The sequence below is a fragment of the Mya arenaria genome, chromosome 1 (assembly GCF_026914265.1).
Source record: "Mya arenaria isolate MELC-2E11 chromosome 1, ASM2691426v1".
Taxonomy (NCBI): Eukaryota; Metazoa; Mollusca; class Bivalvia; order Myida; family Myidae; genus Mya; species Mya arenaria.
In genome coordinates this window covers 14,884,881-15,029,059 of record NC_069122.1, presented here as the reverse complement: position 1 = coordinate 15,029,059, position 144,179 = coordinate 14,884,881, and the positions used below count along the sequence as shown (strand labels likewise).

Below are 144,179 nucleotides of genomic sequence, written 5' to 3'. Positions count from 1 at the left end.
TCACCTTATCAAACTCCGGTAATAAAACGAAGGCGGTGCTCCTTAAGCGGCATAGACTGCTCTTTGTTTCATTTAAAATGGTGTAGTAAACGAAGAGTTATCTTTGATTTTAGTCTTCATTTTAAGCAAAATGTTGCCTCTTGGCGTAGCATATATGATGCAATGTATCACGTGGTAACAATACAAACATTGTTGTACTGACTGAAAGCCTCCCTAAAACTCTCATAAATCATTTACCCCTTGTCCACATACCCGGATAACGTATTTCACGAAACAAAGTCAACACTTACACATGACCATGAGTAGTTTTTCGCACCCTTTTTAATGGTTGACTTGCATGGTGTTTCGTAATATATGTCAGTGGTCGAAATTAGCACAAGTCCGCAAGCCATGCACTGGTAAAATGTCTTCCGGGCTTGCTCAAATTCTGAATTTTATATAGCAGGGCTTGTTCAAAAAATTGATTCCAAGCAATAGTATATTAAGAATTCGGGCTTGTTCATCCAAAAGTCTAATTTCGATGACTGATATGTTCCCATTAGAAACTTTCTTTTTTTTTTAAAAAAGCTTAACGTTCATATTTACCACAATACAATGAAGAAGAATTGCAGTTTTTATATGAATTTATTTGAAAGAACGGAAAAACTTTGACGTCATGGCATCATTCATGACGTTTTTGATAACGTTACTTCCTATGGCAGTCTTTTCAAGGTGGTGCCGTCCACAGAAAGATGTACCTATCATCATTCGGAACTCCTCGGCCATTTTTTCAAAAACAACCTCGGATGTATGCCGGTACATCTGTTGAAGTAGTCCGTATTTTTTTTTAATAAAAGCATTAATTAAATGTAGTGTTTAAGAGCTGTATTCATTGCTCTCAGTTTAAATTGATTGCCAGTGAAGTGTATTATTGCAAACATAATTACGATTCCCAAGAGTTAAGTCATAAAGTTTAACTACTAAATAAGATTACTACGCGATCTATTTGCAGCGGACTTAAACGTACCACTTTTTAAATATGTAAACCGTCCATATACATCCGAGGTTGTTTTTGAAAAAATGGCCGAGGAGTTCCGAATGACCTATCATAATACGATTTTGACCTTGTTGAGTTTTCTGCATTTTTGTTTTGAATTTTTTTATCGTGAATTTTGGGCGGCAAGTGATCTAAATCGGGTCAATTCGGCCCTGTTACCATTTCGGCTTGGTCCTTTTCGGCCCAGTTACCATTGCGGCCTGGTCCATTTCGGCTTACTTTAGTAATGTTATTATTATGGTTATTATCATTATTATTATTATTATTATTTAATATTATTATTATTATTGTTATTATTATCTAAAATGACCAATAATAATGGATATCTGTTTATCTTTATGTCGCCATCGATCCTACATGACGTCGATCCATTCCTGTATAGAACCTCTTGGAGAGACTGAGAAATAATCAAGGAAAATACAATATATCTAAAGATTCATTACTATGTTTTATTAATATGAAATGTGTTTCGGCGCTAACTTTAAACACTTTAACGGCTCTAAATTACTCATAAATTTTGCGTGAACTACACAATGACAACATCGACATTCAAAACACCAATAGTACGCCGAATTGTACCAGGCCGCTTCCTTTCAGAAGTACCATAAAGGACAGGGCCGAAAAGGTAATATTGTTATATAAACCGAAGTTGACGAGACCTCAGTATTTTTTAGGGGGGGGGGGGGGGGGGGGGGGGGGGGGGTTAGATGTTTTAGATTTGTCCTTGCTTTGTTGATTGTGAATGATTCTGACTTTTGATTAGTTAGTGTTTGAGGTTTTAACTCAATTTTTGCGAAACTCCATGGAAACCAGTTATATAAGACTGCTGACAAAAACTGAGATCGCAGATTTTTATATTTAAGTTCAAAAAAAATGATGTTTTATGCATTTTTTTTTAAAACCGTTAGTAGCGCTTTTAGCCATAAAACATTAATTTTCGAATTGAAATATGAAAGTCTGCGATCTGATCTTTTGTTAGCAGTCTTTTATCAGTGGATTGCAGATATTTACGCAAAAATTTGCACATTCCAAGACAAAAAATAAAAAAAGTTGTAAAAATGGTATATCTGTGAGAGTGCATCTTTAATAATGACCGATTTCTTTACTCAGTTCACAGACCAATCTATGATTAATAAATCATATGCAGTTGCTAGACATATTTCTTTACCCTCTTGTCTGTCAAAACGACCTCGTAAGTATTAATCAATGATTACAATGTATTTGAAATCGAATTTCTTTACATTTGCCTCAATCTGCAGGAGTGTTCAAACAAGCATTGATATTTATAGGTTAATTGTGGTGATGTATTGTGATTTAAAATAAAACTGTTATGCACCAGTCAATTGTAACCACGCCCTCCCCAGGTCCGGAGAATAGCGGGGACTTTGACTTTCGGTCCAGCCAACCCCGGGCTAAATCCCCACCCTGCGGGGACTAACTGCTGGTAAACCCCCCGCCAAATGCCCCCGCACCCCAGGGACCCTAAGTAAGGCTGATTCCCCGCTATATTTTGTGCGAGGACAAAACCACCGCATTCACCCGGCACTGCGGGGCCACCTGGAAGGTAAAAACACGACCCATTCCACGTCTGTCCCCGGTATACCCCCGGACCTGGGGGGGGGGGGGGGGCGTGGTTGCAATTGACTGGTGCATTATTCAAACCCGCGCACAACTGTTTTCATACATGGTCGATGGATGACATATTTTGTGTAAAACTCAACAAATGTATTTATTTGACCAAATACGGTGTCCCATCATGTAAACTGTAGTTATACATAGAGCGAAATTATTAAACAATGTTAAAGAATCAAGACTGTTAACTGACCCTTGAACGATCAGTGTAATACACATCTATATGAGAACATGACATTGTATATAGTTTCATACACTTACACTCAATCTCCTTATCATACGATGTAGCTTGATATACACAAGTATATATAATTTCCTTTCCACACAGAATTAAAGCCATTAGTTACATCTTGCATGGGAAGAACTGCTGTCAATTGACCATTAAAAATGATACTGTAAAAATATTATTTTTTTTCTGAACCCAGAAAGATATAAAAAAAAATACTATGAACATTGTTATAACTGGCTTTAGCCCTTGAAAGTTATGTTGGTGATACTATCAAAGGGCTCCAACTAGGCCTAAATAGCAGGAGGGGAGAACCATGTTGCCCTTTTCCAGCACCCTGCCTGTAGTTGCAACACAAACACACTATGAATTGAACATTGACCCTTGCAAATGCCCTGAACCTTGCAAGTGCCCCATAAAGGCCCTTTCTGACCTTAAGCACCCTGCACTTTTTAAATCCTGGCTGGAGCACTTCTGTCTATCAGAACACAATATGGTGTGAGTAGCCTTTGACCATTAATCTTTTAAGTATCTATCATGTGTTTCTGGTCCAGATAGAAAAATCCAACCAGAGGGCTCGTGCATAAGCCAAAAACGAGGCTTTCTAGAGTACCATCCACACACAGTGCCCAAGGGTAGGATTTTTCAGTCCTCACCGGAACAAATATGATTGATATTTTTCTTGCATACCTAAAATTATCAGCTTGCGGAAAAATTGACGTAGATAACATTTCACCAAAACTTATGTGTGACGTTCTTACTGACATCAAAAAGAGTATAGTACTATATCTTCACTATTGATGTCAAATAGTTCTTCTTAAAATCATGTTTCTAAAAAATATTGATTTTCAATTTTAATTAAGTATTGCATACTTGTATATTTGATTGCACTTCATTGAAATGTCATAATGCATTTTTTTTATAAACCACACAGTTAATGAAGTAAGAAGAGGTGCATTGTTGCATCTGACTCATCTTACATGGTGAGGTGTAAGTCTGTTTTTTCCAGCACTGGTCACATGACCGAAAACATGCGTCAGGCAATTTGCAAGAAATAAGGATATGCCATTCAAATGGGCAAAGGAATTCTTTATACATACAATTATGCCATGTTTCAAATGAAATTTATTTACAACAATTTTTACAGTCATTTGACACGATCTCTACCTAGTGCTTCAATTATCTCTGTCATAATGAATTGTTTCTAACAATGCGTCAACCCATTTAAGTGCTTCAAAGGTTTCACACAGCACACTTAATGTTGGTCCTGTATAGTTACAGGTTTTTGCTACATTTTGAGCTGAATATGGTAAAACTACTCAAGGCCAGATCTACATTTTGTGCTGATAATGCTGAAACTACACGACCAGATCTATTTTGGTCCATGAAAACACTAAGTATTAGGTTGAAAAACATGTTGGACACATGTAATACAGGGTTCCCAACTGCTGTTCATATGGCAGGGGATCCAAACTGTTGTTCACATGTTAGGGGATCTCAACTGTTGTCCACTTGGCCGGGGGGGGGGGGGTCCTCAACTGTTGTTCACATGGCCGGGGGGGGGGGGGGGGGGTGATCTCAACTGTTGTTCACATGGCCGGGGGGGTGGGGGGGTGATCTCAACTGTTGTTCACATGGCCGGGGGGGATCTCAACTGTTGTTCACATGGTAGGGTATCTCAACTGTTGTTCACATGGTAGGGGATCTCAACTGTTGTTCACATGGTAGGGGATCTCAACTGTGGTTCACATGGTAGGGTATCTCAACTGTTGTTCACATGGTAGGGGATCTCAACTGTGGTTCACATGGTAGGGAAATCCAACTGTTCTTTACTTGGCAGGAGATCTCAACTGTTGTTCACATGGCAGGGGAATCCAAATGCTGTTTGAATGGCAGGGAATCCAACTGTTGTATACATGGTAGTGGATCCAAGTTGTTGTTCACATGCCAGGAAATCTAGACCAAGGTGCAGCATTTCTATCACAGGGCTTGGATCTACCTGAAATATTAATAACATCAATTAATTAACAGAAAATAAAACAAATAAAATAAGTGTTGCTCTAAGGGCGGTTTTAAGATAAAGAGTTATAGAAGGGTGCTGCACTCTTGTTGTTTTGGAAGCCCCTTTTTGCCCTTATGGAGACGAGCATCACCTAAGGGCACCCTTCTGCCTCTATAGAATTAAATGGTTAATATAATCAAAAAGTTACTTTCCTTCATTAAGCTTAAGATATTATTATAAATTCATACAATTTTGTTTCTGAAACCCAGTATTATTTCAATACAGTAATTATTCGTGGTGCAATTTATTCCCTTCTAAAGAATATTTCCTTGTTCAAAACAGTGTTCATTTTTATCCAAAAGTTTATTGTTCAAGAAAATCTTTTTCCTTTTGATTCATTCACGTAATCTGTATTTATTGAATTGGGAAAATATTGAATATTTTCCCAATTCGATAAATACAGATTACTTGAATGAATCAAAAGGAAAAAGATTTTCTTGAACATTAAACAAATTCTTGATAAGGCTAACTCTATTACAGTTCACGTATGCATAAAAGAGTAAAAAACAAGTGTATTGGCTATCATAATTAGCTATTTTGACAAGCTTTTGTATGTTTCCGGTTTCCCATTAAAGTAGGTTTTTCCCCTATTTGGAAGGCACAGGTGGTGATAATATCCCCCCCCCCCCAGAAAAAAAATAAACTAAAAATAATTGCAATAAAGCACAATTCCTGACATTTTCTGTGAAATTCATAATCTTCAAAACCTGACACAGGTGTACCCTTTTCTCTATTAACACCCTGTCCCTTTTCTGCAGCACCCTGCCCTTTTATTAAAACCTGGCCGAAACCCTATCTCTTGTATTGAGTTGCTTCCTTATTGCGTTCAGGCATTAGGGAATCACATGTTTAATATTCAAGCATTGTGAACCCAGCCAGGATTCTAAAAATGCAGGGTGCTTGGTCAAATAGGGCACATGTTCAATTCTTATTGTGTATGTGTTGTAACTACTTTCAATACAAATAGTTTGTAATGAAAACGGATTACCTCAGCTGTTATCTTTACTTTAGTGTCAAAACTGTATATTTATTATTTTTACACTCATTTCTGAAAAATGACTCTGTCAAACAAATAGGCATAGCAGGGTGTAGTAGAAAGGCAGCAGGTACAGTAGCTGGAAAAGGGCAGCAGGGTGACCCATCCTGCTATTTAGGCCTAGCTGGAGCACTTCCTGATTCAACATAATTAATCAATGCTTCTGCATGTTGACATTGTTAAATTTCATAATAAACATACTCTATTACATTTAAAATGATCTCTGCTACTTTAAGTAAAGCCTGAAACGCACTTGGTGCAATCAAACCGACTAAAAAGTTTTTTGTGTTTTAAGTTTCTCACTTAAGTTGGACATACATGTATTTGATCCCGACTTTTAAGACATACTTTGTTCGAAACATAAATCACAAAGCTCGAACCAACCTGCTCTTTGAAATGCTGATTCCACATCGGACAAACATCTGTGAAAGACTTCATGTACGTCTATCGATCAGCTACATAACTACATGTTTTCCCAATCTGTAAAAGCAAGAATATTAAAAGTGCATTATATAAAAAATATGGCAGATGGTTTGTTGTTGTTTGTTTTTTTTTGTTTTTGGGGGGGGAGGGTCGTTAGGTATGGGTTGTGTGATTTTTTTTAATTTCATTGCTTAAAATGCATTTTATTAAAAGAAACATTGATATTTATGTTTACTGTACACAAGTGCATGTACATTTTTTATTTATGAGTGTTTGGTACATATTGGCTTGCAAGGCTACATACACGTAGTTGACTTTCAAACGAGGTTATGTCAATATTTTAACTGTACCTATAAGTCTCAAGGCTCTTGCAATTCTGTCTCTCGGATGTGGTATTGAAGACGGCTGGTTTTAAATCATATCCGTATTTACTGTTGTCCGAAATATATGCTAGGCCAGTTGATCAAATCACATCTCTATTTCTCATCAGCCTCAGGACATTTGTATGGGTCTGGGAGAGTTGTTAGATCTTTGTCAAGCTGCAGTTTGGATATATACTTATATCTCGCTTCAATATCAAGTCCTTTACCATAAATTGACACATCTGTCAAGATTTCCCGTATGTTATCAGCCATGACATTTGTTACGGTTCATCTAACAACATCGCTGTAATTGCGCATGCGCTCGAATGACGTCATCCTAGGGATTCCCAAATTGTCCTGGTTAAACATACTTTTACATGTAAGTTAAACTTTTTACCTTCAATATGTGTTGCTGTTTTTTATTTGTTAAATATTACTAGTGTTGTTTTATTATAGTAAACTAAACATACTTTTAATTTGTTAGCTGTTTGCATACAAACTATCCTACCTTTTATCGTCTTTACCTGAATTGTGTTGCCTTTTTTCGTTAAATATTCATAGACGTTGATTTATTATATACATATAAATACAGTAAAGAAATAAACATGCTATCATTAAAGTATGCACGTTGTTTGCATCTGCTAAAGATAAACATAGTTGAGTGTAGCCATATGATATTGTGTACTTGTTATGAAAATATGTTAACCATCGTAAATGATTTGCATATTACTAGTATACTGTATAACCCTTTAAAATTCCTTAACGCAAATTTAAGTACAGGTATATTAGATGCGTGGCAAAGATAGGCTCAGATAGCTGTACAACTTAATCATACATGTAGATCTTAAATGGTATACAAAACGTTCGTGTAATATAAATTTCAGAACAAGGAAGGAAACAAGGATATTAACAATCCGGATTTTGAGAGCAGTGTTATCTTCAATAGTGGACGATTTTAAAGTCGCAAAATTACACAAATACACATGATACTGTTTATTGAGGATATCCGCAACTTATTTGCTGAGAGGATAATGTAAACATTTTAACAACTGCTTCGTAAGCAGAAGCGTTTATTAAGCAATTTCATGTTTTGACAGAAAAATGTGCCGAGTATATATGATATAACGTGAGGACTACATTACGTTAGGTGTCATTTTATACTAAGGAAAACTTTATTTGTAAGGAGTGTCTGTATGAAAGACTATTATTAACCAGTTATTGACAAATATCCGTACAAGATTAAAATCTGTGGGAGATATTTGATTTATTATGGTTTAATGTGTATTGCATTAAAGGAAAGATAACTAAGAATGTTTAAGAGACTCTCAAAACGGAAATCCAAAGAAGAAGAACTCAAGACTAAACTTCAAGAAGAATCAGAAGGTCACGACCAATCGGACTGGACGATCGGTGATTGTTTTGCAAATTATAACGAAAAATATGGAAACGTGGACGACAAGGGTAGTAACTCTGTCGCTAACCAGAAAGGGAGAAAGGACAGCGATTACGAAGTTCCCTTAAACAGTGGGGAGGTCATCTTGTATTTATTTGGTGGCTTTAATCCCGTGCACACACAGCATATACAGTCGATGGTTGAATCCAAGAAATGGCTCGAGGAGAACACCAATTTCAAGGTCATAGCATCGTATCTCACATTATCTAGTGATATTATGATTAAGAATAAGTGTTCAAAAGACACCGACCCTTTGATCATGAAATTTGAACATCGGCGAAAGCTGTGCGAAATCGCTTGCCAAGACATCGATTGGTTAAAAGTTCATCCCAAAGTGTCACAGTCCCAGGGAGAGGTACGCGAGGTATTAAAGGCAGACCTGAAAAAGCCAAGAGCTAGGTGTGCAGTAGTGTTTGGGACGGACAGGTTCATAAAACCAAATTCTAAAGGAGAAATCGCGCTTACGCGTTCCAGGGACGTGGACACTTGGTTCGCTGTGTGCGTGGGACGTGAAGGAATGCCTGATTCGGTGGTACACTGGCTGCACCATCATTCAAGTGACAATAGTCCTATAAATGGGTATTACCTTGTGCCAACGACATTGCCAAACATAAGCTCCACCGAGATCCGGAAGAAGCTGAAATTCCTGAAGGAGTCTAAACATGAGGCAGATAAAGCTAGAATCCTGCGAGAAATGACGACCAGTAATTGGATTACCGATATGGAAGCTGATTACATATATCAGCATTTCACTGACTTATTTTGATGTATAGATGTACACATTCAGTGCTTCTATTAAAGATGCACTCTTACTCACAGATAAGACTTACCACATTTAATAATATTGTTTAAATATTCAAAAAGGATGAATAAATGTCGAAAACAATGGTTCTTATGAAGGATACCGAGTTTAATTTGAAAGAAATGAGCATACAACACGTATTTCTACCTGATGAGACGATAGTATTTCTCAGTAAATCTTTTAGCATTCACCAATCATTTTAATATTTTGCGCTTTCTGCTATTAAATACGCAGCTACAATCTTGTTATCAGTAATTAATATTTTCCATAAATGCACTATTTAGTTAGAAGTTTAAGGTTTATCAGTCAAAATTTATGTTTGTTATACATGTGTATGTATTGATTTTGAATAAGAGTGTCACTTTAATTATTTTAAAAGTTGAAATCTGAACTATCACTTTTGGAAGTTTTTCTTTCAAATATGGAAGTTCAATTATTTCAAACAATATTTTTTTTCGATCATTGTACAACAATTATAACAAAATATGAAAATTGTATTTAGACAATTATTTTAATTCAAAACTTTATATAAATGTGGCCATTTATGTCACATTGACAACAGCACTTGATATCTTTTGACTTCCATCCTTCCAACGTAGGAAATTTTTATCCAAAGGAATGGAAGTTTCTGTACTTCCAAGAACACCAATTAGGAAGTTCTAGCCTTGTTTTAGTAAATAATATACTTCTAAACTTCCTTCAATGGAAGCCTAAGACATTGACAGAATGTGAAAAAATTGCCAACGACTGTGTTGTAACCTTGATCTAAGTCATCATTTATAATTCCAACCACAAATCAATCATTAATTATGCAATTTAAGTCTGTGGGGTGTAATGATGAATTCGATCATGGTTAAAACACAATTATTAGCAATCAATAACAGTTCGCTGATTAATTAAAATTGGAATTATTATTACCGGCTGTGCCTTGCAGATTGGGAAAAAAGTCGACTTTGGGAAAAATACAAAACAAGGCCAAAATATTATGCATATATTATGCTGTGAAAGAGTAAGTCTTGTCAACATTTTGTTTATTTTTCAATTAATTTATTGCATTTTTATTAATTAATGTAGTCTGCATTTATCAAATTGCGGAAAAAAAATTGGTGGGGGGGGATTGGACATTTTTTGCAAGGGGAAACAGCCTTATGAAGGCTGTAAATTGCGCTATAAAATCACTGGTAATCAATAACAGTTCGCTGATTAAATAAATAACAGGCGATTTTTTGGGGAATACAATGTTATGCTGTTTTTTGATTATGAATGGTTGAGTAAGAAAAGTCACGTTAAGCGTTGATGTTGATTTTTCTTAATACACCCACTTATTTTACATATTTTACAAATGTACATCTAAAGTAGATGATCAAATGTTTGATTTTATTCTAAACTTAATGATAACAATTAAAAAGCTTTGCTGATGTAAACATATGACTCACAAGTGCTCTTATATTCACATTTTGGAGCGGGTCCAAAAAGAGAGAGACGCCTTATGATTTTGATGATTGTTGTGATTAATTAATTATACGACGAAAACTTATGTAAGCAATTTACATCATCAGTTAAGTTTATCCATTAAATAGTCCGTGCATTTCTAATTGTATTCCTTTTAGAATGTTCCCCAAGCATTATTGCCTATTTGAGATGTATTGATTAGCAGTAATGATCAATATAATCATGTGAACTTTATTAAATAAATTTTGTTTTCAGATAAAAACTATTCTAAACTTAAAGCTGCACTCTCACAGATTGAACGTTTTGACAACTTTTTTATTTTTTGTATTTGAACGAGCAATTTTATGCAAAAATCCATAAAAACCAGTTATAAAATGCTGCTGACAAAAAATTAGATCGCAGATTTTTATATTTAAGTTCAAAAATTGATGTTTTATGCATTTTTCTTAAACCGTTAGTAATGATTTAAGCCATAAAACATTATTTTTTGAACGGAAATATGACAATCTACGATCTGATTTTTTGTCAGCAATCTTATATCATTGGTTTACAGATATTCACGCAAAAATTTGTTCTTTCCGAGACCAAAAATAAAGTTGTAAAATTGGTAAATATGTGAAAGTGCAGCTTTAACATATCATGTGAACAATATGAAAAAATGTGTTTGAGATAAAAACAAACAAAAACAATCTAATATTAAACTTTAAGTACGCTTATCCTTCCTTGCATGTGTGGTTGTTTTCTGTTCTGTGTAGTATAACTGAGATTGAGTGTTTTGGTAGACATCTGTTCTACATAATGTATTGTTAACATGACGTTTTGGTATTGAAATACACTATTTTTTCACTATTTGAACTCATGTAGATGGTTATAAAATACACTGACACATGATCGAGTTTCCTTGTTTTGTTTTCCATTTTTGAAATTAACCCAGTGGTATCAGTTTTCTTGCTTCGTATATATATCAAAGAAGTTGGTATTGTGTTTCACCTACACATTTCGGTGACTCTTTCCTTTAAACCGGAGTATTTCCTTAAACCGTAGCTTTTTAAGAACAAAAGACATGTATAGTCTTGCCTTATATGTTTTTTTAAAGCTGCACTCTTACAGATTGAACATTTTAACAACTTATTTTATTTTATTGTCGTGGAAAGAGCAAATCTTTGCGTAAATATCTGCAAACTAATGATATAAGATTGCTGACAAAAAATCAGATCGTTGATTTTCATGTTTCCGTTCGAAAATTAATTTTTGAACATATATATAACACTCTGTGATCTGATTTTTTGTCAGCTGTTTTATATAACTGGTTTCCATGGATTTTTGCAAAAAATGGCACTTTTCCAAGACATAAAATAAAAAAAAAGTTGTCAAACGTTCAATCTGTGAGAGTGCAGCTTTAAAATATTTCAATTTTTAACCCCCCCCCCCCCTCCCCAACTAAAATCAACAAATAGGCATATGAAAAACATATTTCATGAGCAAAGGCCTGATTTAGTGTTCAGGCGCATGCCTTGTTCAATGAGATCGTCGGACAGATTCACATTTAATCATTCTGTGTAGAACTCTGACAACCAAAAATCCACTATTAAGCATATTTCAAAATCTCTTTATTTTCATTTAATAAGTATCGGAAACAACTGCCAATTTACCATATAGTCATTGATTGTTTTTGTTAAGTGAGTTATTGAGAAGCTCGCGCATGCGCATTGGCTAATATAAAGGCAATTGTGAGGCATTTTGCACTAAACACTTAAAAAGTTAGAATTTAAACACTTACCATTACTAAGATGTGGTGAAGGTGAAAATGTTTGGTTAACTATACAGTGCCCTCCCCCCTCCCCTCCTCATTATTCTTCCACGACCCACCGACTGGTGGTTTTAGGGCTTTTAAGGTCTGTCTGTGTCGATTGGCTGCAATATGGCTTGGTCCCACCGCATACACCTTCCAGTATTTAATAGGAATTTAGATGTCGAATATGGAGAGGGACTTACCCTACACTGAAATTAATGAGGTATACAGCTTACGAAAGTAATTTATCGCCGATGAAGTGACATCTGTAGCGGTATATACAGCATGGCAACGAAGAAATTGATATCCTTCCTTAAAGCATATCATATTACCAGAAACTTTGAATTTCTTTTCGATTTGCTTTTTAAAACGATTTTTGTCCGGGTAGATCTGTCATTTAAACGTCGTTGTTACATACATTGTATTATGCAGATTTACGAAAAGCCATTACTTAATGAATTCGACCTTATTTCAATGGGCTTTAAGAACTCGAAATCCAATGAGTAGTATGTGATCAGAGCATTCCTTTATGAATTGATTACCCAATTTCCAATTTTTAATATGCGGACAAAATGTTTACCTTCAAATACATTTGATGAAAGATTCCATCACTTGAACTCAAGTATTTATTTAGAATAACACAATGAGTGGCGAGTTCAGAACGTTGTTAAAGTTAACAACATTGTTAACAGCGTCGTTGTTAACTTTTAAACGTGAAACATGTTATGGTTTGTTCATGTACAGTGTGTGTATACCATGTGATAAATTACGTCATATATGCTACGTCGGAAGGCAAAAGTTTGCTTAAAATGAAGACTTAAATCAAAGATAACTTTTCAGTTACAACACCCTTTTAAATGAAACAAAGGGCAGTCTATGTTCCTTAAAGGGCCCCGCATTTGTTTTGTTTTTTCGAAATTTGATGAGGTCATTAGTTTCATCAAACACTTCCACAAACCTGTTTCCAAAATAATGTTTTGACAGTGCTCCGTCAGACGGCCGTATTATGAAAGGTTTGTCGAAGTGTTTTAAGAAACTAAACTCGCAATCAAATTCTGGTAAAATACCGAAGGTGGGGCTCCGTAAGCGGCGTAGACTGGGCCATGTTTCATTCAAGATGGTGAAGAAATAGTGAAGTTATCTTTGTTTACAGTCTTTTTTCAAAATATTGCCTTCCGACGTAGCATTTATGATGCAATTTATCACGTGGTATACACACACTGTGTATTCAAATAAAACAAGTACAGCTGAAGCAGCATCTTAAATCATGTTAGAAATACAGCAGATCACACGTGTATCCATGAAACTTCAGGAGCAGGAACGATTTTGAAGTTTACAACGATAAGGTTAACCACGTTGTTAACTTTAAAAAAGTTCTGAACTATCTTCTCAAAGTATCGTAGCATTTTGGCACTTGTTTTCTTTTGTAAACAGTTTGTAAGCATAGTTTATTTTTGAAATAAAATGAATATTGAATGGTCAAAGTATATCGCTGACCGCTACATCTACTGGTACTTTTGTCGTGACTTTGTCCGGAAATATTTTTGGCATTTTTACCACGGACCTATACATATATATGTCTACGCAGGCGAGTGGTCTAAATAGCTGGCTTATAGGTCCGTAGTGTTATATATATATATATATATATATATATATATATATATATATATATATATATATATATATATATATATATATATATATACACACATATACGAGCTGGGGGGGCTACAGTTGTATAGGTACGCACCAATTGGAACACCTCGGTCATTATCAAACAGAATTGACCAGAAGATTGTCGAAGATGGCCTGGTTGTTCAATCGGTTACGTCCCTTACCGGGATGGTCTCTGTAGTTTTAATTGCGTTCTTGTACTGAAGTTGAACTCTCCCAGATTGACCGTTTTGACAACTTTTTTTCTTCTACTTTTGTCTTGGAATGAGCCAATTTGCGCGGTTATTATACGATGAGATATTACTCGTTATATAAGACTGCTGAATATGTTTGTTCTATAAAATAAACGGGTTGTCATGAACTGGCAATTCTAAAATAATCAAGGTTAGCTGATTCTGAGATAACAATTAAAAGAAAACTCAAAATTGATAATGTGTGAGAGTGCAGCTTTAAGAAAACGGTCGGTGTGATTCGACACGAATAGGCGAGTCAAGGAACCGACCAACACTGTGTTACTGGTAATATTACTGAGATCTTCCTATTCCTGTCAATGAGACGTCTAATATACCTTCCAGATCTACCGGGGGGCGCTGCTACTAGGGGTGGTATTAAACTGCCTTGGGCTCGCCTTTCTTCTGCCGTCTATTGCCGTGTTCATGACTTACAGGTAAGTTCCTTATGGAAAAGAAAAAAGTGTACTATTTTCTGTGGTTTTTTTTAATATATATTGTTTCAATAGCAATATATAATTAAATCCCGATTTGCTATCGACATAAACAATTATATTTAGGTAAGAATGTACGCAAGGTAAATTAAATGACGCTCTCATCGCCACCGCTGTATCGATACAATAGGGTTTTTACGGTCGGCATGAAAGTAACGACGGTTTTTGCCCCAAAAATTCAAGGCTTTCTGGTGTAATAAAATTCAGTGGAAACTCTTAATCAGTAGGTAAAAAAATGCGATATGATTTCTGCTATTTTTTCAGAAGTCTACGTCGACAGTTCCGCGTTCGAGTGCACGTGCAGCTGTTTGTTTCCCTGGTAATGGTGGGCGTAGCCAGCCTCTTGTGGGACGGAGTTATCCGCCTCGACCGGATGTCACATGACCACAAACACTCTCGGCTCTTTACAGAACCGGTATTTATAAACACATCTTTGTATTCGTTTTTCTTTTATGTAAGTAAATTCGGAACTTCTCGGCCATTTTCCATCGAAAACAACCTCGGATGTATATGGACGGTTTACAAAGTCAGAACTCTACACTTGAACTACGCTGCATGCATGTCGCGTAGTAATTTCAATTTAGAACTTTAAGTTAAACGTAATCGCTTAACTCTTTGGAATCTTAATTGTTTGGAATAATATACTTCACTAACAATCAATTTCAAATTCGATATACAAATACACGTTAAGCACTACATTTAAACAATAATAGTATTCAAATTTTTACGAACTACTTCTACTGATGTACCTGCATACATCCGAGGTTGTTTTCGATAAAAAAATGACCGAGGAGTTCCGATTATTATGTAAGTAAACGCTGTCAATCAGCCATTTAATTTTACACGATTCGATGTTAAGTAGTACGGAATGCCGTTAGGGCCATCGCCTATGAATGTGTTGACCTGAAACGTGATACACGATAGTACGATGGTGAAAACGCGAAATAACGAAAGTACGATGGTGAAAATGCGACAGTACGATGATGAAAACGCGACAGTACGATATTACGACGATGAAAGCGCGATAAACTATAGCGTTTTCATCATCGTACTGTCGCGTTTTCACCATCGTAGTTTCGTGATTTAGCGTTTTCATCATCGTAGTATCGTACTGTCGTGTTTTCATCATCGTACTATCGCGTTTTCATCATCATACTGTCGTTTTTCATCATCGTACTATCGCGTTTTAATGGACGTTTTCATCATCGTACTATCTAGTATTGCGTTTCAGATCACCACACACACATTCATAGGCGATGGCCCTAACGGCATTCCGTAAAGTAGCGCCTCAGCCGACTCCGTCCCAGTAAATAAATAAAATAATAAATGAAAATAATAAAAAAAACTTTCAATACTTTACATTATTTTAATGATAAAATTTAGGGTTTTAGTAAAGGCGTTGTGGAAGTGTGCTGCACCTTGTCCTTTTTGAAGCACCCCCCCCCCCCTTCCCGGCCTCATGAAGACCATCAATCCGGACTTCATAGAATTTAATGCTTCAGATAATCAATCGATCATTGCTCTTGTTTTACATAAAACTTAAAATATTATTATAAATTCTTGACATATTTGGCAGTTGAAACTTATTATTACTTCAATTTAATATGCACAGTTTCTACTATTTTTGTGAAAATCATGTTCAAATTCTTCACTGCCAGACACAATGTGCCCCTTTTCTCTCTTAGCACATTGTTACTTTTTCTGCAGCATCACCTGGCTAAAACTCCAATACTTGAAACCCAAATATGTATTTAACAAATGCCCTCCATCCTCTTGGAACACTCATTTTATATAGGATCTTCAATCTCAGCTGGGACGACAGAATAGATATTTCATCTTCTATGTTTGTTTGTACAAAGACATGAAAGTGACAATCATATCACTTTCAATAAGCTATTGTTAATGGTTATATAAAAGTGCACCGGTGAGTGACAGTCATTTACAATAAATCTTCTTAATACCGAAATAATCTGTCAAATAACATATGTTGTTTATATGGAATGATGTAGAACAGTCACGTTGCGCAATTTCATTAAAAAAACTGCCTGTAACATTTTAAAATGCTGAATTGAACTTTCTACACATGATTTGAATGAGAGCTAAATAAATAACCATTCACTTACGTCACTTGAATTGCCACATGTCAAGTTACGTTGACATATGAATACATCACAGAGACCAAAACATTGTCAATGAAGCAAGAGCCAACTTAAATATAAACAAATTAGAATAACATTAATTAATTACACCTTTTTTCTCATTTATTTTCAACATAAATCATATTTACATAATATATTAAAACAAATAATGTTTAAACATCTCTATGTTGAATAGAAAAACAATTCTCTATCACACACACACGCACGCACGCGCACGCGCACGCGCACACACGCACACGCACACGCACACACACACACACACACTTGATTAATTAATTACACCTAATTATATAAAGCAACATCGCCACAGTGTTTTACCATCCACAGGCCTTCTGTTGGTGCCTGCACGCTCTATATCTCACCGTTCTCTTTACTATAGTGTACTAAAACGTCCAAAAGTCACAAATGTGTGGTGCGCCTATATTTATCGGTCTCCATATACATATATATCAACATAAACCGTTGGCATATGTCCGTAATAAAATTAAATGTCATTTTCAAGTATTCGTCTTGTTGTAACAGTAAAACCGCGATAACTCGATGATACCCGAGCTCGACCTAAACATCGAGTAATCCGATGTTTCGAGCTAACCCGAGTTTCCATAAAAGTCCGTTATAAAATGCTTTATTTGTATATTTATATGGAGGATTATTCGAAATCGCCCTATATTTTTCCAGGTTCTTTGTAAGAGTCTGAATTTTCTTCTTCTCTTCACTCGGTCTTCAGCCTTCTTCTGGATGTCTTGTGAGGGATTATTTCTGCATCGCCTCATGGTGAACGCTTTTTCTCCTCCAACACGGTTTTGGGGGTACCTCCTATACGGATGGGGTAAGTCATAGGTTTTATACGAAATCTAATAACCACAAAACAACTTGACAGTGAAGTTCCATATGCATACTACAAGATGATGATGATGATGATGATGATGATGATGATGATGATGATGATGGTGGTGGTGGTGGTGATGCTGCTGCTACTGCTGTAGCTGCTGCTGCTGCTGCTGCTGCTGCTGCTGCTGCTGCTGATGATGATGATGATGATGATGATAATGGATGAAGGAGGAGGAGGAGGAGGATAATGATAGGATGATGATGATGATTATAATATCTGTAAAAACGATATAATTTGTACACGCTTGGTAAACAAGTTCTATTTTAGGTAGCCCCATGGTGTTGTTCAGTCTTTACGCTGCCTTGAGGTGGAAACTGGCGGATGACAAGTAAATAAAGCATCGTAGCACGAAGTCGCAATCGGAAAACATCGGCCATCTCCGCCATACGACAAACCTTGAATGAATGCCGGTGAAATTAATACGCGTATAGTTAGGCCCCAAAAAAACAAACCTGTGTTTCCGGTGACCCGACCGACCCTATTTTTTCCTCGGCGACCCTAATCTTTCTTTTAGACATAAAAGAAAAAAAAAATATCGTATTTTTTTTATATATATTTTTTAAATATATCGTCAATATTTTGGTTCTTTGTCTTTCTATGTACCGGAGAATAAACTTTCATTCCTTATTATGTATTACCGAGACGCTATGTCAACAGGAATACAAAATGGCGGAGGGCGGCGAACCCTGTCCGATATCTTCAAATTGGCAAACGTATGTTTACGGTCGAAACACGTGGTTCATAAAAGACATATTTTGCAGTCTTTAAAATGAAAATATTTAGGATTATAGCTCGCGGTGTTATTTATTCATGTCCAAAATAAAACTTTCTTTTTACGATTAGGCATTGCGTATATCATGCAGGCTTCTTACGATTAAGCTTTGCTCCATCTAATGCAGGCTACTTGCCAGGTTCCAATACACATTTCACTAATCGTTACATTAATTTATCCGCAATTATCAATGGTTATTTAGTTTGCCTTATTAAAAATAAGTCCCATCAACTGAAATCCAATTAAAAACCTTCGAAAGTTAACGACACATTTGTTGGAATGTGTCGGCTGCAGATCAAACGGTACTATTTGTGACGTCAGTGCACGAGCGGTGATACTATGAAAGGCGCGTGGCTATGGTTTGTATTTAATATGACCAGTCGGATACCGTACGATCCCATTTGATTGCCAAGATTTCGCCTAGGCTGGTAAGAAAATACCATACGATCGAAAAAATAATAATCAATAATCGTCGTCTGGGAATCTTATAACAATGACCGAAATGTTTGAATTCACTATAAATATGAATGAAGCTTTGATTGTACGAAAATAAGATAAGTAAAATAAATCCATATCCGCGTTTACTTGTTCTATTTTTAACCTACCTCCACTTTAAGGCCTAGTTTAAGGAGCTCACAGTTGATAAGAATATCGGCGATTTTCCTCATGCAAATTAACAAATTAGTTGATAATTGACTGTTTAAGTAGAACATTATCACAGATCTGTAGAAATTGAAGTGCTGGATTTGTTTTCTAAAAACCGATCGCGACTTATAAACGAGTATTGTATACAAAAAACACCAGATTTCATGGGCAAAATTGGCGGCAAAATACGGTAGTCGAATGTGTTTTTCTGTGACTTTTTGTAAATTATGAAACGTTTAGATATAACATAATTGTTATGATTCAACAGAAAATTGCATGATATGGAAACTGTAAAAAAAAATCCCGACCGACCGACCCTTTTTTTTTCGCCATGTCACCGGAAACAGAGGTATTTTTTTTTTACCTTATATGTATCAATGTAAACCTTCGAGGTTGTTTTTAGAGGAAAATGGCCGATGTTTTCCGAATGACGTAGTCGGTGTTGGAATATATTCGTAACTGTGCTAATTTCTTTACATACAGTGCCCTGGCACCGGATATTCAAACTCAATTTTTAAAACAAAAATTACATTAAAAAAATCGTATAATTCCAAACTAAGTCAAGATTCCAAAAATGTGAAAATTATTGATAACCATTTTACTTCATAAATATGCACTTTAAACTGTCTACAAATCCTCTCGAGAATGTATAGACTGTAGCAAGTGCATATATATATATGAAAAAAAAATGAATCGTTATTTTTATTTTGGAATCGTTAGAATTTTTATTTACAAAAAAACACAACTAATTTGAGTTTGAAAATCCGACACCAGTGATTTAGTGCAATGATATGTTAACTGTTCACTGCTTTACCATTTTACACAAAGTAAACATTGCTTGAACTTGTACTTGCTTAACATTTTCAGTCCACATCGCTTCATTGTATGAACCATTTTAACACCCAAATGATCCAAAATATTGTATCTGCGATAAATGTTCGAACGTGTGTTCTAACGTGTGTTCTAACGTGTGTTCTAACGTGTGTTCGAACGTGTGTTCTAACGTGTGTTCTAACGTGTGTTCGAACGTGTGTTCTAACGTGTGTTCGAACGTGTGTTCGAACGTGTGTTCGAACGTGTGTTCGAACGTGTGTTCGAACGTGTGTTCGAACTTGTGTTCGAACGTGTGTTCGAACGTGTGTTCGAACGTGTGTTCGAACGTGTGTTCGAACGTGTGTTCTAACGTGTGTTCTAACGTGTGTTCTAACGTGTGTTCGAACGTGTGTTCTAACGTGTGTTCGAACGTGTGTTCGAACGTGTGTTCTAACGTGTGTTCGAACGTGTGTTCTAACGTGTGTTCGAACGTGTGTTCTAACGTGTGTTCTAACGTGTGTTCGAACGTGTGTTCTAACGTGTGTTCTAACGTGTGTTCTAACGTGTATTCTAACTATACGGACTCATTTAAAATTGAACATGAACGTCATAGACCCTCTATAGATATATCGTAATATTAACCATTATTATCTGATGTGGCTTTATGAACCAAACCAAAAAATAAAACGTTCCTGAAGTAGTTGCTTCGTGCCGGCCCTTACTTGTAAGCTATTTTAGACGAATTTGATTTTCGTTTTAAACACTAAATTATATATAAAAAATTGTTGGACCATGAATCATGATAGCATCATGAAAACCATGAAAATATACCATTTGCACAATTTGAATGTTTCTGATGAATGCACTTATCAATTTTCAGCCTATGTTGGTTAACTACAACGTCAGGGGCGGGGCAAATACTTGTCTGGGTGCTTGTATTCACTCCAAGCATTGCTTGTATCCTGGTAAGTATTCAAAGTTCTTAGGGAAACTTTCACAATGATGTTATGTTGTGCTAAAATGTTGCTTCAGTAAAATGAAGTTCATCGGACGGAGGTGGGGTTGGGAACAAATACTTAGCTTGGTCATTGTATACATTCAAAAAACCGCGTCTGACCATATCATCGATTTAATGTTGTGTTCAATTTCTATTTTGATTTTATATTCATTTTTAAACGAACATAATAGAAAAATGCAAATATTAGATACTCATACGAACAGAATCTTTGTAAATCTTAGCGTTTTTCCTTTCCTGTTTTAGGTCAACGTCGGGTTTCTGTGCAACCTTATACGGATAGTAGTGCGTCAGAAACGTGTGCACGGCGTGGAACAGAACAACTTCCGGTAGCCATTTTCATTTGTTAAAAACAATTTGTATTACGTTTAAAGTTCTGTACAGTGATTTTAACAGTTTCATTTTTGGGATGTTGAAGTTATTATATCTTCTTCTTCTTTTTTAAATTGACTTTATGTAAAAGAAAAATGGCTGTGGCAATGTTTTTCATTATTATGGACTACAAGGAGTATAGTTTTTTATGTGTGGCCGACATAATGCCTTACCTTGTGAATGTTGATGATGTGCAAAGTGGATTTGATAACATTTACTATTCAATTCACGAATTAAGTTTGCTGAACCTGGATATTTTGAAGTATCCAGATTACGGCACCATTTGTTATTATATTTATTTTGTTTCATGATTTGTTTACAGAAAAGCAATCAGGGCGACGGCAATTCTGGTTCCTCTTTTTGGAATACATCAGTTTTGTCTTATATATAGACCTGCGTCAGATGACGTCAGCGGATATGACGTTTATGAGATTATCAGCGCATGCGTGCTGAATTCACAGGTAATATTATAATGCATGTAAATATCTTGTAAGATGAATAAAATGCCTAAATGTGTTGTTATATGTATCTTCGTTTTCGTATATATTCCAAAGGCCAAACAAATAAGGACAGTTTCATACAAGTACAAAATGTTAACCCAGTTCAATGCATACATGTACTTTTTCACTTGCTTTCTTGTGCTGTTAACCGTCTAGAACTGTTACTTAAAAAAAAGCTCAGCATATAATGAACATTTCTTTTTCAGGGGCTTATCATTAGCTTAGTGTTCTGTGTCTTCAACTCAGAGGTAGGAACAATTAAGGATGATAATAATAATAAGAATAATAATAATAATAATAATAATAATGATAAATAGAAAACTAAAAATAATAATAATAACATTTATTAGTTAAAAATAACTATAATAATGATTATAATAATAATTACAACAATAATAATAATAATAATAATAATAATAATAATAATAATAATAATAATAAAGCTTTTTTGATAATGAAGAAAAAATTGGCTTTCACTACCGCCCACGTCTTCAGTACTTTGATTTCTACGAACGTTATTTAATGTAGATCTTTTTTGGAAGATGAATGCAACTATGTTAACTACAGGGACATGCCTAGTAGCCAGAAATTAACATGATTTTTGCACCTCATATATTCGGTTTCCTTTTCTAAAAAATAGGGTATTTTCCGTTCTAAATGCATCAATGATAAAAAATTGATACGAACACTGCATGTTGTATGGTTTTCCTTTGGTACCTTTAAACATATGTCCCCCTCATGTTTAAGGTCCAGTCACACTTAATGGAGAGCTTCAAAAGATGGAATCGGAAGCACTCAGAACAGGTCCCCTCCGACAATCGTCGGGTGTCAACAGATACATCCCGACGGACATCGGTATCTAGTATTCCGAGGACGGTTTCGTTAACATCCATGGGGTGTATTGGCGAAATTGCGAAATTCCAGACCTTGAACGACAAAGGAACTGATGTAGCTGAGCCAGCAATTCTAGTTGGCGAAACTAAGGCAATTGGGAAATTCCAGACCTTTAAGGATAAAGGAGCTGATGTAGCTGAGCCGGCGAATCTAGATGGCGAAACTAATGCAACTCAGAAATACCAGACCTTTAAGAATACAGGAACTCATGTAGCTGAGCCGGCATATCTAGTTGGCAAAACTAAGGCAATTCAGAAATACCAGACCTTTAAGGATAAAGGAACTGATGTAGCTGAGCCGGCGAATCTAGTTGGCGAAACTAATGCAACTCAGAAATACCAGACCATTAAGTATAAAGGAACTGATGAAGCTGAGCCAGCGAATCTAGTTGGCGAAACTAAGGCAACTCAGAAATACCAGACCTTTAAGGATAAAGGAACTGATGTAGCTGAGCCGGCGAATCTAGTTGGCGAAACTAATGCAACTCAGAAATACATGACCATTAAGTATAAAGGAACTGATGAAGCTGAGCCAGCGAATCTAGTTTGCGAAACTAATGCAATTGGGAAATTCCAGACCCTTAAGGATAAAGGAACTGATGTAGCTGAGCCAGCAAATCTAGTTGGCGAAACTAATGCTATTGGGAAATTCCAGGCCTTTAAGGATAAAGGAACTGATGTAGCTGAGCCAGCAAATCTAGTTGGCGAAACTAATACAATTGGGAAATACCAGACCTTTAAGGATAAAGGCACTGATGAAGCTGTGCCAGCAAATCTAGTTGGCGAAAATAATGCAATAGGGAAATACCAGACCTTAAAGGACCAAGGAACTGATGTAAATGAACCACCAAATCTAGTTGGCGAAACTAAGGCAATTGGGAATTACCAGACCTTTAAGAATAAAGACACTGATGAAGCTGAGCCAGCAAATCTAGCTGGCGAAACTAAGTCGAATGGGAAATACCAGACCTTTAACGACAAAGGAACTGATGTAGCCGAACCAGCAAATCTAGTTGGCGATACTAAGGCAACTCAGAAATACCAGACCTTTAAGAAAAAAGGAACTGATGTAGCTGAGCCAGCAAATCTAGTTGACGAAACTAATGCAATTGGGAAATTCCAGACCTTTAAGGATAAAGGAACTGATGTAGCTGAGCCAGCAAATCTAGTTGGCGAAACTAATACAATTGGGAATTACCAGACCTTTAAGGATAAAGGCACTGATGAAGTTGTGCCAGCAAATCCAGTTGGCGAAAATAATGCAATAGGGAAATACCAGACCTTAAAGGGCAAAGGAACTGATGTAAATGAACCAGCAAATCTAGTTGGCGAAACTAATGCAAATGGGAAATACCAGACCTTTAAGAATAAAAGCACTGATGAAGCTGAGCCAGCAAATCTAGCTGGCGAAACTAAGTCGAATGAGAAATGCCAGACCTTTAACGACAAAGGAACTGATGTAGCCGAACCAGTAATTCTAGTTGGCGATACTAAGGCAGTCGGAAAATACCAGACCTTTAAGGATAAAGGAACTGATGTAGCTGAGCCAGCAAATCTAGTTGGCGAAACTAATGCAATTGGGAAATTCCAGACCTTTAAGGATAAAGGAACTGATGTAGCTGAGCCAGCAAATCTAGTTGGCGAAACTAATGCAATTGGGAAATTCCAGACCTTTAAGGATAAAGAAACTGATGTAGCTGAGCCGGCAAATCTAGTTGGCGAAACTAATACAATTGGGAAATACCAGACCTTTAAGGATAAAGGCACCGATGAAGCTGTGCCAGCAAATCTAGTTGGCGAAAATAATGCAATAGGGAAATACCAGACCTTAAAGGACCAAGAAACTGATGTAAATGAACCAGCAAATCTAGTTGGCGAAACTAAGGCAATTGGGAAATACCAGACCTTTAAGAATAAAGGCACTGATAAAGCTGAGCCAGCAAATCTAGCTGGCGAAACTAAGTCGAATGGGAAATACCAGACCTTTAACGACAAAGGAACTGATGTAGCGGAACCAGCAAATCTAGTTGGCGATACTAAGGCAATCGGAAAATACCAGACCTTTAAGGATAAAGGAACTGATGTAGCTGAGCCAGCAAATCTAGTTGGCGAAACTAAGGCAATTGGGAAATTCCGGACCTTTAAGAATAAAGACACTGATGAAGCTGAGCCAGCAAATCTAGCTGGCGAAACTAAGTCGAATGGGAAGGACCAAGGAACTGATGTAAATGAACCACCAAATCTAGTTGGCGAAACTAAGGCAATTGGGAATTACCAGACCTTTAAGAATAAAGACACTGATGAAGCTGAGCCAGCAAATCTAGCTGGCGAAACTAAGTCGAATGGGAAATACCAGACTTTTAACGACAAAGGAACTGATGTAGCTGAGCAAGCAAAGACAGTTGGCGAAACTACGGTAATTGGGAAGAATAAGACCTTTAACGACAAAGACACTGGGCCGGTGAAAATAGATGAAACTTAAGATAAGAACACTTGTCATAGGACGACTATTGAATCGGTTAAGCAAACAGTATCTGAAAATAATGACAGAGAAAGTGGAATCTCCACAAACGATTTCTCTGAGATAATAGCCGACAATGCTTACTAGTGTAGCTGATCCAGTTAGGCTTGTGGTTGCTAACGATATAAAAACTTGTAACGGGACGATTACAAGGCCTGCTAAGGCAATGGTAGCTGACGAGACAACTAAGGAACTTGTAGCTTCTACCGAAGATTCAAATGAAACATATGGTGACAATGCTGCATTTGCAACTGAGCTAGTTGAGCCAATGAAAGTGAAACATATGAAATCTAAGTATTCCGTTACTGGCATGAAAGTCGACGAGACAGCTGAAAGACATGGAACTTTTCGCGTGGTTAATCAACTCTAGCGGCAAGTAAACTTAAAACGTGCGGTTTTAAATATCGGATCAAACCGGTGGAGGAGGAAACGTGTAACTGACGGCAATGAAATATATGGGCTTCGGTCGCAATGCATATGGGAGTTAGCCATATGATAACATAAGATTGCGAAGATTGCAATGCTCTTGAAAACATTTTAAATCGCATCATAGTCGCACATGAATGAAGCGGACATCCTTTACCTGCTTAAAGCACCAGTTTCAACAAGGCAACTGGGACTTGTATTGAACTATATAGTCACTACAGATTCAAGGAATACGTTTGTTTTTAAAGCAGTGTATGGTTGTAGATGTCGGTGAACATAATGCTTAAGTAGATGTGACTATATGTCTTTTACTTTTTTATTTGTAAAGATCTGTTCATGCTATATGCTAAGAAATGCATAAATGTTATTTTAATGTATAATGCATTAGTATAGAAAATAAATAAAAATAAAGTATTTTTTTATTTGTCAATATTTGTCATGGTTGACTACCGCAACCTGCACTGAGCACAATTAACACTAACAATTGCTCAAGCTACCTTACTGTTTCGTTTTGTAATCCTGTTGCATCGAAGCGCATACAAAGGCGGGTGCAGGATTTAACATGAGAGGGGGCATAACTAAGGGAGCGTAACATGTTGACTTGCACCCCTCCCTCCGAAGCGAAATATATTTGGTTTTAAGTGTTTTGACTAGGGGGGACCTCCCCCGTGAAAATATAACAGTTTCTTGTCCGAAAAGTTGCATTGTGGGCGTATTCATTACTGCTTTCTCCTATATTGAAATGAAAAGTAGACTTGGACGATTTTAGTGGGGTGGGGGATGCCCCGCCCCTGGATCCTCGACTGCCTTACACTACAGGCAGTGAATCAAATCGCAAACTTCGCAACTATGTTTAGTTAGACATGACTCAGGAAGAATAATTCGTGTTTTTGAAACTGTGTTACAACTATAAAGATTGTTACAGTGGCGGTTCTAGTAGCGGGCACAAGTTGGGGGGGGGGGTGCAAATGAATCCTAAAAACACCTTATTTTTAACCTTAAATTGATGTCTTTACAATAAAGACGCAGATTTGAATATATACATGCCTTTTCATAAGGATGCCCACTTTATAAGATGTATAAAAGTATTCGTGAATGAAGGGTTGAAATGCATCAACGATTTTAAACGTGTCATTTCAATACCTCAGTGAAAAAAATGAGAGGGTTTGCACCCCTCTCCCTCCCCGCTATAAATTAGTGAACCCGCCACTGGCATAATACGTAAGACAGTTTAAATGAACAGACAAAATGAAAAAAAAAAAAAAAAGTGTTGAATCCTAGTTAGTATCATGTTTTCGCACATTTCTTAATAATACCATCTCTTCCTCAATACAAGTAGTTTCCTCATGCACATAATAATTGAAAATTTATGGCGGACAAAGAATTTCAATTTCAATAATAGTCGCTCGGGCATGGATTCATTAAGCAAGTGGAGTTGAGTTGGTCTTCTATCTATGTAAATTTTAAACAAACAAAAAATGTTTCAGCACTAAAATATGAAAACTTGATATTAAAGCTGCACTGTCACAGATTGAACGTTTTGACATTTTTTATTGTTTTTATCTTGGAACGAGCCAATTTCTGCAAAAATCCATGGAAACCAGTTATATAAGACTGCTGACAAAAACTAGATCGCATATTTTTATATTTAAGTTCAAAAATTTATGTTCTATGCATTTTTTTTCTTAAACCGTTATTAACCGTTTAAGCCATAAAACATTAACATGCGAACGGAAATATGAAAATCTGCGATCTGATCTTTTGTCAGCAACCTTTTATCATTACCGGGTTTGCAGATATGGTGACAAAAAAATAAAAAAAAGTTGTAAAACTGGTATATCTGTGAGAGTGCAGCTTTCAGACAATGCTATAATTTTTAGATAAATACGACTAAATTTGATGGAAATTAGAGGTTATTTAAATTAAAATACATATTTCTTGGCATCCCATATATCGGATATTCTGACCCTTTCCCAATGTCAAAATTCATTAAAACCGTGCCGAATTCCCAATTTTGGCAAGTAACTTCTTGAATTTTCATTTCCAATTCAATGACTTAATCGAAAAATTTCCGTCTAACAGCTGATAAATGTCAACCCTGATCAATAGACGGGGGAGAAGAAGGGGTTCACGCCCACAGGGGCTTATATACCTGTTGAAATAGTTTTCCCCAAGTCGTTTATATTCGATTCGAGGTACTTCCAACTGTAGTTTATGCAATTGTCCGATCATAAACCATTGTATTCAAGCGTTCAATAGTCTGAAGTTGGGAGCTCTCGATCCTGATTTCAGTATCAATCCTGAACTTTAGAATCTCTGTCTTATTGGGGGTGGGGGTGGTCGTATCGGGTATGCCTACCCCAATAAAAATACATTTATTTTTAATATATGAGACAATAGTCTAATGCGCCCAAAATTTCTTGGGGTGGTACCCCCCCCCCCCTCCCCCCACTAACATTTTTAAACCAAATAAATTTATGTTACGATGGTGGGGCGCAAGTCAAAAGGTTACGCCCCTAAGATAAACCCCCTCTAACGTAAAATCCTGGATCCACCCCAGGGAAGTACTTGTTTCCAAATATCCCAGGGCTAGTATCTTGGAAAGAAAGACTCGATTTAATCTTGTACATTAAACCAAATCCAATGAATACAATTAAAGAACAACGTTTATGAAAATAATTTATTTGATAAAATACTAACAGTCTTTTTTAATAATACTGACGATCATAAGAAAATACAAAACGTGCACAGTGTAGAGAAATATATTATATTAAGTTATCAATAGAATAATGTAATAAAAACACACATAAAATATAGAAATAACAATAACTTGCACATTAGGAACAAAGTGGCTAATAACAAAAGAACAGTTGTACAACAAGACTTTTAAAAAAAAATATTTGAATTTTTTAATATGACAGTTATTTTGATGATCTAATACGTAAAACGGTATTTCGTTCATTTTAAACAACATAATTTTTTATAAAATAAAAATGCTAAAGCATTATACGTTTATCCGCAATGTACCTCAAAACTATTTGATTTCAAATTCCAATACTGATAATGTAAATGCTTAAATAAGTTGCATTCAAAAACGTACATTATAATGATATATTTACATTCTTCCAATATAAACATACGCTATAAATACCACTAATAGTAATACATCATGCACCGATCTATGAGTTGCCACACCGGAAGGAGGGAGGCGGGGTGGGGGCGGCAAGCATATTGGCCGGGACATGGTACAGATAGCGATACCCGAAAGGCGGGACTTTGACAGCCCCATTGAGACCGCCACCCCATCCTGGAAAATACCCTTGGCCGGAATGAGTTTTTTTTTCAAGGGAATATTTATGCCGAGGGATTATGGCAACTTTCACCAGGGTCAGGATGAAGAAACCAAAAAGAGCACTTTGTCTACGTCCCCTGGGTGGATTGGTGTGCTCGCCACTCCCATCGCCCTGCCCTCCGACACCCGGTGGAGCAAAACATTGATTGGTGCATACTAGTTTTCAAAATGCACGAAATATAGGTAAAAAAACAACAACAGTATTCCCTTTTTTCTCTGCTACTTGTATTTTGGCATAGAAGGGTTGTTCACCATGTATTTAAACTTCATCCAGTCTTCTTCGTTATAGAATTGAAGAGACTCTCGCGGGAGCCCCGGGCTGTCGGTGTCGTGAAACCATTTATTTCCGGTTGGCAGGAAATGGCCCGCGCCGTTCCAAGGGCGGTTAATGGCGTCAACCTGGTTGAAAAAAGAAAATCATTTAAAAAAAAATCAAAGCTGCACTGTCACAGATTTACCGTTTCGACACCTTTTTTATATTTTTGTCTTGGAACGAGCCAATTTATGCGAAAATGCATGCAAACCAGTGGTGTATGACTGCTGACAAAGGATCAGATTGCAGATTATCATACATAAGTTAAAGCAAATGATGTTTTATGATAAATGCATGTTTTATGCATTTATCTTAAACCGTTAGTAACGCTTTTAACAATAAAACATTAATTTTAGAACTGAAATATGAAAAATTGCGAATTGATCTTTTGTCAGAAGTTTTATATCATTGGGTTGCAGATATTTACGCAATAATTTGCTCATTCCAAGACAAAAAAATAAAAAAAGTTGTCACAACGGTTAATCTGTGAGAGTGAAGCTTTAAGATATATCGTCAGATTTGCAGGGACTATTGCGGCAACACCGGGCTATCCGTGTCATGAAACCATCTATTTACGGTATCAACAGGAAATAGATCGTGCAGCTCCTGTGATGATTAATGATGTCATAATAAAAATAACAAACATCAGCCACTCGTTCAGAACACGATCCGGATCTTAATACAGAAAAAGAGTGCTTTTGTTCAAGCATGAATAATTTATTATTAAAACTTGAATGAAAGAGGTTTCTCTTTCCGCATAAAACTCGACCTAATTTGACGCTGTATTTAAAAAAAAATGAGTAAATTGTTTGTAGCCGAATATAGACATGGCAGGTGTCCTAATGGCTTTACGGTTGCGTATTTCTACTCCATTTTGACAGCCCGACACACCGAAAAAAACATTTGTCCAAGAGAGCAATATCAAAGAAACAATAAAAATATGATATGGATTGGACCATTTTAAACTTCAGAGTTAAGTCCCGATGTTACGCCCGCTCTTATGCCAAATCAAAAGATAAAAAAACACCTTAAAACTGCTTAATGGGTACAGGAATTATAATGAACGCCTCAAGAACATATGGAAAACAGAAAATTAAACAATTATTACACATCGGCTTATGCACCAGTCATTTGTAACCACGCTCCCCCCCCCCCCCCCCCCCCCCAAGTCCGGGTAATAGCGGGGACGTTGATTTTCGGTCCAGCAAATTCTCCGCCCTGCGTGGACGATCTGCTGGTAAAAAAACCCTCCAAATGTCCCCGCATCCAAGGGACCCTAGATAAGGCAAATTCCCCGCTATATTTGGCGTGAAGCCAAAACCACCGCAGTCACCCGGCACTGCGGGGCAACCTTGAAGGTAAAAACACGGCCCATTTCCCCGGCGGGAGGGGCGTGGTTACAAATGACTGGTGCATGACATATTCGGTGAAAACCTACCTTCCATGGCAGCAGTGTGGGGACGGGAACTCCTGTATAGGACGTGGGCACGCCGGACATGCTTATTCCTGGTAAGAGAGGGACACATTCATAAGAAAAAGACGCGGATTACTGAGTTGGCGTCTACATAATTTCCATTCAAGTATAAACGTGCATATTTAATGTAACCAGAGAGACACAATTCGGCAAATGCTTTTTGTTGGTCAAGGGTATAACTGGATAATTAATAAAGGCGCACAATACAGTTTAATGACAGTTTTTTTTAAATATTTGTATTATTATTATTATTATTTAATGCATTTTCCTTTTAGACCTAATAACAGGTCATTTAGACATAATCACACGTCGGTTAGATATACTAGCATTAGATGTCACAACATAAGACAGTTGTGGCGTTCATATTAAGAATATGCACCAGAACTGGCTTCTTAGGACCCATAAACATATAAAAAATAGCTTGTTTTGCCCCCTTTTCACGGTGCTTACTCACGACCAGGGCTCACTTTTTTCTTAAGCAATTTAAGTTAATTACAAAAAAAGAAATTTCAATAACTACGCTTTCAGTAGCAATATAATTCAGCAAATTTCATCATCTGATTCAATACTTTACAATTACAATGAAACGAAGACTTGCATTTTTGCAACTAAAGTCTGAACACAAACTAAAGGCTGTTCGTAAACATGACGCCTGGAATAACATTATATTTATATGTTTTGAAATATCTCACAATTAAGATGAGTATGTCTCTGAGCATCTCTGAATATTGTTGGTGTTCTATTCGTCCCCACTCTTAACGTATATGGCGTCCATCCTAGCCTCCATGGGGTGGGTCTATAATCTATAGTCGGGTGGGGTTGTATACATATGACGAAGTAAATATCTTACCTGATGGTGGGTGTGGTTTATCGTTCTTGATTTTCCAGGACACCCAATCGTCTTCACGCTCAAAGTAGATGGCGTCCCTCCGCGCTTCTCGGGGTAGTGAGCGGTAGTTGTGCTGGGATATCCACCTATAATGTACATGCACACGGACATGTGAATGGTGTATCTACTAACGCAATAAACGGGAGAAGAACAAAGCCCCTCGCCCCCTCAAACATTCTTGGCATAAGCTGACAAAATCCTGCTATATCTACGAACCCGTTCGCTGAAATACTTTATTAGAAGGGATTTCGGACAAAAAAGGCTTACATTTTCTTTACTAATTTTCAATGGGCACAAATAATAATCCAAACGAAGTACGCCCCCACCCACCCCATCCCGACGATTCATTTCTCGCTGTCCGCCCCTCCTCTCACACCATGCAAAATATGCCTTTCCCCTAGTCCAAACGAAGCCCCCCCCCCAGTCCAAATGATGAATCTCCTCGGTTCACTTACCTCAGGTCCAAACGATGATGACTCCCCCACCCCAAGTCCAAATGATGACTCTCCCCGGTTCACTTACCTCAGGTCCAAACGATGATGACTCTCCCCCCCCCCCTCAAGTCCAAATGATGACTCTCCCCGGTTCACTTACCGCAGGTCCAAACGATGATGCCTCCCCCCCCCCTCAAGTCCAAATGATGACTCTCCCCGGTTCACTTACCTCAGGTCCAAACGATGATGCCCCCCCCCCCCCCCCCCTCAAGTCCAAATCATGACTCTCCTCGGTTCACTTACCTCAGGTCCAAACGATGATGACTCCCCCCCTCAAGTCCAAATGATGACTCTCCCCGGTTCAATTACCTCAGGTCCAAACGACGATGCCTCCCCCCCCCCCTCAAGTCCAAATGATGACTCTCCCCGGTTCACTTAACTCAGGACCAAACGATGATGCCTCCGCACCCCCTCAAGTCCAAATGATGACTCTCCCCGGTTCACTAACCTCAGGTCCAAACGATAATGCCTCCCCCCGGTAAGAAACTGCTTTTCTCCCGGTCAGAGCGGAGCCTTTTCAGCCGTACCGGACAGATGTTGATCCTGGGGAGCAACATTTCTGGTACCCAGAAAGCAATAGGTATAACAGAGGTGTTGAAAACGGAGCTTAGTATTATTTTACCATCTCACCTGTTTTCACTAGGAACATAGTACGCGGCTCCAGTCCAGACAATGCTCTTTCCGGTACCGGCCGGGTAGTTGTTTAGGGGAACCATATTTCTGGGGCCACGCTCCGCCAGAATGGAGCCGTGGCTCGTGCTATACTCCAAGCCTTTATTCATGCTGTTTCCGTTAGATTCTTGAAATTCAGAGAAAAAAAATATCATAAAGGCGGAAGCCATAAACGAGGGTTCGTATTACACCAGAGATTAAACTTAAGCGATCATTTAAATCTTAGTGTTTAATACATTGACTTATACCCCCCCAAAAAACAGACTCAAGAGACTTAATTTTATAGTCACAATAAGTAATATTATGAACTGCTTTATTTTACCAAAGGTTTGTCGCTATAGGAATCCTTCATAAAACTATTATATGATTATGACGTAACTTTCATGACGTCATAATTCCATGTGACGTTGTTATTGTACGTGCTGTTGCTAATGACGACAACGGCAACGGTTGACGTTTTAATTATCAAATTCACAAAACACTCGGCCGTGTTATAGGTAAGTGATTTTAATACTTCGTGTCATACTACATATATACATATACAAAGTCAAACTTTTAAGCCAACATAACTGTTTTATAAACTAATTAGCAGAATGCATTGCTGTGCCAAACCATCGGAGGTTTTCCGATTTTGGGGTATTTTTGAGACTGCGGGTATTGCCCGACAAACGGAGCTTTGACAGGCCCATGAAATACACTTGGCAAGATTATTTTTTCAGAAAGATTTTCGACGCCTGGAACTTGGAAATTATTTACAATTTAACATGCTTAACGGTTGGGATTTAGACAAAAATATTAGCATTTTACCTAAATCTAGCCCTGTGTGTTTCCCACCCTCCCCTTCCCGGTTGGATAAACCATTAACTGGTACATAACCAAATCTAAAATCTTACTGAAAGATATTGTCGTCTAGATTTTAATTTTTGAGCTATAAAAAATGATTTTTTAATGACTCTGTACCTTCGCATTGCTAACATTAATACGCTCAATCAATAAATAATGTGCAAGTTCAGTAGCATGCAAGTAGGTAGCAATTTATTATCGAACTACAATACCTTAATATGAAAATCAATTCAATATAATTATACTCAGATCTTTCCTTAAATGGCTTTATTGATATTCTTGTATTAGCTGACTTTTTTATTAATCAATGTTTTTTATCGGTTATATTTGAAATTAAGTAAAACTACTAACTTAAAGTATGATGAATACATAACTAGTAATTCAGACAATAAAATACAAGAAAGTTAAATAAACACAATTTACATACCTCATAGGATAAACTGCCCTAGGAAATAGAAGCCCACACACCGTCGCAAGGGGGAACGGAAGTAAACAACAGGTGAACCGGTGAACAGGTAAACATTGGACATTTAATTAAAGGTGAATCAGATAATAAATAAATCACTGCCAATTATTCATTATTCGATTATATTGTGCTTGGTATATATCGAAATGTGTCGGTTATGCGATGAATATGTGTTCGATTTATTTTCTCGAGGGCACGAACGAATTTATAAAATGCAGTCGCCAACTACTAGTATTGTTGGCTCATGAGTTTAGTCCTTATCTTTGTCTAAACAAATGCATTGCCAATCTTTGAATATTAAAGTAGAATACAAGCATATAGCCATGGTTAACTGAGTCCATATGAATAGCCGACATAGGGCCTTCCGACGATGTTTCATAAACAGGCTCTTGACTGCTTTTAAAGGGAACATTTGCATGTCCAAATATTAAACAAAAGTTACCTCAATGCACATTATCGTGATAAGTCATGGTGTGAAAGATGTTTTCATAATATGCATGTATTACAGAAATGGCCGCCCCACTGCCCAAGCCCCACTACTCGACCCCCTCCAACAACTACCTCTCCGGAGATGGGATGTCTCACGTGTTTGAGGGACCAGGGTACTACGTTCCCTCGGAGAGGGGGTGGACCAAGTACCATGACTACAGGTAGAAACTACGTCTTTTAAATTATTTCCACTTATAATGCAATGCGTTCAGTCGAGAGCGCGATAACCTAACGTAAGCAAACTGTTTTGTTTTGTATCCCTGTTTCACCTCAGCGCATACAATGCAAGCAGAGAACCAAACAGCAAACGTGTTTACTAGACGCTTGGCTGTTTCGTTATCCAAACTTGGTTAGATTGAACTTAACAATTCAATTGAAATCCATAGACATCACTAGATTTTAACTCATTTTCATACTTATTCAAAACAACTACATATATGCCTTCAACATGTTCACGTTGCATATGAAGTCCACTGCAGGGATATTTTAGTAAATCTAAAAATCAAACTTACTGTAATTCAAAATTAGATTTTAAAAGTATTTTTTGGCGGGAATAATTTTGCAGATCGTTGCCCAGGGAGACGAGGCGTGACGCAATAGATATGCAGTCACATGACCAATGGGTGGCGTTTATGCGGCAACGGGACACCCCCTCAGGTGAGAATGTTTTTTGAACACCTAAAAACCTTACTACAGTCCCTAGTTTGGGCATGATTGAAGTTCACTTATAGCGAAGGGACAAGTGGCGTCCAGACAGTTGCCATGGTAACCAAAGCAACATCCAAGATGGCCACCATTTTCTATGCCCATGACTCTCTCATGCCTTGGCATCAATAATGAGTTTTCCCCGCAATGCATTTGAAAACACTAATATCATAATAAGTTTACTCTTTGATAATGATTTGCCACACTTTACTTCATAATAAATCATTTTTTCCCATATAAAGTGCATTTTAAAAACCATGAAATAGTCCCTTTAAACATGATATTGGTCAAATTTAAGGCAACTAAGCTTTTCCCTTTTGTTTCCATTGTTTTAATTGTCAAACATGTTAAGCTCAAGATATCACTCTTCTCCAGGCTATTACCACAAGAACATCGGTTTAAAGCAGTCTGGGATTCCGGCTCTGAGGTTGGGGGGATACACCAGAAACCTGCCCTCAATGCCGCCCAAGGATATATTCCAGGTTTTTTATTATGTTTTAGCTTGAATTTTAACCATAATTTGTTGGGTTGATGCCAGAAAGGTACCATCACCATTTATATCAAAATGTTGATTGGTACATGTACCTTCTTGCATTAAAGCTGCACATCACAGATTGACAGTTTTGACTGCTCTTTAATTTTTGTATCAGAATCAGCTAATTTTTGGCACCAAATCCTTCAATGCAGTCATATAATATAACTCACAAAAGAAAAGATCTAACTGTCAAAAGACTCATTATTCTTAAAGCATTAGTACGCTTAAAGCCATAAAAGATCAATTCTTGAGCATAAATATGATAAATTGCAAACTGGGATTTTGTCAGCATTCTTATATCACCGGTTTCCAGACACCTTTTGCAAACATTGGCTCGTTCCAAAACAAAAAATAACAAAAAGTTGTCAAATCAACTCTTGAGCAGGGAAGAAAAATGCAGAGAACAGTGAGGATGCGTTATAAGGTCACATTTTTAAAGTCATGTATTTTTTCAGGATCCTTGGCCCAAGTGTGATGCATGGGTTCCGATACAGCGAGAGGGGCGTGGTGAATATTATGGCTATTACCATGAGGCAATAGAGAGGGAACAAGAACGAAGGAAAAAGGAATTTCCCACAAGCTGGAGGGTTGAACCCCGTGATGTGCCTCAAATCTAGTTAACTGAACATTTTACATTAATGTATAACATTTCAAAATAACTCCATTGCTTGAAAATTGGTAGCATTTCAGAAACGAGGTTTCATGACAACGAACTTTACAATAATTCAAATTTTAAACATTTACTTGGACAATAATACTAGCATATTGCTGTCAAATATTAGTAAAAGGTATACACTACAGTGTAAATTCTGGAATGTGAACTGAAACTTCTTATTTTGGGGTAAAATTAAATGTGCTATTTATTTTTTACAATGTATATTTTTTCTTTCTTATAAATGTATTTTGATTCATAAACAGTATTATTCTTTTAACAAATTTCTTTTGGGAATGTGTGACATTCTGTTTTGTTTATTTTCTGTCTCGTTAAATACATGTTGAACATGGTATATAGCATTCTTTACTGCCAATTGGCTGATGATTTTAATACATTCTAGCTTTCTATCCTATATCTTTAACACTTGTTTTTATATAGTTTTATATTTTACTGTTGCAGTATTATTTCACAAATAAAGTTTTGAATAAAGCACTCAAATTCTAGTTTTTTTGTGTTACATACTGTTTTAAAGCCATTTAAAAAAAAAAAAAACTATTAAAATCACATTCATGTATATTGTATTTCGCAAGTATACATTGAATTTATCACACTAATCATTGTATGATCCACATATATTTCAATACAAATATTTATCAGGTGTCAATAGGATTGAATGCTTAAGCCTGATTCACTGACACACTCTCTTTTTCACAACTGGAATCTGCACAAGACATTTGACCAAAGTCACTAGTGAGATTCACACAGCAATATCGACTTTCTACAGTAGCATCACTTTTGTCCACAAAATCAACTTACCCTACTGAAGCTTGTATTGTTTTAAAAGGACTACATGCAACATCGTTCAATGCCCCTAAGATGCCCACAAGGCTCTATCAGCCCATTCAAAACCATTATCACAGATTATAAGTATCTTTTACATGCAACACTGTTTGCAGGGCAGATTAAAATATCTGAGCCAAGGGCATGTGTGGAAGCCATTAACAAGGCATAGTTGTTGACTGAAGTCACCAAACTGATGTGCAGTAATTTGAAGAATATGTCAAATAGTTCTTGAGAAAGATCGCCGTTTTAAGTTTGTTTTTTTTTTAAATTGTACATATTAATGTACTGCAGCCCTGAGAATGGCATAAATATATTAATATATATATCATGTATTGTCTGCTTCACATCGAATTTGTGACTCCATCACTGTTTTCCCCTTAGATGGTTCACAGTTATCATCTCCTCTGTCCGAACGAGTTTCTGAGACTTGTTTGGTTTTATTTCTTTCTTTACTAACATTGGATTCCTTAAAGTACATGTCCCTGAATGTTGACTCTTGGAAATGATCTACATGAAGCTCGGCATCAGACATCCCTTCCTGAAAAAAAGATGTATTTTGGCTTTGTACAATTATCATGATAAATATAATATGCATGTTTAATTGTAGAAAACGAGATAAGTTAATTCTATATTAGTCTTTATCGAAATAACAAGGCCAAAATGGTCGAAATTTCGGGATACCATATCAAACTACCACCTTAGCTTTAAAACAACAGGGTATTCATAAAACATCTTATTCCTTACTTAAGCTGTTTTCTTAAGTTCAGTTTCTCACGTTATCATATGATATAAATACTTCATAATATCTGAAATATTTTATTATCATTCATTTGATTCAAAGTACATACTTTCATATTAAAAACACCTTTAATTTTCTTTCAATTTGACAGTGAAAAAAATAGGAAATTGACTTAAGAAATGACTTAAGATGTTTTATGGATACTGGCCCAGAACTATATAACTTTGACTACCAACTACATGTACATTGCATTTCTCTTGTAGAATCTAGGCTAAGCTTTATTATAAATAGTTTTACAGTAAAACATATATCATTCTTTGAAAGGTACTAAATATACATATTTAGAAACTTGTCAAGATTACCAAATTATAAAAACTAACAAATTAAGTTTTCTCCAACCACTCAAGTATTGATATATTGGGGCCATGTTATCAAAGATTATAATGTATGATAAATTTTTCATATCCTTCAATTTGGTTGTAATCAGATATGTTTTGAAACAAAACATTCGACTGGAAATATTACTCTAGGCTTCCTTAAATTTACAAGTTCAATCTTTAATTCTATTTCTGACACTCGCTTATGATTCGATTGAAAATCATGATCTTGGATATTTTGTTGTACAGTCATTGATACGATGATCCTTAAGTACCTGAAAGTCTTTAACTTTCTCCATGGTAATGAGTCTTCTCCCGACCTTGGTGTTCAGTTTTTGTTCACAGTTATGGACTAGTCTGAGACATGGATGGGTGGGTATGTTTGCTTCATCATACCTGTAAACATATATGACCATGGAAAATTTCAATTTATATCATAATATCAAAACGTAACTATGAAAAACTGTGATCTGATCTTTTGAGAGTAAAAGCAGTCTTGTAACACTGGTTCCCAGATATTTACTCAAAAATTGTTCACAAAAAGTGAAAAAGTTGTCAAAACGGTCAATCTGTGGGAGTGCAGCTGAAAGGTAAGCCAAATTTAGGATGCAAAGATGAGTTAATGCATTTTAGATATGAACATCATGATGATTTCTATGTTTAGTTTATATTGATTAACCATTATATTATTTTGGCATGGCAATTTTAAATAGCACCCATGAGGAAGTTTCATGAACTATTATGATATATTAATGGGAGTTAATTTACAAAAAAAATAATATGATCATATAGCAATTTTATTAATTTGTTTTTTGAATAACAAAATGCCTTTATCAGAAAAAGTTCTTGGTGACAACTTTAAAAATATTCAAACTAAACATTTTGTAACTTTAAAATGGAACTTAACCAAAAGCATAGTATTAGTGATCACTAGCTTACCTTAAATTATATTATCAATTAATTTACTGGAACCATACTTACGTGGCTAGATTAACAGGGAACCAATACACGAGTCTTCCGTTGAGCGTGAGGTAGCGGGCTGCAAAGTTGAGCAAGTCCATGAATATATCGGACAGATGGTACTCTGTTCTCTGGGCTATGTGCTTCTCCGACTTTCTAAAAGAAATAAAATCACACTGGCAATGGTATGACTCCTATTATTGTTTCTAAAATTCATGGTTCTATTACCTATTTACTATGAGCCTAGTGTTTAAGCTCAAGAGTAAGAAGATTATTACTTGATTATCATTACATACAAATTAAATAAATCTTGCAATTGAAGTCTTAAACTTCTCAATGAAGCAAATTTCTAACATCTCTGCCAAATTTAAAATATTTAAGGTCTTCATAGCCATATACAATGTTCCCTTTTTATCCTTCAAACCCTGCCCTTTATAAACCCTGTCTATAACCCAAAATATTTGAAGGCGTGCTATTCAATACACATTCTGACCAAATTTGATAAAGACTGGAAAAATGCCTATTAATTTTTTGATCAAACAAAATACTAGATTGCAACATGCCCGTATGCCACATGTGAAACTAAAATACGTACCATTCAATGATCAGGCATATAAAAATAGCAAACTTGCCAAAAAACATCAGCTAATAAGGTACCTACAGGTCGTCTGTGAGGTTCATATCAGGCACAGACTCGATCCTCTTGGCACCCTCCCTGATACCATAGGGGGCTGAAATTGTATAGCACTAAATAGAAAGGACAGGAAAATCATAACCAGAAACAGGAAACAAAACTTAAAGGCCGGCTTTCTTGTCTTAATAACATTGGGTACAAAATACCTCAGTATACCATGTGTAAACAACGTGATAAATTACGCCATAAATGCTTCGTCGGCAGGCAACATTTTGATTCGAATAAAGACATTACTTAAATTCGGTACAACATACCATGTACTTAACATCACCAGTAATTTATTTTGGATTTTTTTTACCATCTGTGCTTTCAAAATAGGGAATAATTTGTGACTTACGGAAAATACAAAATCATGCCAAAACAGTTGCTATACTAGAAATATACATGTTTTACTGAGAGCCATTATAATAATATATATATACACTAGTATAATAGAGCTGTTACTGTCAGAAACAAATCGATCATGTTTCTTTTTAAAAGATATGTTGCTTTTTTATTAACTCACAGAAACTGTGGTTGCCATAATTGGGAAACATGATTTAGGGCGAAATTTGACCAAGAAAAATCATGTACTGTTAATGCCATTTCAGAAAAAGTGATAAAATGCCACATTAAAGAGCCATTCAATAGCTACAAAATGATAACTGTTTGAAGACATATTCAACTTTTGAGTTGTTGTACAATTAATTCAGGGATGTATCTGGAGAAACATACACATGCATAATATTGCTGCAATAGAATTATTGCAAAAACATCAAAACTGACCTAGCAACAGCCCTGTCAATAACATTGCGGTTAAGATGAACCAACTCAGAAAAGAATACTAACGATCAGTGATGATGGAGTGAAACAAGGGTTGTTCCCTCCACATGTTGACACGTGATGAATCTGCCACCAGGATGTCTATGTAATGGCTCTCGAGACCGTATTGTCGTAGATTGGCTCTAACACTCTCGTCATCTGATCTTTGTTTCACGTTGGCTCGAGATGGCCTTGCTGCAAACAAATATATTCAACAGTGATAAAGAATGGATGCATTTACAGGTAACAAGATCAATTCTAATTAGCTTCTCTTGAGACCACATGGTTCCAGATTGACTCTAACATTTACGTCTTCTGACCTTTGTTTTATATTGGCTCAAGATAGCCGAGCTGCAAAATTAAACATGTATATAATAACTGAAGGCACTTTCATTTATAGATACATGTAAATTTAAACCTTGCTTTGTCAAAGTCATTAGGACATTTGGAAATACTTCGATATAATATACATTCGATATAAGCGATAAACAAAACGTTTATAACTACACCTAACACATTCGAAAATAGTTCAACATAAGCATAACATGGAGATAACAGAGTTGACATAGGGAGTTTCGCCTGTACAAGATAAAAACTAATTAGTGACTATAGAGACAGCATTTTCTCTGATTGATTCTCCCAAACTCATCTTCAGACTCCTGTTTCACCCTGGTTCTTGATGGCTGGGCTTAAATGATAAACATATTATCTAATTCTGATGTACCATAGGCAAATATTTCTATAAATAAATCCAAGATGAACATGTGACTCTACCTTCCCTAGAGATTGGCAAAAAACATTGCTTGCCATCAGTGTTCTGAATTTGCTTTTTAAGGTCTGGCTGCAAAAAATAATACCTTTGATGGTAAAAACCTTTGTTTCAATTCCTAATTCCCTAAAATCTTAAATGATACCAGATAAATACAAAATACTTGTTTAATTTCGTTAATATGTGCTGTTCATTACATAAAAAGAAAACTGATGTGAAACAAACTTAACATCTTTGACTTAATATTATTTGACCTTAGGAGTTCAAAACGCTGAAGTCTTTGGATGCAAATTGTTGCCGAGGGAGGTTAAAATATCTCTTCACTTTCATATCTACCTACATTTAGCATGTAGCAGGAGATAGTCAATGTCCGCACCCATCACAAATGCGCCCTGGGCTGCTGCGGAAACAAGCAGACTACCCGAGCCCACAAACGGGTCAAATATAAGGGTTCCGGACTGGACTTGACCCAAATTGCTCATAACCATTGACAGACCTGCATCCATACTGGTGTTGGCTGAAAGGGATTGTATCAAAATTACTTTAAATGTTGGCTAAAAGGGTTTGTATCAAAATTACAGTAGATGTTGGCTGAAAAGAATTGTATCAAAATTACTATAGATGTTGGCTGAAAGGAGTTTTATCAAAATTACTGTAAATGGATGTTTTAATTTTGAAAGGACATACATTTTATTTAAACCATAAGACTTTTACTTGAATGTATGAGTTTTCTGTGAAATATCATGTTATTTTTACACCTGCTATTTTCACTGCAGTGAAAATGTCAATTTTGATTTGGGTTCTAGTATTGCCTAACAATAGTAGCAATGTTCCATCAATGAAAATTCCATTTTTCCTATTTGAAGCATATAAGAAACAGAATATTTGTTTAATTTAGGTGTAATTTTATTTAAACTATATATTCACTTGTGGCAGTTAAAATATTGCATCTGTGATTATGGAGTGAAATAAATTGTGATCTAAAAAATTAACAAATATCATCCATGTAAAAACAAAATAATTTTACCACAATTTGCAGCCAATCAAAATCAAACGTAAAAGCATATAAATGAACATTTTTGTTAGCAAATTTTCTAAAAAGAGGAAAAAATAATATTATGAAACCTTAATAAAACTTGGTAGGTAACATAATTTTACATACCTATAAAATGCCTTTTCTGAAGATGAAACTCGTTGATTTTCTCCCTCTGTCCATCAGCAATCTAAAAATAAATGTGGTTCTTTGAAATATGATTAAATTTATATTTAACCTTATAAGATGTAATTTTTTCAAAGGCTGTTACATTAAACATTTAAAGATGAAAGTTTGACAAATTAAGTTATTTGGTTCATATTCTGGCCTTTAAAACACATAACAACTCATATTGGATGAATGAATTAAATAAACTGCTTTATATGGCATTTCAAAATGTGTTTAAATTAAGTTTGTTTTTAATTATGAAACCAAAGAAAATGACTTGAAATAGAAGAATATTTATATAAAAATAATTGAATTTGACAGTCAAATAAGACTTAGATCAAGTCTGAGCCCAGAATATGTTGTCATCTACAGTTTCTTTTGGACATTCACAGCCACAATCTTAAAAAGTATACTTCCTAAAGTTCTACCAAGTATGGAACCATAAACTTCTATGTGTTACTCATTCTATTCGGAACTGTACACTGACCCGTTTCGCAAAGAAGACCTGCTGCGGTGCTAGTTATACAAAGCAGAGAACCTTAGGCTTCTGTTATGTGGTATGAACGTGTGGCATATTTGGAGTCTACTGTTAAACTTTACACTCACCCATTTAGCAAAGTAGACCTGCTGCGGTGCCTCAGTAGGTTGACCAAGAAGGGAGCCATAGTCTTCTATAATGTGATACTCATGTTGAGGATTCTTCAGGTCCACAGGACCTTCGAAGGCCAGTGTCTCATGGGGGAGATCCTGGGATTAAGATATGTTTTGTTTTTTTAAATATTTGCAAATACTGATCTTTTCATAGCTTAATATTAATCAAATTATCAGGGCTTTTTCTGCCCAATTTGGGAAAAAGACCCTAGACATTTTGGGAAATTTTGCGGCCTGAATATGCCGAAATTGGGAAATTTTACAGTTAAAAGAAAAAGCTGTCTAGTCTCCTGCCCTGCGAAATAGGAAATTATTTTATATTAGTTTATTTACCTTTAAAAGACCCAAAATGGCTGAAATATCAATCCTTGGGTCTAAATATCTATTGCAATAAATCGATAATGACAGATTGTATTTGATACAGATATCTGAATGTTATAAAAATCAATGATTTCCGAGTTCCATTACCAAAAAAACTTTACATCACATAAGTTATTAGGATGTTTTGTAATGAAATGTAAAAAGACTTTCAAAAAATATATATTTTTTTTTTTGAATGGGATTTTTTTCTGAAGATTGGGAAAAATATCATATATTTTGCTTTGGGAATGGGTCCGATACTCGGACCCGTGGGTAGTGGCGGGTACTATAGAAAAAGCCCTGATTATGATACCAAAATTACTTTACAACCATTAATTTACTATAAAGTTGTATATGAATGATAAACAAAAGCGCCATGGACAGTGTCTTGTGGGGTGATCCTGGGACATGGTATACAAATATTTAAAAAAAATATCTAAATATTTGGCAATTTTTGTCATGTCTTGTTTGAAATTGACCAAATAATGATAGCAAAATGACATCATAACCACTACAATTTATACACATAATATAAACTATAAAGTAACATAACAAGAGCATCAAAAAGAAAATATTAAAAACCACCTGTTGCTTTTTGTCAGAAAAAGAGACACAACTCAGCATTGATTGAATCCAGAGTTATGGACCTTGCTGTACATGTGTTTATATGCTGACAAAGACATCAAAGATGTTATGATAGTATGTCAGTTATTTCTTCTTTGAAAAAACAGATGACCTTTAGCTACATCATGTAAAACAGATGCATTCATACATGTCCAGGCAGTATGACATTCCAATTATCATTTATATGGTATAACTGTATTTTTGTGACATTTTTTTTTAATATAAAGTAAATCTGAAAATGTCATGAAATACACATGATCCTGCATTTACCATTCTCATACACCAGAGTGATGATGCTAAGTGTACAACAAAGATTTAGCATTGTCGATTCAACTTCTGATGAATAAGAATGGCCTTTACATGGAAATGAAAATGCTAGCAGTGAATGCATTGATGGACCTTTTCCTGCAAGTTTAACAACTGAAAACTTCAGGAGAAAAGACTCTAAAATGAAACTTAAACTATATGTACAAATATACATATTTAAAAGATAACATAACAAATTTGATATACCTCTATAATCTGTAGTTTCCTCTCCTTATTCAGTTTTTTATTGAAGCTCGTAACTTGATACTTGAAAGACTCTTTGCATTTTATATGTGCTTCCTTCAAAATAAAAAAATAAAATAATTATACATGTCATATCAAGCACAATTCATTATGGTATGTAAAAGTCCACACATGCTTGTACATTAGTTATATGAATATTCATTAAAGCAATATATCTTCCTTATACAAAAGTGTGATGTATGTATGATATAAATATTTGTGGACAATGTTACAGAAAATCTTTATTTTTATTAAAAATGCACTCATACTCCCAAATAAGATGTACGACAATTAATAAAATTGTTTTAATATACCAAAAGGATTAACAATTATCAAAAATAATTGTTTTTATGAAGGATATCGTGTTTAGTTTTAAAGAAAAAGGCAGAAAACATGGTATTTCTACCTTATGAGAAGATATTTGATCGTGGTAAATCTTTAAGGACTCACCAGTCATTTAATATTTGTGCATTTTCAGCTATTATATACATGGTTACAATCTTGTTATTAGTCATTAATATTTTCCATAAATGTATAAGTTAGTAAGTACATGTAATTAAAGGTTAATCACTCAAAATTTGTGTTTGTTATACATGTGCATGTATTGATTTTAAATACGAGTGTCAATTTTACGAGGATTCAAAGAAATACCACATGGTAATATCCACTATCTGTATTGTTTTAATGTATCTCCATGAAATAACTATTAAATGCTTAAACTTAGATATACCAGTTACTGCGTATTTGACATAATTGAGGATCTACATATATAATTTATAATGCTACATACCAGGAATGTTTTTGGCAAATGCTGCAGTTTGCTGTTCAGGTCATCATGTGCATTAGTACACGCCCAAAGTTCATACACAGACCTGAAACAACACAACAATACAACTACTGCATATCGAGGGGTGAAAGCGAAAAGGTTCTATCTGCTTCTTTATTTAATGTCACTTAGAACCTTTTCGCATTCACCCCTCGATATGTAAAACAGACAAAGTAAATATTCTACATTTCATAATGAAATATTTCCTTTTTTATGATTAATATTTATAATTATGATTAAAAATACATACAAATTTTGAAGTTTTGGCGTTTGAAATCTATTACAATTTTAATTGAACAGAATCCTTAACATTTATGTCAAATTAATTATGTTCAAGTTGTTAATCACCCAAGACAATGTGCCCTTTTCTCCCTTTGCACCCTGTCCATTTTTAACAGAAATCTGTCCATTTTAAAACCTGGCTAAAACTCTAATACTTGTACATATACCAAACATTTAAACAGAACCTTTTCCTTTAAAAAAACTCATACAGGAACAAGCATACTCTATTTATCAAATGGACAAGCTTTTAGTGTTCAAGGACACCAACTATTATAGTAATTAGACTTTTGAATAAACAAGCCAAAATTCCCACAATAGTGCTTTGTGTCCAAATATTTAACAACCCTGCTTTGTCTTATTTGGTAACCACAGTACTTAATAACATCTTACTTCATCAAAACTGTGGGACAAGTAATTACCTGATGAGAACTGCTCTGCTGGCAATTTTTCTTGCACATTCCAGTGATGGAAGCTCGATTTGTATAAAAGATTCCTGAAAATCAGAGCAACATTTATTGTATTGGCTTATAATATAAACCTGTAGTAAGTAACAAGTCTTACAGGGAGATAATCAATTAACATTCGAAACAGTTGGCTCAAAATCCTAGAGACCGGTCAAAATACTATGAGCCTCACAAAATTGAGCCAAGCCGGAATGCTTACCGATAAATAGAGTAAATAATTTGTCCTTTACATCAAGTTCGAGCCAACGAGGAAATTGAGCCAGGTAATATGGAGCCTATGGTTTTAGACTGTTTATGAAAGTTATGAATATAAATAATAGATACCGGTACTGTATACATATATATAGTAGGGTTCTAGCTAGAGAGTTATAGAAGGCTGCTACACCCTGTTCTTGAAATGTATGGTAGCACATCTCTGCCCTCATTGAGGCCAGCATTTGCACCCATTTGCCTTCATAGAATTAAATGCTTAAGAAGATCAAATATTTATTTTGTTTTTACCATGTGATTATAAATACAAACAAAGCTTACATATTTCGCGTTTAAAACCTGATATTACTTTTAACATAATTCATAACATTTTCTGCTCAATTCATGATATTCAAACTGTTCAAAGCCTGATACAATATGCCTGGCTAAAATCCGTTTGATACGTGAAAGTCTTTGAAAAGATGTTTATAGCAAATTCATCTAGTTATTTCAGTAACTTGCCACTGATTAAAGCTTTAAGGAATCTTATGTATCGTTTGGACAGTCACTCATTTGGAAGTCTGTAAAGTGCAGAAATGGTCCAATCATTTGCAAAGTGAGCAACTAGTCCAAATAATTGTATGTTTACGGACTTTTTTACGTTTTTTGATATGGCAAATCCTTCACATACAAATTGTTTAGTATCAAAAGTGGGTAGTTATTCTGATCGGGATTCCGGGTTAAAGCATTTAACATCCAAAAATATCATAAAAACAAGAAATATTACCAGATTATGTTATCTTATATCAGTTCCATACATAAAAATGTCATATCCTAGGAATAATTATGAGTTTGACGTGTTTTTTTCATTTCTTCCTGTCAAAACATAGCAATATATACATGAAGGGCACCTGCAAGGCCTCAGGGCACAATTTTTAAACAATCGGAACATTTTGGCCATGGCCGAGTTGTTACGATTGTATTTACGAGGTCTATCTCGAAGCTTGTCGGAGGTGGCGGAGTTATTACGATTGGGTCGAGTTGTTCTGCTTGGCATAATTGCTGTCTGTGTCAGTCAACTTTCGTTTAATTGGAAAGGTAAATAATGTGTTTTAATGCATTAAATGCTTGTTTTGTGCAAAATAACTTTTCACTTACATGGTAAAATATGAATATAAACCTTTATGATCAATTTAAACCATAAAATACTTCACTTAATACAATTTCAATATTTTTCAAAACACCCCCGTTTTTTGCACAAACCTGTTTAGACGTTAAGGATTGGAAGAATCCCGTACACGTCTATAATTTTAGACTAAGTGAGCAACCTGCTTGCAACTAGTGTAGTGATGCCAGTCTGCTTACAATGTGCAATCGGATTTAATAAAACTTTAGAAGCCACACTAGAAAATCATTATGTTATACCTTAAGGCACTCCTTTGGCACAGTGGCTTCTATGTGAAAGAGACCCAGAATTGATTGCAGTTCCTATAAATGAAGGTGAATTATTGGGTAAAATCTTTCATATTGAATACATACAAGTGTATCATACTTGTCTGTAGAGTTAATAATATGTTCCACAATAAGCACAAACTTTTAAATAGTTTTAACATGTTGAAAAAACTCGTACAATGGAATCTTCTAAGCATAGTATATATACGTATAAAGTGCTGTCAAACGTACAATTGTAAATAATTTTACTGATTATTTAAACCTGATGAAATCATAATACTGTACAATTAGAAATTAATTTCATTTTCATCAGCATGTAATCTAACATTGATGATATTTTAACATTATTTCTATCTTTTTTTTATAAATAGACTAGTTTCAGCTTATAACATACCGCACATTCAAATAATATTACAATTGTCCGAATTTTTAACCTTGTCCGAAATTGTGTAATCAATATAGAAATCATTCGATTTTAAAGTATTTACAAATGAACCACGCATAATATTTACAAAGGAATAAAACAAAATATAATTTTCTATGAAATACCAACTGGAATTCGGAAATCTGTGTGTTCGTGAGCGAAATGTACTAAAATCGTTCGTGTGCATGATTTTCCAATGGAGGCTGCCATCTTGAATTGCGGTTACACTACACTAAAATATTTACGGCTATAAAATACTATCAAATACTGCAGTCAGGTTGAGGTTGGCATTTTTAATCCCAAGTTTAAGTTACACCACGGTAAGAGCTTTTTTTTATCAAAATATGTCTTGGTTTTATTTTGAAAATAGTAAGCTGAAAATGGAAGCTCTTAAACACATTTGGCATTGAATATTACATTTGTAACTTCGACCCTAACAAACAAACACCAGATAGCCGAGCTTTCTGGCGTAATGAAACAAACACCAACAGATCCCTTCAGGGAAAAGCATGCTCGACCCTGAAGGGGTCCACTGGTCTTTACATACACTAACTTCTCTATTCTTACAGATCCCGTGCTTTGCTAATTTGCATATATATTACCAAGTAACATACGTACTACAACGTACTTCCGTTTTATACGGAATATTATGAACACACATCCGCCTACAGCGGACCGTTACACATTGTATAACCAGTATGAGCATCCAGATTTCTTTTACACATATGATGACATTTTCATCTAACTAATATATTAAAAAAAACAGGATGGAAGGATGGACTGAGTGGGAGCGGATTGATTTGTTTTTGATATTGAGCAGGGATGTTTGTATATGTAAGAGTTTGTATGTCCATCAAAAATCTAGGGATGTTATGCACCAGTCAATTGTAACCACGGCCCCCCCAGGACCGGGATATACCGTGGATAGCTGGGGAAATGGGCCGTGATTTAACCTTTCAAGTGGCCCCGCAGTGCAAAGGGTGATGCCATGGTTTTGTCTTCGCGCCCAAAATAGTGGGGAATGGTCCTTACCTAGGGTCCCTCCGGTATTTGGCGGGGATTTTACCAGCAGTTCGTCTCTGCAGGGCGGGGATTTTACAAAGGCCTGGCTGGACCGAAAGTCAAAGTCCCCACTATTCCCCAGACCTGGGGGGCCGTGGTTACAATTGACTGGTGCATTAAACCCAGCCAAATCCATTTCCCAGGGTGGTGTCAAATTTACCTCATCTGGCATTTTTTTCTGTTGGGAATCATTGTTAATTGGAATTGGCCATACCAATAAAGCTGTTTGTATTTTTAAAAACAGTAACTGTTAGACATCTATGTTACTGACCATATTTTGTTGAATTGTGCTTAAAAATTCCAGAATGAAATAACATGGATTTATTTACACCAGCCTTATAACATAATCTGGGGTATTTTTTTTAAATTCAAACTGAATGTGCAATTCCTAAGTGCCATGCACAACCATTGACTAACAGACCTTTGCATTAAAAAGCCCAAACTCATACACTTATGCTCCTCCAATTACAGCAACTGCATGCAATAACTCACATTTCGTAATACATGTATCTTCTTACAGGGGCGTACTTATGCCAGTACAACCGGGCATACATATTAAGTTCCCCAGAAAAGGAAAGTGCTTAACTTTCAAAATCAGGAATTAGGAAGACTGAGGGGGTGTTAGCACATGCAATGTTTAATTGGTTACAGTTTATTGTAATTTTACCGAATGTTGGCATTTAGAAAGCTTTAACATTGTTCTTTTGTTTCTGTATTCTTCGAAGTTTTCCAATGGCTGGGGTCACTCCTCCAGCTTCCACCCATATAACAGTATTTCAAATTCGGGGTTTTGGGTTTGACAAAAACTTCGACCTGTCAAAATTTCATTTCGCAACTGCTTATTTGTGTACAATCAGCTACACGCCTGCCATTGGAATATCTTCAAATGTCCATGGCTCATTCAATAATACAGATATACAATTTAAAACCATTCAGGAACTTATTTATAAGTGTTAATTTAACTCTGCAAAAACTCTTTATAGAACACTATGAATTAGCAAACGTTTGAAATACTACATTAATTTATTAAATTACTGAACATCTAGATCACCATAAATTATGGCATAATAGATGAGTTTCTTCAACGTATAAATTTAATGGCAAACATCTGAACCACTCTGTTTCTTGCAAACAAAGTTGTAATTCACCACATTGTACAACCAATGCTGCCTCTTACATTTTTCAATCTATATCACCCCGCCTTTACTTTTCTATATTACTTCTCCTCACTGTTATCATTTTGTTGTGATTAACTCTTGTGTTGAACTTGGGTACTTTCATTTTGTAAAACATACTAACTTGCACACATACATTTCTTGTGTGTAAAAACCCCCCTCATATTTCATATATCGTATATATATTTATATAACATGAAACTTAAAAGGAATGCGGCCCTAGTAATTTTTAACATAATTATTGGTTATATTGTGTTTTGGACGGAAACACTTTATTTTTAACAATCTGGTTGTCTGTTATTGTTTTATTTGGCAACAGAAACTGGACAGTCAAATCCTCAAAAGAAGAATGATGGCTTGTCGTAACTGAAGTCAACAAACTAGCTGTCTTGTCTTTCCACTTGTCCACAACAATCGACACTCCAGTCCTCACACAATATCTGCTGGTTTCAATGTCAGGCATCCCGTAACAGAATCATGACTCGACATCAAAATCACAGATGTCGTACAGGAATATTTGCTCATCGCAATGTGAAATATCCGGTAACAGAATCGACATCACAATTGTCACACAAGAATATTTGCTCGTCGCAATGTGAAACATCCGGTAAATGAATCGACATCACAGTTTCACATACATGTAGGAATATTTGCTCTTCTCAATGTCAGACATTCCGTAATAGAATCAACGCTTCAATTAAAAATAATCGACATCCCAGTTGTCAGACAGGAATATTTGCTCGTCGCAACGTCAGACATCCGGTAACAAGGTCACCAGGCATCATTTTTATCCTGGAATACTCATCTGTATTGGAGAATCGCAATTTTGTCTGTGGATCTGTATAGGTTGACTGAAATATTAAGACTATTCAATAAAATCACATTATACAAGGGTAAGAGACTGTTAAATATTGGAGCATGGTAGTTTGTCATATTACAGGTTTAAAAAGAAACAAATTACATGTAATACTGTTACATGTAATACTGTTTTGTTAATTTTGATAATTTACATGTCCTCTTTTTTGATTATTTAATTTAATCAAACTTAAATGATTTCAATCCAAAGTAACCCAAACACTATTAAATTATTTTTGAGAGGAGGGCTCCATGCTTATAGCTTGGTCTCTTGAAATACTGTAGTAGATATAAACAATAACTTACTTCCAGTCCGGAAATGTCTGAGTATTTTACTGCAGGCTTGAATGATGGTGGAGCATCTATTAATCCATCTGAAACATAATTTAAATCATATATTTTACATTTCAATTTGACAAAAAAATGAATACTGTGATTAATTTTACATGTCCATTAAGATGAAATTATTATGTAACCTTGTATTGGATGTTTCCACCTGCTGAGCGAGGGATAATTGGAACAACTTTCAACTTTCAAATAGTTATGGCTGCATCGAAGTTCATCACCAATGCTCAGCGTGAATGAAATAACATTGAAATGAACGTCTTGAATCTGGGCCCCGATTAATTAACGTCTTATTTCTGAGTTTGAGACTCAGGCTATATATTGCTATTACAGGAGTAAATATGGTCAAAAGTGCTGGATATGTTTTAAATCATCTGTTCTACAATCATGCCAACATCTCTTGTCAAAATTAGTTATATCATAGATATTTAGGAAGTTTTATCATAGATATTTAGGAACATTTAAGAATTCAGTTTTATGAGCCAGGCCCCGATTTCTCGAAACTTCTTAAGCTTAACAGGCTTAAGTAGCTTATTTCAATTAGCTAAAACATACTTAAATTGAACTTATAGGAAAGGAAATTGTTTCATTCTGATAATCATAAATTTAATTCCTATCTAAAGTATAAAAGTTCCAAGAAAAAAATAGCGAGCTTAGCTTAATCCTGTTATAAGGGACTTAAGAAGTTTCGAGAAATTGGGCCCAGAGTCTCAAACTCAGACTCAAGACCCTATGGAATACAGCCCCTGAACTCAGAGTTGACACTGTTGGTTTATAAGGGGTATATAACTAAATTATGAATTCTAACTTACAAGTGGTGTCATCAGGACCATATGGCAAGGCCCTCTCAGCCGATACAATCTGTTTCAGGTTCTTCCATGCTCGTGTCTTCTTGGTCCCAGAAGCCCCAATGCTAGAGTGCTATGTGAAAATAAAATGATGATATTCCTCTTAAAATTTTTAACTATTACTGACATCAATTATGTTTACGGTGAATTTTTCTTTTGATATTATTCCATGCTCATGTTTTTTTCGTTCCATTAACTAGTCAAAGTTAAATGCAAGAATAATTATGATCGAATGTACCTCATTCTCAGAGACTCGGAACTCATATCATTGTTCTAAGTCTGCTCTTGAAAGCAAAAAAAATGTTAAGACAAACATGTACATTCTATAAATATAGTGATAAAAAAGAAACTGCAAAAGGAAAAAGAAATGATTACAATTTCATAAATATGGAGATAAAAAGGAAATTAATATAAAAAGCAGAACAAATTATTTTGGCAGCAACAAAGTTATAATCTGGGCCCTCTCAGCTAATAGTCGGTGACCATAATGACTGTCATAGTAGAAAGATAGACAAAAAGGGTTTAAATGTTATATGAAGATAATAGTTATTATTATGGTTGATATTTCAACATCCATTTCGAATGTTTCTTGTTATATTATTTTGGGATGAAAAAAACATGCTTATGAACAAAGCTTTTATTTTGTGGACAGTTTTTTTTATCAGGTGTGCTACCTGATAAAAAAACTGTCCACAAAATAATAATAAGAATATGTCAAAACTGTCAATCTGTGAGAGTGCCGCTTTAAGTAGCAGAACATAATAATTTTATCTATCTCCCATTAATGTCAACCCCCTGCTGGGAACCTACACATTTGTTGAAACTTACCACAAAGCTAGGGTTTTTGAAGCAGTGTGTTTTTTGTGTTGTCATGGAAACCATACTGTCCCTAGACTCTTCATCGAAAATGGCACTTGAAACAGATTCACCTTCAACATGAATCACACTGCCTTCTCCCTGCAATGAAAAACAACATTAAACAATGTATAATATAGTCTGATTTCAAAAAGCATGGGAGGAAAAATGCGCCCGGTGTTGGACTGGAATGCTAACCACAAGAGCATTAGCATGGAGTTTTTACCAAATGAGCTAACCAGGCTGTTGGTTCTTACCCACACACATATCAATCCTCACCCCAATGAGATTTTAAATGTACATTGACCGTTTCTTATTGAACCCACAAACTAATATATAACAAACGGTAGTCCAAATAATTCTATGTGGACATATATTTTTTATAAGGCAATGCCATCTTTTTTACAGGGATTAGAAGAATCCCCTTTTGAATGCCTTATATTTCAGACTGGGGAGGCACTCCTGCCATTAAAAGTTGCACTCTCACAGATATACCATTTTTACAATCTTTTTTATTTTTTGTCTTGGAAAGAGCAAATTTTTGCGTAATATCTGCAAACCAATGATATAAGATTGCTGAAAAAAATCAGATCATAGATTTTTATATTTCCGTTTGAAAATTAACGTTTTATGGCTTAAACCGTTACTAACGGTGTAAGAAAAATGCATAAAACATCATTTTTTAAACTTAATTATAAAAAGCTGCCATCTAAAATTTGTCAGCATTCTTTTATAACTGGTTTCCATGATTTTTTTTGCAAAAATTTGCTTGTTCCTAAACAAAAAATAAAAAAGATTTCAAAACGTTAAATCTGTGAGAGTGCAGCTTTAAGTAGAAAATTAGAAAAGTAAATTTTCGGATTCAGTAGACATTCTAAAAAATAAATGCCGCCCAGGCAATCTGTTTTAATGATTTGGGCTCAACATAATTAAAATAACCTGGACGGCATTTATTTTTTAGAATGTCTACTGAATCCGAAAATTTACTTTTCTAATTTCTTGTTACTTGTAGTTCGAAGCCTGTTCGAACAGTGTTTATTTTAATAAAATTAATTACTCTAAAAATAATTCCATAAACATTTTACTTTTGTAACGAGCACAGGTTTTTTCTTCGTAACGATCGGGCTAGAAACGGATTTTGATTTGGTTTTTCGGACTTTACTGGGCGTCGCCATTTTGTTTTTGATCGCAGTCACTAGGCGTTTGTTTGGTATCAGGATATTTCGACCCCAAGGTACATCGACCCAAAACTTCAAATAGTGATTACTGCCCAACGAAATAAAACTTGTCAGAAATTAGCAAGAAATAACGATTAAAAATGAACACATACAACAACAACAGGTATATGAAGCGTATTCAATTATATGATCAATAAAAAAAGCAATTGTTCAAAAGTAAATGAGTTATGAGTGGATTTAACTTCTTTAAAAATGGATTTTACTTCGATTTCCAATCGAGTTTTTTTTCGAAATATTTTTAAAACTTTCTCATTTTAAGATCAATTTCTAAAAAGAGAGAAACATTAACCCATTATGAAGCATATTCCATTACATGTACAATTAAAAATGTTAAAAAATAATGAGTAATGCGTGGATTTAACTTTTCCCAAACTGAATTTCACTTCGATTTCCAATCAATTTTCGAAAAATTGCTGGATTCCCGTATCACCCCGAACCCGTGCATAACAATACACAGAAAAGTGAAATCCATATAAAATACAGTTCAACAATGAAAAGGGGATAAGCAGATACGTCTGTTTAAATGTCTCAAATTAAAGCTACTTAAAATATACATGTATATTGCACATGAGAATGAGTTGACATATATATTTTTTAATTTTGGTTGAGTTATAGTTCGACTTTGCGCGTTTTTCGATTGATGAACATAAGCATTATTACAAAAGTAGAAGAATAAAAGACGAAAGAAGGCAATGACATATAGAAGACCGTTGACAAAGTATATAGGGCGCGCAACGGCCCTTCATTTGGTTTCCTGGCTTGTCTGGACTCTGACGTATGTGTAAATGAATTTTAAGATATTTTTTTCTCATTTGAATTGGTGGAAGTGTGCATAGCATTCTAGAGGAATTCGAGGCGCTGAATTTAGCGAGGAAATACGAATACGGAATCAGCGGCCCGAGAAGGACTAATAGAGCCGAAAATTTAGGAAGAGAAGATGAAGACAGTGAGAAACACACAAAAAATCATATAAACCAGCGTCCATCTCGGAGCATGGATATGATAAAGTTTCCATGTATACATTTATACAAAAATGGTTATTGGTAGAAAAAAAAGAAACTAGGAACATTTATTCAAAGAAACAACTGCTTCACGTGCAAATGCATATTTTGAACAAGTGGAATTGCGAAATCTAATGAAATGATAATTGATGGTTGGCGCCAGTAGGAGTAACATTCGAGATCCAGAGCATTTCCATGTGATTAGCTATGAAACAAGTAATTCAATTTCATATTAGATAGTTTCTTACGCAAAGGAAGACATTCACGAAAGAACGTGATCGTATCATTTGCAACGAACTCACAGCAAAAACAGTGTAAGCAGAAATACCAACTGAGCTAACCGGGCGGCTGGTTCTTACCCACACACACTACACTCCTCCCCCCATTAACCTTTAAGGCCGACGGAGGCACTACTGCCATTTACCGCTGCCACCAGTAAAGTAAACTGGGAGGATAGTGCGCCCGGTGTGGGGCTCGAACCCACGACCGCCGGAACACTAGCACGGCGCTCTAACCAACTGAGCTAACCGGGCGGCTGGTTCTTACCCACACACACACTACAACGATGACGAAATTTATGATACAATTAACAGTAGTGGCTGGTAAACATCATTTGGGCTGATATTTAAATGAGCAAACGCTCACTGAATTCTCTTTTTTTTCAAATAATTTGAAATCCGCAGACCATCCCCATACCCCCCCCCCCCCCACCACTGACAGTCTGTCATAAAGTATCATTGGATTCTGGGAGTAGGATTGTTATTGGTCCATGCTAGATTTAAAAGGCATCTTCAACGACGAAAATGCTTTTTTTGTTTGGTTAGATGTGGTCACGGACCTATAAACCATTATAAACCGTGAACTCTGGTTTAAAAGTTCATTGTGTGACAATTTAAAAAAAAGAACTCAACAAATATAAGACGTACCATAAGCGGCAGGGGAGATCACTGCATTTGAGCTTTCAAAATATATGGACACTTTTACATGGGGACGTTATATCTTATACCTACTCAGCTCTCGCGAGAGCTTGATTTGTTGTGTTATGGCGGCTTGCACGAACGAAAAATACTGAGGACAAGTGTTTTTCTTTTTTATTGAATAAGTATGTCGTCTTACTACGACGAGCAAAAGCTCAAAGATGCTCAAAGCTTTTTCAATGTCACTGGTATGAAATGAAAGGATGCAGCCAGGCAGTTAATCGTTGTATTCCATGATTGTAGCTGCATGCAACATGTTTCAGCATGAAACTTCATTCCAACTTCCATTCTTAGTTTTTGTTGATATTTTTCATGCACGTCATTAAATTTCGGCATAAACCTTTTTGGTTTCATTGCTATTTAAAAGTATTTCCACTGTTTTATCCAATTTTGCATTTTTCTCTTTTTTTGCGTTTATTTAATTTTTATTTTCAGTTTCTTGACGATTAGTCTTGGATAACTGGACAAATATCAATTACATTTTAATTAACAATAATTAAATGAAAAAAGACAACTGTATTCGATAATTGGATCTGAAATAATCAAATGTGCATTTCCATTCTAAATATTTGCATGAAAATATTTGTTTACTTCCACATCGTCAATGTGATGTTCACTTCAAAATTAAAGCTGCACTCTCACAGATTGAACGTTTTGGCAACTTTTTTTTTTTGTCTTGAAACAAGCCAATTTTTGCGAAAATCCATAGAAACCAGTTATATAAGACGGCTGACAAAAATTTAGATCGCAGATTTATATATTTAAGTTCAAATTTTAATGTTTTATGAATTTTTCTTACACCGTTAGTAACGGTTTAAGCCATAAAACATTAATTTTTGAACGGAAATATGCAAACCTGTGATCTGATCTTTTTTTCAGCAATCTTTTATCATTGGTATGCAGATATTTATGTAAAAAATTGTTCTTTCAAAGATAAAAAATAAAAAAGTGTGTAAAAATGGTATATCTGTGAGAGTGCAGCTTTAAACCAACATCTTGAATTTACAAAATATCTAATCAAGAGATTTTTATGTACATTCATCCATAGTCATACTTTTGAGTATAACAAGTATAACTGGTTATTTGATATGCATATAGCAGCAGTTATAAAAAAAGATAATATGTCCAGATCTGGAAATGAACAACCTGAAATGGAAGATCTTGTTTACCTGAAATGAGAGAAATAAACGAGCAGAAGTGTTTGCTTTGCAGCTTTTTTGTTTTTTGGCCTAAATTCTAGCCCAAATTCTTTCACCAGTGCTTGGCATCAAAATATTCAACGGTCCCTGCTTTATCAAATCCAGAATTTTAACAAGCCTTGAAAGCATTTTATCACTTCAGGGCTTGCAAGCTTGTGCTAGTTTTGACCTCTGAAATGCACCAAATAGATAAAACAAGATTTGTTAAATATTTTACAGGTTGTGATTTCAACAGAAGCCGTATCTTCAGTGAGGTCCCTGCCAAATCACACACAATGACGGAGACCAGGGATGATGACATGCCGCGAATTGACCTCATGAACTTTGAAGATCCTCACTTTGAAGAGGGGAAATATGTTCTCACCAGTCCAAGGTCCCTTGAGGCATGTTCAAGGCTAGGAGCCAAGGTGTGCTTACTTTTTGATAATGTGACGTGTTTATGGTTCGAAGGTCATCATTTCCTGTAGATCCATATTAATATATATTTTCTATTTATGCAGCCTTCAAAAGGAGACCATTATAGAACAAGTGTATGCACCTATTTTTATGGGGAATTATTGCTTAATGTTTTGAATTTGGAATTAAAATTCAGGAACTTGTTGGAAAACCTGCATTTTTAAATTTTAATTTTAACCTGAGGGAATGAAATTTTTGCTTTTTAAAGCAAAAGTCAAGATATGCAAAAAAAATTTTTGAACAAGGTCAACCAATGGATTAACATGCGCAATAATATAAATCTATTTTATTTGTTTAAGCCTGTGGATCTGCTGTACAAGCCGCTTGCTGAGTTCCAAGAAGAGTTGCTGCCGCAGGACATCCCGCTGCGAACCATCTACAACATATATGATGAACATGAACATAACAGGGAAAGTGAGTACATGTAACTGTCAAAGATAATTAAGGAAAAAACCCAAATAAGGATTGAATGCTTAAAAGTAGATTCATAACAAGCTTTTGCCTATTTTGAGATATTTTTCTTACTTTGGGCACCTAGTTTAAGTAGTAAATCCAATTTACTGATTAGGCTGGAAAATAAATAGTTATTGTGTCACTATAGTTGACTTAAATGTACTTGCAATGTATTTTAATAAGTTTTACTATAGTCTGGTCATCCAAATTAGACTTTTGGACTAACAAGCCAAAATTCAAATACCAGTACTATTTTTGGCATCAAATTTTTGAACAAGCCCTGCTATATAAAATTCAGAATTTGAGGAAGCCCGGAAGACATTTCACAAGTGCAGGGCTTGTGCTAATTTTGACCACTGCTATACGCTGTTATAAAATGAATTAAATTTTGTCTACATGGCCTTCTGGATATTCTGTAAATAAATCTTGAAACTTGAAAACTATGAACAAATAAGAATTCAAGTCAAGCAATGTTCCTTATATTTGGCCATGTAACAGTCATGACTTATAAAACTATAATTATGTATACATCATCATTTGAATTTGAAGTTTTAGTAGGTAATTGTTCTTGTTGATAAGAGTTTTTACGTTGCCTTAAGTTGAATGACAATTTCTATACTTATTTCTCTCACCAAGGAAAACTTGCCCTGTGCAGAGAAGAGCGTGTCCGAATCATGGATGACGAGAGAGGTGCCCCAACTAGCGGTCGGAAGCCGATGATCACAAAGGCCAAGAAAACCCCTTCCGCTGTGCTGAGGAATCAGACTCGCCGGTCAAAATTGGGGACTAAGAGATCTAAATCAGGTAAGGCTTAGCTTAAACATTATATATATTACACTGATTGTGAAGAAAGTTATGATAACATATCACACTCATTGACATGATGTCTGGGAGTGGGTCTTGTGTTGTTAGGGAAACAGGTGTAACTGGAGAAAACCCATTTGTCTGGCTTGTTGACGGCCAACCAAACTCACCTGTCAAGTTTTGACCCCAATAAACTGAAAACAGTTGATGTTGGCAAATATTGGTATCCAGTTGCAGTGCCGTGTTTTATGTACTATTTGAGTTCCCATTTCCCTTGAAATACAAATGTTATCTCCTGGTGATCTTTTTCTGATGTCAGGAAAAGCACTCAGCGCTTGAAATTTTTATGCAAAATTTTGCAATTTTTCAGATTTGAGTCCCATGCCAATTTTAAGCATTAATTATTAACTCATGAAGTATGTTAAAAACTATGGTCGAAAAAAAAGTACAAGCCCCCAAGCCATGCACTGGCCTGCTCAAATTGTCAATCTTTTGATGGCCGGCACTATACTGGCAGTATTAGGATTCTGGCTTGTAAATAAAAAAAATACTGCAATCTTTATTTTCAAAGCTACTACCAGTACTCTAGTATTGTTACATGCTCAAAAAGTTAAAACCATGAATGTACATATGATAATACAATTACATTTCGATAAGAATTAATTTTTTACAATTTCAGAGGAAGCTTTAGACTCCGGAAGTCTTCAGAGACAGAGGACGGCTTGGGCCTCGTCAGTTGGACATGAACGTATCACAAATGATGAAATAAATCAGAGGTGAGATGATGTCAGGGTTGTTCAGTATCATTTGCAATATGTACTCTTAATTTATGAGTACGGTAGCTGAACAAAATTTGAGCTCGCATTTCTGTGTATTTTTCTTCAAAGGTTTGTTAATTGACTGTTTTGACATAATATATAATTTAGTCTACAATGAATAAACAGTTTATTTGGTTTTTCCTTACCTATTTTTTAAGGATAGAGTAAAATTGTAGGCAGATCAGTTTTTTTTATTGTTTATTTTACTTCCTACCTTCATAATTCAGCAAATCATTTGTTTTTAAATTTATCACCACAAAAGAGGCTAAAAACCTGTCAGGTTGCAGGCATTTTTGTGGTTTGACAAACAAACTATTTATATGTTGCCGCCTTCTTCCCTATTTCTTTGGTCTTTGACACTGTTTGATTTATTCAACATTGATTTATTTAACATTTAACATCTAAAGCTTTTTCTTTGTTGCAGAATGAAGGATCTAAATAACGAAAGTACGAAGCTTAGACATGAGTTGTTGTCAAGGAAAGAGGCAAGGGCAACAAGGTTTGTTCTTGTTTTTTGCATTGTTTGTATAAAAAAAGACATGTTATATTTAGTTCACACTAATTTATATCAGCTTGGACGTGTAGACAGCTATAACTTGATATGAACCACTCACGCCGTGGAAGGAACCAGTACTGGTGACCTTTTTGAGAGGTCATGAGAATGTTCCGGTGATGGGGATTGAACCCACAAACTCTTTGGTGAAAGGCAGGCACCTCTGCATAATTTAAGACAAAAAAATAAACAGCATTGTATATCATGTTTGTTAAAAGTATTAAAAAGTTTCAGAGATATTTTCATGGCATGATGTTGAATGTATTTTCAATTATCAGATAAAAGAGTATTTGATTATGATATTAAAAAGTTGGTAAAGTGGTAAAAAGTTAATACTTATAAAGTGATGAAAAGATAATACAGGTACTTACATTGTGAGGACAGAATAGCTAATGGAAATATTGACGTTTGAAATTGAATGAAATGAATTAGGCGGGAAATAATTTCCTCTGTATGATAATTTCATTGGTCATTACAAACTTGTTATGATAGTCACCTGACCAGTTGTCAGTCAATTGATAGATTTGTGTGTATTGGTCATTCAGTGTTGGACTCGGGTTATGAACACTATGGAAATTTATTTTTTGACTGACAAAATCAGATGTATCGATGTTTAAATAGTTCATAATGCAAATACATACAGCATGATTGAGTATACATGTATTGATTTTGGATAAGAATGTATTGATGGATGTTGTGTTGCATGTGTATTTGTTTGTAATAATATTGTCCAAGCGCTATCTTACAAATATATTTAACATTGAAATATTCAATAGTTTCGTCTTGTATAGTCAATGAATTGGGAATGTTAGAGGAATCAAATTTACAAATACACACCCAGCTGTATTGTTCTTTATAAGGAAAAAGGTATAAGAATGAAGCAATTTGTGTTTTATCAGAATCTTGACTGATATACCTTTAGATATGATTATATTTTTTTACAGCAAACCAAAGAAGAGCCTAAAGAGACCTGCAAGCGCTCGGGCATCGACCAGTAAATCCAGCATTTCCCGCAGTTACAGCGCATCAGATCTGAGTCTTGCTGGGACTTCAATGTTGAACAGGAGTGGGACAGCAGATGCTCGCCCTCTCACTAGCAGTCGGCTTAGAAAGGTGCTGAAAAATGAGGCGAAGACTGCGGCTGTTACGCCTAGGGTGAGTGGTGAAACTCTATATTTGTTCTGCAAAGTAATGATTATATTTGTAAAATAACAAAAGAGCTGTAGTGGGAACACTGACACTTCTCAGTATGTTTGTTTTTTGTCAAAAAGGGGGCATAACACATTGTACACCCTCAAAACAAAGTTTGGGGTGTATGATAGTGATCTTGCCAGTCTATTGTTTTTTATCTTATCCTTACCTGATGAAGGCTTTCAGAAAGGTTGAACAGATTTGATGAATTTTTGGTACCCATTTTTATCAAATTTGAATTTGGTTACTACAATTTTTTGATTGAGGCCCCTTCTTAACTTAAAGATAAAATATTTAAGAAGATGTTGCAACATTGTTTTATCAACAAATTTTTAAATGACTGACAAAGATAACAAATAAATGTATAAGAAATCTTTAATTTGCATTTACATTTTATTGAAAGGAAGCTCTATTGTTTAATTTAATTTATTTATTTATATGTAAGGGCAACCACCATCTCTCATAATATTAACCCTTTGTCAACAACTGCATTGTCAGTGGCATTGTTAGCGTGCAAAAGCTTTAACCTTAGCTATTACTCAGGAACCATTCAAGATATTCAACAAACTTGGTACACATGGTGCCAGATACAGTTAGCACATATACAGTCAGGCGCATAACTTAGGCATTACTGATTATTGAGTAATCCCCCTTTTGTGAATGGAAAACAACAAATGAGCACTGTGTATGCTTAGCAGCACTCTTGTTTTTTTTGTCAATGATCTTTATTCCTTCTTTTTCACAGGATGAGCGTATCCTCGAACTCATGTATGCAAGGGGCGAGGAGGAGAAGATTGAAGCAAAGGAGAAACAGCTGCGCGAGATCCAGTGGGAAAGACAGCGAAAGGAAGAGGAGGCGATTAGAATGTCATCCGAGATGAGGAGGCGGAGGATACTTGCTGAAGAGAACCGTATCAAGCAGGCTCGAAAGGTGAAAGATGTTTGATTATTTATTTTATTTATTTATGGCTGTTACTATTGTTGGTCATGAAAAACACTTTAGAGATGAAATGATGAAGATTGCTTGCAGTGGATAATTCTGTCAAGCACAAGCAAGCTCATTTTGAAGGGGTTTGAAATGATTTTTAAGGCTTTAAGAATAGCTTTTGAGTATATCTTTTCTATATTCAGTCTGAGTTTGAATCTCAACGCAAGACAGAGGAACAGCGGCTATTGGAGAAGCAAGAACAACTCTTGAATGAAACAAGACGTCGTTGGCAGACGCGATACTCCACGGTTCAGAGATCTCGGAGTCTGAAATCCGCAGAGAAAGTGGAGAAAGAGCAGCTTAAGAAACGGATACAGGTGAGGATGATTAGGATGATTGAGATCATGGCTTCTAAAACCCGGTCTTTAACTTCTTAGTCAGTAAAAAAAAATATAAAAAAATGTGATACACATACAGCAACACGCTTGATTCTGGGTTAATAAACCCAGACCAATTGAGATTTCAAACTTTTTCGATTCGGACCGGAAAAACATGATTGATATTTTTTCTTGCATATCTAAATTTATCAATTTGTGGAAAAATGACGTATAAAACAAACTTTTGTACAATTACACCAAAAAGCGTGTGCGACGTTGTTTACTGACGTCATAGAGCGCAGTAATTTTAAGTAACTAAAATAGCGTCTTTTACGATTATTTATTTTCAATTTTCATTAAAAGTCTTGCTAACATGTACATTTGATTGCGCTTTATTGAAATGGCATAATATATTTTTCATAAACCATACAAAATATGGAATAAGAAGTGGTGCGTTGTTGTGCGTGACTCATCTTACATGGGGTATGTAAGATGGGTTTTTCCAGCACTGGTCACATGACTGGAAACACATGTCCGGTATGCAAGAATAAGATCATTTGCAGCTTGTTTTGTTTCTGAGAAAAAAAAATGTCAAAGTATTGTCATAGCCTTGGGGTGAATTTCAATGCTGGTGTTATGGTGCAAAATCTTTGAAATTGGCTTTAACTCAAAACTGTTTAAGATATTTAAGTCATAGCTAGTGTTTCTTTGGGGTTTTTTATTCAATATTAACAAATATTATACACAGCACATTGCAAACATATGAATACATATTATTGAGACATTTATATATATATATTGTACTTTATATTTGTATTGCATAATAGTTGTGTTTTAAGTATTGATGTATGAGTGGTATCACATGCAAAAACATATTGTACAAAATGGTCTGTAATGGTGACTGCCAGAGCAGGTAGCAGTTATTTAATCTTTCAATACTTAAGTGTTTAAAGAAAAGAGAGAAGGTAATAAGGGAGAAGGGTAGAACGGATAGAAAGGAGGTATTTATGCATTTATGTAGTTATTCAGTAGATGCCATTTGTTTTCATGGAAGTTTATTTTGTTGTTGACTAGAGCTGTTTCGCGCTCTATTTTTTCTCTAAGTCTTACATAGTTCAAAAAAGGTGTAAAGGTTGGTATAGTGTTTCTCTTTTTCATGCTAAATATGAGTTAGCAGTATTAAACAGTTTAATGTTTTATGTTGTGTAATTGTTCAAAAATGCCAAAGCTTATGGTTTTTAAGTTTAAATTGATCGAGGTTGGATTATGATCAATTACCGGTATTCTTTTTAATTGAGACCACAGATTTTGTGTAATTCTACATTCCCAGAATATATGTTCCTGTGATTAGTGTTATAGATGAAGCTGTTGGCAGCGTTACCTGTTTTAGGAGTTTAAGAACTTTAACTTTGTCCATAAAACTGATGTCAGAATAAATTCACGTGAAATTTTACATTGATCCTAAATTGAACATGACAATATGCATATGTATGTGTTACAAGTAATATATCTCTGGCTATATTTGTTGAATTATCACCCATTATGGAGTGCAGTGTTCTAATTCTGACCACTGTTTAAAAAAAAAAACACTACAAAATCTCCTGAAACTGTATCACATTCTTTTATCATCTCTGTTTATTTTTTAAAGCATTCTCAGTGATTTCTACTCAAAATTTTCATTTTCAGTCAATATTTTTCCGAATCGAAAGGGCCCCAAACCCATTCCTAAAATGGTGAAAGGAAAAACTGTATTGACAAGTTCAAAGTTACTTTTTAAAACATGTATTACAAAGTGAACAAATATCTAAATGTGCCGTTTATTGCAAAGTGAAAAAATATCTAAATACGCCGTTTATTGCAAAGTGAACAAATATCTAAATGTGCCGTTTATTGCAAAGTGAAAAAATATCTAAATGTGCCGTTTATTGCAAAGTGAACAAATATCTAAATGTGCCGTTTATTGCGAAGTGAACAAATATCTAAAATGCGCCGTTTATTGCGAAGTGAACACATATCTAAATGTGCCGTTTATTGCAAAGTGTACATGTTTCTTACCACGCTGTTTAATTCAAAGTGTACCTGTTTGTGTCTTATGCTTTAGGAGAGCAATGTAAGAGAGCTGGAAGCAGATGAGGAAGAGTTAAAGTCCTTGGTGAAACAGAAACAGGAACAGCAAGTGTCTACAGCCGCCCAGAGAAAAGAAGCCAGGTTGCTTGAAGAATCTATGGTATGTTTAAGGAAAGTGTATTGCTTTGCCAGTGAATAAGGCATTGTTAGGAGTTAAGAATAGATGTCTTTTGTTGCCCAGCAGAAACCGGCTAGGTTGTTTGAAGAGTCTATGGTATGTTAAAGAATATATTGTACTTTTTAGTGTGTTGTCAGTGTAAAGAGCATTGTTTGGAGTTTATATTAGGTGTCTGTGGCTGCCCAGAAGAAACAGGCTTGACTGTTTGAAGAATCTGTGGTAGTTTTGCACTGAGAAGTTAAGTTAAACCACTTTTGAGATTGATGAATGACATTAGATTCTCTTCTTTAAGAGCATTAAGTGATCAAAATACCTGGCTCTGCCGCATTGGACTGCCCGGATGGCACAGCCACTGCGCTGGGCAACTTTTTAGACCGTAGAAGCAAATTAAACATTGTGTTAAACGATGCTCTTGATATTTATTGTTTACTGTGTATTGTATAAATTTTGTGAGGGTTTAATACTTAAGTTTTCATGAATCAGTCAAGTTGTGAATATATGTCTTGTCGAAAAACAATTTACAGATGTTTATACATATTATTATATATTTCTATTTAAATGGGTGTCGAAATTGCCCAAACCAGAGTCAGGATTTTTTTTAAAAACAATTCAGGGTCTGTATTTTCCTTACCTTTTCACGAAAAAGGCCAGTGCCCTCTAATTTTTGACAGTACCAAAATAGTGCATTTATAAACAATGATTATAAGTATAACTATACATGAAAAAGTGCTAGAAAATGGGGATTTTGCATTGCTGACTGTAACTTATATGCTTAAATACACTTTAAGCAAGGAATTTACTACAGTCCATTTATAAAATAATGAAGAAAATGGTTGTCAAATTGGATTTTTTTCAGATTTGTTATTGTTATTCAGTACGTCAGTGAAAAGTAGTATATTTGGAATTGAAATTTGGCCAAATTTAAGGTAATAAACATTTACCTTTCATAGAAAAATCACTCCTTAATCTTATTTGTTGTTTCCAGAGATTAATGATGACCAACCGAAATGAGCGGAGGCAGTTTGAGGACAGATGGAACACAACGCTCAAAGATACACAGTCAGTTTTGTCATATGTTTCATAAGCTTAAATCTGTTTGTTTTTTTAAGAAAAAATTTGAGATATTGTTTTGTTGTAGCGTTGGTGTTATCGTCAGAGACCTAAGCATTGTCATAGTGCCAAATCTTGAATTTGGCCATAATCCAATAACTGTTCAAGCTATTCAGATGAAACTTGGTACACATTTTGCCCAAACAAAATGTGCATGTATGGCAAGGGAAATAACTCTAGCTTTTATAATTGTAGAGTGAATAATTGGTTAAAAATCAGTAAGTTCTTGTGGATGAGTGGTCATTACAGTAAAACATGCAATTTTATATACCAAATTGTTTGGTCATTTGTGAAGTATATGCAACTGGGGGCATAACTTACTAATGCATGGTTAAGAGAGAAAAATTCAAGATGGCTAATGAATTAAACATGTAGCGTATGGACTAAATTGAATTAGTCCTCACATGTTTCCCAATATGTTTGTAAGCAACTTTACATACATGGTATTTAATAGAAGTCATTAGATCTGGATTAAAATTTCAATTTGCATTGAATTTGATGGGTCCGAGTACATGTACTTGAAGCAAGAATAATTTATTTACAATTAATCCTGAAATCAAGTTTGAGAGCTTTCACTTCTAGATTATCACACATTTGTCAAGTTTGTGTGATGTTTTCATTAAAATGGAAAAAAGTACAGTTGGAACTGGCTTGGTTCGATTTCCTTGTTTGCTCACACTAGATGAAAAGGACCGATTTTGTTTAATTAAATGTTAGCATTTCTGCTTGGGTTGAACTTCCTGAGAATTATTTTCGCCGGACCCTGGGAGTTTGAGCCAACGAAGTTTGACTGTGCCTTGTAATGAATAAAGATGGCCTTGAAAACTGTTTCCATAGGGGGCTAACCCTGCTTTGGGTCTGAAACCCTCTAACTCAAACTAAATTTTGGATTTTTGGTTTCGTTATTCCCTTTTAAACTTACGTGGATTTTTTATGTTACAGAGAGAGTATAGACTTACTGATGGCCTCCATGAATGAAAAGGACATGAAGCATAAGTCCAAGTTTGAGCAGGTTCAACAGAGGAAAGAGAATGAAATCACTCTGAATAGGTAAGAATCAGTCCATGTTTGAGCAAGTTCAAATACACAAATCACGCACAAAACCTTATGACTCCCTCAAGATCATTATTACACACTTTTTCCCCGAACGCGTGTTCCAAAATAAACAAACAATTGCTAGGTGTTGAAATTTTCGCAAATTGTAAAGATTGCAATAACAGTTGAAAGGATGTTCCTTAATGCATTTTTAAGTTTAGCATACAACAGCCTTGCCAAATGAGCGATTTCCATAACGCAATACATTATCGGTGTCGAAGTAAACATTCGGTCTGACGACTTCAAACTTAAAAAACACTGAAAGACATTTCATAACAAACTGGGGAAATTGAAACATGGGTCGTTCGAAACATCGGGTCCTTGAGGTTTAAGCTCGGACCTGGCGTCCTCGAGCAATAGCAGTTTTACTGTAATTATAACATGTATAGCTTTATGTCTTGATCTATATTCCAGGTTGGACAGAGAGAAGCGAGCGTTGCAAGCGAAGATTTCCCAACAGCAGCACGAAGCTGATATGGATGATTGGAGGGACAGTATACTCACTTCAAGACAATTGGTATGGCTCAGTGTTCAGTTTAGGTTTGCAGGGGCCCCTTGTCAAAAGCAATGTAGTTGATATTTTTAACATGACACTTTGAACACATCTAAGTAAAGACAATGAGCAAGATTTACATCAATCAAATTCAAATTTACTCTGGTTTTAATATTTCTTGAGTTACTCCCCTTGAGCAACTGAAAAAGAGTGTTACTACAAGTCAGATTTTGATAAATAGCTTATGTTGCCCTAATTATAATGATTGATTATGTTTCAGGCTGACAAGCAGGCCACAGAGACTATGGCCCAAACTATTGAAAGAAAGGCGCGCAAGGCTCATGAGGAGAGAATACGCAAGGAGAAGGAACAGCAGAGAAACATTAAAAAGTAAGCAAACATCCTCGAATAAATATATCGTAATAATTTTAATGGCTGGATAAATCTGAGGTTTTCGGTCGGTCGGTCGGTCGGTAGGTCGATCGGTCGGTCCGTCGGTAGACCAAAGCTTGTCTAAGTGATAACTCAACAATTCCTGGACGTATGGTCATCAAACTTGACATGAAGGTTTGGCCTGACCAGTAGATGACCCCTATTGATTTTAGGGCTCATCGGGTCAAAGGTCAAGGTCACAGTGACCTTTAATGGTAAAATAATTTTAAAACTTGTCAGAGTGATAACTCGACAATGCCTACACCCATGGCCCTCAAATTTGACTTGGAGGTTGGGCCTGACCAGAAGCTGACCCCTAATGTTTTTGGGGCTCATCGGGTCAAAGGTCAAGGTCACAGTGACCTTGAATGGTAAAAGCTTGTCTATGTGATAACTCAACAGTGCCTGCACCTATGGCCCATAATCTTGACTTGGAGGTTGGGCCTGACCAGTAGATGACCCCTATTGTTTTTGGGGGTCATCAGGCCAAAGGTAAAGGTCACAGTGACCTTGAATGGTAAAAGGTTGTTCGAGTGATAACTTGACAATGCCTGCACCCATGGCCATCAAACTTGACTTGGAGGTTGGGCCTGATCAGTAGACGACCCCTATTGATTTTAGGGGTCATTGGGCCAAAGGTCAAGGTCTCAGTGACTTTGAATGATAAAAGGTTGTCTGAGTGATAACTCAACAATGCCTGCACCCATGGCCCTCAAACTTGACTTGAAGGTTAGGCCTGACCAGTAGCTGACCCCTGATTTGATTTTAGGGGTCAAAGGTCAAGGTCACAATGACATTGAAAGCAAATTCCACAATTCCTGGACCTATGGTCATCAAACTTGACATGAAGGTTGGGCATGACCAGTAGATGACCCCTCTTGACTTTGGGGGTCATCAGGCCAAGGTCAAGGTCACAGTAACCTTTAATGCAAAAAAGTTAACAAATCTTCTCCCAGTGATATCTCAACAATGCCTGAACCTATAATCATCAAACTTGACCTGGAAGTTGGGCCTGACCAGGAGATGTCCCTTATTGATTTTAGGAGTCATTGGGTCAAAGGTCAAGTTCACAGTGACCTTGAATGCGAAAATGTTTGAAGTGATAATTCGACAATGCCTGCACCCATGGCCCTCAACTTGACTTGGAGTTGTGTCTGATCTGTAGATGACTCCTTATGATTTTAGGGGTCATCGGGTCAAAGGTCACGGTTACAGTGACATCGACCGAAAAAAGCTTGTCTGTGTGATAACTTGTCAATGCCTGCACCCATGGCCCTCAAACTTGATATTTAGATTTTTGGTGACCAGCTGATGACTCCTATGGATTTTGAGGTCAAAGGTCATGGTCATAACACAGTCTATCCTCAAACTTTGAATGGTCATAATCTTAAAACTGCCTCAAAGGCATCCAATATAAGTGACAAATCAGCTGTCATTTCGGTCCATGCATATTTCATTCAATTGTCCATATAATCCTGACAACATGGCGCTCAGGGGGGCATAATGTTTGACAAACATCTCTTGTTCACTTTGTGATACAATGTTCCCTTTTTTTCCCTCAACACCTGGCCTACTTCTGCAGCAGCCTGTCTTTTTTAAACCTGTGAAAACCCAATGTTGCCTAAGTTGTAAAATTTTGAGCATGAAACTAGCACTTGGAAAAAATTAAGAATCCCAGGTTGAATTTAACATCTAACCTCAACTTCCAAAAGATTGAAAGCAGGCCTTTCATTGGCTGATCGAAAAGTCTTCAGATCAACGATGACCTTCTATTGGTCATCTTCAGATCCTCGTGCTTTGTGTGATTTTAACTAGTTTGCATTAAGCTTATTTTTACTTCATTTGTTGGGACACCAAAGGATTATATCTACATATTTTGTGTGATTTTAGGATACAGAAAGATATAACAGACTGGAAAAAGGAGCAAGAGGCTACTATTCAGTTAAAGGACCGGAAATCTAACCTCATCCAGCGAGAAAAGGAGCTCACTATACAACAGGTATAAGGCTGATTATAACATTGTTTTATTTATATGTGTGTTTTTCAAAGAAAACAAATCAAGTTAATGTAATAGCTTTTATTTCCCTGTCTCTTTGGTCAAAGCTAAAAAAACTTTAAAGATATTCATATTTTAAATGAAACTGGTACACATGTTTCCAGTGCCAATACTTACATTAGCAAGGACCATAACTCTGGCTTCTGTAATAGTTGAGTAACACCCCTTTATAAAATAACAGATGAACATTGACATCTACCTCCTTAGAAGCTCTTGTTAAACATAAGAAGTTTACATGAACATGAATATCACATTAAAATTATTGTTATCATTGCTCAGCTCCAATCATTTAAGTCTATTTTCATGTTGCTTTTAAGAAAGTTATCTTTTATCCCAGTGATAAAAAAGGTCATACCAAATTCATGTTTTGCATCTAGTTCCTTATTCAAATCCTACATATATATCTGTTGGTTTAAAAAAAATGCCTATGTTATAATATGTAGTTTATAAAGCTTTTTACTGATGAATACTGGTATACTGTTTACTTTAAAGCCATTACCCATTTATAAAAATATCAATAAAAAGCCTACCTACCCTACCTGTTTTTTAGACAAGTTGTAACCCTAACCACACATTTTTGTGCCTAAGCACAAGCTTGCCTCAAGCAAAAGCTTTTAAAAAAAATAATGTAAATTTGTAATTTGTAGTACATGCCAAAATCAAGCTCAGTTTTGTAAAAAAATATGTGTCTGTTGTATTATGTTATGTATACATTTCTGGCTTCCTAAAAAATATGTATTTCAATGAATTTACCTGAAATCAGGTTATTTTACATATCCTTTAATACAATAACTTAAAAAATACTATTAATATATATAAATCATTTCTATCACATTCTTTAAGAAAAGAAAGGTAAGAATAATTTTGCATGATGTAGATTTAATACTTTTAGCAATTAAAGTTCCTTGAATTCTCACTGAAAGTAATGTTGGAAAATAATTAATAATGAAGATTTAACCATCTTTTATCGCTTACCATTATTAATTGAACTCATGCAGAATAATGCTAAAAATTAAACCCTAAAAATTTATGTAAATTATTTATTTTACATTTCAAATTAAAAACAACTACTTTTACATAGATGTTTGTCAAATGCATTGTTTCTGCTCTTTTCATTGGTTGAGAGGGTGTCATGTGACAAACCATGAAGACTGATAAACATCAGCAAAAAGTTATATTTTTGTTAACAAACCTGCATGCATTGCATGATGTGACGTCATTCCTGTTATGTCATATGATAAACATAAGTAACCTTAGGTAAAATTAATGTCTGTGTCACATTTTCTAAATATAGCGATTTCTGTCACGTTGAGTTAAAATATGATGATCATTTTAATCAGAGTTTTTAAAGCATGTGAAAAAACAAGGACAGAATGCTTTGATTGGTGTATATCCTGTTTTATGAACCACATCACACGCCTTCAATGGTCCTTTTGTTTATATAAATGCGTATCTTTGACATTATTTATCTATTGATGAAGGCGTTGCTCTGAAATCTTTAGATATAGTTTTAAAAATGTCTTTGTATGATTATTTTATGTGTATTTTTTTCATATTTTTTCTTAAAATTATGTATACTAAGATAAATAATGAAAATTCAATCTTAAATTACATTCCTCTTTCAGTCGCGCCATGTGGCTGCGTCTTCCCAGAAACTGCGGGACACCTTGAGAAATAAATATGGCGGAGAAACGTTCGACAGGATGGCGTTGAAAGCAGAGATGTATAACAAGTTTGAGATGGGCAACACATTTTTGTCTGCGGAGAAGAATAACTCCCATGTGAAATTTCAATAGTGCTCAACAGTGGATTGCAAAGGGAAAAGGGTTATTGATGTTAAAAATCTGAAAATGGTTGAAAATAACTATTACAGACAATAGTCTTGACAGTGTATCAAGACTACATGTACCAGAATTTATTCCAATATTGGATTTAACTTTAAGATTGTCAGCATTTAGCTTTGATGAAATATCCAGGAGGTTTCACTATTGGATATTAATTAAAACTATATGGTTGTCAGCATTTAGCTTTGATAAAAATATCCACAAAATTTCATTCCATAAATCTGGTGTTGATATAAAACAGTGAATGAGTTTAATGCTGTTTGTGTTAATGTAAAGATTCTGATATTTGTTATGAAAAGACTATACACATTTATTTGGCAAACAATGTAAAAATGAAATGTTTGTGCTCCAATTTTCTATCAAGGATATGTTCAGTACCCTCGACTCAAATTTCGATTTTGTTTGAGTTTTATTTTCAATGCTTGTGGATTCATTTACTGAGATACATTTACATAGAGATTGAGTATCAAACTTCATGGGTACCTTTGTCACATGAAATTCAGTGGCTTGGAGTTGATGGCAGACAAGATGTAAGTTGTTTGTTCATATACTTTGAAGGATATGATAGGGATATGCAAACCCCTCCTAAATGGCCCATTTAAAAAGGAGTTTTATGAGCATTGCCATATATGGAAAACACTGACCTCACTGGGTAGCTGTGGAGGGTGTGGGTGGGGAGGGGCATGAACTATGTAGATTAAGGCTAAAGTAAGGCTTAAGTGATGCCTTCAAATGTGCATCTGTTATTACCATATGCCTTAACTGTTGAGTGCCAACAATTGTGATATATTTTTTTACAAACATGTGAACTTGTGTTCTGTCATTTAATGTTTATTTTCTAAAGCATGTACACACATGTATTTAATATTATGTTTTCAAGAGTACCATGTTTTTTTAATGGTTTTATTCCAGTTATTAAGCATTCCACGGTCTATTTGTTAGCTGTTGAATACATTTTGATTTTTGATTTTTGGTTGCTTTTTTCTTCTTTACAGCTTGTTCACTGTTGTCATTTTTAGTTCCTGTGATATAATTTTAAATGTAGTCTGTTAAATAGACATATTATATGCACAGTTTTATTGATTTGCTAGATACATAAGTATATCTGAACATGTGTTTTATTTCTCCTATACCTACATGTACATTTTATTTGCATTTTCTTTTGATAACTGCAAAAAGAAATGTTTGACATGTTATATATTATCCATTACTATATTATTCCAAAAATATCATTTATACTTATAATACTGGGTAAGAAGTGAATGATAAACCAATGTTTCATTGGTTATTGTAACTAATGGTAACTATTAGGGCATGTCACTGATCATATGATTATTTTGAATGTACACACTGCCATTTGAATGATGCATTTATTTCTTAAATATATATCCAGTGTACTGATATGTGACGTTGTCGGTGAAAATGAGTCTTGTTGAGGTATTCACGTTAACAACAAAAACAAATTTAAACCATGATAATGGATTGCAAAACTTACTTATAACAATATCCTAAATTTAATTAAATAAGGCTAGCTTTTTGAAATCTCAGGCTAACTGCATGGGTTCATGAATTATATGGGTAGAATAAAAAGAGGTTCTTAAATGCACGTTACATTCAAACCGGTTTCATTTAAGTGCATATGACCTTCAAAACAGGTTCCATTAAAAGTGCATATGACCTTCAAAACGGTTCCATTTTAGTGCATATGACCTTCAAAACAGGTTCCATTTTAGTGCATATGACCTTCAAAACAGGTTTCATTTAAGTGCACATGACCTTCAAAACAGGTTCCATTTAAGTGCATATGAACTTCAAAACAGGTTCCATTTTAGTGCACATGACCTTCAAAACGGGTTTCACAATTCCGTATTCTGACACGGGACTCTTTGACATCATATATGCCCGCTTACATCACATTAACTGTAAGAGAATACTCTTCTTGTTGCACTATATATGATGTCATCTTGTGGAAATAAGTTGCAATTTTAAACATTCCTACAATAACCATAAACTTGTATAAGTGTTAGTGATTATAAGCATGAAGTTCTGTTTTAATTTTATTATTCACACATGTACGTTTATTTGGTGTACATGTAGTAACGTCCACGTTATAATAATACTTGAGCACCATTTTAGGTGCCTCATGTGAAAAGCGTAGGACGGTCTCGTTTGTTTACCGCGAAAGAGACGCCTATTCTACTCAAGGGAAAACAGTCTTGTTATGTGATAAGAGTTTATATTTAACTACCTGAAATAAAAATCAGTATATACATAGCATTGTTGTTAGACTTCCTTTATCATAAGATACTATTACCTAGTGGAAGTTGGGTTCAGCTCGAAACTTACGCACCAGTCAATTGTAACCACGCCCCCCCCCCCCCAGGTCCGGGGAATAGCGGGGACTTTGACTTTCGGTCCAGCCAACCCCGGCTAAAATCCCCGTCCTGCGGGGAAGAACAGATGGTAAAATCCCCGCCAAATGCCCCCGCACCCTAGGGACCCATAGATAAGGCCCATTCCCCGCTATATTTAAAGCGAATACACCTGAAAGGTAAAAACACGGCCCATTTTCCCGGCTATCCCCGGTATATCCCCGGACCTGGGGGGGGGGGGGGGGCGTGGTTACAATTGACTGGTGCATTGTTGCAATAGTATCATATCAACATATTGGCATTAATTTTACTTCTTCGTTGATAGCATCACAGGCTTTTAAGGTTTATAGTCCGTGGTAGCGTGTGTTCTTTGGACTATATTTTATTTTCTTCGCGGTATAATACCCTAAACTTCATATTAATAAGTAAACAAATAAATAAATAATACAAGTAAAAGGCACAGCAATAATGAAGACTTCGTATGTAATAATACTACTTCAAGCTTATTAATTATATTTTGGACATCCTACTGTTTTAAGATGATACTCTCTTGGCATAATTGCAGCAAGCCAGCTCGAGTTGGAATATAAGTATCTTCCCTGGCCTTCTTTCCGACCCGAGCGTAGGGTGTTTGGCGGAAACGAGGTTACCGAGTTACCGCAAAATACCCTGCACGAGGGTCGGGGTGAACCTGTCTTACACTCTCGGCCATGGTAGAATGCTTTTTCTCCCACCTCAGTTAAACAAAATAAAAAAAAAATTGCTGGATATCTTTTGTGCTTAGTGAAAATAATTGCGTATGGATATGCGATAATTCGTGGTTTTCATGGATATGCGCACAGTGATTCAGATTATGTTAATAGTCAAATCGGTCTTTAAATAGTTCTAAGAAGAGTGAAGCATTATTTCTTGAAAGGTGCGTTAAAACTTTTATGGTGACATTTGAAGCGAGAAATAATTAGTAAGCGTTCTAAATATTGCCACAAGACAAGGTTTCCATGATGCTACTGACGACAGTCTTCGACAAGGGGGGTAACTACAATGTGGCGACCATTAAAAAGGAGTTCCATACGGGCATTTTATCTTCGCCCGTGGGCAAGATAAGAATTTCTAGCATGGTTAGATTATTGGATCTACTTATCTCCCACCCTAGATAAGTAGGTCCTTCTATTTGGCCGTGCTGGAAACCCTTATCTTGTCCACGAGCAAAGATAAAAAATTATGTATGTAAAAAATCAATTTAGATACATTTTACTAAGTTGATTAACTGAGGTTGGAGATTTACAGGCTGAAGATGGCAAGATGCGTAAACGTACTGTTTAAATGGAGCGATTATTTTAAAATGACCAAGACGAAATCGGAACGATTTTGATTGAAAACTGGGAGTAGGATGTTGTTATTGGTTCCCTTTCTACTTAGTTTTTTTGTGTCTGTGTGTGTGTGTATGGGGAGGGGGCTGGGTCATCATATACTCAAGATATAGAAATGTTCAGGCGAGATCAGAATCCGGAAGTGTTGATTGTCTATCTTTATTTTTTTTGTCTCCGCCATTGTAAGTTTTAAACCCAAAATATTGAAACCGGAAAAAATAATCGGTATTGTAACACACTATGTTATCTGATTTTGTTTCACACAATAGCCTTTTTTTTTGTATACGCAAATTACTTCCGCATACACCTCGTAAGAAATGGTACAGAAAATTATTATTGTTTTTATTTAAAAAATGTTCAATGGTATGCAATAAAAGAAATGTTCAATCCATTGAATGATTTTTTTGCATAGATGGCTCCTCCGTGGACACAATACCACTGGAACGGCGTCTTCTTACATAATAATATAATATATTAGTTTGTACACATTAATTTAAACTTGTTATGAACACAAATATACGCTGCCATGATTGAGACCAGTCATGTTTAAGAGATAAGTGTTTTCATGTTTTAGGACCCTTACCAGTCCAGTGAATCCTTAAACAGATTATACTGGTTTCCTCAGACAGTGTGTGCTGTCCTACTTGGTCTCAAATGTTGGATGATCTTGATACATCAGCTTTATTCCATTCGTTTAACATAAATAAAAGTAAATAATTGTACACTTTAGTAATACAATTCATTAAAGTCCATGATCAATTCTCAATAAAAAAGGAAGTTAATTTGAAGTTTTGCCACTTTGAGTTTAAATTCAGACTCCAGACTGATCGTAATCATTGCCCGAAGCTTCAATAGATACTGAACTCAAGTCACCACATAACTGCACGGCAGTTTTCGACATGTTATGTGATGTACTTTTTCTCTTATGGATGTTGTTGATAAAATATTTGACTGAACTCAATATATTAAAGAAAAATAATTCTGAAGCAAATGATGATCTTGAGTCCAATTTATTTTTTTGGAGTTATCACTCAAGTTTATGTTTTAATCTGGAAAGAAAACCTTTAGAATTTTGAGAAATGCTATTTATCATCATCATCATCAGAGATTGCGCCAACATTAGTAATTTTGAATAATGTAATGCTATTTAATGTGGTAAAATGAGATGAGCTTGGGTTGATAAATGACTTGGATATTTTCAAAATGTTGGAGCCTGCGACGTTATGAAACGTGTCATTTTTAACATAACGTTTGTAAAAAGACAGGTAAAGTGTAAATGTATTTATACATTGTAGTTGGATAGAAAACATCGGGGTAGTTTTCTGTTATTACAAAAATAGCGTTACAGTGTTGCCATTACATATTTTTAAGGATAGCTATGTCATTACAACCTATAGTGGGAAAAATGGATAGGTCTGTCATCACATGTACCACAACCCACACAACAGCGGACGCCTTCACATCAACCCTGATCTGTATGTGACGGTTGTATGGTATCATCGCGAGGCGCGATGATGTGCTTAGGTACACGGTGTAGTTGTTCATATTTTGGTCCTTTGGAAACAAATGATTCTTGAACAGAGAACAATGGTTAAGCCGGTATTGCGGGGATTTGACAGTGTTGCAGATAGCATTACTCTCAATTCAAATGGTTTCTTGGAGGGGGGACGAAAGTGTAAAAAGCCAATATGTATTCAATTTCTCCGAACTGAGACTGCGGTGCTTTTGTGGATCCACTTTCAGGATGTATAATTTAGGTGCAGGACGTCGTATTTCCAAAGGTTTTCCATTTTATTTGCAGAATTTATTTTCAACCAGAGGTTCAATCAGAACGACTCGGCCATATCCGGCAATCTTCGGGAGAAGATATAGAATAATGTAAGGAAAGTCCCGGCGGTTAAATCATCACGCTGTGGTGACTCATTCAATAACGTAAACAATGTTCTAAAATGAATGATTTTGATTTTCGTCTTAATTTCGCCTCGGAGAAACCTGAAAACGAACTTTCAGGACCGCTATACTCATAATACTGGCACTACTTTTCCTTCCAAAACATTGTACATGTCCCTTGTTCAGTGTGTGTATACCACGTGATAAATTACGTCATATATGCTACGTCGGAAGGCAACATTTTGCTTAAATTGTAAACCTAATATAACTTTTACACCATTTTAAATAAAACAAAGGGCAGTCTATGCCGCTTAAAGAGCCCCGCCTTCGTTTTATTACCCGAGCTTGATAAGGTGATTAGTTTTATCAAACACTTCGACAAACCTGTTTTCAAAATAATGTTTTGTCAGTGCTCCGTCAGACGGCTGTATTAAAAAAAGGTTTGTCGAAGTGTTTTAAGAAACTAAACGTTTGATCAAACTCTGGTAAAAGACCAAAGGCGGGGCTGTATTAGCGGCGTAGTTTGCGCTATGTTTCATTAAAAAGTGCGAAGAAACAGCGCAGTTATCTTTGTTTAAAGTCTTCTATCAAAGCAAAATATTTGACTTCCGATGTAGCATTTATGACGAGTTTATCACGTGGTTTACACACACTGTTGATGGTTGAAAACGCAAACAACACGCTTTCAATATTGGCGCCGACACGATGGCCCGTATTGTTTCCGTTGCCAAATCTGTTGAATAACGGAGGTCTTTCTATTGCCAGGGGCTGTTTGTGTTAGAAGTGGCACACATTTGCAGCCAAGGACTAATAAAATTTGACATGATTGAGACATTTAAAAACGTTATGTTAATCAAACTTTATTCAAATATAGCATAAAATCATGTTACAGTCAAACCTTGTTGAACGGTCACTTGCTTTAAATGGCCACCTGCCTTAACGGGCCACTCCCAATTCCCCCCGTACGTTTTTACTATATAATGTACGTGCATTAAGCGGCCAACTGTCTAACGCGGCCACGGCCACTAATTTTGGTCCCCATGAAGCCATATAATCACTAATTAGCGGCCATTAATCCCCTGTCACTGACACTTCCGCTTATAAATTTTTCCAATACACAGCTTTAATTGCGTATAGAAGTTTACGGAAAAGGACGACGGCCTCGGGTATCTTTGTCGTCCAATGAAAATGTATTTATAAAGTTACATCATGCACATGTATACGTACGTACTACAAATTCATATTGTATATTACTTATAGAATAAAACATGGTTGAACATGGCTTTTGGTTGATAATTGCCCCATTGGGAGGAATAATTGCCCGAGGGCTTTAAACCTTTTATAAAAGCCTTTTGTTAAATCGCGTCACTAACGCTATTCAAAGTCGTGGACTTCAAAGACAATATTTGAGTATATATCAACATTTGTGTAAGGGTTCCAGCCTTCATGTATTTCAACAATCCTTAGGATTTGCCACACTGTGTTCTGTTATACAAAAAGTGCATTTTACAAACAAATCAGAGAGTCCCTTTAAAAGTGGTTGACGTCTGATTTTCTAACATCAGTTGTTCAAAAACTCCGCGTCCGCTGAAGAAATGAACCACAGGGGTAATTTGATCTAGAACACGTCACCCGTCCTTGTATACATGCATACAAGAAGTCGCCTGAAATCACCCCTGCCAGTATGTTATGTGTTGTTACTGTGTGGGCCGCTGCGGCTAAAAATACATGATGTAAATGATAATTATGTAATTTCGGGTAATGTTATATAGAGGATAATTGTTTGTGTCTGTATAAGATCGTAAAATAATTCACCCGAGTGAGCACCAGATGCCTTAAAAGAATTGTGTTTACAAGGTGAAATATATTGCAGTTTTACTACGAAATTTTAAATTTCAGAACAGTGAAAAGTATCAGATCGGTATTTTCACTGTGTGAATCATTGAAACTTCATTTTATTTCACTGATAAATCTCTATAAAGCACCAGAAAGCATATACTAATATTAGTTTCGTTTATAAATCATATCCGTATAAATTTACGTCCTTACAAATTTAGTCATACTTATTCCCTTTTTGAACATTATTTTAACAACAGTTCAACTATTTACTTATACTGTTTATAAACTATTCATATTTACCTTCTTTGGTTCACAAGAGATGGTAGCTTTCTCAATACAAAGTCGCGGTTTTTCTCCTTCGGCGGCTTTGTAGGCTGCCCTGTTATGCATTAACATATTATTAATATCTTGCAGATTCACATTCTATAAGCATCACCTTAATAACATTTCTAAACACCCATCGATTGATACAAAATTACGTAATATATGTATGTTTTAACTCTAGGAAGTTAAAACGAAATCAAGCACCTCCATTTTAGTGATATTTGATATATATATATATATATATATATATATATATATATATATATATATATATATATATATATATATATATATATATATATATATATAGTCATTTGGTTAATCTCATAAATAAAACCTAAGCTACTTTGTAAAAAGTTTCATCCGGGTATGTATTTGGAGTTCACGTGCATATATATATAGATAAAACTATACGATGTACAACAATGTTTTTCTTACATTGTATGGCCTATCAGAATAAACGGTGGTGTATCCTCTACCAGCATTGCAATGTCCGTGGCAGAGGTCACGACTACATTGAGAAGTTCTATGGTTGCTTTGTTCGCACGTAGACTATGCATTATCATTTTAAGCAATTGAATACTGCACTCCGTTCCATTGAATGTTAAAAAGAAATCAGTACGTGCATTCTCCAGCAGTTTTACAAGAATCGACGCTTCATCTTGTTTTATTACTAGACCATGTACTGTCAGTTTATTGAGAGATGTTGCATTGTTTACATGCGTTAGGCATGCAACAGAGTTCACGTGCAAGTGTTTTGGAACTAATTTGGAATGCATCTCGCATTGGTCCTTTTTTCTTGATGACCTGACTCTGCATCCACAACTTGGACCAATAACACAGACCTTTGTGTATATGGCAAGATGCCGAAGCGACTCTATGGCACAAAGCAGGTACGTTGCTTCAGTGTGACTTATTTGGTCGACATCAATCGATACGTGATGTAAGAGAGAGCTCCTTATGGTGATTTTGAGAATCTTTTTAACACTATCCCATTGATGCAAATGCAACGTCTTTAATTTGACTGCAGAATCGATGAGATTCATGACGCCTTTCGATGCCTGAACTTGAAGAAATTCAACATTGTTCATGTCTAATGTGTTCTTTGAGCCGCTCTCGCAATTGCATTCGTTGTCATGGTAAGTTGTTATTTTCTTCAAGGACACTTCTTTTAGGGTCGGTATTTTGCACAGCAACGACGCAATTTCTGCATGTGATAGCCGAAGGCCGTCTAGTACGAGAGAATACAGAACTTGGTATGCATTGGTTCTTGCAAGTTCCAGGATGTTATGTGTCACTTTTACATTTTTAAGCTGCAATTGTTTTAGATTCGGGGCAAGTGCTATGTGACACAGAACTTGATCAGAGTTGTCAATAACCAATGATTCTATGATCATCTTATGTTCATATGTGAAGTGCGTGCAACATTCGCAAATCTTGTCATCCTTGCGAGCGTTCACATCTTTGAAAAACACTTCTGTTAAACTTTCTATATTGCACAACAGTCGTGTAGCTTCCGAATGAGTGATTTCAATTCGTTCTAATGTGAGTGACCTTAGAACTGGCGAAGAATACTCAAGGGTGTCGATAACGTGTGAGAAGCTAGTACTATTAACAAAATGAAACCTTTCTAAATATGGGCATCTCATTGAATGACGTAGCGGGTTGCTAGAATGTGTTATTTTCATCTCTTTAATGAACACATTCCATCGGCCATATTCTGGTCCAAGCACGGAACATCCACATTCATCATCTGGTTCACTTTGGAAACCGTCTATTTTGACTCCTGTATTATACAGATGGAGGGGCAGTGTTCGGAGTAACGCAACTTGTGTATGACTGAGTTTAATGTTCGATATCTCAATATTGTGATCACTGATGATTAAATTTGAATTTGGTTGGTTTCTTCTCAAGTACAATGCATAAACGAAATATTTGCATATGAGTGGATTTCTGGTGAATGATCTGGGATTTTGCATACTTTCGGTGTTTAGAAAATCGCTAAGAAATGCGTTGGCATCGTCCTCACTTTCCGAGAACAATTGTCTGGAAATGTTTTTGACGAGCTGTTGGAGTTTAGGCCGACGAAAACCCTTTACCCCAACTGTTTTCGCATCACTAGCAAAATCCGCATCGTAGATTTGAGTTCTTTTTGTTATGATAATGAATGGGTTGCATTTGACGCTAACCGGATCAGTGCCACAATCCAAAATAAATAGGAAATCATCAGGTCTTTCGGAAAGGAGCTTTCTAAATGTTTCTCTCGCGTCTTGTCGCACTTGCAAAGCTAGCATTTCTTCATCAATGTGTTTTGGTGTTGTGTCATCACTCCATTGGAAAAACATACAGTATTTGAACTGTTTCAAGCTATCTTTCAAAACCTCTGTAAACTTGTTCATTTCAACGGTCATGTTGTTCAAAGATGTTTCTTTCCGATTTGTTTGACACCATGATAGCAATATCTTTTTGCAAATGATTGTTTTTCCAATTCCTTGCTCCCCTTCCAAAGTTAAAGTATTGCTTGTTTTGTCATTTCTGTTTTGTAAAAGTAAATGTCCAATCTTTTCAACAGTACCGCATTTTCCATTGTAAACTATCTCGGGATCAACAAATGTTTTATCAATTTCCTCTTCAACGAAGGGAAAGAATTTGGGAAGAACTTCTCGACTCTGTTCAGCTGCAAAATCAAGGACGTACCTAAGGAAATCTGAAATAAATATTGCATTTCAAGTCAGACCTTTTTTCATTTATTTACCACAATGTTTGCTGTAATGCTACATATTGGTTGCCACCAAATTATTTGAGACACTTTGGAGTTTTCCTAACATTGGTAACACTTAATTACTCGTAGTTGAAAAGTTGTAAAATCTCCTTCAAGTTATAAACCTTACCTTCTTCTTTTAGTGTTTCTGTTGTCTCCATTTTTGTGACCAGATCCATCACACACTTATCTAAAACATGATATATCTTATTTGGAATGAAGGTGTTTTACTTTATAAAAAAAATGCTATTAAATGTTTTAAACAGATTGCTTATGTAAAGTTATGTTTGTTTCAATTGATTTTCCAGAAAACAAAAAAAAATACATCTTGAGAGAATAATCCTCCGGAGTATCAACTTTCATCCAATTTTGAACAGCAATCTAGGTGTGATTAGGACTTTTCAATGTATACTTACTGACGTTATTAAGACAAGTTTGAAGCTCATTTTCGTAGATGTAAACTCCAAGGCTAAGATTCGGAAGGTTGAACTGCTGAGCAAGGGATTTTGCAAAAGGAGAAAACCGCTCTGTAAGCTTCCCACTAACGCAGTCTTGTAGCAATGAAACGAGACTTGAAAGTGTTCGACATCGAAATGTCAATGCAATACTTTTCTTTTTGACACATTCTAGATCTTTGCCTTCTGAAAAAAATGCAGTTATTTGAGTTATTACAAAAAAAACAATATGCTATAGGTTTATCAAAGCAAACTATTATTTAAATTACAAAAATTGAAGAAACTATTTTTTTTTAGTTTATAGTAATTAACTTAAGTGTTTTCTTTGCTTCCGTGCAGTTAGTTATGAACATTACATAACTGCATGAAATATTACATTTGGTTTCATAGTTTATGTGACAACGTAATCATTTTTGCTTTTCATGTGACATTTTTGGGAAAGGGCCGTAACTGATGTTGAAAAAACTCGTGGCCAAATCCCTTTGCATGCCCTTTTTATATGAACGCAAGACATTAAGTTTTAACATTGCACTATTTCTGTTTCTTTGTTGTTGTTGTTATCATCATCATAATATTTGTAAATCTATCGTCATGCAATAAAAATGTTTAAACTAAATACCTTTGCTTAACGTTTCCACAATGTCTTTTTCTTCACTCATTTCTGTGGAAAGGTCTTCTGACTTTTCGGCTTTGGTACATGCTTTTAAACGTAACTCAGCACTGTCCAATATCTCCGCATGTCTGCCATCCGGTGTCTCCGACAACTCCATGGTTAATTCGACTAAGAAAGGAATAATTTCATGATAGAATTGAAGTTTAACTAAAACAAAATTGTGTAAAAAATACCAAAAAATCTTACAGTGTTTACAAGTTAAGGGTGTTTGATCGTGTGTTCTTAAAACAATAATAAATAGTTTAACTATTTGATAAACTTAAACAAAGTCTGAACTACATTTTTAAGAAAGTGTTTTCCTTGTTCTGTTCAGGCTTTAATTCTCATGTCAGAACTGTGACAAGTAGAGCGAGCTCTCACTGTCCATAAGTACCGTTGGGATAATTATAATGCTATTCAAGTACACGCACACCAGTTATTAAACCTTATCTGTGACGGCATGGCACAAAACAGCTACTTCATCCACTATCCTTATGATTGTTCGCTCAAGGCGCATGTATAATTTCAGTGAATCGGTAAAATATCGTAGTGGGTGCAGTAGCTATTACTAATAACACTTATTATATATAGTTTGCACATGCATTTATGTCAACACAATGTTAAAAATAATAATGCTCTTACCAGTTGATTGTACCATGTTTTTCAAATCTGGATTGTTCAGATGTACCAGCAGTTTTCCAAAAGACTCTGCTAACCCTGTTTACGAAAAAGTAGAGAATCACATGTAACCTTTGCAATAAAGATGCTATTTTGGCAGAAAATCAACATCAATATTAACAGTTATACATAATACATAATCATACTTATATTTATCTTGAACGCTATGAACGACATGAAGGACATTTGTTAATTTCAGTGTAAGATCTTATTTTATTTCACGAGTTTCATAGAAAAACATACTTTTACGAGTGGCGTAATTAGTTTTATAGTTAATTTTTCCATCGTTTGTTTAGTTCAAACTTTTGTGTACGTTAATCATTTTTTTTAGTATATCTATGTTCCAAAAATAACGATTGCACTTTTATATTAAACAGGGCATGAATACATAGCCAAATTACTATACCGCCATTTATTTAATGAACATTTGAAAAGTAGAACGTGTTAGCAAAACTATGGCGGATAATCATTGGATTTAAAACATTTTTCTTAGGTTACAGTTTGTTTCATGATATTTGGGTATTCAGTCACATCAGTGTTTTAGAGACCAGTCTGATTTGCATGAAGATAGTTCGAGTTTTAGGTAAAATTGAAGACCACGCTGGGTTGTTGACAATTTTTTGAGGCGTGGGTGGGGTAAAAATCACCAGTTAATCTGTTAATTGTTGTGTGAATTTCCGGGAATTTCATATTACGTATTACAACGACAAACAGGTCAAAGTATATTTGAACGATGATAAGACATTCTTTTTTTAAATTCGAGCAGTTGTTTGAAATCTGTTCGGTATGAAAACAAATATATTATAAAGTATGATATGGTCCCGTTATCCTGCACACACACACATACACACACAGACACGCACACACACACGCATATACACACACACGCACGCATATACACGAGCGCGGGCACATGCCTCTCACGCCCAAACCGTAATTCTTTATCAACAAAAACATTTACCTGTTACTTTTCTGTTGAGTGATCTGTGGTCCTGTAAAAAAGTATGCAAACATTAGTGTAAACAGGGAACCACCCGCTCATATATAGCAGTACATATATGGTTATCACATGATTTGAAACACACATACTGGTCTGTCGCTTAAACATTAAGTTATGTACGTTCGCGATAACTATTGCAAAAGGAAATTATGTAGCGTTGAATAAAGGAAAAATGAAATTTAAGCAAAAGTCATTCATTAAATTTCGAATTTTGCTCAAATGGAAATTACACCTGTTCTAAGCTGTCCACTCGTATTGAAATGGCTATGTATTGCGCAGTATGGGATGCAGTTTGTTGGTCGAATATTTCATTTAAATGCTCGAATCTTTTGTTCATTACTTCCATCTCTTCTTCCGTCGGTTTTGATTCAATGTGAACTTTCAGACGTTGTATATCATCGCTGAATGCATTGTGAATTTCTTTATACGCGTCCTTTAATTCCTGATCAACGAGGAACCAATTTCCTGCTAACAGCTGTAATAAATTGTGCATATGTCTTTATGACGGTGATAGGCAAAAGATGTTTTCATAATTAAATTGTTTTGTTTTTTTAACACCGTTTAGCTTTAATGTAGACACATGTTTGCATAATAAAAGACACCGGAATAGGATATACATTTGTATTTAGTACAATACGACAAATATCAAACAAATATACGTTACATCGTCAATTTCTTTTTTGGCATTTTCTAATCCATTCTCTTTTTCTGCACTCGAAATGCTGTCTAGCAATGTTTTCATCTGCCCGAGGTAGTCGTGCAATTGTTGTTTGCTTATCTCCATTTCTCCGCTGTGAAATACATCATTTCTTATCTTTCTTACCTGAAATTTTAATTCCATTTCAATTAGAACCGTTTAACTTAAGACATCGCCATTTGCTTCCATTATTTAACCCTTAAATATATCGAACCGTCGATGTCTTCATTGCTATAATTGGTTGATGCTCAAAATGGAAGGACATTCATTTCGAATCCAATGTAACATATTGCAATGAATGTTTGGGGAGTAACAAATATAAAAGCCACTTAATTTCCTGAAAAATATATCCCAATGAAATGTCAAATAAAGTTATGAATGCTTTAATGGGGTTCTTAGATGATTGGTCTGTAATTGACCAAGGCAGTTTTTAATGCCAAATTCCTATACACTCTATGCATATCGACATGTATATTCAAAACTTTTCTTAATTAAGAAAATTTAGACACTGACTAATCTATTTATACGGAGTTCGGGATAATATTAAATTCTTTATTGTTTTTTTTTGTAATTGATATTTCAGACGAAAAAAAGAAGTATTTAAGTGATTAACGTTTATCGAAAACATTATCAAACTCGCTGCTCAGTTTTCATAACAGGAGCATCAAACTGATCTTACCAGATCTTCACATTTACATATTGCGAAAGTTGAACGGATATTGGATTTTCTTTGTTTCTATGATTCCAAACAAACTCTTTAGATCTACCTCCTCCGAAATATGTTTTGAATACTGTTTAAATATATATCATTTCAGTTAGATTAAAGACCCGCGAGTTACCTATTTACTTGTTATTACCGTAAGTAGCAGGTCTTGTGTTGACTTCTCAAATTCTTGAGTTATCGACTTGATATTCAAACAAAGATCTATCAATGAGGTTATTTCGAGTTCCTCCAAACCTTTTCTTGAGGACGTAAAACACGTAGCTACTGCAAATGGGTCTATTGACCATTTTGTGACATCTGTTTGCCCCCAATTTGGCGAATTGGCAACATGTTCAACGATGATGAACTCATACATCTGACCGCAAGCGTTGTTCTGTTTGCAAGTAACTCGTTTTCCACCTCTTCTATTAGTGCATAGACAGTACTTTTTACATTTGTGCGGGCACGTGCCACTATGATTTATTGAAAGAGTTTCCATGGTACATGCTTGACAGTTATACATCGGTATTCCACACGAAAACTGGACTTTTTGTTTCATATCCGAATGGAAACCTTTGAGTTTAGTCGTCACCAGTGGCTTTAATCCTCTCGCAATAACTCGAAGACCAAGCACGGAATACATCCAATGCCTGACTTTATCTTTCTTTAAAGGGTTATCCGCCATTGTGGTGGCGGGGTTCGAACACCGCAAAAGTGTTCTACAGGTTGGCTAATCAGTAGCTCTGCAAAAGCAAGAACACTGATTAAACAGATGTTCAAATACTACAATTGATACTACATGAGGAAAATGTATAAACATGGATAAGTTATAAACAGGTTACCTTATTGACCGATCAATAAACATTTTGGCTAACTTTGGCTATCTAACCCTCCCCCCCCCCCCCCCCCATCAATACGCTTAAGAGTGGAGAGATACACTAACAAAACTTACCTTTTCACCTGTCACGGCCTTTTGTTTGGCCATGATTAAAAACCCTTCCCACGATATCACAGCCTCTGTGTCCTGCATTATGAAGATTTATTACTGCATTAAACAATAGCATAATTTACTTCCAAGCTTTGCCATTCTTTCATTGTAATGATCATCAATATTGTTTTTATTTTCAAAATGATTAATCTTCCTTACAATCGTGGCCGCATATAATACTATATTTCAAAACGCTTGAATAACTTCCGTTATTCCGTCAGCAACTTTGATTGACGCATGTTCAAGCAAAAGAAAAAACTGTTTATTGTACTTGCATAATACAGTGGATTTAACTATGTCAATATGCAATCAAGCCATTGAGTTGTGGAATCAACCTGAGTATCGTGTTTCGCATGAAATATGCGGGAGAGGTACAAAACCATTCGGAATTCCTCGGCCATTTTCCATCTATAACAACCTCGGATGTATATGTACGGATTACAATGTCAGAAATAATTACATTTAACTACGCTGCAATTAGATCGCGTAGTAATTTGAATTTAGCTGTTAACCGTAATGACTTTACTCTTGGAAATCTTAATTATTTATGTAACAACACACTTCACTGACAATCAATTTTAACTTAGATATACAAAATACACTGCAATGAATTCACACTATTATTTTTTTACGAGCTACTTTTACTGATGTACTGGCATAAATCCGAGGTTGTTTTCGATGGAAAATGGCCGAGGTGTTCCGAATGGTATAACCGACGAAATAGTTTCGTTAATCGACAACGGAAACGGTAGCAACGCAGGCGAGTGCGCACAACGACTTTCATTAGGAGGGGTGCCAACGGTGTTGGAAACTATAACGATGAGCAGAGAAAGACCTGGGTAATATTTATGATATACTTAAATTAAATTCAGCGCGTGGTTTCGAAAATACCACGTTTAATATTATCCTGCCAAGTCCAAAGCACTGACACGCGTTGATTTAATACTAAGCACTCCACGTTTCCAAGGACTATCATCAACAGCCAGGCGTCAGACGGCGGGAGACCACAGTTATTTTTACTAAATGTTTCATATAGACACTAACCTGGCTTTTCACTTTAAAACAGTCCCAATTGAAAAACAAGTAACTGGCTGCTGTAGAACAATCCAATACACAAAATTTAATCACAAGAAAACATAGGGTTGACCATTGCGTTTTCTCACAAAATTGAGTAGTAATACATAACCCTGAGGTCAAGACGGAATAAGGCTTCAAACAAACAATTTACATAGTTCCACAGGCAATGATTTTTCCAATTTTTACACTGAATCAGTTTTTGCAATACAGTGTCAAATTATGTTAAGCTCTATGCAAAAAGGCCACCTGTTTCTTCTCTTTCATTCAACTTTAATAAAATAATGATACTTGAACACAAGCACTCTTTTTCTGTATTCACATCCGGTCAACGGGGGCAGATAACTGTGGTCTTGAGGCAGACGAGAAAGGCATTGCATGGTTGTTTTTATATCGTCTTTTGCATGACGCGGTTAGACCAGAATACGACCCGGTATTTTAAAGGAGAAACACAAATAGCTACTAAATTATTCAGACGTTTATCATAACAGGTTGAATGAGATATATCTAGTTGATTCAAACGAACGTATGGATTTCAAATAATTAAGCTATATCATACAATTTGTTAACAACATGCCAATCGACCTTATATTTCGATCGATATATCTTTTAGTTTTTCTTGTTTTATCTTAGGTTGATATCTTGTTCGCAAAGCTTTAGAAAGGGTTATTCACGAATATGAAACCACAATGCCATTTCTTTTTAGAGGATATATGATATCATTTAATGACAATACACATTCAAGTGCATAGCTCACATGAATAGGTAGGATGAGCGCCGCATTTGTTTGCATACTTTTGAAGTTGACATTAGACTATAAATAATTCGTTTTTTTGTGAGCAAGTCACACACAACGTACATGTTTGTAAGCAGTTAAAAAACTTCGAAAAAGTTACTGTCGATGCGGGTAAATGTATTTTGGCGGCTGGATATTAGTGGCAATTAACCACATGCAAGTTTGCTCGTTTGGCAATGACAGTTAAATAGTATCTTGACTTTATCGGACATTCATATCATGATTATCGCACAGGCGAGTTTTTATATTCGATGATTAATGCTAGGGCCTTTTGTCCGCCGTTCTTCCTTTGACAACTCAATTACAATAAGCTTTGAGAAAACACTCATTTCTGTCAATGCCTTGTAGAAAGAAAAGTCCGTGTTTCTGGTACAGTTCGTTGTTTCTCTTTACGATTTATATACCTATTTAACATTGGCAATTAGTTACATGTAATACTAATTTGTTGTATCTCGACTATGACGTAAGCATATATAGCTTATAGAATCACTCTCCGAAGAAATCTGCACTGGTGTCCATTTATCGAGGCAATGAATAAGTATCACTGGTTGGAATCAAACCCACAATCTCGGACACCCATACCACTAGAACATGTTCACCATGGAACATGTTCTAGCGGTATATATATGGGTGTCCGAGATTGTGGGTTCGATTCCACTAGAATGAGTGCCTTAACGTTACGGAAGCTGCCCCTTATTTTTTAAGTTGCAACGTCATTTAATTCAGTGAGGTAATTTCAAATATATTTCCACATGTACAAACAATATCAAGGAAACACAGCGGAGTGTCCGTTTTTATGACATTAGAGCGTGCCTAATGTTGTTGTTTTTTTGCTTATCTAAGTAAAGGCTAGAGTTTATTAAGTAATTTCTTCGTAAATTAGTTACCTACTAATGCCCCATCGACTTGTTTCGTTTCTAATTGAATCAGCTTTAAAATTAAGCAGTGCACCTGTCAAAAAGACATGTCAACCACTGATAATATACTGTGACGTCATTTAAATCATCGTTGAAGTATACAAAATTACAAATGCAAACATTGCGCGTTGCTATAAACGCATACGCTGTTTAAGCAGTTTACTAATTATGAAAAGTCGTCTTAACAATAAGAACCGATTCTTCACAAATAAGAAACTAAACAACATAAAAGTCAAGCGCCCCTGATTTGCTGAAAATGTAGGGCTTACACTAATTAAATCATTTGTTGTGTTCTGTTACAAGCATGTGAATATTTTTTATATATCTGGCGATCTCCCATTAAACGTTGGTTTCATTTGAAAGGGTTTTATGAGTAACAAAAACATGTTAAGAATATACCAATTCAAAGGTTGGTAACAAGCTTTTTTTCGGATTTGAACATTACAAAACATGATATTTCACGGTGGATTTTAGTTCTGCAGCACATTTATTAATAATGGTCCGTAAGGCAACTGTTTTACACATATGGTATCAGTTATCAATACGCATTCAAATGATTCCAAAACATACGTCAAAATTTAACATATTGCTCGAATGGCTCAATAAAGTGACACGCTTATATGTACAATAGATCCCTTACATTACATATAGACATATGTGAAAAACTACAGAAACTACAGAAACAAGCTCAGTAGCAAAAAGTTAACGCATAAACCCCGTTTAATGGCGGAGGGTAAACGCCAAAGACATAGAACACAAAAGCAAAAACTCACAAACAAGAAACATGGAACAACACCATAAAACTCCACAAACAGCACAGTGCATATATATATATATATATATATATATATATATATATATATATATATATATATATATATATATATATATATATACAAATGTTTATCAAGGATTGTTAGGTAGATCTTTGTTTGTGAGTTCAAACGCGTTTTGCTCATGAGATACCGCCAGTATGAACGGTTTGTTTACTCAGTTACCTTCAACTCATTCGCTAACTTTTAAACAGAAAAAAAGTTTATATTATGATAGCACTTTGTATCTTACAAATATTTATCAAAATAACATATTTTTATTTTATTTTCAAGATAGTAAATTAAACGAAACATTATAAATAAGTTTAATTGTAAGTATTCAAATATACACACCGTTTCCAGCTGTTTCCAAGTTTATCTTATAACATCAATATTCATTCCCCATTAATATCTCTATATTCCCTTCCTTATAGGTACTAAATGATTGTGAAATTTATGATATCTGGTTTCAAGACTTCTCCATATTTGATATGATTTGTTTTTACAAAGCTCAACGTACCTAATGTCCTATCGATTTAAATCAATTTGTATAAGTGTTTAACAAAATTTGTTCCCATTACACCATAAGAAGTAGTTCGATTTTTTTAAACAAAAGTAATAATAAGTTGTAGTGTTTTAACGTGTAATTTGTATTATTATATTTAAATTGTTTGCCGGTTATTTCATTGCATAGATATTTAAGATTCTCCAAAGTAGAGCCCTTAGGTTTAACTGCTATAATACTGAAATCACTACGCGAACTACTTGCAGCTTAGTTTAATGTAAATAATTCTGACATTGTAAACCGTCCATATATTCAATGGATACTGGCCAAGGTGTTCCGAATGCTTTAAACATATAATGTACAGCCAAGAATGACTGGGTTAAAAAAGAACGTTAACTCTTATTCCCTTGTTTAAAATTAGGAAACAGACTTATTTTTCCTTCTCTGCTGACAAATATATGTTGGCTCGCGGCCATAAAAATGAAGGTTTACCGGTATATATTACAATGTAGTATATTTTTTTTTCAATGTTTGTAATTATTCGATACTGAAAAAGCATTTACCAAATTTGTTTGTATTTAAATTGTTTATATTGTTTACACTATTTAAAGGAGAGAAAAAGGTTGTTAAGAATTGCTGACGATATCATAAATCATATTTATATGTGTTGTACAGTGTACTCTTGGTTTTCATGAAGTAAAAGTTCTTAACCATAGCAATGAATATCGTTTGTAATTCCAAATAAAGTATAGTGTCAAGGTCACAAAAATAAGCATATCAGTAATATCAGTTATAGTGTGTACTATAGTTGTCGTGGATACCAGTTGATTACTCAATTCACGTATCTCTATTTTGGATCGGGGATTAAGTTCTGCAGTCGAGTTCATGTCATCGAAGTGACATTGTTATTGTTCGTTTTATGTTCATAATGATATATATGATACAATAGATATTTTTCTGTTGTTTTTTTTACTAGGATTTGCCTTCCTTGAATCGGTTCAGTTTACAAACAAGAAGTAATTAGTTTAAACATAATTTATTTAACATAATATATAAAATTTATTATGCTATATGGCCCGAAGTGGTGTGTTATATTTCTTATATTATACCGAACAATTTTAAAGCGCTTTGATGTGTTTTATTGATCAAATCTAATAATAATAACTTGGGAAAAAATGTCGTTGTGAAAATTGCAAGCATTACTCTCACCAGTTTCATGACGTCAGCGGTCCATATTATATGACGTCAGCGGTCCATATTATATTTTTGACGAGGTCCGGACCGGCCAAAAACATTATATGGACCGCTGACGTCATTAAAACTGGATTTTTTTTAAAATTCATTGATATACGGACCGATCCACTTTATATACACAAAAAAGGGACACATTCATGTAAGGTATAATATAAGGAAATATTAATTGGAGGTGTGAGGGATGATAGGCCGTTTTCATTTTATAGGAGAGAAGATTGACGGCTTTACCTTTCAGTACAGTCATTAAATGGGACCACCCCAGATCTTTGTGCGAATTAGGTTCTGAATTTCTTTTACCATGCAAAGATAACTCTGTATATAAACGTAATTGTCGTTTTTGGAAGAACGCGATTTGCATAGTTTTTGCGAGCTTAAATATAACTATCAATTTATCGGCCCAGGCAGTTATACTATCCGTCCGTCTGGAGTACTTCAGTGAACGAGGATGTGAAGACTGGTTTCGTCTGCAAATAACCTTACATTACTACGAATGTTGACAACAATGTCATTTGTAAATACCAAAAATTAAAGGGACCCTAGAATAGACATGCAGCAAGAAAGAGAGATCTAAACATTGCCTGCGATTACTGGGGTAATCACGGAACCACGATAGTTCGTTGTCAAGGGCACCTGTTTTTTGTAGCTTCCCAAGCAATCCCTTGTGCAAAATGTCATAAGATGACTTACTTGTATAATGTATACGATTTGAACTTCGTGGCCATCATCTTTAACGCCTTACAGAAGGTAAATAGGTATAAAGAAAGTGGTTTGTTAACGGTGGAATCACCTGGCCAAAATGCCTGACTAAACGGGGAAAAAATCATTTCACGAATATGGTTAAGAAAGTGTCTATGTACTGCCCGTTCAAACACCTTTTCTGTTGTGTTTAGTCGGGACATATGACGATAATGTACAGGAAGTATCGGAACTTTCTTTTTGAAAACAGCACATACACTGGCATCTTTCCACTGTTTTGGGGACTTACCGATAGAAAGAGACGTTTTAAAAAGGTGACACAGCGGGCGAGCTAAGAATTGCTAACATTGTTTAAGGAATCGGTTATTTATGCCATCAGAACCTGAGGCTTCATTAATGGGAAGTGAATTTAAAATACCAGTGACCTCACTCGGTAACAATGCAATAATGTCAATATTATGATTATTGTACTTGTTGTTTGCTGTCGACATGACATGACCACTATCGTCTAATTAATATTGATTTATAAAAGTTCAGTTTTACCAGCGTCATCTGGACAGAGTTCTCTGTTAGTGGGATCTTGAAATGCATTCATACGATGATTAGATTGAGGTTTAACAAAATACTTTAAAACCATCCACCAACCTTTAAATTGGACAGTTTTAGAGAAGATTTTTTCCCGAAATCTTATAACAGAACGTTTCCGTTTTGCCCGAAAGTGGTTTCGTTTCGAAAAATAATATCCCAAAGTTAAGTTGAATTTTTACATGAACTAATTTGCCCTAGAAACGTGTAAGAAAAGGACCTCCAACATCCGGATATATTAAGCTGTAAGTGTTGGCAGAGAAGAAAAATCTACTTATCTAGTGTGGATGGGGTTCTTTTAGTAAAAAGCGTTCGCTCGTTTATAACTTGCGAAAGTCCATACAGCGAACATAAAGTTTAAATACGCCTGGAAGAACTTAAATTTCTGGAGTTAAAGTTAAAACACAGATATCACTAAGATGTTTTGACCATATACGTTTTAACAAATCTGAATTAGACTCTGATGTTTATTATGAAAATAAATATCTAAAAAATGCCTTATATACACAGCAGTTCAAATATAACTGTAATATTTTATAACGAGAATAACGACAGAATTAAAAAGGAAGGGAATAATAATTACGCAAAAAGCACACATCTCTGTTCCAGATGATATAAAACATTATCTTTGAACATGACTCAAACACCATTAGGAATATATTCGATATTTATACCAATCACAGCATGAATAGCAATGCCCATAAATCTGGCTTGAAATGTCTAGTTATGCCTTATTTGGTCATCAGAGAAAACCGGTCGAGCGTTGTAAGAACATCGTTCAAAATTAAAACATACACATGTATAACAAACATCAATTTTGAATGATAAATCTTTAACTACTAACTAAATAATGCATTTATGGAAATATTAATTACAGATAACAAGATTGTAACCGTGTATTTAATAACAGAAAGCGCAAAATTATTAAATGATTGATGAATGCTAAAAGATTAACTATGGTCTGATATAGTCTCATAAGATAGAAATACCGTGTTTTATGCTCATTTCTTACAAATTAAACACGGTATCCTTCATAAGAACCATGGTTTTCGACATTTATTCACCCTTTTTAGAATATTAAAACATTATTATTCATTGTGGTAAATCTAATTTGGGAGTAAGAGTGCATCTTTAATCGTTGTCATGGAATCATGTAGTATAGGTTGTCAATGGCGCTTAAGCTATATTTTAAAGCACCTGCTTTACGTGCATCTTGAATCACCGGTATTACAAATAAAAAGTTAAATGCGAACGTTAAACAGTTTGACAATAGGTTTTCCAGAAGGTTTTAACAAATGTTGTTGTTTTTTTCTTGTTTTGAATGCTTGAAATTTTATTTTGATTTTCCTTATGATATATATATATATATATATATATATATATATATATATATATATATATATATATATATATATATATATATATATATATATATATATATATATATATATATATAAACTCATATCATGTTTTATCTCATAACTGTATATGCGATTAATTTGCACAATATAGGTTGATGCATTTTTAATGCATTGTTATTTTTAACTCAATTAACTTTTATGATAAATACCAAAAACAACCATATGATTTGTGTATAGATAAAGTTTTTAGTGACATGTTGACGCTTTTATAAATAAAAAATTTGTGGCCACATGACTATCAATTAAAAAAACAACACCATAGATTATAATGTGTGCCTTTAAATGTTAAAGCCTAATTTAATTGGTCATCTGCGCTTCTGCCTATGGAAACTCAAACCTACAGAGTTGTTCGATTTTATAGTATTTAAACCTATACATACAGCGGAAAGTTATTCTTACTAGTACCGAACTTATATACAATAAAAGAATGTGCTTTCGCTGATCATTTCACTAAACTAATTATTGAATTTGAAAAATATAACCAAATGTACAAAACAGCAAGCTCATACGTTTGCCTTTAAACACAGACCTTTAACAAATAATTATGTTCTAACAAGAGGAGAGCAGGAAAGCATGCGTATCCAGTTCAAATAAAAGGACGTCGTATCTGCTAATTTATTGATTGACCTTAAAACTATGTAATTAGACTCGGGCTCAAGTAATGTAATAGCTATTGTTTCAGTCTTTTGATCTTGATAAATCAAGCCCGCTGACTTCTCGACTTTCGTTATGAAATTGAACACTGCAATACATGGTACTGGGTAGGCTTTTATTTCTATTCATATTATTATGACACTGTATGGAGTACATTTAAATATTTGACACCGTATTACATGGATTGTTCTTCTTATTAGAATATTTAGAAACGGATTAAGAAGGATATTATCTAGGTATGTCTAAACATATATTGTACCAGAAGCACAGGTCAAAGTATCGATTTATCTACATGTATATCTATCAATTATTAACATGTTTTCATTATAAAATTGCAAAACAAATTCCGGTAAAAGAACGCGATCATTTCTTGTTGGTTCACGGTCAAGTATGCTCGTAAATATTTTAAATGTCGCAAAAATTATGTACTAAAAGTCCATGTTACTTGTGCGGACTATGTTCATTACTTGATACTATTCCATTCGGTAAATTATAATACAAATATAAACACCTGTAGCCTTATACGATTTCATTTTGATTGATAAGAAACAAATTCAAAACGATAACATCAACATCAAGGTATGTCTGAAAATCGTTTACTTGTAAAACAAGTCATTTATTGAAGTCAATCATATTTGATATCGCTGTGCAAGCAGTACGATCTTTTACGCTCTGGATAATAATAAGGTATGAAGAATCCTCTCCACTTGCGTTTTGAAAACTCCACGCTTATGAGGATTTTTGGTGATCAATGAAAAATGTTTGTTGTCCCCTGAAGGTTTTCGTAATATTAACAAAGATTTATCATGGTGGGCGAACGATAAGCTAAGATTGTTATAGATTTTCTACGTTTAGTGGCGCATTTGATCAGCAACACACACATCCTGTATTTAAATAAAACTCGTTGTTAATTGTGTAAAAGTGAAATCAAGGTCTACTCAAGATAATTATCGTAATAAGTTGCATAAGAGTGGCAGTATAACCGTAGAGAAAGCGTAGAACTTCGTATGAACCCTTGCTACGTTCGATGCAAACGGTGGCGCATTTATAAAAATATACGTATTGAACTGTGACCAAGAATAAGAATAAGCAAAGATTTCAAGAACTCATATGCAATGGAGAGTCACAGTAACACTGTGTATGCTGTACTGTGCGTACTTTCTTTGGCGTTACTACAACTCGTTTTAAAACATTCACGCTCACCCCCCCCCCCCCCCACACACACTCGAGCCTTGTCATACACAATTCTAATAGTATCGCGCATGTCTATAATACATGCTATGTCGTATAAGTACCGACAGATGTCAATGCGACTCGTACAAAGTCGTCATGGTCTCATATGGCTCAAAAAATTGCAGAGATGACATTGCACACGCGTTTAGTCATATTTTGCTCAGACATGTGGCCATCTCCGGCGAGTACTATCACGATATATATCGCAGAAAGTCATAAAAAATGTATTGACGCGTGGCAGGGAAAAAAGGCACTCCTGAACATATCATATTCGTTTAATATATTTCTAATTCGTAGATGTCTAAAGCTTAAGACATAACACTAACGCTATTTAATTTATACATTCTTCGTTTTAGAATCCACAATGTACCACGACACTCGGTCGGTATATTCCGACATTCATCTGCCAGAGAAAAACAACCTGGTAACACCACGGCCCATCACTGACCTGGGCATCCGTAGAGCTTTAAAGAAAGACGGAGATCTCGCTAAACTTAAAGTTCCCCCACAGGTAAAGTAGCGATTAATTTCTTTATATCACTTGTCTTTGACATAGTTTAAAAAATTGAAATGCCGACCAACCTTTAAAAAAATGGACAAATTTTGTTTTATTTATTCCGCCCGATTATTTTTGTAAAAAATCTTTAACGACATGTATGAACAATACATGTCGAAATGCGGATTCCGTTCATTACTAGATATGTTTCATTTGAGCCAACACATTCAGTTGACTATTATGCACATTTGAAACACATTTATTGCTATAAAGGATTTAAGCATATCCCTAAGTTACAACTTAATTATAGACTATCATTCATTTGCGTTCTTCGCGCGCCGCTGTATCTTAATTAATTATTGAAGAAGAGCTTCCGGAAACACAACCTTGATTAAACCTATTTGTTTTACAACATTATAATGATCACTCTCCTTGACACGACATTATGCAAGAGAGTTGTCTTAATTTCTGATTTGTGGGGGGGGGGGGGGAGTACTCGAAGGAAACCTACGTGTCCGGCTTGCTGATCACACACCAAACGCACATGCACCGAATTAGATCCAAGAAACACACATCAATCGTGGATTAATTTCAAGCAACCTAAATGTAAAATGTTGGTATCACTTCAAAGGCTTTTTACTAATAAGTCAATGATCACAACTACATCATACATAAAGTTATAACAGTTTTCATATTTGTTCTTAATTACAATTGAAATTAGATGTTATTTATTTTTCAGTCTTAAAAAATACAAGAAATCAAACGAGTTTGATACATATCATTTTTACATGTTCTGGTATTGCACACAGATGATACCAAAATAATGTGAGGTCACCGGGCCTTCAAATTTCACATATTTTTGAGGCGAATGCATTAAAATGTCCATTGACAATAATAATAATATTTTACATTTCATCCCAAACATTAAGCGGTCGCATTCATAAAGCATCTTAGTGAAAAAGTTCAAGTTAGTGAAAACATGTATGGTTCCAAAGTTGAATTGAGAGAAAATGAAGATTGCTTACACAAAAAATATGATAAAAGCAATACAAATCTCCAAATTATAAATCCGTATGAACATGTTTGATGAAGTAATTAAGGTATTTGAAAATATTCGTTGACTTAAATTTCCAAAACATTTACAAAGTTGAATATGTTCACTTAAATACCTTATGAATACGACCCCTGAATATTCAGGATGAGAAGATACTGGGGCTCATCACACAGAGAGGAGAGTTCGAAAAGAACTACTGGAAACAGCGGCTGAAGAACTCGATAGCATGGGACACGGAAAAGAATGACAAGGACAACTTCCGGTTAGAGAAGCAGAAAAACCATAAGGCTAAGGTTGAGATTATGAGAGAGGAGGATCGACAGATGGTCCAGCTGAAAAAGGTATATATATCTTCTTATGTGCCAGCAGAATATGTGCATACATTTTGATTAATTAAGGTTGAACATGTAGAAAACAACAAAATCGGGTTATGGTCAGATTATAATTAATTCTATTAGAATAAGTGTGACAAAATATGGTAGGGTCGAATCTACAACCTCTGGGTGAAAGGTGGTCAACCAATCTGGCCCAAGAAATGCCAGTGTTAAGAAAATGAAAGAGGAGAATAGACAAATGGTGCAACTAGAACGTAAGGGCATTAAATTGTGCTAAAACAAACATTAGTTAGCAAAAAAAACTCAGGGTTGTACAAGTTTGAAAACTCCGCTTGAAAAAGGGGTTACTCCGGAAATTATTCCAGATGGGGTAGACTAGTTCTTCCATTAAAAAAACGTATGGAAACTATAAACGGATAAAATCATTCCGTTTGATGATTATTATGGGAGAGGATGATAGGATCTGGTACGGGTTTTGAAAATTATTTGTCTGTAGTGAATGCATTACAAAGAACAAACACTCCAGATTTATACAACTTATTTCCATGTGCAAGGGTGAGCACATAGCGAGGTCTCTGCAATGCTAGAGGAGGGTCGGTAGTTTGTCCACTTTTAAAGGTTAAATACATTTAATTAGCAACGTTGGTTATCAAAAAGACACCCGACAGGCAAAATTTTGTCCGTGCCGCTTCGATTTTGATTTGTACAGCAGAACAACTTAGAAAATACACTCCGGGTGAATCAACTCACGAAGCTATTAATATAAATAGAACCGAAATATATGAGTACCGTTTAATACAGACGTGCAGCCCTATTATAACTTAGAGATGGGGGCACTTTATAACTTCAATTAAGCAGAACATTTATTTACCAAAAGATCATAGATTCATGTCTTTGAATACTATACACATTGTCGACAAGTATAAAACATGTATACAAGTTCATACATGTATATGAAATTTCAATCGTTTAAGACAACATATAACATATCAATAATAACATTTTTAATTCATAATTGCATATTTCAACCTGACTATGTTTTCGAAAATTAATGTCCATTTTATATGCTTCAAGGAAATAGTTGTATACATTTGCACATCTTGATTAGAAACATAAGTATATACTTGTTTTGTTTTTATTCAGACTTTCAGTTTATTTTTGAAATATGCAAATACGACATAATAGCATATTTAAACATAAATATTTAAATATATTGAGATAGTTGATATACTACTTATTTGAAATTCATTAGATAATGCACAATTGTAGTAGTTAAAAGACAGTAACGTCTTTGTCTTTTATTGCCTGAAGTATAAAAACAACAACACAGAGTGATATTATAAGCTCTGCTTTCGTTGTAATCCCATTCAATATACCATGTATATAATGACATACCATGTTGCATTTACGAATGATATTTACGCTGAATAAAATATGTTTAAACTAAGGATAAAAACATGCTGTCAGGTTTTAATTTTCTGAAATCGAGCGATTATTGAGGGTGTATCTACCATGTAAATTATCATTTCCATCGATCTGTGTTGTGTTCTATTATATTTAAATCCATGAGCTCGCATATGTATTTTTGAATAACTACAAAAACTTGAAAAAAGACATGCACGAATTGTATTTTACTTTTTCTTCTTTTTAAGTTGAATCGGGCAAAGAAACGGTTGAAAAAGAAGAACAGACTTTTGAAAGAGTTAGAAGAATCAAACAACAAAACAGAGAACAATCTGAGGAAGCAGCATGAACTTCGGGTAATGTCACACAAAGAGCTTTAAACTGATTCATATATAAGTGACACACTTATTCAAAATCAATACAAACACATTTATATTAAACATGCTTTTTTGTAATAAACCTTTAACTACTTACTAAATAATGCATTTATGGAAAATATTAATAACTGAAAACAATATTAGAACCGTGTATTTCATAGCTGAAAACGCAAAAATATAAAATGATTGGTGAATGCTAAAATATTTACTGCTATCTTCTATCATCTTATAAGGTAGAAATACCGTGTTTCTTGCACATATCTTTCAAATTAAACTCGGTATCCTTCATAAGAACCATTATTTTCGACATTTGTTTATCCTTTTTGATATATTAATACAATCCTATTAAATGTGTTAAATCATACTTGGGAGTAATAGTGCATCTTATATAAGTGACACACTTATTCAAAATCAATACAAACACATTTATATTAAACATGCTTTTTTTGTAATAAACCTTTAACTACTTACTAAATAATGCATTTATGGAAAATATTAATAACTGAAAACAATATTAGAACCGTGTATTTCATAGCTGAAAACGCAAAAATATAAAATGATTGGTGAATGCTAAAATATTTACTGCTATCTTCTATCATCTTATAAGGTAGAAATACCGTGTTTCTTGCACATATCTTTCAAATTAAACTCGGTATCCTTCATAAGAACCATTATTTTCGACATTTGTTTATCCTTTTTGATATATTAATACAATCCTATTAAATGTGTTAAATCTTACTTGGGAGTAATAGTGCATCTTTAAAACATGTACTATAAACCGTAATACGTATACAAAGTATTGTGAGCATCTGTCGATCTGAATCATTTAAGAAGACTTTGATAAATCAGCAAGAAATGATAAGGCAGTGTCAGCATGTTTTTTTTTTATTTTTGTAAATAAAATAATCAAAATAAACGATGAGTACTATTACACTGTTCATTATGACGAGATTTTCTATTTTTTTTCTGGGTGATGACTTTCTTAACTGAAATAAAATAGTATAAATCATTAGTATTTCTATCATAAGTCACATATAATAGCTCGATGAAGAGCGTTAATATATTTTTCCACCACAAACTGTTGCCCTTTTATTAAAAATGCTCATATTAATTGCTACATAAACGCGTCTAAAATAACCTTAATGGTATACGTTGGTCATATCATATCGAATTTATGTATGTAATATAATAATTTGAATTATAATGCAACTGAGACCATATTAATTTTAGCATTGTGTTGAAATTAGCGCTCTGATTCATTAATCCAAATTTCTAAATGTAAAAAAAACGACAATACATATCATTTATTAGGACAAATATTTGTGAATTATAGTGAGTGTCGTTATGTTAGTGGCCGCAAACTATGTGTGCCTCATTAAAGTACAGTTTATTTGTAACAGACCCATACAATTTACCATCTTTTCCCAATCAATATCTTTTTTTTAATTTTGCTTTTCTCAAACAAGCTATTGCTGACCCTGAATTGTCCTGGAAAGTAATGTAAACACTTGTACCTAGTTTGCTGATGTTTATGCTGGTTTCAGGAGAAGGAGATACAAGAGATGGTTAAGTGGGAAGACGAACACAAAGAAAAACAGGTGAATATTTATTACAGTTGAGTTTGTATGAAAGTCGCTAAGGAATTGAATTTAAATATTTGTTATCTGATTGCATCAACTGCATTTGGTGATTTTTTTTTTTTAATTTTGCCACAATTTCAAAAATGATGTTGTCTTTTTTCATTTTGTGAACAGTTCAGTTACGTTTTACAAAGATATATATGTACGAAAGAAGGAGTTGCCAATGATAACACAATGAGTGCTTGGTAACCGACTGTTGACTTCATAACATCTAGTTGGAGAGATAACTCAAGGATAACTGCTCCTTTCAACGTCAATCTTTCATTGAATAAACACAGAAAGTAATGCTAATTATTATTTTTTTAAATATTTTTACACATTGAAAAATCATTTCAGATGGAACGCTTATTTGTATGCTTCACCTTTAGTGAATTATTAATGCGCGGTCATCTTCAAATGATGGTGATCATATTGAAAGTGAAAAAAACAACTTAGATTAATTACCTTAAAAGCCTGTCTAAGATTCAGCAAGTGTATGTTTGTGCTTATTAATTATATTTCATAACCTACATAGTTCAGGTTCTTTGGGCAAGGGATAAAAGTGGTATTGGAGACTTTATTATAGTGTACCATTTTTTCACCCTAAACTGCCACCTATGCGTCCATATATATGCTATTTAAGTTTCAAAATTATTTCATGTACATTTTCGCAGCTTTCATTCATAATGGTTTGTTATAACTATTTAACAGTGGGTAAAATATTATCGTACATATAATGTGTTACAGGGGAGAATTTTTTAGAAAAATAAACATTCATTTTTTTTACTTTTTAGGAAGCTTGTGTACGTTACTGCTTATAACGAGCCTGGAGGTTATTACCTGTTAACTGTTTAATGCCGTTAGTAATTATTTTGTGCACGACCTTAAAGCATTATTTCTGGTCAAAAGCAAATGAGTGTTTAATAAACTTAAACCGAAATAAATGAACGAATGCGATATGAAACTTTCTACGGCATCGTTGCGCACATTTCAATGCATATATAATGTATCGTCCTGATATATACTAAATGAATGTAGCGCTATTTTTACATCGAGTATATGTTATGGTTTTGTTCTTCACATGATGATGTTTTTTTCGGGAGAGAACCGTTGATACCTGAACTCGAGTAACCCCGGAAGACCTGGTAGGCTCTGAACTGCCCAGCGTGTGAGATACGATTTAAGGAGACTGAAGAACTCGAACAACCTTCTTAAATATACTTCAATTACAATGTCCCACAATTCGTTTTATTATTTGTTCAGGAAAAGAATTGGTGGGATCTGAACTCCAGAGAATACGACCGGCGACTACAAGAGAAAGCAGAACATGACAGAAAACGCTTACAAGCGGAGGAGAAACGAGAAACTATCATTCATGATGAGATACAGGTTGGTTGATAGCGAACAGTATGTCATTTATGATTGTTTACAGGTGAGTTGATTGCGAATACTATGACGAGAAACAGGTTGGTTGATAGCGAACAATATGCCATTAATTATGGGAAACAGTTTAGTTGATTGCGAACAATATGACGAGAAACAGGTCGGTTGACACTGAACAATATGTCATTAATGACGAGATACTAGTTGACTGATAGCGAACACTATGAGGGTAAACATTTGAATGACGAGATGCAAGTTGGTTCATAGCAAATACTATGAAGTGAGCATTTAAATGCACATGTGTGTATGGTTAAAAAGAGTGTCGAACAATGTTAAGTAAAATTACCAAATTTTATCGATTAACATTCCAGCTATGAACAAAATTTTCAAATATACATTTTTTCCCTTACGAAACACTCCGAAAACCAGTGTTTCATAAGATTATAGGGATCATGCAAGTATTAGATCATGTTGATATTTCATTGACCGTTCGTTTTAAGACGCTTATTCAACATCTATCTTCAACGGCATCTAAACATTTGTATTATATGAATATATTGTTATATGATTTTATATATATTTCCCATTGAACATCTGTTGATGTTTAAAGCTTGTGCATTTTTTAAATATAAGCTCATTCAAATCTTTCTTTGCTGCATGGATCGTTCCTAGTTTTTTTGTATTGTCTCATTGTTTTCAGCGAATCGCTAGGGAAAACGAAGAAGAGAGGTTGTATTACACAAAACGTCATGTTGTGTACGAAAAGAAAGCAAAGTAAGTTACTCCGTTCTAATTTGAAGAACAAAATGTCCTCGGGACATAGTCCTGTCTTGTTAGAAATGCGTTTGAAATGCAAATAAAAGATAATATATGAACTATATTATATGAAAGCCGAATATTGTAGTTGTTTTCTGTTTTAGTTTGAGAGAACGAGATCCAGAACCCGTTTTCATTAATGCCTTCAGTCCGAGTTTCAGACTCAGGCTCAGAAAGACTAAATTCTGGAATGCTTTAAAATGTCTTTGTAATAAAACTGTAATGTAATCGATGTACATGGTGTGTGTATTTTATTACGATAGGGCTGGCCAGAAAGCTCTCGTAACGAAGATAGAACGCAGACTGGAAACTGCTCAATCCAACTACGAGACACACGTCAAGGAACGTCTCAAAGAAATCAAGGACGACGTGTACGTAAATAAGTATTGGACGTTTGTTATAGTTTTATGTGTCATGGTAGTTTATGTATGGTAGCATTGAAAATGACAGTGTGAGCAATAGTAGTACACATAATGGATATGTGTGTGATGTAGTATTTGTAGTGGCAGGAATTGTAATGAATGTGTGTGTTAAGTCAGTATGAGTAATGTAAGTGTTTGTATGGTTATAAGTGTATGGTAGTTTGAGTGATGGTATTATGAATATTTATTATATGTGTAATGGTAGGATGTGTAATGGTAGTTTGAGAAATGGTAGTATGAGTAATGGTAGAATGTGAAATAGTAGAATGTGTAATGGCAATATGTAAAATAGTAGAGTATGTGTAATGGTAATATGAATAATGGTTCCACGAGATATTGTAGTATGTGTAATGGTACTTTGTGTAATGGTAGGATGTGGAATGGTTGTGTTTGAAATGGATGTATGACTAGTGTCAGTGTGTGTTATAGGAGTACATGTATATGTAATTGTAGTGTGAGTAATTGTAGTATGTGTAATCGAAATATATGTGATGGTAATTTAAGTACCATTGCTAGCAGTTTATATGCTAACCTTTAACGCTGTTGCCATCCAGGGCAAAGGAAGATGAACGAATGAAGCACGCCCTGAAGGCTCACAGCAAACAGGAGAAACAGCAGCACAAGAGAATGATGAAGATGCTGCAGAAAACACAGAAGGTAAACTTCGTCTGCACCGACTATTCCGTGTATTGTGTATGACTTTACGAATATGAATAATGATAAACTAATGCTCAATTTGTTATGAGTCGCATCGATCGGTTTCAATTTATAGACATATTACCCAAACGGTGTTTTAAAAAAATGTACATGAACGTGAATTCCATGCTATTTTATGTCTCCGACGAGGCTTGTATAATGTTTTGTTTTTAATCATTGAAAACTGTTAGAACAAGTTCTATTAAACCCGTGTTGCACTGACCGCTCAAAGACAGTTATTTTGATGCGTGTGAGGTTTCAGCGGTATGTTTGTGATGTTTAACGTATGTATCTCTCAATCAGTATCATTTTGGTCCCTACCTTGTGCCTTTAATCAGGGTTTATATTTCAATTGGACTTGTCCAGGTGGATTGTATGGTAATTTTGGTAACATACCTAGAGGCTTAACTATTATTTAACTTTTCTATTTTAAAGAAATAAGTATGTGGGTCAACGAGACCATCTAGAAATATATAAAGTGTGTTAACTGGAAAGAGACCGACGATGGATTTAATATCTTTTCAGGGTATAGAGAAGGCTAATGACACCCTGGCGAAAGCGTTCGATTCCGTTTCTAAACAGATTCAGACGGAAAGGGAGGAAAAGGAGAGAGAACAAAGAAAGAATATGAAAAAGTGAGCTCCATTTAGTTCTTAGCTCGAAAAGAAGTCAGTCAATGTATTTGTTCTCGTTGACTTGGCGCTTTCTTTATTTAGGGCACAGCACAAGACGGGCTGTATACTTCACTGTTCACTAGTAAATCATCCACTAGTCACATATGCGTCGAGTTATGTCACTTTAAGAATTGAGGAACGCTGGCACTAGTTTTTTTGTTGTACTGAGTGTTACGATTTTATATATTCAAGGCGTATGTTGTAGACATATTAATAATATAATAAGGGATTCTTTATTGCAAACACTATGTAAAGGGCTAAAACGTCTATCTTATCTGTTCGTTGAGAACTTGTAATTAGTTTATCTGTTTGTTTTGTGTGTTAATTTTCTATTATGCTGTAGCCATGTGCCTAGGTTTTAACAGTGTCTACGTTAATATTTGCGAACATGGGTTGTCCCTGTAGCTTCCATATCATAAACAGAGGTGTAGATGATCGAAATTATTGGTATTTTAGAACTAGAATTTTCATTATGCATAAATCGATAGATATCAGTAGACTGGACAATCAATAGTCCTTCCCATGTGTTTTGTAGACTGCAGAAGGATGCAATGAGGTGGTCAAAGAAGGTCAACAAGGAGATTAAAGACCGCGAGAGCAGAATGAGTATGGAACAGGAGAAACGCACTAAAATCATGGAAAAGGTATAAGTGAAACAACTGTTATGGGACCATTTTATAATCGCACATATCGTACGCGCTTTTTTTTAAAGTAAATAATATAGGCCGTGTAGGCCTGGGCCGACAACTTGGTAAAAAAATGACAAAATAACACAGAAATGCAATAAAACTAATAGCCACTCAAACACTTTGAACAACTCAAAAGTTTGTATTTTTAACCAAAGAAAGTTTAGTGTTTATTTAAACTACACACAGGGTGTATTGCTTGATTTTATTGTAATCATTGCAAGTATAATTGAGTGTGTGTAATGTGGCAATCAATTTAAACTTTGATGTTTAAAATACACATTAAAACACTACAATTTATATTAGTATTTAAAAGTTTACGAACTACTGCTACTGATGTAGCGGCAACCATCCGAGTTTGTTTTTGATGGAAAATGGCCAAGGAGTGCCGAATGACGTGGTTTGTGACACTCAGAGGCAGCGCTCCGTAAAAACGGCTTTAGAAACGAACTCCACTTAACACTGTTTATCAATTTTCAGACCAGACACGTAGCGCATGACACTCGTATTTTACGAAACAAGCTACTTGACAGGTATGGAGCCGAAAATTTCGACAAGAAAGTAATACGAGTGGAGCGATTTCACTCCCTTGGCACACGTCCTTCCACACAGGATTGGAATACTTCCAATATTAGCTTGCTTTGAGAACAGTTTTAAACAGTAGTTCGATATGACGACTTTTTCATTAACTACTATAAGTTTTTTAATTAACAAATATCACCTTGCATTGAGGACGAATTAAATACACAATAGTCCAATATGAGGACTTACGATACGCCTATCAATTTGCTTTTCTAAGTTCAACAGTAAATATATAGGAAGGCGTATGAAAAATCAATAATATTGCCGATAGATGTGATTTTTCTGAATGTTGAAATATACCTTAATATCAGTTTACTATTCTCATCAAGTAATTTGCTAAATTTAGAACTTCAGAATTAGTCATAAATTACATAACAGAGGTAGTTAAATATTTAGTATTATATTATCACTATTGATATTATAGTTCTTGCATTTTATTTCTTTTAAACAATGATATATTGTTTACTGAAGATGCGTTCCATGTATTTTTCAAATGCCCTAGATTTAATGATATTCAGTCATATGATGTTATACCAAAATGCAACTCAACTTAAATTACCCTCTTAATCGTTTAATATGATAATAAACGTTTGTACTTTATAGATAATAGATCATTTGTAAATATTCATGTATACATGTGTGTTTTGTACTTTAATTGTATTGTAATATCTATTATGGGGCGTAGGCCTTTTATGACAATAAATATTATTACGTTCGTTCAACAGCTTGCTTTTAGAACTTTCTTTGAAAGTATTAAAATACCTTTTGAATTTGAGTATTTGAATTTGTCAACTTATTTTTTTTGTAGTAAGTAGTTTGTCAACGTATCACGTATTTATTTACCACACACATACATATATTGAGATCACTTGACCATGAAACCTTTCAAACACCACAAATGCACACATCCTTATTCGTATGAAAATAGCGGTTTCGAGTTTCCTCAAGTTAATGCATACTTTGATAAGATTTACCTTTTGCGTTTTTTCTTTATTTAGGATTGTTGGGATAAGAGTGAGGTTTGTGCACTTAAACTGGTTTAAATCCCCAGTAAATTTACATTTTACTGACCGTTCCAAGGCGGTACCTAACAATCCTTGATAAACATACCTAGTTTTTTAAATATAGTCTGTATGCAATGTGCTGTTTGTGGAGTATTGTGCTGTTCTTCCATGTTTCTTGTTTGTAATGTTTTGTTTTTATGTTCTATGTCTTTGGCGTTTACCAAGTGCCTTTAAACCGGATTTATGTTTAAACGTTTTGCTACTGAGCTTGTTTCTGTAGTTTTTCGTATAAATACTAAAACAATTTATTGACAGCGGTAGAAGCACAGGCTTAATTAAGTGGTATTCTGTTTCAAATAGTCATAAAGACCTATTTTAATAAAGACAACTGCCTAGAAAATATAGACATATAATTACACTGTTAAAGTGTTTGCACCAGTGTGTTTTGTTTTATTGTCAAGCTGGTCCAAATTTCCCCTAAAGCAACATTTTGCTAAGCTTTCTTATTTTTGTTTCTATAATTGTGGAATATTTATATAACGAGCTTTTAGGCTTAACATTATAGTCATAATAAACACAATGAACCATGTTTAATCAAACTAATGCTAATTGAAATAAGGCACTTTTCTACTTCGTTAGAAATTTAAATATTTTTTTTAATGTAATCTGACCAACATAATATAAAATATTCTGCCAATAAAGCTCTGCCCTTCTGTGGGTTTCTTAAAATAGCTATGTCCATGTGTGGGTTTTGTTTTATGAATAAACAAACATCTTTCGCGTTTCAGGAAATCTGCTCTTTTATGCGACCGTACAAAATTTTAAGTCTAATAAAGTAATAATATCAATGATATAATTTCTATACTTATTTACGTACGTTGCGTTAAAACTTTTATCTCGCTTATATGAACAGTAAGATACGACACCATTATCAACTGATAACAAGATAAAATGCATATTGTTCGATACCCTCTCCTCATAACCATGGACGCGATTTATTTCCTTTATGGAATGTTGTACGATGTTTGATAACAGTCAATTTATCTTAATAATATTTTTATGATTTAATGTCTTTTCTGAAAAAATATAGTGCATTCTAAATGAAACGTATAAACTACAGAGACAAGTCCCTTTATATAAATCTTGTTCCAGATCCTTTTATAGGCATTTAAACGTTGAAGATCATGCCACAATCTTGAAACCTCAATAAGACGATATTCGTAGGCAGCGGATATAAAATGATTAAAAATGTAACCTCAATGTCAGATTCTTTCACCACTGTAACAGGTACATTGCTCAATGCAATCCATTTCGAAGATTCCTGCAGAGGGTTGTTGTATTTGGTACATAGCTTTTTGTACAGATCTTAGCTTTTAAAGACTGACAAACCTTCCCCGTCCAGAAATGATTATATTTCAATGAGAAAATGATGATCTTTCAGTCGGCCATCAACTCTGTCACGATTGCCTTTTCTTCATTCGCAAGTAGACCTCGTAATTCTAGTCTTATTACGTTTTGTTCCTCTTAAGGTTTCAATGCCAGTGATTTCTTTCTTGGTGTGTATGTTTTCAGTATCCAATCCGACACACCTACCATTGTGTCGCTAATTCTCCTCATTTCTTTGTCATCCATGTACTTCTTAAGATCGGCATATTTATCAACATATCCAGGAAATTTCTTTTTAACAAACGAAACAACCTCACAACCGAATTTGCTCAAAACTCTTTTTAGAATAGCCGGTACAAAATGACCCATTCTACTTTCAGATACTGGTTTTGTTTGAGCACATCTGTTCTCAAACGATATCGGCCAGGTTGTGAAATCTACGGCATTGGAAGAAAAGGTGTTTAAACTTTAAAAAATCGGCCGTATAGTGCCCATGTAAGTGCACTAGCCGCCAAAAAGATAAATAATGCAAGCATTCAATGACAAATAGATAAAATAGGTACAAGAATGGTAAACTTGGACTGAAGACAGTGTTTCAAGTCACGCAATTTTCTATTTTCACTTTGTAAACAATCAATCGTTCAGCTTATACATTCAAAAACTGTTTTGTTAAGGCCTCTAGAAACATAGGTTAAAGACCCGAGAGACGCTTACACGTGTGGTCTCCGGGTAGGCGTATTTATATTGCGAGAAAGGTGATATAACTTACTTTCCAGGTAAAAATACCAACCTGAAACACTGAAATTCCCTCCAACGCCGCCATTTCATTCTGCTTCACACAATTCCCTCACTTAAAATTCGGCAAACACAGAACACGTTGGACCTCCTGAAAAAGTGTACATGAGGTTCAAATAAATGTTCGCTTCTATTTGGTCATCGCTATAAATTTATATGCGTACGTGATTTTTATGGTCTGAGTTGGTTAAGCGCATAAGCATCTGGTCGTATAACGTCGCTTTCAACGCGGAAAATATGTGGTTCAGCGAGACCGTCTCTCAACAGATAGAGTCTGATAATTGGAGAGAGACCATCTATGGTTTTCTAATCATCTATGTGTTTCATCAGGCATTTGGCACAACATTATATTCTTAACGACTTCAAGGCTATTTGATGACCATCAAATCTCAAGCTTGTAAGTACTTAACACAATACCAACTGTGTTTGTAACTGCGCATTGTTTGAAGCAATAATGTATATAATAATTATAAACATCAATTAAATTAGCAATATGATGCAGATTGATTATTTCACTGGCGGCAAAAGACCGCCATAGGAGAATTGCTGCCAGACGAAGATGTTATGGTATAGAGCGAGTTTATGACACACTGGCGAAATAAGTCGATATCGCTTCTAAACATATTCAGACGAAAGTGGAGGAACAGAATATTACCTATTACGTTACCTAGGGCGTTTTTGTTGGTAGTAAACTGGTTTCGGTTTTATATCGGTTTCACGAACGGTGTATTTGTTGTAACAGTTTCAAATACAACCAAAACCAGTTTTAATCGTTTCTTAACGAAAACCGAAACCGGTTTTTGAAACTATCGAAACCCCTACCGGAGGCGGTTTCATCGGTTCGTTCCATCCGGAAACTAGTTTACTTCGAAAACAACTTGGCGGAAAGTGATCAACCACGTTTGTTGAAACTCAATCTTCTAGATAACAATGCCTTACAATGGGCAAATGAGCTGAATGAAAAGGATTATATTAGTAATTGTGTGGCTCAGTAGCTCCGCCATGTTATTGATAATGTACACAAAACCATGCACTTGTTACTTCAAGCAAAACTATCAAAACCGGTTTCGTAACTGCTGAAACCATTGAAACCAAAACTGAAACTGGTTTGGTATCAATAAAAACGCCCCTAAATATTCGTCGAGTTAAGTCGCTTGAGCAATGGAAAACAATCGACAAGTGTTAGGACAAGCATGGCTGTGCTTATGTTAAAGTACAAGTTGTAATTTTGTCTAAATAATGTTATTCTTTGTACATTTTAACAATTGAAAATCAGACGAAAAAATCGTGTAACATTATTCAAAATACTGTGTAATGGGCTAAAACATATTTTGCCTTATCTGACCCTTTAGTAGTTGAAGTTATTTTATATGTTTATATGATTAATTTGACTTAATTATTCTATTAATGTAAGCTGATAATGGCTCAGCATATGTCATTTTTTTCCAATTTTGCAAAAACATGTTTTTAATCATGCTTGAGTAAGAGTGGGGATAAGTACTCTCAACAAAGTTTCAACTCTAAGTGAGCTCCTGTTCCACAGACTGTTCGAAGGTGGTTACCCCAACATTATCAAATATAAACCTCCTTAATAAAGATAGGCTGATGCATTTGTGGTTTGTTTGTTTTGTTGGTCATTGTTAGTTTCTGTAAGCCCGAAACCATATGACTTTTAGGAGGGTTTTCATTCTTTCTTTGGCTACTTGGCTTAATCATGTTGTTCACATATCATATTCAGGTCTGTACGCAATCGAAAACAGTTTCGATATTTTGCTGTCCATTATAAATAAATCGACGTGCATCAGTAGGCCGAACAGTCAAAAGTAATTCCCAAGTGTTGTGTAGACTACACAAGGATTCACTGAAGCTGTCAAAGAAAGTTAACAAGGAGATTTTAATCTGCGAAAGTAGAATGAGTTTGCAGCAAGAACAAAGGACTAAAATCATTTAAAAGGTACAATTCAAACACATTGCATCAACTATTAAATAGACGATATCAAATTCGCGTTTATTTTGTATCGATATTATTAAACGAGGTCATTTAAAAAAAAATAAAAACGATGCTCTGCAGATTTTTTTGTCGTATTTAAATGACGATTTTGACAAAATTTGATACCAAATAAACACGTATTGGAAATTCTTTTTATAACATAACTCACATAGGGTCGAAATCTAGGTCAAAGTTCCTTCAATACACATTCTCGTGTCTTAGTACGAATAATTAGAATTGTGTGTTATCAGGATGCTTCATCCGCACGAAAGAAATAGTTCGACATAAAATAAAAATATTTGAAATATATTATGTCTGAATTATCAACCGTTTTTCAAAGGTTTCACTTAAAAAAAACATATATCGATCCATTTACATTTAGCAAATCAATAAAAAGGGCAAGATCACAACTGCGTGACGCCATAAGTAATCACGCGAGTTTGTACAATTCATTTGGCGGTTGAAGTTTCAAAAGACCGTTCGTCACTGTCGTTTCCAACAGTGTGAATTCGCTTTGTAGCTGGTGAATACAGTATGGATTTTGGCCATTTTTAGTAATGTGCAAATGGGCAGTCATTACGAGTGTAACAGAATGGGTCAGTCATGGGGAGTGTAACAGAATCGGTCAGCCATGGGGAGTGTAACATAATGGGTCAGTCATGGGGAGTGCAACAGAATGGGTCAGTCATTGGGAGTGTAACAGAATGGGTCAGTAATGGGGAGTGTAACGGAATGGGTCAATCATTGGGAGTGTAACGGAATGGGTCAGTCATGTGGAGTTTAACAGAATGAGTCAGTCGTTGGGAGTGTACCATATTGGGTCAGTCATCGGGAGCGTAACGGAATGTGTCAGTCGTTGAGAGTGCAACAGAATAGATCAGTCATGGGGAGTGTAACGGCATGGGTCAGTCGTTGGAAGTGCAACAGAATGGGTAAGGCGTTGGAAGTGTAACAGAATGGGTCAGTCATGGGAAGTGCAACGGAATGGGTCAGTCATGGGAAGTGCAACAGAATATATCAGTCATGGGGAGTGTAACGGCATGGGTCTGTCATAGGGAGTGTAACAGAATGGGTAAGTCGTTGGAAGTGTAACAGAATGGGTCCGTCATGGGAAGTGTAACAGAATGGGTTAGTCGTTTGGAGTGTAACAGAATGGGTCAGTAATGGGCTGTGTAACAGAATAGGTCAGTCGTTGGGAGTGTGACATAATGGGTCTGTCATTGTGAGTGTAACAGAATGGGTAAGTCATGGGGAGTGTAACGGAATAGGTCAGTCATGCGGAGTGTAACAGAATGGGTCAATCATCGGGAGTGTAACAGAATGGGTCAGTCGTGGGGAGTGTAACGGAATGGGTCAGTCATGCGGAGTGTAACAGTATGGGTCAGTCATCGGGAGTGTAACAGAATGTGTCAGTCATCAGGAGTGCAACGGAATGGGTCAGTCATCAGGAGTGTAATAGAATGGGTCAGTCGTTTGGAATGTAACGGAATAGGTCAGTCATTGGGGGTGTATGGGAATTGGTCTGTCGTTGGAAGTGTAACAGAATGGGTCAGTCATTGGGAGTTTAACTGAATGGGTCAGTCATGGGGAGTGTAACAGAATTGGTCGGTCGTTCGAAGTGTAACAGAATGGTTCAGTCATTGGGAGTGTAACGGAATGGGTCAGTTATGGTGAGTTTAACAGAATGGGTCAGTCGTTGGGGAATGTAACATAATGAGTCAGTCGTTGGGAGTGTAACAGAATGGGTCAGTCATTGGAAGTGTAACAGAATGGGTCAATCATGGGGAGTTTAACAGAATGGGTCAGTCGTTGGAAGTGCAACAGAATGTGTCAGTCATTGGGAGTGTAACAGAATGGGTCAGTCATGGGGAGTGTAACAGAATGGATCAGTCGTTGGGAGTGTAACAGAATGAGTCGGTCATGGGGAGTGTAACAGAATGAGTCAGTCATGGGGAGTGTAACAGAATGGGTCAGTCATGGGGAGTGTAACAGAATGAGTGAGTCATGGGGTGTGTAACAGAATGTGTCAGTCGTTTGGAGTGTAACAGAATGGGTCAGTCATTGGGAGTGTAAAATAATGGGTCAGTCGTTGGTAGTGTAACAGAATGGGTCAGTCATGGAGGGTGTAACATAATGTGTCAGTCATGGGAAGTGTAACAGAATGGGTCAGTCATGGGGAGTGTAACCGAATGATTCAGTCTTTGGGTGTGTAACAGAATTGGTCAGTCATGGAGAGTGTAACAGAATGGGTCAATCATTGGGAGTGTAACAGAATGGGTCAGTCATGAAGAGTGTAACAGAATGGGTCATTCATGGGGAGTATAGCGAATGGTTCAGTTATTGGGAGTGTAACCGAATGGGTCAGTCGTTACGGAGTTCATCACAATTTGTGTGTGATTGGGAGTGTAACAGAATGGGTCAGTCGTTGGGAGTGTAACGAAATGAGTCAGCCATTGGGAGTGTAACAGAATGTGTAAGTCTTGGGGGTGTAATATTACGGGTCTGTCATTGAAAGTGCTACATAATGGGTCAGCCATTGGGAGTGTAACAGAATGGGTAAGTCATGGGAGGTGTAAAAAATGGGTCAGTCATTGGGAGTGTAACATAATGGGTCAGTCATGGGGAGCATAACGTAATAGGTTAGCCTTTGGGAGTGTTACAGAATGGGTCAGCCATTGGGAGTGTAACAGAATGGGTCAGTCATTGGGAGTGTAACATAATTGGTCTGTCATGGGGAGTGTAACGAAACGGGTCCGCCATTGGGAGTGTAACAGAATGGGTAAGTCATGGGAAGTGTTACAGAATGGGTCAGTAATTGGGAGTGTAATATAATGAATCAGTCATTGGGAGTATAATGGAATGGGTCAGTCATCGGGAGTGTAACAGAATGGGTCAGTCGTTGGGAGTCTAACGTATTGGGTCAGTCATTAGGAGTGTAACGGAATGTGTCAGTCGTTGGGAGCGTAACATAATGGATCTGTCATGGTGAGTGTAACGGCATGGGTCAGTCATGGGAATTATAACAGAATGGGTCAGTCGTTGGAAGTGTAACAGAATGGGTCAGTCATTGGGAGTGTAACAGAATGGGTCAGTCATGGGGAGTGTAACAGAATGGGTCAGTCGTTGGGAGTGTAACAGAATGAGTCAGTCACAGGGAGTGTAACAGAATGGGTCAGTCATGGGGAGTGTAACAGAATGGGTCAGTCATGGGGAGTGTAACAGAATGGGTCAGTCATTGGGAGTGTAACATAATGGGTCAGTCGTTGGGATTGTAACAGAATGGGTCAGTCATGGAGGATGTAACAGAATGGGTCAATCATGGGAAGTGTAACAGAATGGGTCAGTCATGGGGAGTGTAACTGAATAATTCAGTCTATGGGAATGTAACAGAAAGAGTCAGTCATGGAGAGCGTAAGAGAACAGGTCAATCATTGGGAGTGTAACAGAATGGGTCAGTCATGGGGAGTGTAACAGAACCGGTCAGCCATGGGGAGTGTAACAGAATGGGTCAGTCATTGGGAGTGTAACGGAATGGGTCAGTTATGGTGAGTGTAACAGAATGTGTCAGTCATCGGGAGTGTAACGGAAAGGGTCAGTCATCGGGAGTGCAACGGAATGGGTCAGTCATCAGGAGTGTAATAGAATGGGTCAGTCGTTTGGGGTGTAACGGAATGGGTCAGTCATTGGGAGTGTATGGGAATTGGTCGTTCGTTGGAATGATAACGGAATGGGTCAGTCATTGGGAGTATAACGGAATGGGTCAGTCATCGGGAGTGCAACGGAATGGGTCAGTCATCAGGAGTATAATGGAATGAGTCAGTCATTTGGGAGTGTAATAGAATGGGTCAGTCGTTTGGAGTGTAACGGAATGGGTCAGTCATTGGGAGTGTATCGGAATTGGTCGTTCGTTGGAATGATAACGGAATGGGTCAGTCATTGGGAGTTTAACTGAATGGGTCAGTCATTGGGAGTGTAACATAATTGGTCTGTCATGGGGAGTGTAACGAAACGGGTCCGCCATTGGGAGTGTAACAGAATGGGTAAGTCATGGGAAGTGTTACAGAATGGGTCAGTAATTGGGAGTGTAATATAATGAATCAGTCATTGGGAGTATAATGGAATGGGTCAGTCATCGGGAGTGTAACAGAATGGGTCAGTCGTTGGGAGTCTAACGTATTGGGTCAGTCATTAGGAGTGTAACGGAATGTGTCAGTCGTTGGGAGCGTAACATAATGGATCTGTCATGGTGAGTGTAACGGCATGGGTCAGTCATGGGAATTATAACAGAATGGGTCAGTCGTTGGAAGTGTAACAGAATGGGTCAGTCATTGGGAGTGTAACAGAATGGGTCAGTCATGGGGAGTGTAACAGAATGGGTCAGTCGTTGGGAGTGTAACAGAATGAGTCAGTCACAGGGAGTGTAGCAGAATGGGTCAGTCATGGGGAGTGTAACAGAATGGGTCAGTCATGGGGAGTGTAACAGAATGGGTCAGTCATTGGGAGTGTAACATAATGGGTCAGTCGTTGGGATTGTAACAGAATGGGTCAGTCATGGAGGATGTAACAGAATGGGTCAATCATGGGAAGTGTAACAGAATGGGTCAGTCATGGGGAGTGTAACTGAATAATTCAGTCTATGGGAATGTAACAGAAAGAGTCAGTCATGGAGAGCGTAAGAGAACAGGTCAATCATTGGGAGTGTAACAGAATGGGTCAGTCATGGGGAGTGTAACAGAACCGGTCAGCCATGGGGAGTGTAACAGAATGGGTCAGTCATTGGGAGTGTAACGGAATGGGTCAGTTATGGTGAGTGTAACAGAATGTGTCAGTCATCGGGAGTGTAACGGAAAGGGTCAGTCATCGGGAGTGCAACGGAATGGGTCAGTCATCAGGAGTGTAATAGAATGGGTCAGTCGTTTGGGGTGTAACGGAATGGGTCAGTCATTGGGAGTGTATGGGAATTGGTCGTTCGTTGGAATGATAACGGAATGGGTCAGTCATTGGGAGTATAACGGAATGGGTCAGTCATCGGGAGTGCAACGGAATGGGTCAGTCATCAGGAGTATAATGGAATGAGTCAGTCATTTGGGAGTGTAATAGAATGGGTCAGTCGTTTGGAGTGTAACGGAATGGGTCAGTCATTGGGAGTGTATCGGAATTGGTCGTTCGTTGGAATGATAACGGAATGGGTCAGTCATTGGGAGTTTAACTGAATGGGTCAGTCATTGGGAGTGTAACAGAATTGGTCGGTCGCTCGAAGTGTAACAGAATGGTTCAGTCATTGGGAGTGTAACGGAATGTGTCAGTTATGGTGAGTGAAACAGAATGGGTCAAGCGTTGGGGATATATATTATAATGAGTCAGTCGTTGGGAGTGTAACAGAATGGGTCAGTCATTGGAAGTGTAACACAATGGGTCAGTCATGGGGAGTTTAACAAAATGGGTCAGTCGTTGGAAGTGCAACAGAATGGGTCAGTCATTGGGAGTGTAACAGAATGGGTCAGTCATGGGGAGTGTAACAGAATGGGTCAGTTGTTGGGAGTGTAACAGAATGAGTCAGTCATGGGGTGTGTAACAGAATGGGTCAGTCATTGGGAGTGTTACAGAATGGGTCAGTCATTGGGAGTTTAACATAATGGGTCACTCGTTGGGAGTGTAACAGAATGGGTCAGTCATGGAGAGTGTAACAGAATGTGTCAGTCATGGGAAGTGTAACAGAATGGGTCAGTCATGGGGAGTGTAACCGAATGATTCAGTCTTTGGGTGTGTAACAGAATTGTTCAGTCATGGAGAGTGTAAGAGAATGGGTCAATCATTGGGAGTGTAACAGAATGAGTCAGTCATGGAGAGTGTAACAGAATTGGTCAGTCATGGGGAGTATAGAGAATGGTTCAGTTATTGGGAGTGTAACCGAATGGGTCAGTCGTTAGCGAGTGTAACACAATTTGTATGTGATTGGGAGTGTAACAGAATGGGTCAGTCGTTGGGAGTGTAACGAAATGAGTCAGCCATTGGGAGTGTAACGGAATGTGTAAGTCTTGGGGGTGTAATATTACGGGTCAGTCATTGGGAGTGTTACATAATGGGTCAGCCATTGGGAGTGTAACAGAATGGGTCAGTCATTAGGAGTGTAACAGAATGGGTCAGTCGTTGGGAGTCTAACGTATTGGGTCAGTCATTAGGAGTGTAACGGAATGTGTCAGTCGTTGGGAGTGTAACAGAATGGATCAGTCATTAAGAGTGTAACATAATGGGTCTGTCATGGGGAGTGTAACGAAATGGGTCCGCCATTGGGAGTGTAACAGAATGGGTAAGTCATGGGGAGTGTAACAGAATAGGTCAGTCGTTGGGAGTGTAATATAATGGGTCAGTCATTGGGAGTATAATGGAATGGGTCAGTCATCAGGAGTGTTACAGAATGGGTCAGTCGTTGGGAGTCTTACGTATTGGTTCAGTCATTAGGAGTGTAACGGAATGTGTCAGTCGTTGGGAGTGTAACAGAATGGATCTGTCATGGTGAGTGTAACGGCATGGGTCAGTCATGGGAATTATAACAGAATGGGTCAGTCGTTGGAAGTGTTACAGAATGGGTCAGTCATGGGAAGTGTAACTGAATGGGTCAGTCGTTGGGAGTGTAACATAATGGGTCAGTCATGGGAAGTGTAACAAAATGGGTCAGTCGTTGGGAGTGTAACAGATTGGGTCTGTCATTGTGAGTGTAACAGAATGGGTCAGTCATGGGGACTGTAACGGAATGGGTCAGTCATGCGGAGTGTAACAGTATTGGTCAGTCATCGGAAGTGTAACAGAATGGGTCAGTCATCGGGAGTGTAACAGAATGTGTCAGTCATCGGAAGTGTAACAGAATGGGTCAGTCATCAGGAGGGGAATGGAATGGGTCAGTCGTTTGGGAGTGTAACGGAATGGGTCATTCACTGGGCGTGTATCGGAATTGGTCGTTCGTTGGAAGGATAACGGAATGGGTCAGTCATTGGGAGTTTAACTGAATGGGTCAGTCATGGGGAGTGTAACAGAATTGGTCTGTCGTTGGAAGTGTAACAGAATGGTTCAGTCATTGGGAGTGTAACGGAATGGGTCAGTTTTGGTGAGTGTAACAGATTGGGTCAGTCGTTGGGAGTGTAACAGAATGAGTCAGTCATAGGGAGTGTAGCAGAATGGGTCAGTCATGGGGAGTGTAACAGAATGTGTCAGTCATGGGGAGTGTAAAAGAATGGTTCAGTCATTGGGAGTTTAACGGAATGGGTCAGTCATGGGGAGTGTAACAGAACGGGTCAGTCATAGGGAGTGTAACAGAATGGTTCAGTCGTTTGGGAGTGTTACGGAATGGGTCAGTCGTTGGGGAGTGTAACGAAATGGGTCAGTCGTTATGGAGTGTAACGGAATAGGTCAGTCGTTGGGTAATGTAACGGAACAGGTCATTCGTATTGATTGTAACGGAATGTTTCAGTCGTTGGAAGTGTAACAGATAGGGTCAACCATGGGGAGTGTAACAGAAAAGGTCAGTCGCTCGGAATACAACGAAAGTGGTCAGTCATAGGAAGCTTACAGAACGGGTCATTCGTTTGAAGTATAACGGAAGTTGAACAGTTTTGAAAACCATTTTGAGGTCGATTTAAACATGGATACCGATTGTGCTGACGTCTCCAGGGAAAAACAGTTGTCACCCTTATTTTGAAAGATACTCAACAAGTTTAAGATTATTGTAGTGTTTATAAAAAATAACATGATAAATAGAATACTAGGTTAGTACCGTGGATGGAGAAAGCTCATCTGGCTTGGCTGTTGAATTTATCGGCTTTTTGTTTTTAATCCGTTTCAATACATCTTTTTGTAATCGTATCGCATATACTCAGGGGGTCCAACGTGTTTTGTGTTTGCCAAATTTTAAGTGAGGGGAATTGTGTGAAGCCGAATCGAATGGATGCGTTTGCAAGAATTTCGGTGTTTCAGGAAGGTATTTTCACTTGGTAAGTACGTTATATCACCTCTTTTGCAATATAAATACGCATACCCGAAGACCACACGTGTAAGCGTCTCTCGTTTTTTTTAAACCTTTTTTCTAATCTTACAGTTGAGCCATATTTTTTCGCTTACGCAAACACCCTTCCACTCAACGCTCAAATCCTCGTTCCACCAAGGTTTGTTAACTCGCTTATTATTCGTGTTGTTTACATTGAGATTTATCTCCCTTGGGTTTAAGTGCGTCTTCATCTGCGAGTTAAGTATATCCAGAAATTCAGTATAAGAATTGTCAATATGTTCTTGTCTATCTCTGTCGGCCTCTAGCAGGTTTATCGTTTCCTTCAGAAGTTCATACATATCATGATTGTTCATAAAAACTTCTGGAATATTCTGTCGGTCGTGTATTATCTTGCTTTTGTTTAACTTGCCATTAACAACACTTGTGTGAATACTATCAACATTCTTAAAATTTGTCATAGACAAAGTCCACTGTAACACTGAATGGTCGGGAATTGTAATTCGGTCTAGTGTGTTTATACCGGTGCTTTTTTGTAAAAGATATGTTGCTCTTATTACGTTAAAATGTTCATAACGGTTTAACTACTCGTATGGGACTAGGCAAAAGTCGACAACTGCGCAACCCTTTGTTGAGATGCTTGTATAATCATTTTTAATACAATTTCTGCCGTTTAAAATACATAAATTAGCACTAAGAAGAAAGTTCAGGAAAGCATCGCAATATGGCGATATGTGATAGTCAATTATATCTTTTTCCGGTATACAGTCAACTCCAGCGATGTAATCGTCATTGTTTCCGACACGAATGTTAAAGTCTCCGACGATCGAAACTAATGAATCCCTTTGATACTCGTATACTTGTAAAAAAATGAAACAAACTAAGTAAGAAATCATTTGGAATAGTAACCAGTCTGTAAGCGCTCAACCTCAAGCTTGTCTTCATATTGACATAAATATTTGGAACATACCGGTACAAACTAAAAATTCTGATTAAATAGTCACAACATACAACATAACAATTAAATAACAATGCTATAACTTGACTATCCACAAAAAATAGGGCACCGCTTTGGAACGGTCAATGAACTCAGGTTTTGCTTTGAATAGTTAATTGAACTTGAAATAGACACAATTCAACATGATTACTCTTTTATGAGAAAAGGTGCATTTTTTTGGTATTCACCAAAATATTCGTATGTATACTTGGCATTTTGTCACTGCAAAGTCAGAATGTTACATCACCATTTGTATTTGTTGTTCCGCTAAAAGTATGGCATCACTTTCATTTTCCATCTACGCTTTCTCTCTCTTCATCAAGAATACATTTTGAAACTAATTAATTTATAATATGTATTTATGCACGGCTCCTTCAACATTTTGAACAGCATGTCACAACCTCACTTTCTTTTCACAAGTTCTTTATACTTTACAAATAAAAAAGTTAATCAAAGTTCTTGTATCCCAAGAAAGCTTGTATGTTTCACTCGTCACGTATATCTGCAGATTTCATTGCGATCCATTCAGAAGATGCCAAATAAGGCTCGTTGTATTTGTGACTCATTTTTTTGTACATATTCGTTCTTTTGAAGTCTAAAACATCTTCCACACTTAGATATGATATTGCTTGAACAAACAGCGGAACGTGACCCGCAGGACGACGGGTGAAAATTGTCGTATTAGCGCTAGATTCACGCTTTAAGCGTGATGCAAACAGCCATTTCCCGAGCCTATATAATGTTGATGTTTTTAATTCATCCATGCGGCTGATTGTAATGATAGTAAAGTGCTTTTCTACATGATCAACATACTCGTCTACGTACCGAACGAATGAATCCCGAAACGGCGACTTATCGGAGACACAAAATTGATCAAGTTCTGCAAGTTCCGATAAAATCATAAGATGGAAGCTTGCTGCAATAACATAAACACCGAGAGCTTGCGGATCCTTCAGGTGTGCCATACACTCGATGACCTGCTGTTGTTCTAGCCTCTCGAGATGGGCACGCAATTCTTTCTTCAACTCATTTTGTTCCTCTTCTGACATCGAGGACAACGATTCTCTCCTTGGCTTGTATGTATTCTCTACCCATTTCACTGCCGCAATTATTTTTTCGCCGATTTTCTTTACTTCGTTGGCTTCCATGTACTCCTTTAGATCAGCATGTTCGTCACAATATGTAGGCAATCGCTTTTGAACGAGCGAAATAATCCTACAACCGATACTACTAAAAACCCCTTTCATAGCAACAATTCCAAGATGACCCATTCTAACTTCAAATACAGTCTTTATTTGACAGTCACTTCTGTTCTGAAGCGATATCAACCGAGTTGTGAAAGTCAACGTTTACCTCTCACCGATTCATCGAACAATGCACATATTTTTGTTTCCGCTTACCCGAATAAACCTTTGTTTTCCGTGAACAAGTTATCAGGGTTTTCTAAATTTGAGAAGATAACAAGATAAAGTTGTCGTATTTTCAACATATACAGTATTTGTTTTGATTGATTTCACTTGTAATAACAACAATCTCTCTGTTGCTATGTGTTTACCTTTTTTGCTTTCAAGGGTTAACATATGTTTCAATGTTGTTAATTCGGCAACACTTTATTTTCCAAATACTTTTGTATAAATTAATATTGCTCCAATAAAATGCCTAAATAGTGTTGTCTACTAATGTTTAATTGTTATTTAGTGGTGTCGAAATTGCGAAAAATAAAGAGCAAACTCCTTTGATAACTGCCCATACATTGAGCGCTGTATCATTCATGTTTTCTAATGTTGTATGTCCCTTTAAGGACCCATGTGGATATTTGTCATATCTAGTGATAACCTGGTTTTGTTTTAAAGCGGCTTGAATACTGTTAACAGGGTTATGATAATATCAGATAGTGCGGAGTGCATATAGAACATCAATTGATAAACATTGATATAACAAATTTACACGTTAAATGGTGCCTCAATGATAAATCACAACCTGTATGTTTTGGTCAGTTAAAGAATCGACAAATAAGAAGCATTTGCTTATATAATTACTAGATATTGTCTTTAATCATATATATAGTGTTCTTAATAATATCGCCAAAACATATATTGAGACGGTGTTTATATGACATAAAAAGTGAAGGGAGTAATACATTGTCAAATTAATGCTTCCGGTGTATTTCGGATGTCTGGTGGCACCATATCATTTCGGAATCATTCGAAAGAATGTTAAGTGTTGAGTTCAAATTTTAAAATTATACAGAAACCCATATCACAAACAAGCTTTTTGGGGTGTTGAAAATTGGCCGTTAATCCGATTTCAGTTTAAATAAAACATATTTACACTGTAATAACTTATAAATAATTCATTTCCAGGCACTTAATTTTCATACAAGTAAATAGCGAGCATTTCCCTTTGAAATGATTCCAAAATATTTGCTGTCAAAAGCATCAAAAATAAAATAATTGACAATAAAAAAATGTTTTATCTTTTGACCGGGACGTATGTTTTACACACATATCAATAACAGTATAAGTTGATACGTCCATACAGTCGGACACACAACCACTAAAACCGTCGTGTTATAACTGCTAAGCAAATGCATTATGAAATACTTTGGGAAAAGGCAATCTCTAAAACATAATCATAAACTTATGGAATTCTAAACACACTTTGCTAGACTACGTCTTTTAAGTATCTATCATGTGTTTCCGGTACGGATAGAAAAATCCGACCCGAGGGCACGTGCATAAGCCGGTAACGAGGCTTGCCGAGTTACCGGCCACGCAGCGTGCCCGAGGGTCGGATTTTTCGATCCGGACCGGAAAAACATGATTGATATTTTTTCTTGCATATCTAAATTTATCAATTTGTGGAAAAAATGACGTTGAAAACGAACTTTGGCACAATTACACCAAAAAGCATGTGCGACGTTGTTTACCGACGTCATAGACCGCAGTGATTTTTAATAAGTAAAAATAGCGTTTTTTAATGATTATTTATGATCAATTTTAATTAAGTCTTGCAAACATATACATTTGATTGCGCTTTTTTGAAATGGCATAATATATTGTTCATAAACCACATACTAAATGAAATAAGAAGTGGTGCGTTGTTGCGCGTGACTCATCTTACATGGGGGGACTCATCTTTCCATCGAATAAAGCGCAAAAAGCAGTTGAAACAGGCTAAAGTCAGAGATATTTAAAAGATCTGAACGCAAAATGTCGGTATTTCCATACGATATCATCATTGTTGCGTTTTTTAAGAAAGATTTAGGAATGTGTTCATGCAACTTCCTACGTCAAAACGACTTCTTAACCTCATTTTACACAGGCTTGGCTTTAAAGGACTCCATCAACCTGTATATATATCACTCCTTAGGCCTTACTCTAGATGAAGGTAAATGACTAAGATCAATATTCATTGACATCTCAAAAGCTTTTGATCGTGTATGGCATGAACGTTTCCTTTTAAGCTTCGGGAAAGTGGCATTTTCAGTTCCATTATAATGTCTTACTGATTCTCTCCTGAAATCACCCACAAAACAACCCAGATGCAGAAACTTCACATGTCTTGTACGATGTCTAATTGGAATAAATAATCTACATGAGTTAATAAATTTTCATTCATTTATGACCTTTACTTTTACTTTTTGTCGACTGGCAATCTGTTTCAACATTTTTCGTCTGTCGTTCCGGATGATACCCCTCACTTTTCTTGAATACTAGGAATCAATACCGAATCGATCTTCTCTCTTATTGTCTTCAATCACTTCCTACCCTTTTTAAATCTGTTGTGCCATTTGTAGACGAATGCCTGTTCAGACTTCTGTAAAAAATAGCTCGTTTTCATCGGTTAAATCGTTTCAAATGGAGTCATTCCCATTCCGACACAAAATTTAATGACGAGCCGTAATTCAACGTCTCCAGTTGACGTCATGACGCTGGTTTGGTTTCCTTGACTGTTCAAATAAACACGCTGCTATTATCAAACCTGATGTAGTAAACAACGTTGATTTTTTTGGAAATGACGTAATGACGTTGACATTGAACATGCAAGATTTGCGCGGATTGTTGCCGCTAAGAATGTTCAGTGTACAAATTGCACTACTTAAGGTGAATAAATGATAAAAAGTATACACATTTTGGCGTGCGCCGACTTGGACCTGTTGCGTTGCCAAGGATGCCGTTTATTGATGCTATTGTAGGCCGATTATTAATTCGCTTCATATTTCATCTCTAAATAAATTTATCTTGTGGATAATACATTTTCAGATGTATTAGAATAAAAATTAAAATGTTATGAGCAATTTCCACGAACTAACCCCAAGTGGAAAAAAAATTCCAAACAAAATTTATCTTGGTTTGTCAAAATTAAAGAAAGTGTTTTATGTTTCTTTAATAAATCTTAGATAACTTCAATGATAAAATTGTTTATAAAGGAATTATGTCAGGTGATCATTGAGATACTTATATTATGAATGTGACAAAAGATATGAATACCGGCCGGAGCATCAGCTCCGCAGCAGTCAATCTTTGAAATTGTCTGTAATATGGTACTTGAACCTGTTATGCCTGAATTGGCGTTTTACACTGGGCATGGTACAATTGCAGGGGGTCTTTCCGAAACCACTTCCAGTAGTTCATGTGTATGTCCGGATGTCATGCAATTCGAAAATTAGCCAGTGTTTTCCTTGTTTACCATTATAATATCCAGCTCCGTTTCAATCACTCCTCATGTAATGTCCGTTGATGTAATGATGTGTTTAGCCGTCGGCGTTGCTGCATGTATCGCCACCGATGCTAATATTCGAGCGCTTTTCGTTCTTTACGTTTTTCGTTCACAAATCGAAAACTTGATTGCCGCATCTACCAAAATACAACACTTAATAGTGCAAGTACAGACAATAAGAAAGGAGAATTTTGATAGTCGATAGATTGTTCAATACTTTTCATTGATTCTCTCGACAATTAAGCAAAGTGATACCGTAAAAGAGTGCTTTATTGTATATTTTGAAAAAAACAACAACAAAAAAAAAACACTAAAAACTTATAAATGTTCACAAACAACGGATTGTTTTTTTAAGAAGAAAACTATTTTCAAACAATATATCAATGTACAGTGATAACAATAGTATACATTCTACAAAATTGAGAAGTAACTGAACATGTTTTTTTCTGAGTCCCACTTCCGTTTAGTATCTCTCACAACCCAAGTTATTGAGAGTATACTCGAGCGCTTTAGCCTTTGACCATGACCTTCTGGCGACCTCAACCTTAATAGTGGTAATATGCAGGCCATAAGTAACCAGAGTGAGGACAGTAGGACCAAATATTTTAACTATTAACTAAACAAATTGGACAAACTTGTGTTTAAGGTCACTACGACCAAGACCTTTGACCAATTGCCCTCAAAAGTAAAATGCGACAGCTGGTCATGACCAACCTCCCTTCCAAATTATTGTTCGGACAATATTTGGTCTACCGACCGGCCTATTGAACGACATTAGCAAGGCAATATACCCTCGCTTCTACGAGGGGCATATCTGTTCCCAATTACAGTATATGTTGTTTTAAACAACATTTGAGGAAAACATTTACTGTTACACTCGAAACAAAAACTGTCACGGGAACATGACAAATGCCCACGACAGGCTTTGTTGGACAGAGAGACATTCGTTTTGGTGCCTATATGAAAAGATAACCGTTTGTATCTAGCGTATTCTCATGACGACCTTCCCTACTCTCCAATGCATTTGGGAATTGATGACAATTTTACAGAACAAAGTATGAATGCAAAGATGAAAAGTCTCAAACAGATAGAGCTGATGTCAATTCGTGTACATGCATGCTGTACTTTTAAATAAGGTAGTTTTCCAGTTTTGAACATGAATACAGGTGAACATTTTACATATTGTTAGAGAAAAATTTGCCAGGATTTAGTTTCCTGAAATAGAAAGGTCACGACGACCTTGAACTTTGACCCATTGATCAATCCTAATGCCCGACTATGTGCAATCACTCTTATGTTACGAGGAGTTTCGTAAAACTAGTATTTTTTTAAAGTGAAATAATTTGCTTAAAACATTGTTTAGGTTCTGATATTAAGGAATGTGTATTAAATTTATAGAAAATAAACAAAATGTGTTGTTTGACATTATTTATTTCATTTAAATTCCGAAGTTTTGAATTTGACCTATTTTGGCAGAAGAATTGATAAAAATGTATAATTAAAAGGGTCATAATTCTGTCAAAAATTGATGAATTTTGAAAAAATATTTGAGTTTGTAATGACGTAACCTTTAAAATGATATATCACTTTAATATACCGCATTAAATTAATTTTTTACGTTTTTATTGCTACCTATGGTTGGAAAAACATTATGAACGAATTCCAATTGTTCTACCGCGCAGCTGTTGATTGTTTAATGACTGTCGAATGCTAATTGTTCTACCGCGCAGCTGATGATTGTTTAATAACTGTCGAATGCCAATTGTTCTACCGCGCAGCTGATGATTGTTTAATGACTGTCGAATGCCAATTGTTCTGCCGCGCAGCTGATGATTGTTTAATGACTGTCGAATGCCATTTTTTCTGCCGCGCAGCTGATGATTGTTTAATGACTGTCGAATGCCAATTGTTCTGCCGCGCAGCTGATGATTGTTTAATAACTGTCATCAATTTAATGAGGTTTGTTAAGTATCCTTTGTACCTGAATAGATTCATTCTGAAATATGATGAAAATGGCAGTCTCAGTTAAAACAAAAACCATTGATAGTTGTGATAGGTGCAACACTGCCAAAAACATCTAGCACTGACTCACGAATCCTTGTTTCCGACGGACCAGAAAGTAAATGTCTATACAGTTCCTAAGCAAGTTATCGTATTATTAGGACATATTGTAGATAGCAGACGGAGTGGAAGTGAGTCGAGATTGTGCTTCTGTGATGTTTTAACTATCTCGCTTCAATTAACAGTGACCTAACTAACCCGCTACATTTGTAATTAAATAACTTTGCCTCTAAAATGCGTAATGGCATAACTTTCCCGTAACATTTTGTAATGACATAACTAACCCGCTGCAAAGTGTAACAACAGTATTAGTTTTACTCCGTTACAATAAAGTATTTAATTGCATTTATAGCCCGGCGCATAACTACCTACCTATAATTAAATAAGACAAAAATATCCCTGTCTTTATACAATTGGTATTTTAAAAGTGAGCTGCTTAATAATATTGGCGGTGTTTTAGGGTTATTGGGTCCACTTATTCAACAAGTTGAGACAAACACATAGTAGAAAACCCCCCCATAAGCTTTGTGGTATACAGATTGTCTGGGGAAGAATGTATACTCATGGTTCACGAGTGAACTTGTTTGATGCAAATACCACAAAGCAACAGAACCGGTCTTAATATTGTCAGTGATTAGTTGTTTAAGCAATTGAGCTAAAACAAATTCATTTATTATAATTACAGTAAGTTATGTAACAATACACAGTATTTCGTTCGACTTCAACTGTGTAAAAGCCATGTCTTAAATAACACTGTGTCTACGTGTGCAGGTCGAGGGTTTCGATAACAAATCAAGGAGACTACGTGCAACTACCATATCGTACCAGGACACTTCATACCCCTCGGTGATATCGTACGACACATATCTCATATAGTGATATTTGATATGCTGTAAAATATTCAATGCTTATCATTATAAAACATGTTTTAGAAAAATGTATTAATAGCTAGATGTTTTATGACTGGGAATGTGCTAAAATTTAAGTAAAAACCATTTCAGATGCTGGCTCTGAATCTTGTGAAGAACTTCACTGATAAATAATATGTTCTGTTTTGATTAATGTTTGATGAAACTAATCACCTTTTCAAACTCCGGCAATAAATCGAAGGCGGGGCTCCTTAAGCACCGTAGACTGCCCTTTGAATGGTTTTGTAAAAGAAAAGTTATCTTTGATTTAGTCTTCATTTTAAACAAAATGTTGCCTTCTGATGTAGCATATATGACGTAATTTATCACGTGGTATACATGATACTTTTACGGACGGCGGGCGTAGACTGGTATACTTGGCTTTATGTTTTACTTATCTACGATGTTCTTCAAACTAAAACCATTATCAGTGCTCTATAAAAAATAAAAATGATTTTTTGCCAAAAATAAAATAAAAAAAAATAACTAAATGTTATGACTATTTAAAAAGCCTAAATATGCTATCTATTCGAATTATCATTTTTAATATCATAATTTTATGTTTCAGATGTGAGGAACAAAATTTTGATAAAATACAACTTATTTCACTGATAAAAGTATGAAAGAAAAATAATTAGTTTCTATTGTGATAGAAATATAGCTTTATGTAAAATTAAAAAAAAAAATACAAGTGTCTTCTATTGTTATCCTGAAATTATTCACTAGCCCCAGAATACCTGTGACAATTAGCTGCCTCCGGGGCTCCTTTTTGTCTATGTAGTCTAGTCCCTAGTGGTTTTTGTGAGCATTTTTGTGCAAAGCGTTTCTTGGTTCATTTGTGTTGGGGTGTCTTACTATAATTAGTATAACTATAAAAAAACCATAAAAAAAACATTACTTAACTTTAGTATTTGCAGTAAGTTATGTACAGATGCCATTCTTTAAACTTATTGTCCGTGAAGGTCATCAAAACTTCAATGTCATTTTAAAGGTCTGTGAAAAAGTGATAAAACATCAGTAATTTACCTAAGATTGTTTAAATCATTACAAACTAATGCAATATCCCATTAAAAGCGCTTAGTTCTACGATATATACTCACTTCCGATCAGAAATATACAAAAGATGACCGCATAAGATTGACTGGTAAGATACAACAGCCAAATTTGTACCACCACTTTATTTTGATTTTCAGAAAATGTTCTTATTATCAATTATTGTACAAATAATGTTCTTTAAAGGTTATTTAGAATTTGAATGTTTTCATAAATATTTATTGACCTGTGGTCATATGTGATTGTTTAAAATGGTTCGCTTTAAACGTCATTTGCCACCTGTATGATTAACCCCTAAAGTGCATTAATAATGACGTGACAATCAGTGGAGTTTGCGGTAAGAATGGCAACAAATGTAGAAAAAGCAATGTTATATACCTAAATGTTTGGCAAAGCCTTTAGTATATGAAACTGGTCCAAGATAGCCATCATGAATTGCAAATTAAGCTAAAATGAAATATTTGAATGCTGAAACTTGCATTAAAGCATTGATTGAATATGCACATGGATACTATTTCTCTCATAATATACTTCAAATTGACATATACCATTGATCACCTCAAGGTCAATGTCATTTCAAGATTAAAGGACGAAAAATACCTGATAATTAGATATTGTCAGTATTTTCATACATATTTCTTTTTTTAAATTTGTTTATGTTTATTGTTAAATATCATGGACAGAATTGTAAATTTACATGTGTTATCATTTTCAAAATGATATTTTAGTGTCAAGCGTTTATACTTGTTTTAGGACACAAATGTTCCATACCATTACAACGTAATAAATGAAAAATAATATAGTGAATTCAAATGTAAGAAAGATCAGTGCTAACAATAGTATATATTCTACGGATTTGAGAAGTAACCAAAACATAAAAAATGAGCATCTCTTCCTTTATAATTCATTCACCATTAATATACAGCAGACATTTTCTCATCACAGAGTTGCCGCTCGGACGCTGGTGTTCTTGTGCTCTCATCGACTTGTTTGGCTTCTCTTGTAATCTACTTGTTACCGCTGACTTTACACACTTAATTTACATTGAGCACGTGTCAACTGCTTAACCAACTCACACTTAGATGAAAGTTTACCGCTAAATAAATGATGGTAAACAATAACGACCCTCCTTAACAGATAATGCACTTGCGACAGAAGCTCAAAGAAGAAATAACATATGAAGAATGTTGAATACCAAGAAATTCAGGCATCGAATGCGACATGGTGTACTATCAAGTTTTCAACTAGTTAAAACGAAGGGAATGCACGCACAAGCGTTGTATAGTGATAAAAATGTAATGGCTGTAGGTACAAATCATTTCGATTTGCAGCATATGGCAATTCGAAAACACTGGCTATGCTTGATAGTATTGTAATTGAATTAAAACGCGCAAATAAAAACGTATAAGTCGATGATAGTTTTGAAAAATAATTGATATGACGCTAATAAATCGGATTACAACCGCACTCGAACATTATCTAGTACTTTGTTAAAAAAGTAATATATGAGCCAACAAGTGTTATGGTATCCTTGTTATATGGCGACATGACCCGAGTTGCATGTGCCTTTATATTGGCTTAACTCTTTATTTTTCTCTTATATAAAGTTTACTATGGATGTATAACTAGTTTGATGAAAACATGTAAATTTTCAATTGCAGTGGCTAGTACGAAATACTAAATTTGATGACGAACAAGGCCAGAAAATGTAAGCGTTAGATGTGTTTGCAGCCGCTAAAAAGTTCTTGAATGACCATTTGCACGCCTCAGCGTTAAGAGCACATGCGCTCAGTCGACATTGACTTGGTGCTGACAGTACCTGCCATTTGGGAAGATGCAACAAAACAGTTAATGACAACTGCATCAGAAAAGTAACATTTCAACAAAATTAATTTGTAGACATGTACCAAGCAGTAGTATACCCTGGTCTAGTGGCAGAATACTTAGCCTATCTGTGTGATTTCCATTCATTTTTTTGCAAAATCGGTATATAAACATCGCCGGTAAAGATTCCGGACCTAAACGATGATGCCCGATAAATATTTCATTGTTATCATGAGTGTGTGGTAAAACATGTATGCCCCCTCTTCTCTCTAATGGCAGCCAAATAGGGAATTCGCATGAAATGTGACTGTGGAAATTTAAGGTTAACATCCCTTCAAAGTTTAAAGATACACATAAAGTAGTGATAGTTATGGCACCCAATCCCCGAGTTATTAATATTATACTCGAGCGCCTTATAAGCCTTTGACCAAATGAACTAGACTCATTAGGGGTCATCTGCTTGTCATAACCAACCTCCCTATCAAGTGCGAAGGGTCGTAGACCCAAGCATATTTTAATTAGAAATTGAACAGGCGTTTCTGTTCAAGGACACCACGACCGCGAAAGTTGACCTACTGACCTCAAATCAATAGAGGACAGCTGATCATGACCAACCACCCTACCAAATTATTGATCGGAATAGATTTGGTATACCGACCGATTGATTGACCGACATGTGCAAAGCAATATACCCCAGGAAAAAAATGTTCTGTTGCACTCATTAAAACTACCACAGGAACGTGACAGGTGCCACCGAAAGGCCTCGCTGGGCAGATAGCCTTTAGTATTTATTATTAATTCACAACGACCTTCTCTAATTTCCGGACAGTTGCTTTTAATACTTACGACGATGATTGATTAATGGACGTCAATTCGTGTATGCTGTACTTTAGATTGTTTGGCAGTATTGAACATGAATATATGTGAACATTTTACATTTCCTAAGCAAGTTATCGTATATCGAGATCATATCGCCGCTAACAGACGGAGGGGGAGTGGAGTGAGATTGTGTTTCTGTGATGGTTTAACTACCCTGCTTCAATTTACAATGACATAACTAACCCGCTACGATTTGTAATTAAATAATATGCCTCTAAAATGCGTAATGGCATAACTTTCCCGTAACATTTTGTAATGGCATAACTAACCCGTTGCAAAGTGTAACGACATTATTAGTTTTATCCCATTAAAATTAAGTTATTAATTGCATTTATAGCCCGGCGCATAACTACCCAAACTACTACTAAACTAAACTAAACTAACAACCCCCATAAACTTTATGGTATACCAATTGTCTGTGGCAGAATGTATACTCATGGTTCACGGGTGAACTTGTTTGATGCAAATACCACAAAGCAACAGAACTGGTCTTGATCATGTCAGTGATAAGTAGTTTAAGCAATTGAGCTTAAATGATTACTTTCAAATTCATGTATTAGAATATCAATATTTTATGTAACAAAACACAGTATTTCGTTCGTCTTTAACTGTGTCAAAGCGATGTCTTAAATGACACTGTGTCTACGGGTGCAAGTCTATGGTTCCACATAACAATTCACGAAGACTTCGTACAACTACCATATCGTTCCAGGATACTTTGTACCCCTCGGATAGTGATATCGCACGACATATATATCATATAGTGATATTTGATAAACTGCAAAATATTCAATGCGTATTATTATAAAACATGTTTTAGAATTCATAACAATATGTTTTATGACTGGGAATGTGCTAAAATTTAAGTAAAACCAATTTGAGATGCTGGCTCACAATCTTGTGAACAATTTCATTGATAAATAAAATGTTATGGTTGGATTCATGTTTGCCTAAAGTAATGTAAAGTTCGTAGCTAGTTTATCATTTCCAGTTTCCTTATAATATAGTGTATCGTATTTCAATACGCTTCATGTTTACCTCAATTCACTTGTATCCACTTTGAGCGTAAACCATATCTGAAACATGAAACACGATACATGATACCTTTACGGACGGCGGGCGTAGATTGGTATACTTGGCTTTATGTTTTACTTATCTACGATGTTCTTCAAACTAAAACCATTATCAGTGTTATGACTATCTAAAAAGCCAATATGTGCTATATATTCAAATTATCGTATTTAATATCGTAATAAATATCGCATTTATTTAATATTGTATTTTTATGTTTCAGATGTGAGGTACAAACTTTTATTTAAAGACAAGTTATTTCACTGATAAAAGTATGAAAGAAAAATAAATAGTTTCGATTGTGATAGAAATATACATTAATGTAAAATTTAAAAGAATGAAAGTGTCTTCTATTGTTATCCTGAAATAATTCACAAGCCCCAGAATACCTGTGACAATTAGCTGCCTCCGGGACTCCTTTTTGTCTATGTAGTCTAGTCCCTAGTGGTTTTTGTGAGCGTTTTTTGTGCAGAGCGTTTCCTGGTACATTTGTGTTGGGTGATTTCTAAAGTTCATTTTTAGCGAGGGTGGGCAGGTGGCATCATGCAGGTTACCATGGAAACCAAGACAACAACCTAGATGGCCGCCGTTGAGCCCATGACTAGGCTAACTATATTAACTATAACTATTTCATAAAAACGTGACTCGACTTAAATGTTTAAAGTAAGTTTTGTATAGATGCCATTCTTTTTAACTTACTGTCCATTAAGGTCATCAAAGATCAATGTCAATTTCATTTTAAAGGACGATATGTGAAAAAGTGTTAAAACATCAGTAATTTACCTATGATTGTTTTAATCATTTACAAAGTAATGCAATATCCCATTAAAAGAGCTTAGTTCTACGATATATAATAATTTCCCATCAGAACAGTCAAAAAGAACAGAACAAAAGAGGACCGCATAATATTTACTGGTAAAATACACGAGCCATTTACGTACCACCACCTTGTTCTGATTTTGCAGGAAATGTTCTTCTTGTAATATTATGAAACAAGCAATAGTTTTTAAAGTTTTTTTTTATAATTTTAATGTTTTCATTAATAGCTATTGACCTAATGTTATGTGTGAATCGTTTAAATTGTTCGCTAAGAAGGTCATTTAAAGGTTATCTACCATCTGTATGATTAACCCCTTATACGCTTTAATAGTGAAGTGACAATATGTGTAGTTTGTGGTAAGAATGCAACAAAAGTAGAACAAGCAAAGTTATATACCGAACTGTTTGGCAAGGCCTGCAGTATATGAAACTTGTGTCATAAATAACCAACACATGGCGAGGACAGAAAAATTCAAAAGGATTTGTATGTTCCTTTTTCGTTTTTTAATTTCACTTGTAAAACACGAAAACGGAAAGACGGTATATACACGGACCGTGAGGCTTTCAGACTTGTTTTGAAACGCCAAGGTTTCATACCATAAAAACGTGCAAAATGTCGTCACAAGGTTGCTATAAGAGTCTTATGGGAACTCGGACTAGTTTTAGTGTAACACTTCAAGGTCAAGATCAATGTCTTTTCAAGGTTAAAGTACGACCTCAAAAATATTGCAGGTATATTCCTGCATTCATTTCTTTCAAAATGTATTGATCTTTAGTACTTAATCGTTCCGGCAGGATTGTAAATACTATAATTTTTCATTTAAAAACGATATTTTAGGGTAAAGCTTTCAGATTTGTTTTAGGACGCCAAGGTTTCATACCGTTGTGACTTGCCAAATGTGGTCACGAGGTTGCTATGAGGGTCGTATGGCAAATTGTGCTAGCTTTAGCGTAGTCCTCAAAAGTAGCCACTTCAAGGTCAAAGTCATTGTTATTTCAAAGTTAAAGTACGAAAAATACCTCAAATTTAGATATTGCCTGAATTTTCCTTCATACATTTTTTTTTCGTTTTGAATGTTTTTATGTTTAATTTGTTTTAATTTTGGGCATAATTGTTATTCTTAGTTTTTTCGTTTAAAATGATATTTTAGGGTATTTTTAAGCTTTCAGCTTTGTATTAAGACGCTATCAGGTTTCATAACATTACAACGTGCCAAAGATCGTCACAATATTGCTCGTTCGACAAATTGTAATAGATTTAGTGCAACACTCAATAGTACAGCAGCGTTTGGTGTATCCATTTCACAATGTCCTTCATGTTAACATATACTATTAACTTTAGCAATGTCAAGTTCAAGGCCACCTGTTCAGCGTTTGTTTCTTTTTAAATGAATTTGTGTTTGCTTACAAAAGTTGTTCTAGTAAGGTAATGGGTTAGGTCCTCGGTATTCGTATGCTTAGTAACTTAACGGTAAAAAGTTTTAAGCTTTCATAATAGCAACTAGGTGTCACCCCAACACATTATTACCAAAGGCATTCACCAAAACATATTTTTCCCAAGAAGCTATCATTTCACATTGTAACAGTTCCACTTCAAAATATGTACCTTAATGGTTTTTAATGCACTTCATAATGATACAATGTATATAAAACTAAGCAATTCAAAATTATGTTCAAACTCATATTTGGAATTTTGAAATAGCAAATATAACCAATATCGACTGTGTTATTTATTACTTCATTATGTTGGACTGGATTTCATTTAAAAAATTCATAACATTATTAAAATCACATAACTTTTAACCATATATTTCCGTTTTCCCATAAAAATACTTTATAAAAGTCAAGTTAACCATAATTTCCCATACTTAAGCTGATCCAGTGCTTAACAAGCTTCATGCTTCATACTATTTGTGTGAATTCCATGTTAGCCCATTCAGTCGGAAGTATCAATGTTCAATGTTCTGATGGAAAACGCTCATATGTTAAAGAACTGTGACTTTTAAATGGAAAATAGCAATAGTTTGTTAACGATTAAAAACAATTATATGCAAAACACTTTTAAAAGAAGATGTTTTAGTACCTGTTCACACTTCAACCTTAAAACGTCATTCAGCTTTACCTTTGGTGACCTTGATAGGTAGTATATTTAATGAAAAAGCTTGAAAGATGTAAAAAAAACTTACTTCAAACATAAAAGTCAATACATTTTTTACATTGTTTTTGTTATATAAGTAAGACTAGAAATGGGCTCAAAAAATGATGGCAATCTTGTCTGGTGGTAACCTGTATGATGCCAGCTTTCCAGTCTTGCTTAAAATGAACTTCAAATATCTCCTAACACAGATATACCAAGAAACGATCTGAACAAAAATATTGATTTCATAAAGACGCTAGATGCCCCCTTAAGTGCGGCACAAAACCAGGCCTGGATACCGTGTCTAGGGAGGCTTGTTTACTACAAGTGTATTCTCATAAGGACGCTAGATGCCCCCTTTAGTACGGCACAAAATCAACCGTGGATACCGTGTCTGGGAGGTTTGTTTACTACAAGTGTAATTTCATAAGGACTCTAGATGCCCCTTTAGTGCGGCACAAAACCAGCCCTGGAAACCGTGTCTGGGGAGGTTTGTTTACTAGAAGTATAATTTCATAAGGACGCTATATTTCCCCTTTAGTGCGGCACAAAACCAGTCCTGGAAACCGTGTCTGGGGAGGTTTGTTTACTAGAAGTGTAATTTCGTAAGGACGCTAGATGCCCCCTTTAGTACGGCACAAACCCAACCCTGGATACCGTGTCTGGGAGGCTTGTTTACTACAAGTGTTATTTCATAAGGACGCTAGATGCCCCCTTTAGAACGGCACAAATCCAGTCCTGGATACCGTGTCTGGGGAGACTTGTTTACTAGAAGTGTAATTTCGTAAGGACGCTAGATGCCCCCTTTAGTACGGCACAAAACCAGTCCTGGAAACCGTGTCTGGGGAGGCTTGATGACTACAATTGTAATTTTATAAAGACGCTAGATGCCCCATTTAGTGCGGCACAAAACCAGTACTTGATACCATGTATGTAGAGGCTTGTTTACTGGAAGTGTTATAAGTTAATGGATTCAGTTAGCTTTCTTTATTACGTTGAACCCATGCAAAACCAAACCTCAATACCGGAGCAAGAATCGAGCAATCTCCAAAAAGGAATTCCAGCAAAACATACTAGTATATAATATTTTAACTTTAATGCAGGATTTTCTTGTACCCAATTTTGTACTTTACTGGGACTTTTATTATTAATTTGATAATCTGTCTGTAAATATCGCACCATTAGCCAAATTGAATGTAATAAGAAAAGGCACGGTGGGTGGAAAAGGGGGAGTAGGAAAAAATGAAAGGAAAGAAAATGGTATGGTAGAGAATACTAGGAAAGAGTAAATGGGATAGAACAATATGTGATCGGGAGTGAGAGGAATGAAATGAGAGAGAAAAAAAATAGGGAAGGAAAAGGCTACAGTGAAAAAATCAATTGCTAAAGATGCCAATGTAAAAGAGGGAAGGGATATAAAATAGCCGATGAAATGGGAGAGAAAGAAAGGGTAGACACGTAATTGTTATAAATACACAAGAGAAAGGGGAATGGGGGCGATTGAATTCGTTATATATAAATATGGGAGAGAAGAAATGAGAGATAAGGAATAGGGAAAGGAAAATTGGAGATACAAAAGGGGAGATAATGAATAGGGAAAAGAGATATGGGAGAGACAAAAGGGGAGATAATGAATAGGGAAAAGAGATATGGGAGGGACAAAATTGGAGATAATGAATAGGGAAAAAAGATATGGGAGAGACAAAATGGAGATAATGAATAGGGAAATGGGATATGTCAAAGGAAGAACATTGAGTGAGTGAAAATGGTAAAAACGGGCAGACAAGTAAATTAAGCGGAGAGGAGAGGGGATAGGAGAAAAAGGGAGACACGTTTAAGGAATAAATAAATAAGAGAGAAGGAAATGAGAAGGAATGATATTCAGAATGAAGCAAGAGGGTGGTGAGGAAAGACAGAAGAAAAATAGTAAGAGGTGAGGCAATGAAGGGAAGATTAAATAAAAAAGTGGTGGAGAGGAGAGAATGAACATGGAGGATAAAAGGCGTGAAAAGAGAATGACAGCTAACAGAATGATATTTTGAGGAAAAGTAAAACGGAAAAGGATGTGTAAAACCAACTACAAATTCACTTTTGATTTTCATGTCAAAATAAGGTCATAATCTGACGTCAATCCTACATCAAATTATGACATCAACATGACGTTAGGTTGGATTTTGCGTTAAAACGATCAATCTCGAAGTCATTGGTCTGCCTTGTCGAGTCATTCGGTAGTTACTGTGCGTTACATTTGTGTTTCCTCGTTTTATTGACACATGACAGTGAATCCAAGCATTGTTATACCAATTCATCTTTATAGGTTTTGAAGTTTAATGTTTGTGATTTAAAAATATTACCGAACATGCTGGATCTACTATATCTACTTTTTAGTGTTTACATTTACACCACATTGTGTTGTACTTCTACACGGAATTGCGCAACTTTATCCAAAAAAAGACAGTCATGCAGTTGCGAAACAACCTATACATTGGTAACGAGGAAGTCAAATGAACAGCGTTTTACTTCCTGGTACCGTATTCGATATTCAATTTTAATTTAACTTTGAGCGTTGAAATTGAGCCAACAGACTGAATGGGCTTACTGAAGCATGTCATATTTGAATATAATCCAAGATTGAGATCCTACCTACAGTACAGCCTTTCAGTTTATAGCCCACCTAAAGAGCAAATAGCAGTTATACTAGTAGTAGCAATGGGAGTGTGGGGGGGGGGGGCAGCATCAGCAGCAACAGTAGCAGCTGTAGTAGCCGCTGTAGTAGCAGCTGTAGTAATAGTCGTAGTAGTAGTAGTAGTCGTAGTCGTCGTCGTGGTAGTAGTAGTAGTATCAGCAGCAGGATCAGTAGTAGTAGTAGTAGTAGTAGTAGTAGTAGTAGTAGTAGTAGTAGTAGTAGTAGTAGTAGTAGTAGTAGTAGTAGTAGTAGTAGTAGTAGTAGTAGGAGGAGCAGGAGGGCGAGGAGGAGCAGCAGCAGCAGCAGCACCAGCACCAGCACCAGCAGTAGCAGTAGCGGTAGCGGTAGCAGTAGCAGTAGCAGTAGCAGTTGTAGCAGTAGCAGTAGCAGTAGCAGTAGCAGTAGCAGTAGTAGTAGTAGTATGAAAGTATTCATATTGATAAATTATCTCATAAACTTTAGATTTTTATCAGTTAATGTATATAACATCTGATAACATATGTGCAACAAAACACAGCTTGTATTTGATACTTAACCAGCATGCCTAGCCATAAACAGCTCTTTTTTATTGTTGTATATTTTCCTTTTTTAATATAGCTTGCGTAATATGTAAATTCATGTATATAATGCATGCCACGTCTTATTTATATAACATTATATTACACTTATGCTCATTATTCGTATAAATAATAATACATATGTTTCTCTAGCGTTCCCATAATTAATTTGAAAAGGAAAATCACCGTAACATATAATAAAACGGCTGTTGGCTATAAAGCCAATTAAAATGATAGGACAATAACTGGCTGAAAAATTATCATCTTTCTACTAGTGAAAATCGTATCGAATTCGTTGGCTCCCTACTCAGTAAGTGTTAATTAATGCAATTTTGTCTGTAGCTTGAATACTAGATTGATATGTTGAACAGTACAGAAGGTATTTTATTACAAGAAAACGTTACAGTTTTTTGTGGTACATTTTCATCTAAGTATATCAACATTACAAGTATACTATGCAGTGATCGACTTATGTTATTGACATATAAAGGAGATGAACTAATTATTAGATAATTTATGAAGTCTGTGGGGATGATTGGTCCTTTTCACGTGTATCTATAGAAGTCATCTCTATGTGGGGACGAGGGGTCATATTTATATACAAAAGTTTAAACTTGGTGTCAAATTTCTAGTGGGTGTGGGGGTGGGTGGGGTGCGGCAGTATTTGACCCCCGCCCCTCAGTCATGATTGTATGCAAGTTCATTAAAATTGCGGCATATATATATACATATATAATATATTATATCACCTTTTATTCCTCCGTTTCTGAAGGATCAATAAATTATTATATCTTTAAAGCTGCACTCTCACATATTAACCGTGTTTACAACTTTTTTAAATTTTTTGTCTTTGAAAGAGCATTTTTTTGCGTAAATATCTGCAAACAAATTATCAAATTTTGCTGACAAAATATCCGAGATCGCAGATTTGCATATTTCTGTTCGAAAGGTAATGTTTTATAGCTTAAACCGACCGTTACTAACGGTTTAAGAAAAATGCATAAAACATTAAGATTTGAACTTAAACATAAAAATCTGCGATATGATTTTTTGTAAGCAGTCTTATATCACTGGTTTCCATGGATTTTTTGCAAAAATGGCTCATTCCAAGACAAAGAATAAAAAAGTTGTCAAAACATTCAATCTGTGAGAGTGCAGCTTTAATATGTATTGTTAGTAATAACCCCGTGATTGAATGCTTATACTTATTTCCGATTGTGAAATAATCTTATTATCAATCTGTGTATAGTTTGTGCATTCTCCGAATGTGCACTTGTCTAAAGTCAGTACGTGTATGTATTAAGTTAAATTGTATTGCAAAATTGTATTGTATACATGTGTGTTTATTCATGCTCCATATATATATATATGTGGAGTTATATATATATATATATATAAAGTTGTTGCATGTGTATTTATAATGTTAATTGAATTTGTGGATATGTCATCATATAATCCTGTAAGCTTTGTATTACGAAATGAATTATTCGTATTCGTATTTCCGTATTCGTATGAACCAATACAATACATGCTTCGATCGGATATAATACAAAATGGACATATTTTATGAAAGACAGGAAAAGGCTAGAAAAAATTACATAAACAGTAAGTATCGCATGTGATTTAAGAACAATTAAAAATATAGAACATTCATAATATGAATGATTCATATACCAATGTCGTTCTTAAATAGATTATTTAAGTAGTAGAATGACATGGTATGCATAAAATATTGGCGAAAACAAAAGCGAAAAATGTATAAATTGGATTTCCAATAAATAGCAGAGCAGAGTTTATTGGCGATTTAGTATGGTTGCCTCTGGCCATTTACAAACTATCTACTTATGGCCAAGACACAAAGGTACGACGATATAACAATTACGTAAT

At 35.5% G+C, this 144,179-nt stretch overlaps 9 protein-coding genes, 1 long non-coding RNA gene and 1 other non-coding gene across 14 annotated transcripts in view; 5 read left to right on the top strand and 6 right to left on the bottom strand.

Moving 5' to 3' along the window:
• The window catches only part of LOC128232420 (uncharacterized), a 26,611-nt gene extending 578 nt beyond the window's left edge, over positions 1–26,033 (top strand). The window contains exons 2-10 of the mRNA XM_052945957.1: positions 14,526–14,617; positions 14,939–15,089; positions 17,512–17,662; positions 17,993–18,053; positions 20,836–20,920; positions 21,217–21,299; positions 21,665–21,803; positions 22,049–22,090; positions 22,590–26,033. Coding sequence (XP_052801917.1) covers positions 14,607–14,617; positions 14,939–15,089; positions 17,512–17,662; positions 17,993–18,053; positions 20,836–20,920; positions 21,217–21,299; positions 21,665–21,803; positions 22,049–22,090; positions 22,590–25,217 — 3,351 coding nt within the window. The 5' untranslated portion in view covers positions 14,526–14,606 and the 3' untranslated portion in view covers positions 25,218–26,033. The remainder of the gene's footprint in view (positions 1–14,525; positions 14,618–14,938; positions 15,090–17,511; positions 17,663–17,992; positions 18,054–20,835; positions 20,921–21,216; positions 21,300–21,664; positions 21,804–22,048; positions 22,091–22,589) is intronic.
• Positions 4,517–7,050, bottom strand: LOC128232434 (uncharacterized). The gene is made up of 3 exons (XR_008260529.1): positions 6,766–7,050; positions 6,377–6,472; positions 4,517–4,893 (listed from the first exon to the last, which is right to left on the bottom strand). It is a non-coding gene; the product is annotated as an uncharacterized LOC128232434 (long non-coding RNA).
• Positions 7,075–11,380, top strand: LOC128232426 (uncharacterized). The gene is made up of 2 exons (XM_052945971.1): positions 7,075–7,156; positions 7,662–11,380. Exon 2 carries the CDS (start codon positions 8,088–8,090, stop codon positions 8,994–8,996), a length of 909 nt encoding a protein of 302 aa, XP_052801931.1. The 5' UTR covers positions 7,075–7,156; positions 7,662–8,087; the 3' UTR covers positions 8,997–11,380.
• Positions 26,034–28,358: 2,325 nt separating the features above from the next.
• LOC128238136 (uncharacterized) lies at positions 28,359–34,282 on the bottom strand. Its single transcript, XM_052953716.1, has 5 exons — positions 34,147–34,282; positions 32,835–33,003; positions 31,672–31,796; positions 30,786–30,853; positions 28,359–29,433 (listed from the first exon to the last, which is right to left on the bottom strand). The coding sequence occupies exons 2-5, from the start codon at positions 32,984–32,986 to the stop codon at positions 29,254–29,256; spliced, it is 525 nt and encodes a 174-aa protein (XP_052809676.1). The 5' UTR covers positions 32,987–33,003; positions 34,147–34,282; the 3' UTR covers positions 28,359–29,253.
• On the top strand, positions 34,088–37,072 carry LOC128238143 (uncharacterized). Of its 2 annotated transcripts, none has more exons than XM_052953737.1 (5): positions 34,088–34,234; positions 34,694–34,835; positions 35,240–35,331; positions 35,755–35,861; positions 36,370–37,072. In XM_052953737.1, exons 2-5 carry the CDS (start codon positions 34,696–34,698, stop codon positions 36,529–36,531), a joined length of 501 nt encoding a protein of 166 aa, XP_052809697.1. In that variant the 5' UTR covers positions 34,088–34,234; positions 34,694–34,695; the 3' UTR covers positions 36,532–37,072. The 2 variants fall into 2 exon arrangements, with proteins under 2 accessions (XP_052809697.1, XP_052809688.1); XM_052953728.1 differs by having other exon boundaries at positions 34,137–34,259.
• A 145-nt stretch (positions 37,073–37,217) lies between these two features.
• LOC128238127 (tRNA (guanine(10)-N2)-methyltransferase homolog) lies at positions 37,218–48,994 on the bottom strand. Its single transcript, XM_052953705.1, has 13 exons — positions 48,904–48,994; positions 48,324–48,386; positions 46,665–46,738; positions 45,928–46,009; positions 45,102–45,194; positions 43,560–43,700; positions 42,915–42,975; positions 42,093–42,269; positions 41,011–41,178; positions 40,150–40,219; positions 39,510–39,644; positions 38,804–38,924; positions 37,218–37,950 (listed from the first exon to the last, which is right to left on the bottom strand). The coding sequence occupies exons 1-13, from the start codon at positions 48,982–48,984 to the stop codon at positions 37,738–37,740; spliced, it is 1,479 nt and encodes a 492-aa protein (XP_052809665.1). The 5' UTR covers positions 48,985–48,994; the 3' UTR covers positions 37,218–37,737.
• A 2,307-nt stretch (positions 48,995–51,301) lies between these two features.
• Positions 51,302–55,107, bottom strand: LOC128236505 (INO80 complex subunit C-like). Its single transcript, XM_052951395.1, has 5 exons — positions 55,000–55,107; positions 53,888–54,016; positions 53,024–53,132; positions 52,173–52,240; positions 51,302–51,862 (listed from the first exon to the last, which is right to left on the bottom strand). The coding sequence occupies exons 1-5, from the start codon at positions 55,087–55,089 to the stop codon at positions 51,734–51,736; spliced, it is 525 nt and encodes a 174-aa protein (XP_052807355.1). The 5' UTR covers positions 55,090–55,107; the 3' UTR covers positions 51,302–51,733.
• A 1,505-nt stretch (positions 55,108–56,612) lies between these two features.
• Positions 56,613–56,686, bottom strand: Trnat-agu (transfer RNA threonine (anticodon AGU)). The gene has a single exon. It is a non-coding gene; the product is annotated as a tRNA-Thr (tRNA).
• Positions 56,687–57,174: 488 nt separating this feature from the next.
• Positions 57,175–75,454, top strand: LOC128244186 (coiled-coil domain-containing protein 177-like). Of its 2 annotated transcripts, none has more exons than XM_052962307.1 (16): positions 57,175–57,255; positions 58,549–58,736; positions 59,085–59,199; positions 59,875–60,042; positions 60,722–60,818; positions 61,285–61,359; positions 62,358–62,568; positions 63,350–63,535; positions 63,736–63,909; positions 66,011–66,136; positions 67,140–67,213; positions 68,207–68,314; positions 68,774–68,876; positions 69,133–69,242; positions 71,175–71,283; positions 72,966–75,454. In XM_052962307.1, exons 2-16 carry the CDS (start codon positions 58,605–58,607, stop codon positions 73,134–73,136), a joined length of 1,959 nt encoding a protein of 652 aa, XP_052818267.1. In that variant the 5' UTR covers positions 57,175–57,255; positions 58,549–58,604; the 3' UTR covers positions 73,137–75,454. The 2 variants fall into 2 exon arrangements, with proteins under 2 accessions (XP_052818267.1, XP_052818198.1); XM_052962238.1 differs by having other exon boundaries at positions 57,206–57,318.
• Positions 75,455–79,662: 4,208 nt separating this feature from the next.
• LOC128234215 (uncharacterized) lies at positions 79,663–93,069 on the bottom strand. Of its 2 annotated transcripts, none has more exons than XM_052948703.1 (13): positions 92,867–93,069; positions 88,878–88,949; positions 88,080–88,668; positions 87,190–87,348; positions 86,758–87,000; positions 86,487–86,517; positions 85,490–85,564; positions 84,815–84,976; positions 84,157–84,381; positions 83,871–83,930; positions 81,418–83,686; positions 80,956–81,034; positions 79,663–80,534 (listed from the first exon to the last, which is right to left on the bottom strand). In XM_052948703.1, exons 3-13 carry the CDS (start codon positions 88,608–88,610, stop codon positions 80,514–80,516), a joined length of 3,855 nt encoding a protein of 1,284 aa, XP_052804663.1. In that variant the 5' UTR covers positions 88,611–88,668; positions 88,878–88,949; positions 92,867–93,069; the 3' UTR covers positions 79,663–80,513. The 2 variants fall into 2 exon arrangements, with proteins under 2 accessions (XP_052804663.1, XP_052805470.1); XM_052949510.1 differs by having other exon boundaries at positions 84,157–84,378.
• A 4,676-nt stretch (positions 93,070–97,745) lies between these two features.
• LOC128240139 (trichohyalin-like) lies at positions 97,746–110,083 on the top strand. The gene is made up of 12 exons (XM_052956662.1): positions 97,746–97,863; positions 99,217–99,371; positions 100,554–100,751; positions 102,398–102,505; positions 104,071–104,124; positions 105,409–105,534; positions 106,229–106,302; positions 106,608–106,715; positions 107,321–107,423; positions 107,988–108,097; positions 108,672–108,780; positions 109,303–110,083. The coding sequence occupies exons 2-12, from the start codon at positions 99,225–99,227 to the stop codon at positions 109,465–109,467; spliced, it is 1,302 nt and encodes a 433-aa protein (XP_052812622.1). The 5' UTR covers positions 97,746–97,863; positions 99,217–99,224; the 3' UTR covers positions 109,468–110,083.
• The last annotated feature ends 34,096 nt before the right edge of the window (positions 110,084–144,179 follow it).

Bases quoted from the DNA above. Each gene is read 5' to 3' on its own strand.
- LOC128238136 (XM_052953716.1), bottom strand. From the start codon at position 32,986: ATGAATAAAGGCTTGGAGTATAGCACGAGCCACGGCTCCATTCTGGCG. The intron at 31,797-32,834 runs GTGAGATGGTAA...TGTACATTATAG, and splicing joins TATGTTCCTAGTGAAAACAG to GTGGATATCCCAGCACAACT. The intron at 30,854-31,671 runs GTAAGATATTTA...CTCTCTTACCAG, and splicing joins TAAACCACACCCACCATCAG to GAATAAGCATGTCCGGCGTG.
- LOC128240139 (XM_052956662.1), top strand. From the start codon at position 99,225: ATGTACCACGACACTCGGTCGGTATATTCCGACATTCATCTGCCAGAG. The intron at 107,424-107,987 runs GTAAACTTCGTC...ATATCTTTTCAG, and splicing joins TGCTGCAGAAAACACAGAAG to GGTATAGAGAAGGCTAATGA. The intron at 108,098-108,671 runs GTGAGCTCCATT...TGTGTTTTGTAG, and splicing joins CAAAGAAAGAATATGAAAAA to ACTGCAGAAGGATGCAATGA.
- LOC128238143 (XM_052953737.1), top strand. From the start codon at position 34,696: ATGGCCGCCCCACTGCCCAAGCCCCACTACTCGACCCCCTCCAACAAC. The intron at 35,332-35,754 runs GTGAGAATGTTT...ACTCTTCTCCAG, and splicing joins GCAACGGGACACCCCCTCAG to GCTATTACCACAAGAACATC. The intron at 35,862-36,369 runs GTTTTTTATTAT...GTATTTTTTCAG, and splicing joins CGCCCAAGGATATATTCCAG to GATCCTTGGCCCAAGTGTGA.
- LOC128234215 (XM_052948703.1), bottom strand. From the start codon at position 88,610: ATGGCGGATAACCCTTTAAAGAAAGATAAAGTCAGGCATTGGATGTAT. The intron at 84,977-85,489 runs GTAAGAGCATTA...TTCCTTTCTTAG, and splicing joins AAACATGGTACAATCAACTG to TCGAATTAACCATGGAGTTG. The intron at 80,535-80,955 runs GTAAATATGAAT...ATGTATTTTTAG, and splicing joins TCTCTTGTGAACCAAAGAAG to CCGCAGCGGCCCACACAGTA.
- LOC128232426 (XM_052945971.1), top strand. From the start codon at position 8,088: ATGTTTAAGAGACTCTCAAAACGGAAATCCAAAGAAGAAGAACTCAAG.
- LOC128244186 (XM_052962238.1), top strand. From the start codon at position 57,258: ATGTCGTCTTACTACGACGAGCAAAAGCTCAAAGATGCTCAAAGCTTT. The intron at 66,137-67,139 runs GTATGTTTAAGG...TGTTGTTTCCAG, and splicing joins GGTTGCTTGAAGAATCTATG to AGATTAATGATGACCAACCG. The intron at 71,284-72,965 runs GTATAAGGCTGA...TTCCTCTTTCAG, and splicing joins AGGAGCTCACTATACAACAG to TCGCGCCATGTGGCTGCGTC.
- LOC128238127 (XM_052953705.1), bottom strand. From the start codon at position 48,984: ATGGCAGCCTCCATTGGAAAATCATGCACACGAACGATTTTAGTACAT. The intron at 46,010-46,664 runs GTAATTACTTGT...GTGTTGTTTCAG, and splicing joins AGCAGAGCAGTTCTCATCAG to GTCTGTGTATGAACTTTGGG. The intron at 38,925-39,509 runs GTAAGTATGGTT...ATATGTTTACAG, and splicing joins TTCCCTGTTAATCTAGCCAC to GTATGATGAAGCAAACATAC.
- LOC128236505 (XM_052951395.1), bottom strand. From the start codon at position 55,089: ATGGCGACGCCCAGTAAAGTCCGAAAAACCAAATCAAAATCCGTTTCT. The intron at 54,017-54,999 runs GTAAAATGTTTA...TTTTCATTGCAG, and splicing joins AACCTGTGCTCGTTACAAAA to GGAGAAGGCAGTGTGATTCA. The intron at 52,241-53,023 runs GTAAGTTAGAAT...ATTATGTTTCAG, and splicing joins TGGTCCTGATGACACCACTT to ATGGATTAATAGATGCTCCA.